Consider the following 135,197-nt stretch of genomic DNA (forward strand, 5'->3'; position numbering starts at 1 on the left):
CTGGATCTGCAGGGTTGAGCTGTTTATGTCCCCACCGGACTACACAAAAATTTCGGCTTCTTTGGTCAGTGTTCAGAAATATGTGGTATACTTGACTCATTCAATTTCTTCCTCGTAACAAACAAACACAGCGTCATATAATTCTTCTCGGGACTAGCAGTTAGCTTTTGCCACCTCAATATGATCTAATTTAATCACAGAAACATCTCATGCACAAGTAGTCGATAATCCCTGTGTTTAATAAATGCCTTCTGTCGTAGTCAATGTGGCTAGTGTTATATAAATGTACTACTCAGTCAGACAACTACCCTCGATGAACTGGACCGACGGCCCGCAAGTACCGGAGTTGGCTTGCAGCCCCCTATTAGCCCTTTTCTCGTCATGCCGGGTCTTTAACCTTGGAAAGGCGCCCGAGCTCAGTGCTCCTAGAACAAGAATTTGAATTTATCTGGTTTAACGAAGTCGAATTGCTACATGCTTGATGTATTCAACGACAATTTCTAATTGTACGACGGAATCTCTTTTGGGTATCTTAGATGCAACTTCTTGCCCTTATTCGCATTCCCTCTCTGTATCACTTCGTTCTATACCGGTCGATGAATGCCCTCCGAAGCAAACTCGGTGTTGGTGAGTAATTTCCGAACCTTGAAAGTAGACCGGAATATGTCTCCGCTGATGCAAATCTCAAGAAAATATTACGTAGTACTCATAGAAACAAAATGCCTCACCATAATTCAGTGGAGGTAGTATGGTGCAGGAAATTAAGGTTATAAATAAGAGGCTTCCACTCATCTAGTTACTTATTGAACAACAACCTTGGAAAACAACCATTCAGCTTCATATTGCCCATAAGTGATTTGATACTAGACATCACCACTGTCGACATGCATTATAACACCATCATCGGTTACATCCTTGCCACTTCTTGTCTGGCTATCGCTGATTCCCTCTCCAATGGAAGATGGGGCCTAGAATTTTTCACCGATGGAGCATGCGGAAAGGGTCATTCTTCCTTTGGCGACAGCAGAACATGGGAGTGTATCAATATTGACCCCAATGCGGAGATTACATCCTTTGGTTGGGATGCGGATGATTGTGACTTTGACCTCAATGTATTCTTCGAAGAAGATTGCAGGGGCTTCTTCGATAGAAGCTTTAGGAACTGCAATGAAGCTAATTCCTTCAGGGGCCAGTCATACAGGTCTTTCATGGTGGGTCTAAGCCTCTTGGTTATAGCATATCAACAAGCATCAAATGAAAACAGATATCTAATTTATTGCCAAAATTGATAGGTTGGAGATTCAACTATGGGTCCAATCCGATGTGGAGAGAGAAAGTAGGGTCTCTACAAGGATATCTCATGATACAACTCATCTGTGTTCAACATTTGGGCTGCAATTCGGAAGGCTGGAGCCATTTAACGGGGGCTCATGGTATTTAAAGAAGGGCATAAAGAGATAGTTTGATTGGTTTTCCAAATCCTACTCCTTAATTTCTGGAGCATATCCGATGCTTTCAAGTGGATTGTGTACGCTATAAATCTCCATTCTCGGACTACCTTCCCTGGAAGCTTTGTAATACGCAGCAATATTCATAATGTTCATCTCATACTTGACAAAAACCATTATTGTAAGCGAGGTGTAGTATTGTGAAACAACAATTGGCTCCCAAAAAAAAGCCCCTGTAGCGGTAATATTCCCTAATCTTGATTCTTACGCAGCATAAAGCAACAACTGTGTCTCAGATCTTAATAATGAAAGTCATTTCATCTGCGTCAACAATTTTGGCGGGGTGGGTCTAGCCTGGGACAACCACGGCTCCAATCTGTCTCTGTTTTGGTACTAGTAGTATTTTCTACGCAATTTCCGAATTTTTGCGAGTTGACTCTTTCAGACTGTGATATTTTTTTCTTTTCATTTTGCATATCAGAATCCCACTGGGTGAATCGGATTGGAGGCGAAGTATACATCTTATCGGCGGAGTCGGTGGACGCCGGCAGAATTAGAAAGGGCAAAAGAAGCTCCGCCGGCTGAGCTGCTTCAACTCCGCCTAAAACAGCCCACCATGTCGTCAAGTAAGTCTCACGTTCCACAATGAGATGCAATACACTGGGTTTCTGACTTGCTAACTTCCCCAGATCAATTCACAGTGGCATCACCGCCAGCGGACGCCATCTCCGCCTTGAAGTTCTCCCCGGATCCCAACTCCACGCGAATCGTTGTTTCGTCATGGGACAAGAACGTTTACCTTTACGACCTGCGCGATGAGAACGACGTGGTGGGAGAGGGCAAGCTGCTTCAGAAATTTGAGCACCGCGCACCGGTACTGGATGTGTGTTTCGGCGAGAATGAGAACGAGGTCTACACGGCTGGTCTGGATTGGGATGTTCGCAAGTGAGTGCTATTCTATATACTGCGCACAAGCCGTGATCAGCTCCGCGAAGCTTCACCATCAAGTGAATATGCTAATTACTCTAGAATTGACCTGAACACATCTGAACAAACTGTCCTAAGCAGCCACGAAGCCGGCGTACGCAACGTCGTTTACAGTCGCGAACACAACCTAGTCATTTCCGGCTCATGGGACTCAACCCTCCACGTGCACCGCCCCGACGCAATCCCCGTCACCGTCCCTCTCCCCTCGAAACCATTCTCGCTCTCTCTAACAGCTACCAAGCTGGTCGTGGCCATGGCGTCGCGATCTCTTCACATCTACGACCTGAAGGCGTTAGCCCTCCTCACAGCACAGGCGGATAGCGCGAGCGAGAATGGAAATAAGGTCGAGATCGAGCCGTGGCAACGGCGCGAAAGTAGTCTGAAGTTCATGACCCGATGCGTTGCCTGTATGCCCGATGACGCCGGGTACGCTTCGTCTAGCATTGAAGGCCGTGTGGCTGTTGAGTGGTTCGACCCGTCGCCTGAGTCGCAAGCGCGCAAATATGCCTTCAAGTGTCACCGCCAGACTGGCGAGGACAATGTCGATGTCGTTTACCCGGTCAATGCGCTCGCATTCCACCCCGTGCATGGCACATTTGCTTCTGGGGGTGGTGATGGTGTTGTGGCTCTGTGGGATGGAATTTCCAAACGCCGTATCCGTCAATATCAAAAGTACACTTCTAGTGTGGCGGCCGTCGCATTCAGTGGCAATGGCAAGTATCTTGCGATTGCAGTCAGCCCTGGTTTTGAGGATGGCAAGGACGATGTGCCGGAGGGTATCGTTAAGATCCATGTCCGCGAATTGGGCGAAACAGAAGCCAAGGGCAAGGGACCCAAATAGGTTCCCGGTTTTGTAAATGTTGAAGGGAAAAGCGAGGTACCCTTGATACCAAACACAATCTAATGACTCAATGCGCAATTTTCTACACGTAGGCATCGATAGCTGGAGTGTACCTTGTCATCAGGTACTAACTTTGTATCCATTTCTCAGCCCGTTCGGGACCTCGCATCTTGGTATCATCTATATGTATCCTATCACTCATAGCATCAAATCCGCAAATCGCCAATCTACTGAATAGCATTGCGTACCGAGACAGAACCATCGGGCATACCAAAGTAAGCAGCAACAGGGCGCTGACCACCAACACCTCCGGCGGCAGTAGCCTGGGGACCGGTCTGGCCGTAGAAGATGCCAACCTCCAGAACACCAGCAATTTGCTTAATCTCGCGCGCAAGACGAGCAACCTCCCAGACGCCGCCGGTGCCGGTTCCATTGAGGCCGCCGTCGAGATCAGCCTGGATAAGCATGGGCGGGAAAGGCGCATCGATGAGGAAGAAGTCCTGGTCAGTCTTCAAGTTGCCCTCCTTAGGGTTGGAGTTGGAGCGGATGGTTGGGTTGATGGAGCCGAGCTCGGTCAGTTTTCTAAGAACGCGGAAGGCGGCAATCGGGGCGACCTCGATAGGGATGTACTTCCAGTTGGTGAGGAGGCGGGATTGAAGCTTGCGGGAGTCTGTTGAGTAGAGACGAAAGTTAGTGAATTCTGTACGGTGGGTTTTTTTGGGTTGTTCGTGTAACTGCAACAGCTGCTTCTGCTGCTACTTATGGAGGGGCCAATTCCTACCAGCGACGCAAATAAACTCCTTCGCTTGCATGGCAACCAGCTTCTCCTGGAAGAGACAGGCACCACCACCCTTAATGCAGTTCAGCTCGTCGTCAACCTCGTCCGCGCCATCAAATGCGACATCCAGGACGGTGCCGCGGGGGATAGCATCGAACTCGACGGCTGTCAACCCCGCGTTGACGATCAGCTGGCGCGACTGGTATCCCGTGGGAACGTAGCGAGTGGCAGTGGTATCGACACCAAGGGCCTTGATTGCCTCGACGACGTAAACAATGGTTGTACCACTGCCGATACCAACCCACTTCGCGTTCTTGGGGTAGTGGTTGGCGACAGCGGTGGTCGCGGCGGCGCGCTTTGCCTCTTCAACGTTGGACATGGTGGACTGCATGCGTGCGGAGAGTGGGAAGGAAGTGCGGCGGAGGGGAAGTGGAAGAGGGAGAGAACGGAGAGGGCGAGGATTGAGGCGAAGATGAAGAGGAGAGAGAAAAGACGAGCAGAGAAGTCGGCCCATGGAGGATTCCGGGGTTAAGTCAAGATGGGCGCTGGTCGATTGCCGTCGAGACTTTCCCATCGGCGTCAAGTGGGGTTGACTATTTACCACGGCTCTACGCTTTTTGGGGCTGTTTTCTCGCAATTTTTGTATGTAATTTAGAGATAGACTGATTATATTTGGGATCACAAAGTTATTGCTCTTCCAATGACTGTGACTCTGCAAAATCCTACCATCCCATCACTGTATACCATCACTCTCACTCTATACAAGCTACTCACTGCCCCGCCGATACAAGCACACGAAATCCGTCCCTCCACACTCACCGGCCCACGCAGTGCATGGACGATTGATTGACGTGGTTTAGTGCGCGCAGCTTCAAGAGCCAACCGGGTGGTTTGTGGTGGAGTCGGTGGGATTGCCATCAACGGAAGGACTAAGCGCTTCTATCAACCCTAGTTTGACTGCCAAAGTCTGCAATACCCTCGAATTAAATCCTCTAGGTGATTCTGTCGACGAGGAAGAATTTGGCGATTGAAGTGGCCGTTGCCACTGCCAGTCTGGACGATCTTCCCTATATCGGCGCGCATAATTTTCCACGATCTGATACTCAGATCCTTGATTCTCGCCCTGAATCAGTTGTGTGGCGAAGTAGACGAACATGCAAAATCCAAGGCAGACAAAATAAACAATGAAAATATTCCTGCTATCATGTAAACCAGCCTTCTCATCAAGATTCCTTGTCCAAATAAAGCCAAATAAACACCGAAAGCAGCCACTGCAGATAAGATTGATGTACCAAGTAAGATGATTGGGGCTGACATGGAGACGACAGATAAAACACCTGGCGTAAAGCATTGTCTCATGAGTGAGTAGTCAAAGGACGCACAGCCATTACTGCGGTCAAAATGTTCAAGATTTAGTTCATCTGACTCACAAGGCTGGAGAAGTTTCCTCTCGGATGTTCTGCCTTCGGGTCCATTCGGATTTGTGAGTACGGGCGATCCGAAGCCAAGCTGGCGTCCTAATTCAAAAGACAGTCTCATAATCTCTAGGTAATCATTGTATATTCTAGGATATCCCCCTCTGATCCAGGCACGAATTTGACGCGCTGTCAAAAGAGGTGCCATAGCGATGTGGTGAGTTACTGCATAGCCGACCGCTGATAGGGATGATATAAGGCTGAAGGCAAATAATGCACGAGTAACCCAATGGGTTTGGCTCAGGTCACTTAAAGAGAGGCCGGTGGTTGATATCTGCGCCACGAGAGCTGCCTATTATTACTTAACGATTAATTCAATCGTCCGGGGTTGGTCAACCCTACCGCCAGCCCTATCGTTGAGCACTCGTCCTGTATCGACTTTCTGAAGTTCAGCGCTTCTTGGGAACTTAATTTACTAAGAATTCGAGCTTCGGTTTTCCAAGCACTTGAGCTCCCAAAAGAGTCACTGCAACCCCAGAGGTTCCATATAGACGGAACAGAGATGAAGTGCGTTGGGCATTGCTTTCTGGCAGCTGTACGATTGCAATCGCAGCCTGTAACCACACTAGAATCGAGGCCTTGACAGAGAATTCGACAGCCTTCAAAGGCCCTTTACCACGCAGAGTTATTCTAGGTGACATTTTTATGTGTATCAAATTCGACAATGGCTGAATGCCCACAAACATCTCTATGGGCCGCGACCGTTCATGAAAACGAGCATGTCGCCACGTCAATTCGCAAAAAAGCAACTCTCCAAAATGCTCCGATTCAGCCATGCACATACTTCAATCCTCGAAGAAAGCGTAACAGAATCTTGACGATATATTGATCAAGTTCCAATGTAATCTATTCCCTTCCCCCTCCCCCCAATCGAGGATTTTCTTGTGGCAATATCCAGGGCGATATACATACAAGATTGACGCCTCAGAGATCAGGCACGAAATTAGCCCACCTGCCCGCTTAGTCAAAACGACTGCGCATCAACAACGCCGCAACGTACCTCATCAACAATCAAACAGGGTACAGAGTTTCAATTTTGGTGAACACAGATCTCTGGATATTAGCAAGGCTGGCTTATCTCACTTAATTTCCACCCCCAAAATCCCCCACATTTCATCCCCAACCCCGCCACATCATACCATGACGGACGCCTTCCCCGCGACCCTGGCAGCGCCAACCTCCAAGGAGCGCAGATATGATCGACAGCTCCGACTATGGGCCGCTAGTGGCCAGCAAGCTCTTGAAGATGCCCGCGTTCTACTGGTGAACTCGGATGGCCCTCTTGGGTCTAGCAGCACTGGAGTCTCGGGCGTGGCGGGCGTTGAGACGCTCAAGAACCTTGTTCTGCCTGGCATCGGTGGCTTCACCATCGTCGATCCCGCGACTGTCACCGAACCTGATCTGGGTGTAAACTTCTTCCTCGAACAGGACTCTCTTGGCAAGTCTCGTGCCGATGAAACATGCCGTCTACTCCGAGAGCTGAATCCCGATGTGCAGGGATATTCCTATTCAAAGGTACACCATCGCCCTCACTTTTAGAACCACAATAACTAACACCCTTTCAGCCAATCACCGAACTACTTCAAGATCCAGCATTTCTCCCCCAGCATAAGCTGATCATTATCTCCGGTCCAGCCAAGCGCTCTACGCTGGATCCGCTTTGCCTCGAGGCCCAGGAATTGGGCATCCCAGTACTTTACACACACTCGATTGGATTCTATGCCACCTTCTCATCTCAATTGGCCGCAGAATTCCCCATCGTGGAAACTCACCCGGATCCAGAAACAACGCAAGACCTGCGTCTTCTGAATCCCTGGCCTGAGCTCGCCGGCGCAGCAGCAGCCTTGCCTAACCTAGAGACCATGGACGACCACCAACATGGCCACGTCCCATATATCCTCCTTCTACTACACTTTCTCGAGGAATGGAAGCAATCGCACGAAGGCAACGCACCATCAAACTACAAAGAGAAGACCGAGTTCCGCGAATTCGTCCGATCCAAGACCCGCACCGACAACGCCGAGGGCGGCGAGGAGAACTTCGACGAAGCCGTAGCCGCCGTGCTGAAAACTATCTCGCCATTCACCCTGCGCAGCACAATCCGCGAGATTTTCGAAATGAAGAAGTGCCAAACGCTCACCGCTGAGTCGGCCGACTTCTGGATCATCGCATCCGCCATCAACAAATTTTATACCAAGCACAATGTCCTTCCCTTGCCGGGATCCCTCCCAGATATGAAAGCGCAGTCAGCAGACTACGTCTCTCTACAGAACATCTATAAGAGCAAAGCACGCGCCGACGTGGAAGAAGTTCTCTCCACAGTGCGCCAGCTCGAATCACAGCTAAACCGACCAACGGCACCAATCCCAGACCGAGATGTTGAAGTATTCTGCAAAAATGCCGCACACATCAAGGTCGTGCGTGGCCGGGCGATCCCACAAATAAACAGCAACAGTGATCCCGAAACGCTCAGCTCGATTCGCAACCAGCTAGCCTTGGGCCAATTGGGTCTACCAGAGTCGCTTGTTTCTGTTTTCATCGCAACCCAGGTCCTCGATGCGGTTGTTGATGAAATTCAAAGTTCGTCGCAGAATAGCTCGCTCTCCGTCGATGACGAGGCTCTCTGGAAGAGTCATACTGAGCGGATTATGGCTCTGTTGCAGAGAGATGATCCCACGCCGTTGGATGAGGAGGCGAGGGAGTCTATCGAAAATGCTATCATGGAATTGCGGAGGGCGGAGGGGGGGTGAGTTGCACAATATTGCTTCTCTGGCTGGCGGTCTTGTTGCACAGGAGGCTCTCAAGGTGTTGACCAGACAATATGTTCCCATGGATAATACTTGTGTCTTTGATGGGGCCCGCAGTCGGAGCGAGATGTACAGGCTGTGAGGAATTGGCTATGATGCCTATTCGATGGGGGTATTCCTACGAGGGAACTCTAGGTGTAGCCTGAGGATATAGGCGTTATGAATTATGAGTGATTGAGTGATATTCGCCGCTAGAAACAAAATACCAAGCAAGATGGCTTGGGGTGGATTAAGACTCGATTCGATTCATTCCATCGTAGCATTTTGTACATCGGGGTTTAAGCAAGTGCCAGAGCTTCAGAGTCTTTCGCAATTCTCAATGACTCAGACTATCAACATCCACGGTTTTTATTGATAAACCGCGGGTGACATGGTCACGGTCACTTAATCCTTCATGGCCGGCTTCATCTCTAGAGCAGGGTGGGAAAAGCGAAATTTACCCCTAGGTTGTATCCCCGTCTGCTGAGGAAAAGCGGCCAACTTGGTGCTGATATTGGTGTTGGAAGAAGCGTTCTAGGTGTGTTTTTCACACTGCAGGTCCGCGTTATAAGCCTCCCGCATCACCTCTTCTTTCCACGAAAATTTCCATTCCGTTTGTTTCCCATCGAAGCAATCTGCGTCTCGTACAGCTTTTCTTTTCCGAATGCCGCATCAGCAATTCTTAGATAGCTCACAATGCCTTGATCCACCACCGCCATGACAACATTGCGATAACCGTGTCGCAGACGCATATAGACTAATCGCTTCATCTTCTCGCCGTTCGGTGGGTCCAGCGGTGTACTTTCCAGCAGTGCACCGAGTTGAGCGAGAGTAGGAATCGAGGCTGTCTCGCGTGTATTTACCACAGCAATGCGGAAATCCGGAACTGGCCAGGCGGACTTCTTGATCGGGGTAGAAGGTCTGTAGGCGTGGAACACCACTCGGAATGGAGGGGTCGTGTCGAGGGGATCTCTATCAATTGCGAGACTGGGGTCGTACCATGGGATCATGGCCAGTTGGCGGTAAATGTTATCTGCGTAGCTGGTTAGAAGAGGGATGGAAGCAGCACTGGGGGGGGGGGGGATAGAAGAGAAACTCACTATAGTTGCGATGCATGCCACATCCCACGACCGGACCAGCCGCCGTAGACCTAGTGGAGAAAGGATCTTGAGCCCAGCTAAAAAGCTGCTCCAAAATACCCGCCAGACCGGCCCCACGCTTCAGAGGACGCTGCGAAGCACATTCTTGATTTTGATCCTTCAGTCCCTCCACCTGCGCAGTTTCATCCCAGCCCGGAGCCCGAGTCAGCGCATACCCAGTCCGCTTCAATCCAGTGTAGACAGTATATCGCTCCAGCGTAAGTCCAGATCGGCCCATAAAACACGCATAAGCCGCCTGCAAACTCATCGGGATAGACAATTCCTCAGGGCCCTCATCATCCGGTGCAGCGGTCATTTCAATCGGCCAGCGAATATCCAAGCTCCCGCGCTCAATCAAGAACAGCGCTTCTTCGGGCAATAACCAGACTCTATTCCAACGATCCGACTGGCCCATATTTTTGAAATACTGGCCCTTCGGATTAGGCACGTAGACACAGCTATCCGGATGTACATTTGCACCGACACCCTTGTCGCCAAATCTGGCTGGATCTTCGATATCGATACCGGGCGGGGGCGTAGGACCATCTGGCGCATAAAAGGCAATAACCCTGGTGTTGAGGTTATGCAGACGGGGATGCGCGAGGGCATCGTGCATTGCCTCGCGGGATTTGGAGAGGACATCGGCTTGGTGTTCGGTTGGATTTGGTTCGAAGTCTTTTTCGCCGCGTTTTGGGAGGCCGGGTGAGGATGTGTCGGTTAGACTAGAGGGGAGACTTGAGTATTAGCATTGGCTTGGAGAGGGTGCGCTGCATTGCGCGCATACAAATTGAGGTGACTCAGTAAGCGGAAGTCCTGAGTCTCGTCAGAGAGGTCGGTCTCGACTTGAGTTGGCTCGACCGAGGTGCCACGGACGGCGTCCTCGTCTTTGTCTTCCATGGCGCCAGTTGGATGACCAGGTCAGGTCAATTCTGGCGAGGTAAGCTTTGGTGAGCTTTGGCTGGGGTGGTGTAGAAGTGGAATGTGGTGGAGGTCCCACTGACTACGAAGAAAATCGGGGATTGGGGTTTATCGATAAGAGGTGGCCCGATAAGATGGGAGTCCGCCATCCGCCATCCACGAGTTTGCACATCCATGGATTGAACTCCAGTTGAACATGACATGCACGGATCCATCAGTCAAGGACTACAATGAAACTCTCCGAAAGGTACTAGTAACTTGAACATTGTCCCCACCCCAACTTGAAGGGTCCGGAATTCAATCCATTTGTGCTGCAGCTCACAATATATATTCAGATATCAAGGAGTCTCGAAAATGCCCTTGAAACATTCGGCCCTTCGTCAATCCAATACTATGCCATCCTTGAACTTCTCCATGACTGTCTAGGCGATATCGAGGAAGCAAAGAAAGCGCCATTCCAACCAACTGTCGACCCGGATGTGCTCAGCTTAGCGATGGGATTCCTGAAGATTGCAGAGTAGCCCAAGCGGGGCTGGATTTGCCTTTCCTAAGGTTGCCTTTGCTTTTTTGATACCCCCACACACATGCGCACTAGGCACTTGATTACTACTACTACTACTACTAGTATATTGGTAGGAGTACAATATGACCGAGGCTGCCCAGAAGTGAAATTGGATATATTGGATATATTGGACCATTATTGCATTTAAATTAGCCATCCATGGATTTACATTGAGTTTACTTGCTGAAGCTCAAGCTCAAATACTAGAACGCGGAAGCAAGCAAGTTATGCCTCCTGCCCCAAGCCTGGAGCAAGTCTTCAATGCGAGACTGGTCAAAATGCCTCCCAAGGCACAAGGCACGAAGAAGTGACCCGCAACACCCCCGAATGAACAGGCTTTCGTGAATGCCATGCAACAAACTCCAAGCTCTATGCAATCATAAGACATGATATGGTATGAGGCCTCCGGCCCCGGAGCCGAGGAGCGCAACTCAGTAGTGGCGGCCGTCAGGCTGTCGATGCTATGTAGATCCGATCGACGATGCGATCTCTCTGTTCATTGGCGTCGCCACAAATCGGGTTCAATTAGATGTACTCTGTTGGGTTTCAGAGTGGAATATATTCGGTGTAGATCGTTGTTCGCATAAGCCGTTTCCTCAGTCGATCAATGGTTTCTTCTGGTTACCAACCAGAGCCACGCCCAGATAATTGAGGGCATTGAGGTCGTGTGGTCGAACAATCGCTGGCAGAGGAAGCATTGGGTTGTCTGGATTTACATGGGCTGCATCGCGCGCAGCTTGTTCGATAGCTTCCATTTCTTCCTTGCAGCCTGCGTGGTCGAGTGGACAGACGACGATCGGTTGTCGGATGGTGATATCTCTCGCGGATGTTAAATGAGCCTGTCACATATTATGTTAGCCTTTGAATCCGAAGTATAGAAGACTGGATATTGCTGGAAGACCCACCCGCACTGTGAGGTAGTATTCGATTTTATACAGGCTGGCTGTAGTGGTGAATCCGCTGACGCCATACATCGGAAATGCTGCGCGACTACGCGGCAAGATACCCTCCGAGTCGCGCATGTCCTTGGCGGGAAATACCAAGCCTAGATTCGTCAGGTACCCCGACTGAGGTAATCGGACCCCCACCGCCTCGGTTTTCTTAGTGAGAGTCTTGATCTTGCGCTGGGGCTCGTCGCCCTCGTGGTTGTATATGATCTCCTCGTCAATGCCGATAGTGATCTTGCTGATGGTGACTTTGCGGGCCTTACCCATCCAGTCCTGATTCGGGGACAATTTGACGTATACGCTGACCGGGTCGAGAGGTCCATAGGACCACCGGGGTAATGAGATGGCCAATGTGACCAGGTGATCTGATACGCGCTCTGCTGACTCGGGGCGGTTGTACATGCCGAAGGTGGATAGTGTGTCGTAGCGAGCGATGGGGACGGGAAAGGTATATTTGCGTTGCTCTGACTGGCCTTGTTGTACCATCACCACCATTTCGTAGTATGTTTCGGCCGTGCGACTGGGTAGCTGGAGACTCGCGGGGGGTACTCGCCGAGAGGCATCGCGGCCCCCACGACCAAAGGGGATGAAGAGGACAAATGGAAGGTCCATCGCGATGACTTCCTCGAACTCCTTGCCAGCGGGACATCGAAATAAGAGCATTTCCTTGCCGACGATATCTGCGACTTCCTTTCGAGGTGGAGCAAGGCGTTTTTTGGTGACGGAGTCGGCCGAGGGGTGGATGGTTTCGCGACGAAGAAGGGAGATGGTGACTAGAGAGACATTGACCGGGGCCGATATCCCGATGCTGGGGCGGATCTCGACTTTACCCTCGATTCGAGGCTGCGTGAAGGCGAGATTGATTAGCATACGGTAGTCGAGTCGAGCTCGAGTCTAGGGGATCGGGCCACACAACAGCCCCGGTGGGCGATGAAGGACAAGACGAAAAGGACTTACCATAGTAGCCGAGATGCCCGGGTAGCCGATTAGAAAATTGCCATTTGCCGGACCTGAAACGCGCACGAAGGCGGCCATCTCGAAAGCGCAGTTCCCACACTAGCATGGGCATGCGGTGGAGGAGGCGCAGGGAAGTTGTGGGGAACCGGCAAGCTGGGCCCTGTCGCACAGATCATAGGGGCCTGACCAGAGGCGCAAGATGGCGACGATGAGTTTGGAGGAAGTGGGAGGGAGTGGGAGGGGGTGGAGGAGAGGGTCGTTTGAGATTGAAGGTGAGGTGGAGGGGGTGAGGAAGGGTGAGGCTGATGATGGAGCTGAGCTTGGATGATGTGGATGTGGGGGGGTGAGCCTTGCCGAGTGCAAGGCGCTTAGTATCTACAATGGAGAGTAGTATATATCATACTATCGATCTATTGTTCTAACTTCCATTGATCTATTGATCTATATAACCAAATCAAATCAAATCAAATATAAATATAAATATAAATATAATACAGCCAGTTCTTAGTGTCTCAAGTCCAACCGACGTCATTGCCTGCACATGAGATGTACTGTAGTACTAGTAAGAGTACTACTAACAGTATTCTGTACTCGTAGATGCAAATTATCATTCCTTTCTCCCCTCACCCCCACGCAAATTCTCCATTGATGATCAACAAAGAAGTGTGGACTGGTCCAGGGTGCGGTGGACTGTGGACCATGGGACCTTCCGCGTGCGGCCAAGCTTTCCACTTCCCTGAGTTCGGTTGCCAGGTGCAACACGAACCATGTCATCTTCCCTCCCACATCCTCCCACATCCTAGAATATCTTGATCGCATCTAGTTGTCCTACTATACCACTACCACTCCCACTTCCACTACCATCATGCCTCCCCGTCGCCGCACGGCTGCCTCCGGCCAGTCTACTCTATCCTTCGGTACACAGTCCCGGGTGACCAAACCATCAACTGCTCCTCGCCTGGGGAAGAATCTCGACAAGCCAGCGAGTGGAACTCCGGAGCCCCAGGATGTGATTGTCTCGCAGCCCCCGAATCCCCATGCTGCCGAGCTCGTCGTCCGCCAGCAGGTCAAGCCAGCAACCCAAGAACCTCTCTTGGAGGAGGATAAGCGGGCCTTGAAGATGAGCAAGCAGGACCTGAACCGATATTGGAAGAAGGAAGAACAAGCCCGCTTGGCCCCTCGAGGTGGGTACTGCAAATCGTTAGCGGGGAATTAAACAAAATCACTGACTTCCTTGATTTTATAGTCCACCAAGGGGATCTAGCCATGGAGGAGAAGATTCTCCGCCACTTTGATCTATCAAGTCAATATGGGGTATGATACCCTAACCCCCCTCTCCTATCCCTCCATCTTCCTTATCGCACTCTTTCTACGGAGTCCCGGACCGTGAGGCAGGGAAAATATCGACGATCGTTGCTAACCATCACCAGCCTTGTATCGGTATTGCTCGCATTAAGCGCTGGCGCCGTGCCAATAAGCTCAAGCTCAACCCACCCCTCGAAGTTCTTGCAGTTCTCTTGAAAAATGAGGAGGTCGAGGAACGGGCGCATATGGATGAGTTGCTTTCATAAGAGGTCGGAGTCGAAGACGGTCTTTTTTCAAGGACTCGGAGACGAGCCGAACTACTCGCCGATTGCACCGCAAGATGTTGGGCACTGTACATATAGCAACGAATAATGGAATACAACGAGTCATGAATAAATGGGCGTTCAAAAACCCCTCTCGTCTATCATCGGGAAACTGCATTGTCCCTTCTCAACCGTCGAGCGCCGTATTTGCCCGGATTCCCACATGAAGTGAATATCTGGAATGGGAATATGCTCGACCGAGGCGTGGCGGAGTATCATCTCTCATATGTCACCAGTCTCCAGGGATCATTGAAGGGACTTTGAATCCTGCGAAGATGCAACAGTACTAGTAAGCCTCGAGAGTAGCAGTCAGAAAAGCGGAAATGACAGCCGGGGCTGTACTAGGGTGGTGCTGGGGTCTTAAATTGCAGATTAATCTCGTTTAACCTCGTCGAGATAGTATCCGAGTTGACCACTGCAGGTACTAGTCGGATTGTCGGATATTCTTAGATGACCGAAATTACCCCTGTCTCATCTGGACGGGATGGAAGTTACAATAGAATCCGAATAGGCAAATTTCTTCGATCGGATCTGTCGATCGCTGGGTCCAGCTCTTTTCTAGTTGATCGCCTGCCGTACTCCGTAGATGCTCTCCTCTCCATCTCGTCTCCATCTTTGTTTGTTTCAGCTCCACTTCCCCACCATTTCTCCCCACCAAACCCGGGCCAGCACTTGGGACTTGCTGAAATATTCAAATGTTGGAGACCAGCCGAGCAACGAGTCAACTGAGTCTGGGTGGTTTGTACTCCGTACCTTTCTTTGCAATCTCTCGACGCCGCAGGGTCCACCCCAGCCCCCAACCGCCACCAAACCATTGGCTTCAAAATAGATTAAATCCCTCCATCTAAGCCTGTTCCAGCTCCTGACCCCGTCCAGGCACCTCGTGTGGGACTCTCTGCATTGCACTGTGGCGATACCATCCGCCGAAACAGAACCGTCGTCCCATGTGATCCTCCCTCTACGTTGCCAGGCCTAGCGCTCCTTGGCACCAACAAGAAACAACGGCCATGCCAGTCACAAGAAGGACGAGGAGGCGAGAAGGAGACCTTTGCTCCACCACCGCCGCCACCACCACAAGAATGTCTCACTTAGTTGGACCAAGTGGATGTCTGGCCCTGTTAACCCTGGGATCTGTGCCCTGGCCCTCCGTCCAACATGAGTTCGTTCCTGACCATACCGCAAACAATTCAGGGGAATATACGGAGTACAGAGTTCTTCGTGGGTCAAGAGCCACAGCTGACATTATTGCTTAGCCGATGGCCGATGGTGATCGCGGCCATGCAGGTACGAGGCCCTCCGATCGAGCAAAATGGCTGGTAGGGCGCCCAGGCCGTGATCCTATCTCGCTATCTCGGTCGACTGCGGGCTTTCCCTTCAAAATCCCCCGGACAAACAATCAGTTGAAGACCCACGGACCCCAATTGTTCCTCCCCGCGGACCCACCCCCGGTTGGCCCCATGCAAAACAGGCTCGGGGGCCCGGATCATCCGAGTTGCCTGGCAGATCAAAGAAATTGAATTGATCTTCTTGCTGCTAAATAAAACTTCCAATGGTGATCGCCGTGGCCCGAAATGGCCCAGAACGCGTAATCATACTCAGCCGAATGTGTCCGACACCCTTTGTGTGACATACCAGAACAATAACCGTTATTAATGGATTGATGGCGCTGATGGGCTGACGGGTGTCGGCCAAGGGCCTACTTTGGGATAGTTGGATGCTACGCTACCAGAACCCTGTCGTTTGCCCTGCCAGTGTTCGCGTATCTGATTGGGTCTGAGTTCCCCGGATTTGCTTCGGACTGGTACTTCCGTGACATGAAAAGGGTCCACTCGCTGAGCAGTTCTCGACCATGTCTCGCGGGGTACTCTTGTTCCTTGGTCAGATGCCTCCCCCCAAAATCAGTGTGGTTTGCAATGACTGGAGGAACTGTAGATTTTTACCTGCATGCAAATCTAGAGGATTGCGTATGCAACAGCTTGGCTTGTACGAAGTACTATCTGGGTTTTTGCTGCAGTCGTCCCGTGGATTTACCGTATTGTGGGTGTGCTGTTCTACCAAACCTGATACTTACAGGATACTCTGCAGGATCTGCAGAAGCAATCCCAATCCCGCATGTGCTACCACCATATTGTCTGGTGTTTGGATCACCTCAAGGTCTGGCCACCAGTAGAAAGTGGAAATTAAAGCCTGCCGTGCGACTAGCTCAAAGACACCTGCATTGGCTAGTATGCTTACACTAATCCAGGTCCTCTTCTCCATATCCGCCCAACCCCGGTCTGATGGGGCCGTCGTGAATCGCGCGGACCTTTGATACGCACATCGCATACCGAATACGCAGTCTATAGGCCAGCCCCCCGAGCGATATTAATTTACCCCTCTACTCAATCGGGTGCATGAAGCCAGGATCCGGCGCCCGCCATGGTGGCTTGGCCTGCAATGAGACGCCCCAATTAGGAAATGGGTGATCTGAGTCAACCGCGGCCATGGGCTCTTCTCGATTCTCGCTTCTTTGTACAGCGGACATGTGATGTTTATAGTTAGTGCTACCCTGAGCGGAGCCCACGGCACCATATCAAAGCTTATAAAAGGGCAGATGCACCCCAACCTTGGATGAAGCTCTTCTTATTACTCGACTACCCACCTCATTCGTTATCATCAACTGTCGTTTCCGGCACGCTTTATTATAATCCCTTTTCAGAAGAGTTATCATTATAATCAACAAGATGCAGTTCTCCCACGCTCTGATTGCCCTCGTTGCCGCCAGCCTGGCCAACGCTCAGCTCCCCGATGTCCCCGCGTGCTCGGTATGACTCTGAAACGTGTGAAGATTCAAAAGTTGGCCAAGTATACTAACGATACACTAGCTTAACTGCTTCGTCACCGCTCTGACCACTGATGGTTGCTCGGCGTTGACCGACTTTGCCTGCCATTGCCAGAAGACCTCCCTGGTCAGCAGCATCACTCCCTGCGTCCAGAAGGCCTGCCCGGTTTCCGACCAGATCTGTAAGTTCCTTGAGATATCAACCTATCCTCCCCACTCCTCTTCCACTATGTTAAGTCATCGTTTACTAACTGTCACCAGCCGTTTCGAACGCCGTCGTCGCGCAGTGCAAATCCGCCGGCCACCCCATCGTCGTTCCTCCCATTGAGACCTCCAAGACCTCTGAGACCTCTGCCACCGAGACCTCCTCTGGCTCTGAGACCACTGCCACTGCCACTGGCTCCGGCTCCAGCTCTGCCTCTGCCACCGAGACTGGCTCTGCTACCAACACTGGCTCTGCCACTGGCACTGGTGCCACCACTGGTGCCACCACCCCCGGCTCCACCCCCTCTGGCTCCGGCGCTGCTGGCTCTACCCCAGCTGGCACCTCCACCCCTCTGGTCACCAAGACTAGCGGTGGCTCCGGCGGCTCTGGCGCTGCCACCACCTCCCCCGCTTTCAACGGTGCCTCCGGCGTCAAGGGCAACATGGCTGGTGTTGCTGCCATTGCTGCTGCCGCTGCCTACATCCTGTAAATATACATACCTTAATCTGTGCTGTTGTTGACCTCGCCGTCGGTTCCTTCGATAGGCATAGCAGCACGTTGTATCATTGGCCTGCGGTGGAAGCGGTTGCAATAGTGACTCTGTATAGTGGACTTAATATAACTGCCCAGGTGGGGCCTTAAAGTTGCGATATTCTTCTTCAATCCTATTCTATAGTGAATTTACCTTGATTATTTTCAAGTTCTGAAGATCTTAAATCTATATAAATCTAAATCTAAATCTAAATTTGATCGACAGTCAATCAAATGTTGGTCACCTTAAACGCCCCACTTTGATCGACCACGCAATGGGCACACAATGGGGCGAAGCCAAGGCGCCGCCCCTTGACATCTCCCACGAGTCACGAAATGCAACACCCTATACTCGGCAGCAGGAATCGGCAACACGACTAATGCTCATACCCCGAGTGGAAAAGTAGTTCCAGATGGGGTTCAGGGGAAAACCATCGTCAGGGTGCGCACCTTGTCGTCAACGACGCATCAAGGTAGGCACGAGATTCTAACGAGGTTTTGATCTGAGCTCATTCATTTCACCAGTGCGATAGAAAATCCCCTGCATGTACGCAATGCCTCAGGGTTCAAGGAAAATGCCATGGATACCGCGAACGACTGGACTTGATGTTCATGCACCAAACAGACACCACTGTCAAAAAGGCAAATCCACGCTCATCGAAATCGAAACTGGATTTCCCGAGTTCTTCCCAATGTGATGAGAATGAAAAACACGATGATTACTATATACCCGACCAAATGATCGGCCCAATCCAGATGCAGCATTTTCTAGAGCCCATTGGCTCAAGAGCTGTTAATCTTTTCATGTTTGCGTTTTCTGGCGGCGTCTACCTGGACTACCTGCCAGCTATGTACGGCTATCAAGCGAAACCCGGCTGCTTGCACATGAGTCTCGAAGCTGCAGCCCTGGCTTATATGGCAAATGAACACCACCGAAAAGATCTGCGGGAGATGGCACTACAAAGCTACGGCGCTGCATTATCACAAACGAATCACGCATTACAAGATCTCAAACCGACCATGAAACTAGAGACAGCGACGTCCGTACTCCTTCTAGCTCTATTCGCAGTGATATCGCCTCAAAATTCGAATGAGCCACAAAATATTTGGTCAGAGCATGTGCGTGGAGCCCTGGCGATACTGGGTTCTTGTGGCCCCGAAATGTTCAACAGTCTATCTTCCCAGGGCATTCTCCACCATGTCATTTCAACTGTCCAAATTGATTGCCTGGATCGTCGTGTTAAGATGCCTCCTCAACTCAAAGCTTTATATGCTTTGTCATGGCTGAATCCTGGACCTCAAGTACAACTTTGGTCTCTGGTAGACCGCCTTGCTGAACTCACTGCATCAATTGAAAGAACACCTACATGTCTATCAGACATCGAAAAAATACGCGATCTCGACTTGAGCTTTGAAGAGTTAATGAAATCCATGCCAGAAGCCTACAGCAATTGCTTTGAATTCGAGGAATGCCCAACAACCGCTACTCACTTATCGGAAGGAGAGAATATTGAGCGAATCCCAGTTCTCAAGTTTGCTAGCCACAGAATGGCCCAGAGATGGAATACGCTACGGCTACTACGCTTACGCAGCATAGATCTCCTCACATCCGCAACGTCTGCTTATCTGTCCTCCGTCCCAGCGGGGACTCATTTGGATGGGGATCTCGAATTATGCCTCCATAATGCATCTGAGACAGCGAAACAAATTACTATAGAGATTTGCGCAACGGTACCGGAACATCTCAGACCTGATCAGTTTAGAAGATGCGATATTATGGGCGTGGCAGAATCTGCCTGGGCGCGATCGCTTGGATGGCCACTAAGCATGGCAAAGGCTACTCCACATAACTCAGAGGCCCTAAAAAACTATATCGAGAGACAAATTCGAGTAATTGCGGGAATTTCGAGTATACACAACCTAGATATTCAAAGGGGCTCACAGGCTGGCTCGCCTTTTATGGATGGGTAAGTTGCGCTTTGCCCCATGCAAGAGTCGAGTGTTTTCTTTTACTAACATTTATTTCTAAAGAGTACATACAATATATCTCTCGTGAATGCCCAATTCTCCTGCAAATAGTGAATAATAAAGAAATCGATAGAAGCCCATCCTAGAAAGGAGATCCATTGCTCAGCTGCGGCGCAACGTTACGCGGAAAGCGGAAAGTGTCACCTCATCCACAACCGAGTTAGAGTCATCAGTAGCCTTCCAAAAGACGAGCTCATTCACGGGGATTTTGCCATAGGATAGGGGGTCAATATTGACAACGCAGTAATCATTCCAGACAGTCGTAGCATTGGTGGGATGCTCGTAATCATCAATAACATTGATAAACCGCCAAATATCACCAATCCGACCATCGGACGATCGCTTGGTGCGAAAGGTTGGCATCAATTGAAAGTACAGATCCCCGGTGGTACCGGCTTTTTTCGATACAAAACTACCGAGTGCCGCGAGAACCTCTGTCGAGTTGGAGACCCAGGAGGTGATATGGAGGGCCCTGGCATCGCTGTGAGAGAAGGTGATTGAAGAGTTCAACTTCTTATCAGTTGAAATGTAGACACCCCCATAGTTGTCGTTCAGCTGGCCCTGGGCTTCAGATTCCGCCGCAATGACGAGTGGATTGAGGACTGTTGTGTAAAGGTTGCTCAACCCAGCGAGCTCACCGGCAACGGACATGAAAATGACCAGGTCATATTGCGGAATGATGATGCTATAGCTGTAATATCCTTCCAAGCCCCCACCTTTTGTGTAGAAAGTCACCGGGCGGTTGGTATTGGGAAGAATTTCCGTGCTGCGGAATATTTCCCAGGGATATCCGAGGAGTGAGTGTGAGCCAGAGTTCCAGGCACTGGGTTGGAACCAGTTGATCGTAGGCGTAATTTTGTCGTGGTTTTTGAGGGTCCATCGAAGGAATTTCATCATGTCAGAGGAGGTACTATACATCCCACCGGAACTTTGTAAAATATCAGCATGCGATCAATCAAGAGAGATTGAATATCAGGGCTTCATAAACTTACGGGATACCGACAGCCAGGTAGTAGCCCCAGTAGGAGCCTGGTCCAGCATTTGCGGCCACAGAATCGTCGGGAACCTTGAATGTACTATCTTTCATACCGAGAGGCTTCAAGATAGATGTGCTTATGTAGTCCTCGTATTTGACACCAGTGACATTGCTCAGTATCTCCCCAAGAATATCGTAGCCCACATTGCTGTATGAAGTTTCTTTCTGTGGTGTAAACACTAGATTAACTTGGTGGAGGTCGTTATTTAAATCTAGTAGGATTTAAGTCAGTTGTTGTTCAATAAAGCGTAGGTTTCTCTCAACATACCAGCAGCGGTACATGGGTTGGTCCAATTACTATACAATCCGCATTTAGGTAAATTGTTGAGCTGGGCCGCAGTAACTGAAGGTAATCCAATGACAGATGGATCGGCCAGGGTGAGAAGTAGATCCTCGTCATCGACTGTTTGAAATTTTAGTTGATTTTTAAACAGGTAAATTTCCAACGGAGAAGATACTGACAGTTATCTGGCAATCCACCGGCATGTGCAAGCAATGATCGAATCGTTATGCCCTTCCATGAAATCTCGCTAGATCCGTTCGCCAGCGAAGAGACATACTTTGTCACTTCATCGTCAAGGTTTAATCTCCCGAGAGATTCTTGTTTGAGAATCCCCAGAGCAGTGAACATCTTTGTGCCGCTAGCAATCCGGTATACCGAGGAGCCATTAATAGGGCTACCGCCTAGGGACTTATCGGTGTGGTACTTTGTATAGAGAGTTTTTCTTGACGACGAAATCTCCAACGAAAAGGACGTTTGCGCAAACTCTCCGGCATTGATGAGGCTGTCGAGATTCTTGGTAATTTCACGCAAGGGCTCTCTCAGAGTATCCTTCCCATAATTGGGCACAGGATAGGATATCTCCGGCTCACAGGCTGCATAAGCGAAATCTAATCCCGCTAGGAAAAGACTTGTTGAAAGAAGTAGCTTGATTAAAGGTGTCATGCTGGTAGCTGATAGATCAAGTGTTCGAAAAAGCTAAGTTGTCGGGATACCACGAGCTTTATATGCCAACGAGCGGAAGGCATAATATTTAACGAGTCCAAATGTATTCCTGGGTTCCCTTAATATCTCCAAAAAGGCACCAGAATTCTACTATTTTTAGGAATCTGCCCTGAGATCGTAGTGGCTTATGCTACGGTATTTTGACTGGAGCGCCCGTATCCTAGAAATCTATCAATTTGCGACAGTATAACTAGGCTACCAGTTTTTACCTCACTGCTAGCCTGAGACTAATGACATGTATACCAGATTGAGCGAAGCTTCTCTCCACCTTATTTTGAAAAACCGGGGCCACGACGGCCCCCACTTGACAGATAGTAAGTTTCAAACGCAGTTAGGCTTCTTTCCAGCTTACATCCGGTTTAGGTTAGGGTAATCCCTCTCAGGCGAGATCATTCGTCCTATCGTATTTTCTCGATGTTTTAAAGAAAACGCGCAAATGAGTGATTTTGTGGGCTTTGCAATGCCCTGCCGGACCCACGATATGGTAGTCACCGTGCTCGAACACAGCCACCATGACGGCTGTCCTTTATAAATAAAGCATACCGTATTACGAGTCATGTTGAATTTCCATACATCGACTGACTCACCTCGAATTTATTGCAAAATAACTAATCGGCGGGTGGTACTAGAATTTTGATGCATTGTGGATTTCAATTTTATTAACTATCGACACTGGGAATAGGAGCCAACTTAACACTTCCAGCGTTGCAATTGGTTTATTCCTGTTTTTCACATATATATTGATATTTTACGTACAGAGCTTTCTTGTAGTTACTAGTAAAGACTCCACTATTTAGTACACATCGCGGGGAGATGACATCAGCGCTCTCGGGATTTTCTTCCTTTCGCTCCCCCAACCTTCCGGTCTCACCTCGCCAAGACAAGTTGTATGCTCTGATTATCCTGAGTATTCTTTCTTGGAGATCACGCCTTATTCGACTCGCCAGCCACCTGCTCACTTACCATGGTCGGCTCCAACGACTCTCCTCGCCGGGCAACTTGTTCGTTGACATGCCCGTACAAGGTAAGTCCCACAAGGTCTCATCGGCATTACCGACTATTTCCATATACTCATCTTCCTACTCACAGGGTGAAGGTCTGCTACAATCCTCCCGATTTAACAAGGGAACTGCATTTTCCGAGGAAGAACGGACTACCTTCAAGCTGCATGGGCTACTCCCGCCAAACCGCCAGTCGTTAGATGAACAGGTCAAACGTGCGTATCAGCAATACAGCAGTCGGCAGGATGATCTAGCCAAAAACACATTTCTGGCTAGTATGAAAGCGCAGAATGAAGTTTTGTACTATAGTGTTTGTGGACCATCCCGCCGCTGGAATCCAATACGGGGAACTTGCATTGACGAAGATCTCAGCTTCTACAAACACATCTCAAAGAGATGTTTAGCATTATCTATACACCGACTGAAGGCGACGCGATCCAGAATTATTCTCGGCTGTTCCGAAAACCTGAAGGGTGTTTCCTCAACATCAAAGACCAAAACATGATCGAGAAGTCACTGGCCAATTTCGGGAATGAAGAAGATATCGATTACATCGTCGTCAGCGACGGAGAAGAGGTAGATTTCAGGGTACCTAACTCCGCTCCTACAAAGGCTAAGGCTCAAGCAGATTCTCGGCATTGGCGATCAGGGTGTAGGCGCCATACTCATCTCAGTTGCCAAGCTTGTGATCACGACGCTGTGTGCGGGTATCCACCCTGCTCGACAGCTTCCAGTCGTGCTGGATTGTGGAACAGATGTATGTATTGTATGCAGCTGCTCGTCCATTGGCACAGCTAACCTTAGACGCAGAATGAAGAGCTCTTGAATGATGACCTGTATTTAGGATTACGACAGCATCGAGCAAGGGGCAAGGAATACGACGATTTTGTGGAAAGATTCGTCAAGAGTGCTCGAAAGCGTTTCCCAAAGGCCTATATCCATTTGTGAGCCAAGGGTGCGCCCCCTCCCCTCAGATCTCAAGCTAATAAAGTCTATGTAGCGAGGACTTTGGTCTCCACAACGCCCGTCGCATCCTGGACAGATATCAATCTCAAATTCCCTGCTTCAATGATGATATCCAAGGCACTGGATGTGTCACTCTCGCTGCCATGATGGCGGCTCTACATGTCAGCGAAGTGAAGATGGTGGATGTCCGCGTGGTGATCTTTGGCTCTGGTACGGCTGGTACAGGCATCGCAGATCAAATTGCCGATACAATTGCAACGGAGACAGGGAAGCCAAAATCCGAGGCATCTAAGCAGATCTGGTATGTTTTCGTGGCCGCGTTAACTGGTGGTTTCCGCTGGAGTTCGTCATCTTATAATTGAGAATAGGTGTATCGATAAATTAGGTCTTCTTTTGAAGTCTCAGGGAGATGATCTGACTCCGGCTCAGATACCATTTGCCCGCGAAGGTGGCGATTGGCAAGGTGGCCAGCATTATGACCTTCTTTCTGTGATCCGGCAAGCCAAACCGCACATCCTCATAGGTACATCGACGAAACCGAAAGCCTTCACAGAAGAGATAATCCGAGAAATGGCAACACATGTGGACAGACCTATCGTGTTCCCACTGAGCAATCCGACGCGCCTCCACGAGGCACAACCCCAGGACCTCTACGAGTGGACCGACGGCCAGGCACTTGTCGCAACAGGCAGTCCCTTTCCGCCCGTTAAGTATGGAGGTGTCGAATATGATATCGGTGAGCTCAGGTCCAGTCCAATCCCAATCTTGAAACTTGTATTAATTCCATGACAGCGGAATGCAATAATTCTACTTGCTTTCCAGGAATCGGCCTCGGCGCAGTCCTCTCGCGAAGTCGTCTTGTATCAAAGAAGATGCTCGTGGCAGCTGTGAAGGCCCTCAAGGCCCAATCGCCCGCCTTGCAAGACCCCAGCAAGCCTCTACTGCCTGATGTTGAGGATGTTCGAGAGATTAGCGTTGATATCGCTGCTGGTGTGATCAAGTGTGCAGTGGCGGAGAGACTTGCACAGCAAGAGGATATCCCATCAGGGGATCTTGAACTCAAGGCATGGATTCGTGAACGGATGTGGGAGGCTGTTTATCAGCCCCTGGTCAAGCCATAGGCCAGTACGAAATGAGGCAAGTCGTAGCGAAGGTCATAACGCTTCTTTCAAGTTCTCCGTCTGAAGTTTGCACTTGAGCAATGCGCACACGATATTTTCTGTGGCTTTTATAAGAACAATTTGAATTCATTGTTATCTTAACTGTCAGTCTTAATTAATCCGAAGTCCTAAAGATGAAATATAACTATGTACAAGAAAAGAAATGGCGTGCTGACGAATGCCGGGAATCCAGTTCACATGGTAAATCTGGACTTGAGTATCAATAAAGTGATGGATTGATGCAGATGCAATATGTTACACGCTTCTCAATGCGGATAACAACTGAATTGAGATGAAGCCTCAGGAGCTTCGGAAATCCTCGTATTTCTATAAAAATGATATGGCGCTGCAAGGTGCGAGCGAGATCACGGAACCCATAGCCGCATGAATCCACCAACCTCTTGGCGGCAAGTCACGCAGCTGCCGAAGTTGTTCATGGCTAGACTAACGCGGCAGTCTTCGCAAATGCAGAGGCAGCGGCATGGCCAGGTGATGATCGATCGAGGGCTTGTTTGGCAGACAACACAAGGAGGACCGTTTTCACCTAAGCCCATTGCGCCGGACTTCCAGGTATTGGGATCATCACTGGCGGCTGTTTCGGACCGGCGGGAAAGGATCAATTTTTCAAGGACATCGGATTCTTCTTCTGCGGTTGGCTTACGCTTGTCGGGCGAAGGCTGTAAATCCACATGCAGGCGAGATGAAAGCAAAACACGCGATCTCTCTCTTTCCACTTGGTGGCGGTACTGGCTGCGAGTCATAATACCACCGGAAGACTGGGCTGGTCTAAGATGCGCTGCAAGAATTCGAGCCTCCTCCCTGCTTTCACGATCCTGGGGATCAAGGAGACGAGCAAGATGGCCCATGTCTAGAACAGGGTCTTGAAGAGGAGTACTTTCCCGCGAAAACGAAGGGAAAGGGTATTTCTGAGTTGGAGTGCGACGTCCATCTTCGGCCTCATCCTCCCAGTCATCCTCAGAAGCGTTGGTAGACATTGATATCACGCTAGTAGTGTCATCATCATCAGCCACGGAGGGATCGTAATCCGACGTGTGATCCTGGTTGCCCCATGAGCCACCGCGTTTCCACCAATCGTATAGTTTATCATCCATTCTCGTCTCATCATTCCACTCCCAATTTGAGTTGCTAGGGCGCACTCGTTTTCGCATTTCCAACTCGACATCATACTCTCGATTGTCAGGAAGCTCAAGCTCCCCCTTTTCAGAGAGGATCCAAAAGTCCAAACCTGGTGAAGTGTCGCTGCGAGCGCCTGCTTTATCTTGCTGGTTCCGTGAAAAGCGCTTGAGCCATTGGGGGCGGGCACGGATTCCCAATCGGTCAAGGGCGCGATTGGCACCATATGCAATCCACCGTACAATCAGCCAGAAGATGGAGCGGAAAAAGGACATGACGTGCCAAAGACGGAGTGAGGCTTGCACAGCACCGACACCTCCTATCTCAGCATGAGGTCGCATCTGTCTCGTGCCGTTCTTTGGTTTCTCTGGTTTCTTTTCGCGTTTGTATCCGCTTTCCCATGACGTGGACTGCATAGGGAGATCGAACCCAGAGTATCCTACCGCATCGAAGGGAGAACCTCGGGATTGGTTGGACCAGTTTCCGTCGTGTGAATTCCGTTGGCGAGAGGCTTCAATCTCGGCGAGTCGGTCTTTCTCGAGCCAGGTCATTTTCCTGGCAACGACAGCTGTGCCTTCATTCAAGAAAACAGCCTCGCTGGCGGCCGTCAACGCAATGTAGCCAATCCGAAGCAAAGTTGTATAAAAGTCTTCGTGTCTATTGATACGAATGCTGCGAATCTGGTTCGCGCCTTGCATATTTTCATGGGCCAGGGCGAATCGCTGTCGGAGGGGGATAGATTGGCCTTCATCGGCTGGTAAAGAGAAGGCTGTGATAGTCAAAGCAAGCCCGTAAATGGCCAAGCAAACAGTGATGCCCAGTAAGACAAGCAAGTGCGGAATGAAGCCGACAATGCAGACAGTAGGGAACCTGAGAACACCGGGCTCGATGCTCACAGGACCACTCTCCAGGCCCCATGACATGGCGCCCATGAAGCAGAGGCCCCAAAGAGCCGTGTTGAAGAGACGATATCGGCTTTGCTTGCCAGTTACGTCAAGAATATGGGAGCTCAGGCTGTTGAAGCATGATATTAGGGCAATCAGTAGTAACTCGGGAGTCACGTTCATTCGATCGAGGACCTGTGCTCTCGTTAGAAGTCGTAGCGGAGAAACGGGTCCATCGTCGGTGCCACCCGAGGTAAGAGGGCTTTGCTTTGGAAGACCAAATAACCCAAGCCCGATCGACTTGCTGATCATGGACTCGGCTTCCGCAAAGGCAAGCGAGTGCTCGAATATCGACATTCCAGTTTCGGTCATCACAGGTTTGCCCTGCAATGCACATGAGAGGGTTTCCATGAAATGGCTCAGGCAAAGTAGTAAGAAAGTAGGCCACAGCAAAGAAAATGATCCGAAGGGAATGTCCGGCGTGCCGGGTACCCGTGCCATATTCACGGCACTGCAGGCCTGCTCATCGGTTTCCCACGATAGCAGATTTGATGACAGCCAGTGAAGACTGCCTCCCCCAGATGCGTAGTCGAAACTCAATGGTTTTGTAGGTCGACCATATCGCATTGTAGGGTAGGATGGAGCGGTCTGGCAACGGATTCCCCGAAGGAGAGACAATATCTGTGACCCGAGGAGAATTATGGGTATTAACCGCAAAGCCAGGCGTCTTTCCCAGCCGAGTCGAAGGTGGCGACGAGTCGAGGCGTAGATCGTGATCCGGTTGAGAACAAGAGCCTAGGCAAGTACACGTATCAGCGATGCTCCGAGAGAAAGTCGAAACGAGTGGTATTTACCTCCACCAAACAAGCAAAAGACCACACACTGGTCAGATACCCGAAGAAGCCCCCGATCCTCTTCGCAGCCATCAAGAACTCGCCCAAGTACCAATTATCGCCGAAAGCCGCAGCACCACCACCACCTGCCAGATCCGCTGCGGCCTGTGCGGCGTCGCCTGCGTCGCCCGCTGCCGCCGCAGCTCCACCCCAGAAGTTCATTTCGATGTTGGATATCCCCGCAATCCGAAGAAGGTGTCTGGGAACGGTGCTAAACGCGAAAGTTTCGGCCTGGTTGAGGACGCGCAGGGGGAAGGTAATCAAGGCGAGCGGGGATGTGGGGAGGAACGAGCTTCCGGATGTCGCGGAGGCGGTCGCGTTCAGAGCCTGGACGAGGGAGGCATCGGTAGTGCTTGGCACCGCTGCTGGGCCAAGAACACTTGACATGATGTGTTGTTGTCGACGGTGCTCCTTTATCAGTCGCTATCAACGATGGGATCCGGGGAGACGGAACCCTGTGGGAACGGAATGGGGCAGCCCCCACGCCACGTTCGATTTCGGCAGACAAGGGGTTGGGGGTGAGCAAGTGAGGGTGATATTAAATTGAGGTCGACCGAGGGATCATAGAGAGCCCTACCCTTACAAAGTGCATGTCGTGAAAGGAGTATGGAGTGCGGAGAAGTAAGAAGTGGTTGATGGCTGGACCCGCCGGATGAGTATGTAAGCAGTGCCGAGGTCGAGTCTCGAATGACCGAGTTAGTTAATTAGTAGAACAAGCACCATATCCAGTACTTTTGATGATGACAATGGAATTGTAATTGCAAAAATATCACGAATTGTCGCATTGAGTAAGGACATGCCAGTAAAATACCCATGAGCTGAAGTACTGCTGTAACACGCCAAATCAGCATGCAGTGGGTGGAGAAGGTCTCGTGCGAATTTACTACAAGGCAATATAGTAACTACAGGATAGTTCATGTCTCCTATACAAATCCCAAACCTTGCTCAAAGCCCAGGTGCTTGGGCTCACGGCACCAGGGTACAAAAGTTGCGGAGTATGTCTCAATTTGCCATCCATTTTAGACCATTCGACCATGGAGATATTAGATCGAATGTTTTGATGCTTGGATGGCATTGCATCTACTTGATGTTAATCAAGCACCGCACTGAAAGAGTGAAACAGCAATCACCGATCTATTATATTCGGCGCCTGTATAAATCAATAAATCACAATGCGAAGCGATAGAGTATGTTACAACAAAACGCCCTACTCCAGTCCTTTTTTTAGAAATGGAAAACCCGATAACTCCTTGTAAGATTAGCCATCGCAGTAGAGCATGTTTCGTGTGCCGTAAAAGCCGTTGTGGTCCGTTTTTGATTTGAGAGCAGAGGTGCCAGCCGCTCTAGCTAGGTCATCTGATACCCAAGAGTAAAAGATGCTCCATTCCCCATATCAATCAAGTGTCCAGGTAATCAGCAGCCATCAGAAGCTCCAGACATAGCTCCGGAGGGATATCCATATCTGATACATTGGCCTGATCCTTATGCTTTTCGTTGTAGAGGAGATATTCGCAGACCTTCTCCAAGACAATGCCACTAAAGAAGGTCGAAGGTCAGAATTAGCGATGGGCCGGATGAGAACACGCAACACAGCCACAAAGGCGATGGGATCTTTCGGGGGACACATACGTCAAGGTCTCAAGAGTACATCTACCGGTGATGGCTTCAGAGAAGTTGCCTATAATGCGAGGTAAACCGTTAGCAACAGCTTGGAGTTCATGAGTTCGAAAACCGAAAATCGGTTCACGTACTGGACGGGTCAAGCATGCGGCGGATAGTGCCCGAGACGCATGCTGCACTGCGCGGAATTATGAACTCGAAGCCATCACAAGACACAAGAGTCACATATTCGGAGGTCGGAGATGCCATGTTGGTACGAGTCGAGGCATGGAGGTCGCGCAGTCGCCGGTCCTCGACGGGCTGGGGGACATGGCGACTTGGTGGCCCGTGCGCCCGCATTGTTATCGATAAGGCGCGTCTCAAGATAACCTCAGAAATTGGATGGGATGAGAGGCACCAGGTCGTGTGCCGCATGAATAGTTTGTTCTAAGATTGAGGTGAGTTGAAGAGACTTTTGTTTGTAAAGAGGAAGCTGACCAGTGAATGAGTGAAGGTGCATAGCCATGACCACTTCACTTGTTGGGCCAGCGCGGGTGTTCGCACCTTCCTCTTCCTCCATCTTTGCCCACTCTATGAATGACATCAGAAAAGGATGTCTTTCAATCACCACAAGAACAAGAGATTACCGCTTCTTTTCCTCGTCTCGCTCTGTTCAAACACCGTCAGAAACGCGCTTTCAGTCTGCAAACCGGCTGGCCGGTCGCACATGCATGGTCACCGGTGGATCATCCGGGATTGGCTACGCTATCGCAGAGCGATTCCTACAAGAAGGCGCATCATCTATCATTCTAGTCGGCAGATCACAGAAACGCCTACAAGATGTGGCCGATACTCTCAATGCCTCTACGGGTATCTCTCCAGATGGAACTGCTACCATCACCACAGGAGAGCTCAATGTTCAACAAGATGCGCCGAGTAGGATTCGTCTCCTTGTTGGTGATATTGGAGAAGCAGCCTCATGGATGCGTGAGCTGGAGAAGGAAATGGTACACACCACCACCCCTCTGCGCAGCCGTATGCTCCCAGTCTGCTTAAGCACGCTTTGCTCACTATGATCCAGGCCACGGTAGATGTCCTCGTTAACGCCGCGGGGATCTCGATTTCAAGCATTCTCCCCAGATCCGAACTGGCGGACATCTCCCAAATCCTACGCACAAACCTTGAAGGCGCGGTGCTCACTTCCCGCGCCCTAATCCGTGCTGCGATTCGCAGCCGGGTGCGAACCCGTAAAAACGACTCTACGGACGCAAATCCCCTCTCGAAGTGCATCATCAACGTCTCCTCATTGCTGGCATTAAAGGCTGGCACCGGCGCCGTGCCGTACGCTGCATCCAAGGCCGGATTATTAGGTTTGACTCGCTCCGTGGCCGTGGAGGCAGCGGCCTCGCTGAAGGACTTGGTCATTCGGTCAAATGCCATCGTGCCAGGATACATTGAGACGCCCATGATTGCAGGTGATTACTCTTTGGAAATCCCAGGTAGAAACGAATCAAACTGACGACAAGCTGCAGACTTTACCCCAGGCGAAATCACCCGTTTGAAAGACATGATACCCCTACATCGATTTGGAGATCCGCGAGAGGTGGCGGATGCGGCGGTCTTCCTCGCACAGAACGAGTATGCCAATAACTGCGTGCTCAACATTGATGGCGGTCTCAATGCTGTCTAGGGCATTAGAAGATAATTGTAGATAATCACATGTTCGGTCATGAGGTGGACCTCTTCTTATTTGAAAAGGCTAACAATGCAATGCCATATGATACACATAAAGAGTAATCTGGAACATGGTAGATCAAATCGCGTACTCCTGTCTTTTAGCTATCCCTTCGAGATGCATGCCGCTCTAGTCGATTAAGATGGCACCCCCATCCTTCCCGTCCTCTTCATCTACAACGATCACATCTTCACCATCACCGTTTGCCTGGTCACCAGCAACCTTCTTTGCAACGTGGCCATTGGTCATTTCTTCATCTTCTCCGTCTCTTTTGCGTTTTCCCGGCCCGCTTGTACCATTCGTCATTGGGGTATCTTCGGAAGCAGGGATCGTAGATTTCTTGGCTTTCCGGGGAATTTCCAGCCCTTGCTGTAGGGTAACTGGTTTCGATTCCTCGGACGATGCCTCCGCTCTGTAAAGGAAGGTTAGAAAACCACTGAGCTATATTGCAATTCCAGGAGTCGAGTTACCTTTCAACAAAAAAGAGTTCTAGATTGACACGCGGAACTCGATCCACATCATCTTCGTCCACAACTGTGATGTAATCAAGATTGTTTGTGATATCTTGTAACCTCGCGGAGACGTTATCTTCAAGATCTGGGTCGTAAACCACTTCGCCCTGGCCGTTTCCTCCGTGGTTCAGGATTGAAAGTTCTTCGCCGTAATCAAGTTCGGAGCGCAGCACTTCGATCAGGTCACCAAGTGTAGCGCGCTCAGCATCGACGGATACTCTACCATGCACAGCGGAACACACTGAGCAAGTGGGCTTTGGGGGGTCAAGAGAATCGGAATTAATTGCTCTTGCACCTGACCTTTCCAGGAAAACCTTTACATATCAAAATTAGTTTCCGTTAGGAAGAAGAGCATCGGGGAGTTTTGCTTGTGGTTACCATTTTAGCCTGGTTTAGGTCGTGCTGAAGAACTTTGAAAGCCTGTAGAACACAAAGTCCTGCCGTCATGGCATTTGTAGTCGCAATTGCAGGAATGATGTTACCAGCCATCTCTGGAATTATGTTAGCAATTCTGCCACTGGGGTGCTTTAGAGCATATTTGCGAGTATGAGCTCACCTTTGATATCGAACTTGGTCTTTTGCTCAATGTGAAAAGCTGTGGATCGCAGATTCGCTGCAGCAGTGACAAAATCCAAAGTGTCCTCATCGTCCTTGTCAAATGACAAGATGGGCTTTTTGGCGCCTGTTGTGGAAGCCCCGTCAGACTGGAGCTCGATCAGGCGCTTGCTCAGGCGGTCCATGCTAGTTTCTGGTGAGCAAAAGAACTTCTAGGAGAGGCGGGGAGACTATTGGTTGGCCTTACCTGTCCTTGAAAACGGCAAAATTCTCCTCAACCGACCATTCCTTCCGGCTCAACTTCGAGACGATTGGCTCTATTTGTGCCGAGTCACTCTCTAGTTTGTCATAGTCGAGAGCATCTGGTGGCTGACGCTCTTTCCACATATCTGCCATGCCGCGTAACCGCTCGAGATCAATTTTGAATACCTTTTCAAAGACTTTGCGGCAGAAACTATCAGACCCCATAGAGTCACGAATCTCTTTGAGCTCCAATGCTTCCTTCTTCAGTCTCGCTATTTCATCGGCTGCCTTGATATCAGCAATGAAGTCACTACTCGGTGAAATTTTCCGTCAAAACTAACCATTGTCTGCGTTTTCTGTGTTATCGATGACATCGGAGTCTTCCTCGCTTTCGCCGAACAATTCGCTGAATTATTTTCAGTAATTTATCATGAACGACAGCGGTGGGTACTCTTACGGGATCAGCCAGCTCTTGGCCCAAGAGATGCAGTGGATTGGTTGGGTCGGGTTGCTGCGGATTGTGCAGATAGGAAATGTGACGGGAGTTGCTTTCTCGTTGCAGTCGTAACATTCCGTTTCCCCCTTTGTAAGTCAGCGATGGGTGACGAAAGATTGCTAGACCGGGATGCTCTGCAAATCCATCTCACCTTTTTAATCACTTGTACCTGGCCGTTGAAACCCGTGGTTCCACTTTCAATCAGCGGGACACCAGCTGCAAGGCACATGTGATTGACATGTCGCCGCGCAGCAAGGTTATCCAGCGCATTGAAGACGATATTGAAACCCTTGAACCAGTCGATGTTGAATTGTCTGTCCATGATATTCGCATGGTGTGCTTCGAGCTTCGCACTGGGCTGAAACTTTTGCGCAACTTCCTTCGCTACCTGTATAACATATTTTAATTATCAGAATATGCTCGTATGGATAAGAGAAGGTTTGCGCGCACGACGCGGGGGGGGAGGGGGGCGATCTCGCAAGGGAGCGAAAGGGTGTCTGAGAGATAGGGCGACGAACCAAGGCTTTGGGTTTCTTGATGTGCTCATGGCGGAAGAGAAATTGGCGATTGAGGTTACTGAGATCGATCGTGTCGAGGTCGATGATGTGAATGTCTCCAAAGCCGGTGAGCACAAGGTTTTTGAGGAGCTCACAGCCGATGCCGCCAGCGCCGACGAGGAGAACGCGAGACTAGAATGAGGGGAGAAAACATCAGTATCCGAGAATATTGTGATCCGCTGGAATCTTCGGCGGGTTGTTCTTGATCGCATTGGGGCAGGTACCTCTTGGATCTGGTGAGCTAGGTCCACTCCGAGACAGCGTTTGATGGAACTGGGTCGCATGATGGCGGGTGCTGATGCGCCAGCGATATGCGCAGGGCAATGCAATCGAGCGAGAGGGTGTATGTGACAAGATGAAATGTGAGTGTTGTGTGGAGAATTTGATGACAGAAGGAACGGAGGGAGTTGTGGAGGTGAGTGACTGTGAGTGAGAGAAAGAGAAAGAGAAAGCGGAAGCGCTGGCCGGAGTGAAGGTTGTCGATGACGGCAAATGCGGAGCGGAGCCTCCTCGAGCAGGTGCGATTGCTGGTGCTGCCAGTGCGGGCAGGTGCGACTGGCCGGGCCTGGCCTGTGCCAACCAACTTGAAGAGTTACTGAGCAGCCAATCTAGTTATAGTAACTACTAACTACTTGATTTTCTATAACACCTCCACTTCCTCCTCTCACTCTCATCTTTCAGAATATTCCTATTTTATCTACCCTCTACCCTCTACACCATCGATTGAATGTTTGCTGCTCGTACTCTTTCCCTCCCTGTTCGACCTGCACGATTGCCTATGCATTCCCCATGCAGCCCGCTTCCGGCCGACATCGCCTTACATCCCTCACCTTCATGCCATTACAATCGTCATGTCTCCAGGGGTAGAACTACTCCTTGATCACTCTCTGGAAACTGTTTGACTGACCCAGGCTTTCCATTAAAAATTATATCACATCACTGGCGCGTTCATTCGGAGGTTTGACGCCCTGATCAAACACTGTCACTTATGGAGTACATTGCTCAACATATTTCCCCTTTGACAATCGGATAACCGATAAAAAAAGAATCATTGCTCCATTCCTTGCATTCTCTGAAGTTCTCTCATCCCCATCGCTGTTCAATGGTAGATGAGAGCTTCCAAGGCGGGCTGGCGACGATCCAGATCCCACCAACCTCATTCATCTCCAACTACATATATGGCTCACTCGGTATCGGGCTGTCAACTTTTAATGCTCTCGGCCCGTCAAACTCGATGTACTATCCCGTGTAGATTCACGGTCGGCCTCAAAAACAATGCCGAGCCAGGATTCGGTGCTTGGAGTCCCCCAAGCCAGGTCCCTTATCTCCACTGAAAAAGCCTCACGGTGATAACGACCCAATGATGGTCCTTTCAACTGCAGGAGCTATCTGTTTCCAGTAACTTATCTTCCCACCTCGAAGCAGCAAGTCCAAGCGTGATAGCCATAGCGCCTCCGCTCAGGCGCGGAGAAGCCGATGCGGGGAAAACAGCTCGATCAGCCACCCCATTGCTTGTCTCTGTCGATAGCGTCACACGCGATAGGGCCATGCAAATTCACAGAGGGGTTCCGGGAAGTCTAATGGCCGATCTCATGGGAAGTAAAAATGATCTTGTTTAAAAAGCCCTGGGCTTTGCTCAGCATCTCGACATATCCTCTTCCCTTTCCCATGTCTGTCGCCATTTCCCACCATCGCCATGGATCTGGAAACGAATCCTCCCCTGAAACCTGGCGACTCAATTGACCAAGCCGTTCTAGATGCGCACGATCTGGCTGCCCTGGGACATGACCAGGTCTTGTCTCGGAAGTTCAGCTTAGGCAGTATGCTTGCACTCGGGTTTTGCGTTTTGGGCACTTGGGGCACTTTCGCTCAAGATCTTGCCACTGGCTTGGAGAGCGGAGGACCCGTGGGCATTCTGTGGGGGCTTGTTCTTGTCACTATTTGCAATCTATGTGTTGCAGTATCACTCGGCGAATTGTGCAGTAGCATGCCAACTGCATTGGGACAGGCATACTGGGTTTATAGACTTTGGAACACTCCAACCGGTCGCTTTGCCTCATATATGTGTGCTTGGATCAATATGTTCGGGTGGTGGACGCTAACAGCTTCGGCGGCTGCATTCATGACAAATTTCCTGCTGGGAACGAAAGTTATGTTTGATAACTCCTGGGCTGGCGCTTCTGAAGGCTGGGTTCAATTTATCCTCTACGTTGGTGTTACCGCCATGCTCATTGTGGCCAATTTGGTATCCTGTCGGAGTGACAGGACGCTGCCAATTTTCAACAATATTATTGGAATTTGGTTCGCTGGGCTGTTCATTGTAATGAGCATCGTGATGGTCGTCTGCGTGGCAACTCAAGCAGATCTAACCTTTCAGCCTTCTCGGTTCGTGTTTAGCGGGTGGATAAATCAGACAGGCTGGAGCGACGGAGTGACATGGTTTATCGGTCTTGTCCAAGCTGCATACGGACTAACAGCTTTCGATTCTGTTATTCACCTTGCGGAGGAGATCCCTGCGCCTCGAAAGAATATTCCGAAGACGATATATCTATCGGTTATTACAGGTGCCATCACGGGTTTTATCTTCATGGTCATCTGTCTCTACTGTATTCAAGATTTGGATCAGGTCTTGAATTCACCTACTGGCCTTCCATTCATGGAGCTTATCACAAGCACAGTCGGCCTTAAAGGTGGTATTGTGCTGATGGTCTTATTCATTGGAAATGGCCTCGGTCAGGCAGTTAGCATCATGACCACCTCCTCTCGACTCACCTGGGGGTTTGCCCGGGATGGCGGGCTGCCCTGGAGCCAATACTTTACTCACGTTGATACGACATGGAAGATGCCAGTTCGAGCTCTTTGGCTCCAGGGGATTTTTATTGCCCTAGTGGGAGTACTATATTTCGGTGTAGACACTGTCCTCCAGGCTATTCTAAGTGTCAGCACGATCGCACTCACAATCTCATACTGCATCCCTATTTTATCTTTGCTGCTCGTGGGCCGTGAAAAACTACCTCCCGGGGAATTTCGATTGGGGAGATTCGGCCCGGTGATCAATTGGATTAGTGTGGTATATTGTGTTGTTACAACGGTTTTCTTCTTCCTACCGGACACTCCTACCCCTTCGGCAAGCGACATGAATTATGCAATCGCAGTTTTTGGGGTCATGCTCATCATTGCGGTGGGATTTTGGATCTTCAAGGGCCATCGGACCTACTTGAAATCAGAAGATTCCATGAATGCCGTCATCAACGCGCGTTGTGAGGAGACTACTGAGCCAGTGTATGAACAGAAGAAGAGTTAACTATCTGACTGTGCAAGACAGCCAACCATTATCATCTGCACCTGGGCAGTTTAGCAGTCAATCCTGACCTGTTTGGATAGATCTCTTTTGTCATCAGCGTCCTTGTGAAGTACTAGTAGTAGTATATGATCCATATTAGTATAGTACCCGCCGGATCCATGGATGAAGTGAGGTCAGCCCATCATCAGAATATACATCTAGACTAGTACATATTATTTTTGAGCCCCACCAAGCACCCGAAAAAGATCATTTGCATGCATGAAAAAAAGTACCAAAAAGGACTTGAACAATCACCGTGTAAATCTCCTCTATAAATACTATCTTGCGATACTATATTGCCCCCTGAATCAAACCGGTGAATCCTGCTTACATAAGACACGTTGGACCTGAATTTTCTCCGTGGCGACAAAGAAAGGACAGAATCAACAAGCAATTGTACATAATTTCTTCATCGGAGTAATCATCCCTGTCAACCTTGGAATACAATCTTCAGTTCGGTCTTCCAACCCGGTCTTGAAGCTTACTGAACGGCCGGTGTCCAATTGTCCAGGGCTCCTGTCCCACAAAAGCGGCCGCTCAAAAAGGAGGTCACTCGACAAACGGCGTGTACTAGAATTGAGCCTGGAGGTCTCACTCTCACCGTCCAATTTAATATCCGATCACCTACGACTATCAACAAAAATGCCATCCTTGGAGCCAATCCCCGCCAGGAACCCCAATCTACCCGATGGAGGGTCCGACGATGAGGCAGACCCTGAACTAGTGGAACTCCTCCGCCAGCACCTCGGACTGGGCGGCAAACAGCAGAATGATCTTCCGCCAGAAACCAGAGTTCTGGAGGGTGCCCAGTACATTTTTGACAATGCCATCGACGTGGCCCTGAGCCCGGCACAGACCAAAGAAGCCGCCGAGACAATATGGCGAATGATGCAGAAGAAGGCCTACTCCACGAAGACCTGGTCAGAGCATGAGCTGCATCCCCAAACAAAAGATGAAAGTACCGTTGATTTTATTTTCACAATGGATCTTTTAAACTTTAGCTTCTGGTCTGAGGAGAAGGACGAAGCGAAGCGTTTCTGCATCGAGTATCGCGGCAAGAGGTGGACAGGCTACTGGAGTTTGGTTGCTGCCTTACAACGAGCTCTTGAGGAGAAGATCCCTATCACAACTCCAGACTTTTGGATCGACGAGGAGCAATGCACAGATGAGCTGCTGAGACATGTCTTTCGATCCGCCACCGATGAGGAGATCCCCTTATTCCAAGAGCGAGTGCAATGCTTGCGAGAAGCAGGTGAAGTTCTCTGTAATGTGAGTTACATGACACACCCCGATCTTTCTTACTCCGGTACTAATGGAATTATTGTTCAGGAATTTGGTGGAAGCTTTGTCAACTGCATCGATGACGCAAATTTCTCCGCAGCAGGTCTAGTAAACTTGCTCACCGAGAACTTCGCCTGCTTCCGTGACGAGACGAGGTTCAACGGAAAAAGAGTTCGGCTTTACAAGCGCGCCCAGATTCTCGTTGCAGACCTGTGGGCCTGCTTTGACGGCGAGGACTTTGGAGAATTCAACGATATCGATAAGATCACCATGTTTGCGGGTGAGTGTTCTTCATCAATCCGATTTCTATCCCCTGCCTATGCTGACTTTGTTTTGCAGATTATCGCATTCCGCAAATGCTCCACCAGTTTGGCTGTCTTCGACTGTCTCCCCCACTGGAAAACCACATTCGAGATGGGAAGCTGATCCCAGCGGGCTCAAACTGGGAAATTGAGCTCCGCGGCACGAGCATCTGGTGTGTCGAGCTTATAAAACGAGAGATTGAGAAGCGTCACCCAGAAGTGAAGAATGCTGGACACAAAGGCATTTTCACACCGTCTGAGGAAAACACCCCCCAGGACTCGGAGGCCGAGGCCGAAGCCGAGAAAACCAAGGCTGAAAAGCCACCGAAGACATACGGAATCAACGCTATTCTGATTGACTTCTTTTTGTATGATACAATGAAGAACTTGGAGGAGGAACACAACGAGAGTATTCCTCACCACCGGACTCGGAGCATTTGGTACTAGTGTTTTGGAATCGTTTGGTTTTTCAAGAGGTTCGATTCGCACTTGTACCTGATTATTGGGTGGCTCTGGAAGCCTAGGGTCCGGTGAAAAGGCATATAGATTCATGGGTAGAGATGGAGGGACATTAGACATTTGTTCATTCGCGATTGGGTTACATTTCACTGCAAAATGGCGCAGAATATCAGCTTAGCTGATTGGTTTATTATTGGAGATAAAATCAAGACATTTCATGTTCATTGTATAGGGTATCAATTCTTCCTAGCGCCGAGTATGCTAACCAAATAACCTTCCCAGATCCCCCGCAAATCAAGCAGCTGCTTGTCCAATACGAGACATGATCTCTGCCTTCCATTCCACAAAGTCTTCCTGGCGATCTTCACTCAACCAATCCACCCGATCCTGCATCATAGTGCCCAGACCAGGTAAAAGGCCACCTCGAGGAGCACCTCCCCGCCCTGAGCGAGGACCGCCAGTACCTTCACGGCGCTTGGGCAGTTTCACACCACGAAGAGCTGCGTCTTCCTCATCAAGGTTCCGGTAAGAATTACCTTCCTCGTCTTCGCCATCCAACTCCCCAGCGTGTGGGATATTGTCGAACCATTCTTGTCCACTAGCCCACCCCTGTTCCATGATAAGAGCAATCCATTGGTCAACATCATCGCGATGCCGTCGGTCATTCGGAAGCCCCAGGCTAGTCAAGGCAGTTTGGCGCATCTCAGTGAACGTCTTTTTATCCATCTTCTGCGCTTCGGAATTCGCCTCGTCGATTTCATCAGAGGGTGCCGAGCTACGTCGCCTTGCTAGTACGAGGAAGTAGACAGCCACAGCCATAGCGTAGACCAGTTCCTTGAAGTCGTCGTCATTTCCTGCGGGTTTGATAGAGACGATGGGCTCGAGGAAATCTAGAATCTCCTCGTCGAATCCCTCTTCGTCGATTGACATGCTTGATGTCAGGAAGAGGATAGATGAAACACCGGCAAATATATGAGGGGGCAGGGTTCTAGAGATCGGAGGGCGAGACCAAGTCGTTGTTCGTGGAGCCGGAGTTGCGAGTGTCTTGCAAACGGTTCGGATGGCGGTCATCGCCCAGGCTGGGGCATCGGGGATAATGGTAGAGGCAGTGATGCCCCTAGGATGAGCGGAGAAGGATTTCCGTGCCGACTTTGATGGTGAGCCGAGTTTGTTGGCCACACTAACGCTCCTCTTCAATGGGGTGGACTTGGAGGGTGTATTTTGGAGACCGCGTGGTGTTGGCGCTGCCTTAGTAGGGGATTGTGCAAGGGCAGATGCCTTGGTCGGAGTGGTTTGAGCAGCTCCAGATCGAGATGGAGAGCCAGCGACAGATCCACTTGCTGAGCGCTTCATTCCTGTTGAACTGGCCGAGAGAGACTTATCGAGCCATGTATAAAGCTTCTTGTATGAGCGCGGCGGGCATGGCGGGTGGCCGAGTAACGGGGGAAGTGAAAGTGCGCGAGTCAATCTAGAGGTCATAGAACGAGATCAGCAGTCTCTTCAAGATTGGGAAGGTGAAGCTGGCCATACCTCCTACAAGCAATTTCGGCGCAAGCGTAGGGACGGGCGATTTCCTCCTCCGGCTTTAAGCTGGTGGACAAGCTCCGTGATTGAGCGACAAGGCTCAAGGCCAGACTGAGGAGCTCTTGAGGTAAATCTGCGGCGTGGGTTGGCACCAAAATCCCCAACGCTTGTTCGACTGGTCGATTATTCATTCTGGCGATGTGCTTCAGACCTCGGCGGCCTGGTGGAAACAAGGGGATTGGCGATGGACAATGAGCGGGACGGTGTTCTTTGTAAGTGGGTGCAAGAACGGCTGTCCTTGGGTTGTTATTGCAGCCAGCCAAAGGGTTTGAGTGTCTCACCCTGGAATTGAAGCTTCAATGGTTGTAAACAATCGAGGGTCTTCAACGACGAAAGCGCCGCATGCCATGACTAAGCGCGATATCGATCGGCGGGTCCAAGTTTGCTGAGATCGGAGCATCAGTGCTTTCGACCTTGAATACCAATACAATCACCACAATCATGTCTGTCACGGTACGTGGACACTGTCTAAACACTCCAGGCTGTTCCTTTCGCTCTACAGAAAGGGTCAATTTCGCAACGAAGCTAACGCTCGCTACCTCGTATCTAGCTCCACACGACCCAAGGCGACCTCAAGGTCGAGCTATTCTGTGAAGCAGTCCCTCAAACGACCGAAAACTTCATTGCGCTGTGCGCATGTGGTGCATACAATGATATACCCTTCCACCGAATTATGCCGGGCTTCATGATCCAGACCGGTGACATCTCCTTGGGTCCCGCAGCGAAGCCCTCCGCCTCCAGCAAGCCCATGCTCGACTTCGAAATTCCCAAGGGCGGCACTTCCATATATCACCCCTCCGCACTCAATCAAGAAATAAACCTCCCGGCTCTACGACACAATGCGCGTGGTGTTCTCTCAATGGCTTCCCGTCCGGTTAAGGACAAGACGGCACCAGGTTCTCAGAATGCGACGGGTCCGACCATCAACGGTAGCCAATTCTTTATTACATTTGCCCCGGCACCGCATTTGGACGGCGCAAGCACAGTCTTTGGCAAAGTGCTGAACTTGAGTGCCCAGGATGAAGGTGGTGATGTTTTATCCAAACTAGAGAAGGCCAACGCCAAGGTGGATAAGAAGGGCAAGGTTTCGCAGCCCAAGGAGGGTGATTCGTTCGAAGCACTTCGCATTAACAACGTTACCATACATGCCAACCCATTTGCCAAGTGAGACATCGATTGTTTGAATAATCTTATACGGGCCCGTTGAATGGATGTCTGCTCTGGGAACTATACTCGGGAGGGTTACAGTGCGGCCCTTCGTGCCCTTATGCCAGCTATCTTATTCGAAACGAAAAGATCACGCATCGGTACAACTGCCCAGTTCTTCATCTTTCCGATATGAGTTCAAAATGCTGTCCCAGGCAGATTTTACCAGCACACACACACACACACACACACACACACACACACACACAATGCGCCACCGCGAATAACCGGACTAGACCTTGTTCCACCTCGAAGACAAGGGCATCGCAGTCGGGAGAGGGAGAGGAAACCAACAAGGGCTGGCTCGGATATCTGAACCATTAAAGCTTACGCCCAGAACTTAGGTAGAGCATTGGCAGTCTGGAGATATGCAAAATTAGAATGTTCAGTGAAATAGTGGAATAATCTACAGGATACCCAATGAAATTTTGATTCAAAAACACCCAAATACTTTTCAGTCATTCCCCAACCGTCCCCTCATCGCCGGATATCTAAAAGCCTGTACATAGTATAGTATTGTCAAGACGCCATCATGCAAATAAACATATAACAGATCGCGTAGTAGTCATGAAATGGATATAAAAAACGTGAAAGTCACTGAACGTCATTGAGCAGCATGAATTATGACTTCTGCTCCTCCTTCTGGGCGTCTTCCTCGTAACCCTCGGTCTTCATGTCCTTGAGACCAAGGTCATCCTCTTCTTCGTCTGTGCGCTTATACTCCTCGATGGTGAGCTGAGGATCCGCAGCAGGCGCACACAGATCTTGGACGTAGCTGTTGGCCAGGGGATCGCTGAGAGTAATAGTAAACTGGCCGCCGAACTTCTCAAGGTCGCCGTTGATAGCGCATTCAAGACGCTCGAAGAAGCGATCCCACTTGGCCTTTTCGTTAGTCTCGAGACTGTCACCGCCGCCGCCGCCAATATCGAACAGGTGACCCTTCAAGCTGTCGCGCACCTCGGTGAGCAGGCCCTCAAGGGTGGTGAAACGGCCACCGAGTGTACCAGGCTGGATCGAGATCTCGAGCTCGTCACTGTGCACGGCGCAGGTGTCAGACTTGAGGATATCGCGGGAAAGATCAACCTGTTCCTTCACGACCAAGGTGATGTGCTTGCCGAGCTCCGGAACCTCTCCACCAGTCTTGACATCAGATGAACGCAGTCCGCAGTGCTCGCAGACGTTGCTCCACAGGTAGACTTCCTTGAAGTAAGGAATGTTGACCTTCTTGATAAGCAGCTCGCATGGCTTAGTGCAGCCAGGGCACTCGGCAGGCAAGCAGTATTCCTTGCCATCCACGATCTCAGAGTCGGGGCCCTCCTCTGTCTGCGCAGCCTCGGGATCAGCGGAGATTCCGAGCTCCTCGTTCTGCTCGTGGGTGCGGTAGTAGAGTTTGGTACGGTACTTGTTGCCACGGTCCAGGGTGTTAGGGGCGATCCAAGAGTTTCCAGTGGGGTCGTCGAGGGAGATGGTGAAGGGGAAGCCGGTGCCATCCAAGAAGCTCTTGAGGCGGTCGACCAGGGGCTGGAGGGACTCGTAGAGCTCGGGGGCTTGCTCCTTGCGAGCGGGCTGGTCGTTGGAAAGACCTTCGTGGACACGCTGGATTGCGCCCTCAACGTTGGTCAAGTTACCCTCACGGGGAGCTTCAATTCCAAGGGTATCGATGGTCAGGATTCCTTGATCCGACTTAACTAATTGTCTTTGCATATCGTCTGTGCTCTCAACTTCGAGGGTGTACTTTGCGCCTTGGCTTTGGACTAAATTGAAAACATGGTCAGCATCTGTTTTGCTCAGGCGGTCGAGGAAAGATTGGCACATACTTTGACCAGCTGCCTTGATGGAATTGTTGGCAAAGTGACAGTGTTCGCACGAGAAAGACTCAAGGATGATATCGCGGAAGTAGGGGACACGAATGAGAAGCAGGCGGGTGACTCCCTGTCATAAAGCAATTGATGTTAGTAATCGGAGCTATGCGACAAGGCTCAACATTGCTACAATTGCAATGACGACTTACATTCTCGTGGCAGTTCATGCAGAGAGACTCAATCGACATAGGACCCAGGTCCTCATCGTCGCCCTCTCCCTTCTCAACGATGTCTCCAATGTTCTTGAACTGCGACTGCGACACGACATTGTCGAATTCGGACTTGGCCGCTTGCTGCTCCTCGGCGGACATCTTGGGGAAGACGGACAGGGGTATAATAGAAGAATGAATGAAGGTATTGAAGTTCACAAGGGGTCTTCAGGTATCTGCGAAATAGAGAGAGGAGGGGTGGTTGTGGACGGGTGGAGATGGAGCGGCAGAATTTCTTATCGCAAAAAAAACTCCGGCGGAACATTCCTTTTTATTCTTTTTGCTCTGCGGTGGCGGGGCTGGAGGGGCAACACCGCTCGATGACTAATGTGAGGATGCCCGATCTATACAAGACAAGATAATTGGGTTCATGACCTTCAGGTAAAATGCTAGACCCTTCGTGACTCTTTAAGAGCACAGCAGAATGGTATTCAAATGTGAAAAATGACAGCATCGGGGATACAAGTCAATCCATCCTTGTTCATTGGCAGAAGTCCTATTTGAACATGCGTCCTTCTAGTTGTTTCATGAAATCTCCGCGAACACATCAACCAAAGAAAAAGAAAAAAAAAGAGGAAAAACGAAGGTTGCGGTTTGCCTAACCAGTAGTTAGCTGCTGTCAGATGTAATGCTCAAGAAGATGGGAGCACGTATAAAACAAAAAATTATGCCGTTTTCTCCACCGAAGCAGAGAAAACAGCAGTCCATCAGCCGTCGCTTGGTTCCTATATTCCGCCCCATATCGAGCCAAGTCAACAGAGATTCGATCCCAGCATCTGGCAGCAATTCCTTGACAGCTAAAGACAAAGGCAATTCTATCCCGTCGCTTTAGGACCCACACCGTATCGACACCGACCAGAATACTTAGCCGAGGGCATGCAGCAACAGAAATAATGTAGACAAGCCAAAGCTTTGATCCCCACTCGAGAGAGGTCCCACATAACTCTGCAGAGTGCGTACATGCTGAGAACGACTAAATACTTCAAACCGGATCGATCGGATGATGCAGCCACCGGAAAAAGGAATCGGGAGACATGAATACCTTTGGACTTCGGCCGGAATCACTGTGATGTGTGAGACAATATTGAGCGCTCTGCCGACCATGACAAGACAGAAAGGGTTGAGGAATATATGGTGATCAGGTGAAGCTACGATGGACGTGAATGCAACCGCCTTCTTTCCGCACCCCTCAGAGGTAAATCGTGATTGGGCCAAACCCTGATGATGAATCGAATAAACCTTGCAAGATCTTCATCTCCGCAGAATTGCACAAATAGCCATGGATTCGTATCGGCATTTAATCGAATAGATGGAGCCACTTTCTTGTGTGTGGTACAGTACCCTCTGGGACAAGTTTTTGTTTCCTCCCCTGGTCAACTGCAAGGTATCCTAGGGGGGGGCATTGGGTAAATGAAGCGAACAAAGAGCATCCAGAAAAAACCGCTTCCGTCTTCCTGAGGAAGGAACAATGAACATATGAGAATATGTTATCGTTGATGTAGTCGGCGCCCATCAATCGATCTGCAAACTGATTCGCAGAGAGATGGCTGACACGGGGGGGTCTGGATCTTCCGAGGAAGTCGAATTGGTGGAGGGTGCCATAAAACGAGGGACCTAGCTGCTCGAAGCTGAGGAATGGCAGTACCGGAGGGGTGAAAGGAAGGGGCAAGATTTTCCAGGAATCTTCCTTGTGGGAACGCGCACGGGTCGGACAACAGATTTTGCGTACAGAGACGAAAAGAAAGCAAACGAGCAGAATCGAAAAACACCAAGTCAAAATGGAGTAATGCATTGTCGGGCCGGAACGTGCCATCAGTCCTAAAGCTTTGATAATGAAATCAAAGAGTCATGGAGACAAACAAACTAGAAGAACCTCGCGACATTCATAACTATGAAAGTGCCTGGGACACAATCAGGGAGAAATACAATGATTCCGACGAGTGGATCCTTTTAAATTGCAGCAACCATGCCGTGTGTAATCGAAACTGATGGGTTCTAGACGTCGCATTTCTGAACCAAATTAGTTGATGCCCTAGGCATTCGATATCTGAACGCCGCAATTGATTCCGATCTGCAGCACTGTTGTTTGATCCCCCAAAGACATCCTCTCATACCGAGGCGTCCGGCGCATTCCACCCTCGTTTTCCTTCTGGTAGTGTGTCATTCGAAGCATAGGTTGACCATCCGATTGTGACCAGCATGCAAATCCAGCATTGGCAGAACCGACGCATCGCCCGTAGGGACGCTTGCATAGTAAAGCCGTCTTTTGTGCCCCGAAGAGCTCTGGCAATGTCGAGCAACTTTCGCATAACTGATCCATCACAGATCAATTGTACTAGTCATGATACCCGGCACACTTTTTCTCCGTGAAACTGGGTCTCGAGAGACAACCGACTGGATAAGTCTTAGGGTTAGATCCCAACATCGCCCGGACGACAAATTAAGTTGCACTGAACAGAAAATGCCGAGGTCGGATGATAGCCGGATCAAAGAGGGATTTGCTGTACTTGGATGCCTCGAAGGCAAGAATTGGGGGGTCCACATCCTCGATAAGACGTGACGAAACTTCGGCGTTGGTAAACAAAGCTTTGGAAACAATGAAGATTTTGGGATTCAAGTGAATTCAAGATGATTCATCAACAGGGGCTCTGCCATCGCGATTTAGTATCTCTGGGGGTGTTGAAGAAAGTCAGCGAAAGCATTGCAGTAAACAAAAGGAGAGAGACTCTCCTTCTCCGATGTATGGGCAGGCGCGTCGCCGGGCGCCGAGGCGGATCACGCGACGGGTGATCACGTGATTGTGGCACCGGGAAGCGCCAGACACGATTACTAAGCAATATTCAACCCGCCAAGACCCGCGGCCCTTTCAGAGAGGCATTTCTGATGCTGGAAGAATCAACTCATCAGCGATGGGTTCCGTGATGCTTTATCCCTTCCACTGTTCATGATGGAAGATCTCAGTCGGGTCCGGAAGGCGTTTGATGCCGCCAACGAATTTTTGAATCCGGTCCTGAATCGAGGTATGCGGCCGGAGCTTGTACTTTGATTTGAACTCCGCGAGCTAATTCAATTCTAAGATGAAATACAAAAGTCCCAAGGCAGGGCGCTTCTAGAAATTCTCAGCCAATCCACGGAAAATCTAGACATTCAGGATGATCTTAAAAGGCGGACCGTTATTGGTCAGGCATTAGATATCCTCAACCGGATCCATACGTCCTTCGCAACACCAGCCGGGGATCAAGAGCCGGTAGAAAATGTAATTCCCGTTGGTGAAGATCCGGCCTTGGAAGATGCAAAGCGCCGTCGACTTTTACATGCCTTACTGGACTTGATATCATTGGAGGGAATTTATCCATCTCTTTCATCAGGAGTCGGCATTCCACTGCAACAGAGAGTGATTTCGGTGCTGCCAGCTGGTGTGATTGCGAAACAAACTGCTATACCTGCTAGTAGCAGACCTCACGATGAAATTCTTCTTCGTCATATCATGAGTATTATTCTGAACATAATGCTAGACCCCACGCCGAGCATTCAGCCGGTCATTCGAGGCCGCATCTTGAGTGACATGATTAGCGCTACAGCGGACCTGGCCTTCAATCCGAACATCGCATCCTCGCCGGATCGGGGTGAATTCAAATGTGGGTTTCTGAAGATCATTGAAGAGTATGTTATGCCAAGGCAAAACCTCAAATACCAATTTTGATGCTGACCCACTGAAGGACACCTAGTGCCGCTCTTTTGCCGACATTGTCCAGCTTTCTCCAAACCGACCCAACAGATTGGTTCAAAGCCACAATTTCGGGCCAAATTGCGCGGATACCGCTACGCCAGGGCGGGGTTTTACAAACAATCATGTTCATTGCCTCTCAGTTTGCTCCGTCCCTCGGACAAGAAGCACAGAGCGAGTCCTCAAATGGGCCGCATCTTACCGTTCAAGCTATTATGCAAATATCTCGATTGCTATCATCTGTTCCCCAGGATATCGAGCCTACTTCATACTTCACCAAGATTGCTCCTCAGCTTCTGGCATTGCTAGATGGTTCTGATCCAGATTTGAAGAAGACGGCTTCTTATAGTATTGGAAATGGAATACTGGGAAAGCGTGCTTATGGCGCACCCGGGACAATCGGACATTCAATCTTCGTGGAGCCAGTATTCGCGGCTCTGACTGCAGAGCTAAGCGAGAAATCATTACCATGGATGGCACACTACGCGAATATTGAAAGTTCCGCTTCAATGAAGATCGAAGAGATGAACTCGGAATATACCCTCGTGGATGGAGATATGGTCCACCTCGCGATAGAGAGACTGAGAAGTCTGGCTCTCCAACATCCGAACCCCGGCCTTGTCAAGAGAATTGTCTATCCAATTCTTCTTCCTCTTTGGGGCTTGATTTGTTATGCCCAAGAGAAAGAACTAAAGGCATATCAGGAAAGGATTTTTGAACTTCTGCAGACATATTTCAGTATATCCGTGGGCGTGCAGCCTCTGAAGAAGCTCGTTGATCACCTTCTCTGGAACGGGGGTGCAACTTGGACTTATTCTACGAATCAGCAAGGACAAATAGTTCTGACCGGGCGAACAGAGCAACAAGATAACCATTCCAACATTATTCGAATGATTGACTCTCTGCAAAGTCGTACCGACCTCTTCGTCAGTCTGCTTGGCTCTGACCCTAGTGGCGAGGAACACACTGGCGATATTTTCCTCTACGTGAGCGAGAAATGGCTGGTGAAATCGAACAACGCTGGCAGCTCCACCGAGCACGAGAGAATTGGCGAGTCAGAAAATATCATCCAAAAGCTTGTCAGCGCCAAGGTGGCTGAGAAACTACTCGACACTTTCAAGGATACTTTGTCTCGTCGACCTTTGCGAGTGCTGGAACTCATAAAACAGGTTGTTGATGGCGAATTGCATAGGCTTGGTGGTCAAGCATCAACCAAAGAAGATCAGAAGGGCAAGGTTTCATTATCATCTCTTGCCAGCATTGTTCCAGAAAAAGGCACACAAGAAGAGGCTACATCTGACAACGAAACATCTGAATCCCTTTCAACCGCGTTCAGTCTTTTATCTACAATTATCGCATCTCCTGAATTCACCACCTCGCCCGAAACCCAACCTCCGCTACAGGCCATCAAGGACCGATTGGATCAACTCATCCCTCTCCTCCCACCCGCACTAGCGAAACCAGCAACCACATCATCCATGCTGATAGAGATCCAGCTCACCCATCCAGAACATGACGAAACAAAGCCACCCCCTCCGCACCTCGCCGACCTTGATACACACCGACAGGCATTAACAAACCTCAATTCGGACCTCCCACCCGTTCAAGCAGAGGGATTCTCGCTACTCTCAAAGCTAGTCCTGAAGGGATCTCCCGTCCTCGACATTCCATCCACATTGACCCTCCTATTATCAATCATCACGGACACCAGCTCCTCGGCTGCGAATGAAGAATTCATCTACCTCAACGCGATAAAGCTCATCGGAACTTTGGCCTCGCGGCATCCACGCACAGTCGTGAAAACCCTCGTCGACAGCTACGCTGACAAAACCGAACAAAGAACCCTAGACCAGCGACTGAAAATCGGCGAATCACTCCTCCGAACAGTCCAAGACCTAGGCGAAGCATTATCCGGCCCAACAGCCAAAATCCTCGGCGACGTCATGATAACAGTCGCAGGACGACGTGGCCGCAAACCCGAATCGCATAAAGAGCGCAAATCACAATTGGAAAAAGAGCGGCGCCAGCGAGAGCGCGAAGAGCGCAAACAGAGAGAACCGGCCATGCCTGACGGGTGGAAGTTCTCAACGGGACCAGCCGACCCTCAAAAGGACGCAGAGGCTGATGAAGATTCCGATACCGAGACCCCGGAACAATCTGCCCACGCTGCGAATATTGTCGCCGCATGGGCGGCGGGTGCATCTTCAGATGATGAGCCAGATGACCTTCGTGTCCGCGCATCTGCACTTTCTATTCTTGCCTCTGCAGCCCAGGTAAATATCATTGGTCTCGGAGCAAGAATACTATCGTCAGCAGTGGATTTGGCCCTCTCAACGCTGACGCTGGAACAATTGCCCGAAAGCGCCATCCTGCGACGCGCGAGTGTGATTCTTATCCTTGACATCCTCAAAGCGCTTGACTCAGCCCGGGAAGCGAAACGAGGAAAGGAAATCGGCTTTGGGTTCTCGTTGACGGATTCCATGGCCGGATTTGGCTCGCAAGATACGGATACGCATGGCGTATCGACCATCGGCAATATACCTCACATGCTGCGGACGCTGGGCTATGTCGAGAGTAAAGAGACAGATTCGATTGTGCGTGGGCATTTGCGTGTTCTGATCGAGAGTTTGGAGGCTTGGTTGGAGAAGTCTTTAATGTGGGGGATTGGTGTGCAATCTGATAGTGATGAACCGAGGCTTGAACTGGGTGATCGGATTGCTGGTTTAAACGTTGATCCTTTGGCTGGAGGGTCTGGCAGGCCGCGTATCGAAGAGATTGAGTAAATAATTGTTTCGTTCTGCCCAAATGCACTTCGTTTAGCCTTCACAGGTCATACAATAGTGCTCCAGCCAGGGTCGGATTGGAGATAGATGGAGATTAGCAGTGCTCGTTAATCAGAAGAAACTTGAATGTTGAATAAGAAATTTCATTTTGAAAGAACTAGAAAGATGAGAACGAACTTAAAGGGGGAATCATTCTTGATAAAGGTCATAACAGTCATTCTCACAGAGCCGATCCACACAAAGACAACTTAAACACCATGAAAACGCAGGATGATCGTTAGAAAAACAACCACAGAATGGAAAAGAAACCGATTCTCGCCACAGACTCCAAATCACGGGGCCCATCAACACAAATACATCAAAACGAACAAGGAATATTACGGGCGGAAAAAAGCCACATGGAGACGATGAGACGAAAAAGCAAGATTATGCGTAGAAAAAAAAAACAGTAAAGTGAAAAGAACAACACGAGAGAAAAAATATGCTATGCCCATGAACTTACTCACGGGAAAGTAAATTCACACCGAATTGCTGAACTGACCGATAGTTTGGTTACTCGAATGATCATATGAAGTGCTGTCAGTGATACAGAAGTTGGATCTCCGAAAGGCCATGTGAGATGATACTAGTGACGAGAACAATGTAGTGGCGGCCTAGACTTTTCACTGGGTTCCACGTCCAGATCCGCGGTGACCACCACGGTGGCCACGACGACCACGGCCCCTGTGGCCACCGCGGCGGCCTGTACCTCGGTGACGATCCTCGTCACCGTTCGCCATCTGGGTGGCAGGGACGCTTGAGTAGTTGATGAAACGCTGTTCTTCGTTCAAGTAGAACTTATTGTCGATCTGGAGCAACTCGCAAAACTCTGCGGTCTGGAGGTTTGGGAACTCCATCGGCATTGTAGGGTGTTGGATGTCACCAGTCGGGGTGGATTGGGGGCGGAGCGGGTGAAATTGTAGGGGACGTTCATCAGTCCCTTCTGGACCACATTTTCTTCGACCCAGCTTTCCTGCTCTTGGATACGAGGAAGGTATTCATCCTCACCGAGATCATCAGGAATTCTGGCATTCTTGTCTCCCAGGACAAGGTCGTCGGCGAAGACACGAGTAATAGCCAGCCATTCCTTATCGTACTGAAGACGATAAGGCTTGCAAACATTGACGTTTGATTGGTCTGAGACCGGTGAGATACTGAGTAGCTTCACAAAAGCATTGTGATTGTTGGGCTTGTCGAGCGCCAGGAACTTTGTGAGCTTGTTGTCAATGGCCTCTGGGTGTGTCATGGGTTGCCGGGTAGCCTTGGCGGGGGCGTGCGAAAGCGGCGGGAAGTTTGGTACGCATGTTCTCGGAGACAGCCTGGTCCACAAGAGACATTTGAGTGCTTTGGTTGTCGGGGGCACCCTCATTAGCACCGTCGGTACCAGCCTGCAGACAAATGTTGCGAGTTCCAGCGGTCGTAGCCTCGATATCGGCTTGCTCATCCGTTCCGACTGAGGTGAGCTCGGATTGCTTGTGGGGCGATGAAGTGGTGGTGTCCTCATGAGAGGAATCGTTCTCCGAATCGAGGTCAATCTCGTCGTCATTCTTGACTCGCTTGTTGGCATAAACAAGTGAATCTTGTTGATCGGCGGACTTGCCAGAAGACAAGTGCTTCCAGGTCACCTCGACGTTGGTGTTGGGTCGCTCCACTTCTTTGTGCTGGGCCAAGTTGAGAAACTGTTGTTGGCGGATCTTCGTGTCGGATTTTTGGAAGGTTCCCCAGGCCGCAAGGCGATCGGCCTGTTCGCTGTGAGGGACCAGATTCTGGTTTCCGTACGCGGCCATCATGGTGTTTGACACTGATCCGTCAGAAGCAACGGGGCGTGAGTTCTCAGAAGAGACTTCAACAGCTGGGGATGGCTTAGGAACTTCGGGTAGAACCTTAGGACTGGCCACCTCGACAGCCCAGACAGCAGGAACACCGGGGCTAGGCTCGACCTTCTTGGTCAGGACGTTGCCATGCGGTATGGTTGCGGCAAACTCGACATGGAGATGAGCGGAGAACCAATATTGCGGGCGAAGACGGTCCATGACCTCGCGAGCGGCCTGGTTTCCGAGTTTACCGTGCTTCGAGTCCTCCTCGAAGTCCCTCTTTTTGCGGAAAAGGAGTTTGAAGTCACCAAAATTCTCGACCCGGTGAGGCCAGTCGTGGGACAAACCGATGTCGACTTGAGTGCGAATTTGAAGTAGCTTGCGAACATCGAGTTCGCGGACATGAAAGACCGAGTGGAGATCTTCAGGACGATATGGAATTCGCTCATGGTGGGTCTTGCGGTAGTCGTATCCTTTCCAGATGCCAGACATGCCGGAGATACGCAGAGGGCCATAGCGAATGACATTCGCAGCACCGAGATAGTAGATGTTGTGAGCGATCCAACCACCGTAGTAGAGCTCGAACAAGTGATTGCTTGCCTCGTGGTTGCCACCACAGAAGATGGTCAGGAACGGTGCCAGACGCTGACCACTGTAGTACTCGTGGTAATCTCCCATTTTGCGGAATTTGGTCGGAACGGAGAGACAAGCCGCATCATCGGCATTCCGGAGGGCCTGTCAGAATTAGCTGAAATTCACTTGCCCATGAAATGAAGGATGTGGCAGCAAACATACCTGGAAATCGCCACCGATAATGACGATGTCGACACCATCCCAGCCACGCTCGGCAGCAAATTTGGCGACAGTATCGTAGATTAGGTTCAGACTACCGTGACCCTGCGGCATAATCAGCATTGGAACAAGCAAAAACGAGATAAGATGCATGAGGTACTCTCGGCACGTTTTATGGGAGAACAAAGTTGAACTTACGCAGCCAACGGTTGCCACGCGCACTTCAGGGGCGTCCATGGCAGAGTCGGTAAAGCGAAGTGTACACCAGAGGTTAAAATGAGGTCAAAATGGTGCAAGATAGGATATGTTTTAAAGGAGGCGTAAAAGAAGAAAGGTGGGGAGGGTACGAGAAGAAGAGAAAGACAAGACAAGACAGGGTGCGCAGCGTATGAACAAATAGTCGTTCACAGTAGGCAGAAAGTTTAAAGGGGTGTGTGAGAGAGAGAGGGGGAGAGGGAGAGGAGAAGAAGAGAAGGGAGAAAGGGTGAGAGGGGTGAGCGACGGTGAAAGTGAATGGCAGTGACAGTCGCAGTGAATGGTGAATGTTGGTGGTGAATGTATTCACGGAAGGAGCGAATTTGACAGGCTGCGAAAAAGTGGAACCCATCTCGCGCCTTCCTCAGGTTCCCCCAATTTCATCATTCACAATTCACAATTCAATACAATTCACTGTGTATTGTTCAACCTACAATATACTGAACCTACTGGAACATCTATTCACCACTGGCACAATACCACCATACAATGCCCCCTGTCGAGCCACCTCAATTGCGCTTCCTTAGTGACGCTGCCAATCTCCTGGGCTCAAGCAGCCCATCCACAGCAGCCTATCTCTTAACGGCGCATACTCATATCCTACATGATGAATCCAAGTCGCTGAACCCACACCAAACCAGGCATCATTGCGCCGGTTGTGGTAGTCTTAGGAGATGTAATGCTTCTAAGCCCACAGTGGTAAAGCTCAAACAGAAATCCCGTGCCATTCGCGGTAGTGCTACAGTCCACAAATGCGTACGCTGTAATCAACGCGCCGTCATGCCACGCAGAAGATACGCTCCAAGGGCTCCCTTAAAGGCTTCTTCTCGTGTGTCTACAGCTCCAGCCGTAGATTCGGCAGCTTCTACAGCTTCTGCAGTTTCTACACCCTCAATCTCTTCACAACAGGATCTTCCCGCCATCGCATCCACCACTGCCTCGACTGAGAAAACCGTGGAAAATGCCAGCAGTAAGAAACGAGCCAAGGCTAGAAAACAAGGAAGTCTCCAAGCTCTGCTGGCTGCAAAGAAAAGCACTCAACCCTCACTCGACCTACTCGATTTTTTGCAGTAGACCTGGAAGCATCAAATCCGGCCGAACCTTCTTCCGGGCGCGGCTCTCTGGCGCGGGGCGATGACCGCGGAGCTCCTCTCTGGACTTGCAACCTCCACCGCCAGCTTTGGTGTTGATCCCTACCTCACTTCCACCTTTCTTTCCTTCAGACTATTTCACCCCGCCTACACTATTGCGTGGAATTGAAAATCATGTCAGTCTACTCGCATGACGAGGAACATGACCCTCAAGCGGACGAGCTCCGCGAGACAGCGCTGGTCACGCTCGAGGCCTTGATTAGCTCTTGCAACCAGCAAATGCAGCCATACCTGGCCAACACTACCCAAGCTGCCCTCCGATTTCTCAAATACGACCCCAATGTTGCCGAAAACGAAGACGATGAAGAAATGGGTGGGACCCAGGACGACGGGAGCGACGACGATGCCACCGAGGAGCCTGATATGAGCGACGACGAATTTGAGGATTTCGAAGAGGAGGATGGATATAGTGACATCGATGACATGAGTTGGAAGGTCCGCCGTTGTGCTGCCAAGCTCCTCTTCTCCCTGATCTCGACCTATGGCCACAGTCGTGCCCTCGATGACTCCGCCTTATACCAGAAGATTTCGCCGGCCTTGATCTCTCGAATCAGTAAAGAACGGGAGGAGAGTGTGAAGCTAGAAGTTGTGTCAACTCTCACTGCCCTTGTCCGCAAGACCAGTGAGGGCTCTGTCATCGTCACCTCGAACGGCTTTCTAGAGGCTGTCGGAGGATCCAAAAACTCCCGCAAGCGCCGCCGTCAGGACAGCGATGCCAGTATGGTCGACTTCGAGCCCAGCGTTGGCACATCCTCCGCGATCGACTCGCCATTCGCTCCATCCTCGCCCAAGTCTGGCCCACAGGCTGACCTGGCTCGATCTGTGCCATTGGTTGTCCAGAGCTTGGTGAAGGTGTGGAAGCAAGCCTCTATGCCCCTCCGCCAGGCCATCATTGTTCTTCTGAAAAGCCTCTCCCTGGTTCGATATGGTGGACTGGCCGATCATCTGCAGCAGATCGAGGATCTCATCGCGGATGCTCTCAAGACATCTTCTCTCTCGGGAAGCTCTACTACCCATGCCGGCGCTGCTGTCAGTGCAGGTACCTTGCAGATCGAAACACTGGGCCTTGTCTCGGCGATTGCTGAAACACACATGTCTGACGCCCTACTTCCTTTCCTGATTGCTCTAGTCCCCGGCGTGGTGGCAGCCGTCAATGAGCGGAACTACAAGGTCAGCAGCGAGGCACTTGGCGCGGTCGAACAAATAGTCAAAGCTCTTACGCCCCCTCGTGTGTCTGCCAATGCTTCCGATGTCTCTATGCAGTTAGTGACACTGTACGACGTGATCCTGGCTCGTATTACTGACACCAGTGCCGACCTGGAAGTTCGGCAGCGCGCTATCCATGTCTTTGGTGTGCTTCTAGCACGTACCTCTGGCGATAGAGGCGTTGACTACCTTTCTGGAGGGCACCGTTCCCGAGGTCTCGCCGTGTTGGCAGACCGAGCGAAGAATGAAACTACTCGCCTGTCCGCTGTTCGGGCGATTGATGATGTGCTTGTCTTGGCCAATCGCAAGGAGGATATCGAGGCCAATTGGGTCAACGATGTGACCCATGAACTTGGCTCCAACCTCAGAAAGTCCGATCGTGCACTTCGGGGCTCATGCCTCGAGGCTCTTCGAAGTTTGGCTATGAACCCCTACACCCGAACTCAGCTCACCCCGCAAACAATGACATCTCTTGAGACCGCTCTCCTGCCTTTGCTCTCGGCACCTGATTTCCATCTCCTCACACCGACACTTATTATCATCGCCAAACTCGTCCCTGCCGATTCCAAATCTCTTGTGAATGAGGCTTTGATTGTCGCGATCTGCTCTATCGTGAAGCAGCCGCTCATCGGCACTGTCCTGAAAGCTTTACTTCTCCTGGTTAAGGTCATTGGAGAAGAAGGAGCGGGAGCACAGCTGATGCAAAATCTTCTACAGAATGTTGGCATCACTGGTGATTCTTCCGTTGTAGGACGGGCCATCGGTACACTGTTGGTGCACGGCGGATCTAACCTTGGGGTTACAATGGATGATTTCTCCACCGAGCTGCGCACTGCAGAGGACGATAGCCGCAAATGTCTTGCTCTTGCCATCCTGGGCGAGATTGGTCTACGCATGGGCGCTGAATGCTCCTTGACCCCTGATCTCTTCATTGCTCATTTTGGGTCTTCCTCTGACCATGTCCGCTTGGCTGCTGCGACAGCTCTCGGCAATGCCGCGGCCGGCAGCGTCAAGGCATACATTCCCATCATCCTCAATGGGCTGGACAAAGCCAACGACCAAAGTTACCTCCTGCTGCATTCCGTGCGGGAGCTGCTGCAGCACCCCGAGGTTGTGCGTCCCGACCTTGCTCCATCTGCACTCAAGTTATGGCAAGCACTTCTCGTCGTCTCGGAAGAGGAAGATAACCGTGCTGTTGGCGCTGAGTGCGTTGGCCGACTTGCTCTGATTGATCCCGCGTCGTATATTCCTCATTTCCAAGTATGTGTTCCCGAGTTCCTCCCTCCGAAGTTCTTTTCTAATCCAGCCATCTTAGGAGTACATGTCCAACTCTAACCCCGTCATCCGAGGCGTCGTCATCTCCGCCTTCCGCTACACACTTGCCGACTCGAGCAACGCCTACAATGACGTGCTGCGGCCACTCATGGTACCCCTGCTCACCAGCATGCTCGGCGAGAAGGATCTGGGCAACCACCGCCTCGCGCTGACCACGCTCAACTCGGCGATCCATAACAAGATGGCACTGTTGCTGCCGCACCTGGGCGAGTTGCTGCCGGCGGTCTTCGGTGATACCCAGATCAAGCCGGAGCTCATTCGCGAGGTGCAGATGGGTCCTTTCAAACACAAGGTTGACGATGGTCTGGATCTACGAAAGAGTGCCTATGAAACTCTCTACGCGTCATTGGATACCTCTTTCGCGCGGACCCACATGGCAGAGCTGTTCGACCGGGTCATTGCCGGAGTGGAGGATGAGCAGGATATCCGGGCGATCAGCAACTTGATGACCGTCCGACTCATCAAGATTGCACCGGAGGAGACGGAACGCCGGTTAGACGCATTGTCGGAGCGATACACGACTGTGCTCTCCTTCAAGCCGAAGGATAACGCAGTGAAGCAAGAACTGGAGAAGGCGCAAGAGGCGTCTTTGGGAATCCTGAAGATTACCAAGGAGCTTAGCAAAGCATTTCCGGGAGCCGAGGCATCGAGTGAACTTCACAAGTGGAAGGGATATCTGGAGTGGGTTCGCAAGACTTTTGCGTCGCAGTACCAGACGCTGGAGACGGAATTTTGAATTTCAAAAGTGGTTGCCTAGTCACGTCAGTGGAGCCTCGTGAGGACCAGTATGGTCGCTATGATCATGATGAATGAATGCATTTGTTAGCCGTACCTGATTGATTTGTTAGGTGTTCCCGTAGGATTTTCCATTAGTGCAATGCTTGGCCAGACAAGCATCCTACATAGGGTGTGTGTGGGATCTGTGAGGACAAGGATGATCCTGCCAGCCTTGGGAACCTAACGAACTGGCGATGCCAAGTGTGGCCCCCACGCGGGACCCTCTTCTGCCGGGCGCAGTGATGTGCAGTGCGAGTGATCTTCAGAGGGCGTTCTTAGATATCATTGCTGCCGTGATGTATTCTAGCTGGCCAAGATCGGATATTTTTTTGTCGAACTTGCTAAGAAGTATTGCGTCAATTGAGAATGCTCGAAATACCAATACACGTCGAGCCCCACTATTTATAGAAACACCGCAAGGACGGACTCGGAGTATGATAGATCGACATTCGAAAGGATGGCGATATAATACTAGTCGTAATAGTACGGAGTACGAGGTCCTTTGAAGACCTATTGAACCTATTTAATAACATCCCGCGATTGATGCTATTATTCCAGTCTAGCCACGGCTTCCCAGTACTACACTAATAAGCTTATACGGGTTAGTCTTTGGCGGCAGACACTATAATGACGGGATGATGATTGGTGGACATGCATTGGGCGCAGCAGGGGTCTGAGAGTTTGACATAACGAGGGGTTCCGAAGATGGAATTCTGAAACGAGAGACTGGACGAACGAGAAGGGCAGGCAGTGCTGTTGAATACGAGGCTGATGGCCTTGGCTGTGGGGCGTAGACTGGTATATACTCCGTACACCGAGGCTGACCGGGCTGACTTGGCCAAGACTAAAAGTGGCCCCCAAAAGGGGCAATGGGACTTGTGCGTGGTCGGCCAAATCAGAGTTGACCCAGAAAGACCCTGAGCGACCCTGCACATCGCTGTTGGCACTCCGTCGGGGCTCTGCTTACTCCGTCCTCTCCCTTTTACTTTGACTTTTTACTCTCTTCGTTGTCAATCGCTCCGTCCATCTTAACCTGCCCCGATCCCCGAGGAATGGAGTGTTGCGCCTAGTCGACTCAATTCCGCATCGATCGCGACGATGATCACCATGAAATACCAGCTACCGCACTTCCTGCGGGAATTCATCCGCCTCTTCATTAACCCCATCACCTGGCTCGATGTCTACTGGCCCGCCTGTCGCAAATACTTCTTCTCCCTCCTCTTCATCGGAGTCGTTTGCGCCAAAATCCTCCATCTCTACTCCCATATCACCTCCCTCACCCTCGGCCGCTTTCTCCTCTGGGGTCCGACCTTTGTTGTCCAAGATGTCGCCTGTGTCCTGATCGCTCAGCTCCTCTGTCAAAAATTCCACAATCGGTGGTACCGGGCGCTGGCCGCCCCTATTATGATCTTTGCGAGGTATGCTTTCCCCTGATTGTTGATTGCCGCCGGGCGGAAGAAGAACCCGCCGAATCGCGACCCCCGAAGGAAGCTAATTGTCGCGTGTCCAGTTTGATGATCTCCGGACTTGCCGCGGCCAACATCTCCTTCTACGTCCAAACCGGTGCCGAAATTCACTGGCGACAAGCCCACTCCTTCCACCGCGATGCCGCCTCCGTGAAAACCCTCCTGACCGGTCTGGCCGGTATTGTTATCGGCCAGGTCGTATTTACCGTGACCGCCTGGTTCGCTACTCCCTACGTGTATAACTGGGTTCGGGCAGGTGTCCGTATCCTGAGGGCCGCAGTCGAGCCCGCCTGTGTCTGCTGCAAGCGCCGATCAAAGTCCACCGCCAAAACTTACGAACGGGTGGCATATGATGATTGGGATGAGGAGAACGGCGAGTCCGAGGCCATGCTCGGTCTCAATGACCCAACGAAGCCTCTGCCTCCTCTCCCGGAATCCTCACAGAGACGGAAGCCGGCCCTGCTGCTCCGAATTATCGTCGGTGTGGCATTCTTGTTCCTCGTCTTGCTCCGCATCGCTCGCCCTTCAGAGACCGCCTATACTTTCCTCTCGCAAACCGTCATCATTACGCCATTCGAGAAAATTGAGCGAAACCAGACCTCCACTGTCGATGTACCCGATTTGCCAGGTGATTGGAGCTGGCTGTTCAACCACACTGCACTGGGTGAACCTCCTAAATTTGACTGGCTGCCGGAGAAGAAACTCAAGGGATTCCGGGATTGGTATGCCAGCAAGGACGGCAAGAAACACCTCCACTACGACCCAGCCAAGGATCCGCTGAAGATCTCCAACCTCGACAATGAGATTCTCGAGCCGCTTCGCGAGGCCCTTAAGGAGGACGTAAAGATCAAGCACGTCTTTCTGTTCAAGCTGGAGAGTACCCGGGCAGATATGTTTCCCCTTCGCAAAGATTCCTACGTGGGTGAGCTCATTCAGAAGTCATATGGTGGGGAGATTCCGCAAGAAGTCGAGGAGCGACTGGCCAACTTGACCCGCAATGCGCAGCGATATACCAACACTCCCTCTGGTTTCAATGGCGAGGACAAGGTTAACCCGTACGGAGGTATGTTTATGCGCAATGCGTACACAGGTGGCACGTTCACTCTGAAGAGTATCACAGCCAGTGTATGCGGTGTTGCACCTGTGGTAGCCGATTTCAACAAAGAATATGAGCACAACATATATAATCCGTGTTTGCCACAAGTCTTGACTGCTTTGAGCCACATGGACAACCGAACCCACCACAACCACACCAAAGCGGATGATTTCACCACCTGGCCATGGCACTCGACCTTCATGCAGAGTATCACCGACGACTACGATAACCAGGATAAGCTCATCCCCGTGCTCGGCTTCAAGGATAAGGTCACCGACGCGAAGATCACCGAGGACTATAAGCACTCGAATAAGACTGCCCCAGAAAAGTACAACTTCTGGGGCTACCCTGAGCACGAACTCCGCGACTACTTCCTCCATGCTCTCAAGCATGCCGAAAAGAAGCACGAACGTCTTTTCATCACCCACTTGACCGGTCAGACCCACCATCCCTGGGATATGCCCGTTGGCGAAGAGTACGAAGAGCATATCCACTCTAGTCTGTTCAACCACAACGGCAAGTACAACAAATACCTCAACACTATCGGTATCGCCGACAGGTGGCTGGGTGAAGTCGCCGAGGTTCTGGAAGAAGCCGGCGTGGCCGATGAAACTCTCGTCGTGATGGTCGGTGACCACGGCATCAGTCTTTTTGAAAATCAAGGAATTACGCCGTATGATGGGCCGCACGTGGCGAACTTCCATGTTGGATTAGTCTTCGCCCACCCCAAGCTCCCGCCCATCAGCATCGACTCCCGCGTCACCTCGATGCAGATTGTGCCTACTATCATGGATCTGCTTGCAGAGTCTGGCTCCCTGGGCAAGGACCAGGCAAAGGCCATGCAGGAAATTCTGCCTTTGTACGAAGGACAATCCATGATTCGTGAAACGATCCCCTCAAAGGATGGTAAGCGAGACTGGCAGTTCACAGTTATGAACACTGGTGCCACCTGGCTGGCCGTGCGATCAGCTGACGCGCCTTATCGTGTCGTGATCCCGCTTGTTCCTGACGTCGAGTGGCGATTCACCAATGTCGAAACTGATCCCCAGGAGCTGAAAGTCCTGGGGTCTTTCGAATTGTTGCCTTTACTCTTCCAAGTTGCCCGAGACCACAATGATGAGGCCGTCGAGTGGGTCAAGGAGGCAGCCCAAGTTACCAAGTGGTGGGTCGGTGAGAACTGGCGTCGCTATGAATATGAGCCCGAATCCGACTCTTGATTGTGAGATCCGAAGCGTGTTAGGTGAAGAGAGTTCTTAATCTTTACGAGGATGCGATCGGGATACAGTCGGGATACGGTCGGGCACGCCTACCGCGGCCCGAACCAGGCCCGACCGCCCACGTGACTGCCCTGAGCAACATCGACTCTCAACAATCTTTCGCGTTTGGAAAAACTTCTAGCCTTGCTTGATTAGCGATTGCTTTTCAATTCTTGCTTGACACTGGAGCATGACTTGAAACCTTCTGGGTACGAGCCTTCAGCTCCGATGCCCCGAGGCGATGGTCGTGCCCAGTTTGCATTACCCCATATCTATTGGGAAATTACGGCGTTATAGGATGGTGTACATATGAGGATCTGGGCTGTGATTTTAGGGCAACCATGTTTTGTACATTTAACGGCGACGATGTCTATCGATCAGATAATGACCTTGCCTACGGGCACGAATGATAATAGACTTTCATCAATTGATTAACCGGTGCTAGTAACCAACCACATCATATCTATTTCTTAAACGACAAAATCTCAGCACTAGGAATAGACAACCAAGCATCCTGATCCTCCCCCCCCACTCTTTCCAAGACTTCGAAACCCTCTCCAGATCCTCCCCAGTCGCCAGGCCTCCCTCCAAGGCTGTCGATGAAAAACTGCTCTTCAACGCCCTCTCCTGCCAACTACCACTCCACCACGCAACCTCCTCCTTACTAGCAAAACACCAATTCGTAACAGAAGATCTCACATCATCCAATCCCGCCTTTCTACCCCAGACATGCAAGAAGCGTCCCGCGTTGGGCTCGCCGCCATTAAACCTCGCAATCTGATCATACAACCCCTGCCACTCCCTCAATCCAGGTAATTCAGGATACCAAGCGAAAACCCCATAATCCGCCTCGCGAGCCGCAATAATACCGCCACTCTTAGTGACACGATTCATTTCCTGCAATACGCCCACGGGGTCGGCAACATGCTGCAAAACCTGATGACAAAGCACGACATCAAAAGACCCATCGTCAAACTGAAGACCATTCCCATCCCCCTCGACGAATTCGATATTCGTCACTCCACGGGCAGATGCTAATTCACGGGCTTGCGTCAAGATCGTACCCGCGCGCTCCAGCCCCGTTACGTGACCCTGAGGTACGTACTCGGCCAGATCGACGGTGATGCTTCCCGGCCCACAGCCTATGTCGAGGATTTTCATGCTCGGCTTTAGGTGTGGGAGGAGGAAGGAGACGCTGTTTTTGGCCGTGCGGGCGCTGTGGCTGCGGATTACTGAGGCATGATGGCCGTGTGTGTAGGTTGCTGCTTCGGTTTTGGTGGTCATTGTTGCGGTGGTGTTGAAGAAATCTTGGAAGGATGCAGGTTATTTGGGAAAATAATCTCCTTGGAAAATTGAAAGTGCTTCAAATTCTAAGGCTTGATCTGCTTTGTTTTGAGAGTTATGTTACTGGTTGTGTTGTGGTTTTCCTGGGTTTATATACCTCGACCTGGAGGTGATGTAGTGACGCCGATATCGGCCGATATCGGCGCTGCGTAATGGCGGCGGTTGGTTCATATTTGACACGGACATCCCCATTGGTTGAATGAATGTGGATTATTCATGAATGATTCGCCGCTCGGACGGAGTTCAGAACCAACTCGGACGTCGTTGGGTGCATTACATTGTGATTTGATGGTTGGTTCCCTCTGGCAGGGATGCCGCAGTGAGTGTGTATACATACCCGCATTTGGAGGTTTGTACTATATTTTGGCTAGTTTTAAAGAACCAACGTTCTACTATTGGCTAATTACATTAATCGTAATCTCTAGTCACAAGAGCCAGAGGTAATGTCTTCGTTGCCCTGACCTCCGCCGTGGCCATGCGGGGTATATCTATGTCTACCTAGGTATGTCTATGTCTAGTATGGATACAGAGGGCATCGATGCTATACTTCGACATAGTTAGCTGGCTTACCACAGCTGGATCCTCTGACAAGTTAAAACCTCGGAGCAGCCTCGGCTGAATTCTCCTCCCCGTGGATTTATCTGACTGCAGATAATGGAGCTAAGCTACCCCGCGACGACTTGTGAAACAACACAGCATCTGCCCCTCACATATCACTCCTCAGCCCCCTGGTCCCGAGCAAGAAAATCTGTAGAACGATATAAACAAAGACCACAATCAAAATGTCGACCCAAGACAACGACTACGCTTTTCTTCTTGTCCCTGGCTCCTTTGCAACCCCCGCGGCATACGCCAAACTGCTCGATAAACTACGCGCCCAGGGTGAAAATGTCGAAATTATAGAACTCCTATCCGTGAACGATGGCTCCCGCCAACCACCCGCAACAATGCAAGACGACGCAGCCCACATCCGCCAAGCTGTGCTCTCAATCCTAGATGACCCCAGTGCACCAAAGAACGTCATCGTGGCCCCCCATTCTTATAGTGGCATCCCAACTACATGCGCACTGGAATCTTTGAACAAAGAGGCGCGAGCATCTGCAGGAAAGTCCACCGCTGTGACTGGCATAATCTACCTCGCCTCATTCGTTCTCTCAGAAGGCGAGTGTCTGCGCGGTATAATGGGCGAATTCGGTGCCCTCCAAGAACCTTTGAAAACAGGTGTCCCGGGTGGATATCTCCCTCCCTTTACGCCAGAACTCGCACAGCTTGTTTTCAATGATCTCGACACTGAAGAGGCACTCGAGTTCCTCGGGTTTATGTCGCTGCATGCGTCGGATAGTTATAATGGGGAAGTCTCTTATGCCGCGTGGAAGGATATACCCAGTGTGACTGTCATTCCTAGTATTGATATTGTTGTACCGACGCCAATGCAGGAGGCTATGTATGAACGCGCTGTGAAGGCCGATGGGAAGATTGAGAGAGTTTTAGTTGAGGGAGCTGGACATGGACTTCCTGTCAGTCGGTTGGATACTGTTATTAAGGAGATGCTTAAATTGGCGCGGCGGGGGTAGATTTGATAGGATTTCAGCAAAATATCTGCTGGTTTTGACGTGCTGCTTACTGTTATCCGTTACATCACTTTAAAACTTTAAGCCTATCTCCTAGCAAGCGCTCAGTACCATCTCTTTTCACCAGCGAGTAGAAATGCGTACATATCATATCTGCTTTCAATCGAAAACTTCAATGGATAGACTGTCTATAATCTCACCCTACGGCGTTCCCTAAGCGCAGGTGGTCAGTAGCTGTATATCGGGGTATTTTACCTGACCCCTATTGCCCACCATTATTGACCCCCTTCTAATGGCAGACTAGTAGCTACCTGAGATGGAATAGATAAGAACCCAAATCCACCTTGGTGGCTACTAGTCCGCCATTAGGAAGTTGTAGCTGCGAGGTTGTTGTGGATGGAAACTTTGCTTACGGCGACGACTTGGGGGCTGTCGTTGATGCGCTTCGTCCTCATCAGTAGAGTCAGTAGGGGGGTGTCTGCGTCGAAGGGGAGCTGCGTAGCATGTCGCGAAAGCCTTTAGAAAGTCCTTTGCAGACTAGGCTAGGTCGGACTTGACTTGACGCTGATCGGGGGACGATGGGAGCGTATATACACGCTCGACAGTGACTGCATGACAGCCCGGTCCCACGCCGTGGACATGCGGCAAGTCTTCGTCCTCTACCTCATCAAACCGCATATTCAACGCACCAGACATATTCGCAAGAGATGAACTTCCACTACTCGACGGTGGGGGTAGCCGCCGGGGCCGCAGGTCGAAGCTGCTGAGAGAGGGGAGGGTCTCGAATTTCGATTTCTCCAGCTCGGCTTCGGCAATTAGCGAAGGCACGACGAAGCTGAGACTTCTGATCCTGGGAAAGAGGCGGGTTCTGACATTCATTAGCATAATGATCGGCCTGTCGCCTGTCCGCAGCGGAAACAAACGAAGTCATTTGGGGTTCCTTCTGCAGGGAGTTGTGCGCGAGGTGCAGACTGGGGAGGTTGCTGGCGCGGAGTCAGAGCGGAGGAGATGCTATCAGTTGCGTAGACAAATGAAGCTAGTTCTCGAAGTTCGGTTGATCGAAAGACCTCTTGATGGAGAAACATTTTGCTCAAGTTCGGTTGCAATGTTCGGGAACTGACTCCATAGTCACGCTGATACGATTTGGAGCACGACACCGGCTCCCCTGAGCACAGTAGACGACGATTGTGTATGGATGGACATCGATCAAGGAGCGGAGGCGTATGAGAGGGTCCATGGTGCTCTGTAACGATCGTACTACTGGCCTTGATGAGATTGCATCGTGGAGAGGAGATGCAACCAGGACTTTGGAGCCGACGATCTGTACAGTGGCGCCTCAAGAGTTTCCAACGCCTTGTTGATCGCCCTGGCCTCCTTCCTACGTGGGACTAGTCTGCCATTAGAAATCGTTCAATACTGATAGACAATAGGGAGTTGGAAATGTCAATGTGAACCTTAGGAAGCAGGAAATTCTTATCAAGATCGGCCGCTGGTTCCTTCCTAAATGGCAGACCCCGCATGCCTCCCGGTTATCCGGTGCGCTCGGGCCGCCTGGGAGGGAACTATACGAGGTCCCATCTTCGAGCTCAAGTTGTACCAGTTGGAGAGTCTTGTCATGTACTGGTAATGTTTTAGGGAATCTGTATTCAAATCGTTTTTGGGGTTGTCAGTCCCGGGGGGGTTCGAGTTCACGGACACCTCCCGCAACCCTCTGCCATGCCCTGGGCAATTACTATATAAACTTGCCGAATTTCAGTCTGCAAAATTGAAAGACTAGCACCAATCCTTACAGAATCACGCAAAATAATATTGGAACTCAAGATGTCAAACATCAAGAAAGCCCAGCCATTCAAAAAAGCCCTCTACTTCTCAGAGGCCGAATTTGCAGAGCGCAGAAACCGCGTTCGGGAGTTAATGAGACGCGAAAATCTTGATGGATTCTTGATGACCAAACAGGAGTCTCTTTACTACCTGACCGGCTTCGATACATTTGGATATGTCTTTTTCCAAGCAATGTATTTCCACGCCGACGGATCCATGCGACTCATAACCCGCATCCCGGACCTGCGTCAGGCTTTATACACGTCTGTTCTGGACCAGAAGGATATATTGATTCGTTCCGATGACGCCGGTAGCAACCCTGTCTCGTTAGTTCCAAAGGTCTTAAACGATTTTGGAATTAACTCACCCTCTAAACGGGTTGGATATGAGCCCGATTCGTGTTCTCTCACCCATCGTCTCGGCAAACTTCTAGAAAAGAGTGTGGAGGGCGTTTGTACTTTGGTCGACCAAAGTGACTTGATTACTCGCGAGCTACGCATCATCAAATCTGAAGCGGAGATGTGTAAGGTGCGGAAGGCCGCCTACCTTGCCGACTTTTCCTTGGTGCGAACTCTCAAGTTGGCTAAACCAGGTGCATACGAGGGAGATTTGTGGTCTCAGCTCGTAGGAACTGTTTACGAGGGTGGTGGTGATGACCCTGCGAACGAAAATATTCTTGTTTCCGGAAACAAGGCAGTATTGACCCGATATTCGACCGGCAAGGATAGAATTGACCGTCAACTTACGCTTGAGCACGCTGCTTCTTACAAGCATTATCACGCTTGTCTGATGCGTACTATTCCTATCGGTGGGATTACAAACCTTGCTCGGGAAATGCACAAAGTTAATATCTTGCAAATGGAGGCTTGCCTTGAGGCACTCAAGCCCGGTCGACAAATTGGTGATGTTTTCGAGGCATATGCCCGCGTCGCAGATGAAAATGGCTTTCGAGACCAACGTTTCAATTCGTGCGGGTATAGTCTTGGAGCCACCTTCTCACCGACATGGATGGATTTCCCTATGTTTGTGCGTGGACAAGACGTGATAGCGAGGCCCGGAATGGTCTTTTTTATTCACATAATTTTGATGGATAAAGCTACCGACACTGCAAGTTCAATTGGCCAAACTGTGGAGGTAACAGAGAGTGGGTGTGTGCCGCTCTCTAAGTTGCCATTCTGTCTCACTAGACGACAGACTTTGGCTGCTTGGAAGAAGATTCGGAAGGAAGATTATGGTTTCAGCTCTGCCGAAGAGGATGATGGGGAAAATTTGCAAGATGTTGAGCTCTCTGATGGGGATGTTGACGCAGAGGATTATGATGTCGAGTACGATTTTAATGGCTATCAGTCGGCCACTGCTCTCGGAGATCCAACGCAGTAAGCTTCAGTGCTTTCTAGTCTTTATGGTAGAGATTTGAATTGAAATGGCTATATGTTATTTAATTATGCTCAGGCAGGCTACAAGATGTATCTTTACTATCATCACGTCATCAGAGAAGATTGAATATGTCTATAAAGTACTACCTAGTACTAAGTAGTATTCATCAAGAAACTAAATAAATTATAGTAAAACGTAGAATTCAAAACCAAACATGAGCTGCATAAACTTCCTCCCTGGAGAAGATTTTGAATTTCGCTCAGCTCGTAATTAGCTATATTCGTTCATCTTTGAAGAGCTGCCGTATCCCTCACTTTGGACCTTTGAAGTAAAATTGGGTGACAGAGCTTTCGAGATCTTTACTGCCTCAGTGATTGCCGCCTTGAGTGATTCAATTGCCTCATCGCTGACCTGATGATGCATAGATATCCGCTCATCCTGTAACTTGACATTGAACTTTTGGCATTGTTCCAGAAGGACGCCCATATCAAGATTAGACCTCGCCGCGTCGATGAAGAAAAAGTTGGTATCAACCGGAATTTGTGGAAATACACCAATAGCTTCCAGATCCCGTGCGAGCTTCTTGGTCTTCTCGTGTGTTGATTTCATAGTCGGCCATACCTCTTTCAGTGCCACCATAGCTGCGGAGGTCAAAACACCAGCTTGTCGAATTCCTCCTCCCTGCTGCTTCCGTAGCCATCTAGCTTGCTTAATGTTTCTCTGCGTACTGGCAAGAACTCCCCCAACAGGTGCTCCGAGACCTTTAGAGACACACATCGACACGGTGTCAAAATACTGACAGTAATCTGCCAAGGAATGACCAGAAGCGGCAGAGGCATTCCATAGTCTCGCACCATCACAATGGACTTTGATATCATTGGCGTGTGCGAACTCGGAGATTTTCTTGATTTCGTCGATTGGCGTAAGGACACCCCCAATAGTAAGCTCGAGAGAGATGACCCGTGTCGGAGCAGTGTGAATATCGTCACCCAAAACCACCCACTTCTTGACATCATCGAGGGTCATGAAAATTCCGTTAGCTGGATGCACAGGTGTGACCATTGCCTGAGATAAGATAGCCAGGCCACATCCCTCCTCCGCATATACATGTGCTCGATAGTCACACAGTACCGAGTGTGGAGGCTGGTTGAGATGGACCCGAACACCGATCTGGTTTCCCATGGTGCCTGAAAGCATGAACAGAGCATCTTCCATTCCAGTCAAGCGAGCGATTTCTTTCTGGAACTGAGTCGTTGAGGTATCCTCTTGATAAACATCATCACCGAAGCTGGCGTTGGCCATGGCATCCAGCATAGCTGGTGTAGGTGTGGTGAAGGTGTCGCTTCGGAACTCATTTGCGGATCTCGAATTGCTGGAGTTGGACATGTTGAACAATAGACGAGGAGAATTGCCAGCGCATTCGAATTTCGTGAAGCTCTTGGCTGTACTAGGTGGTGTTTCAGTCAACCCGTATACTATTCCAATCGATTAATTTAAATTTGAAGAAAATTTCTTATCTGCGGACTCGGCCGACTAGCTCAAGTTAACGCAGGCCGACCCCGCATGTCAATTTTGAAGGGCGTAGGAACAGTGGGCCAAAATATCATGATGTAAGTGGCCGAATTGTAAAATATTCTCCCCTCCCGTCGCCCCGCTAGTAACTCTCAGATAACTACGGACGGCTCTGTACACGAACTGTATTTCGGGAAAAATTGACTGGATTTGGCAGAAGTCATGGTGAATGAGGAAAGTCACCAAGTTCCCACTCAGTCCTAGCGCATCCCCTCGTGTGATCGATGTGATATGAAGAGGAAAGGGCGAATCGATCAGTGATCGGTGAATCCAGTATCTACCTTGGGCAGGGATGATGAGCGACTGTCCTTGCGTATAAGCCCTGTATTGGATGAGGACCTTGTCCAGGCCAAAGAATCCCACAGCAGCGAAGCTTTACGGTGAAATTGTTTTTGAAATTACGGTTTTGCAGAAATTGTCTAATGAGTAAAATAAAATCTGTTCGGATGAAAGGAGTATACGAGCTCGTAAAGCCCAAAGTTCCGCCCAGTTGTTCATTGGCCATCAGCATAGTTGGTGACCGAACGGACTTTCGCCCCGGCACAAGGGATGAAAGGGCGGGCGAGCCAAGAATGTTACTGAGCCCCTAGTACATAATACTTTCGTTTCTGTTAAATCGACACGAGTTTCTACTTGGTTGATCAGCATTTAAAATATTATCTCGGCTGAAATATGGCGACAAAAAATCATAACAGGTATTTGTGGATCTTGGGGCCGCTCGTCGCTCTCGCATCTTTCTTCTTGGTCTTCCAGGATTCTGCGACCCTTGATATTTATCGATTGTTTGAATCACCCGTTGCACCAAAATACTTGTTCGGTGCTGAATCTGGGGTCTGCGAACAGGCACCAATCTTGTCGCCAAGCAACACTCAAGTCCAACAATTTGTTCTTGATAAAGTTGAAGATCCAAAATATCAAAACGAGATCATCGAGAAGCTTTCAGGGCTCATTCAGATCCCCTCTGAAAGTTATGACGACCTTGGCCCTATTGGCCAAGATGATCGTTGGGATATTTTCTACCAGGTTGAGAAATACATCAAAACTAAATATCCAACGATTTTAAAATATGCCAAACTCGATCATGTTAACACACATGGTCTGATATTCACCTGGGAAGGCAGTGTTTCCCCATCCGATGCGAAGCCAGTGCTCATGCTTGCACATCAAGACGTTGTGCCGGTACTGGCAGAGAATGTGCCTGATTGGACTCATCCGCCTTATGATGGCCATTTTGATGGAAATACAATATGGGGGCGGGGATCTACAGATGACAAGGGCTATCTGATCTCAATAATTGAAAGTATGGATCTTCTAATGAAGAGCGGCTTCAAGCCAAAGCGAACAATCATTTTGGCATTTGGCTGCGACGAAGAAATCAGCGGCCAGAACTGTGCTCGGCCAATTTCTGAACTACTTCACGATCGGTATGGAGATGAAGGAATCTATATGATAATGGATGAAGGGTCTTTTGGGCTTCAGACCCAGTTTGACCAGTCATTCGCCATGGTCAGTGTTGCAGAGAAAGGCTACTTGGATGTGGGAATCAATGTGACCTCTCCTGGTGGACATGCGTCCAACCCCCCCTGATCATAATGCGATCGGGGTCCTTTCGGAGATTATTATGAGCATTGAAAATCATCCGTTTCCCGGAAAAGTCACAACAAAGAACCCGATTTTCAATTTCTTGGAATGTGCTGCGGTGCATGCCCCGGAGTGCAGCTTTCCAATGAAAATTCGCAATAAGCTCGAACGGGTTGAGAATGGTGAATCAACCGCACAATTCCAACTGGCCAAGGCATTGGATGAAATGCGATACTTTTTCAGAACAAGTCAATCTGTTGGGAAAATTAATGGCGGCGTCAAAATCAACGCTATCCCGGAGTTGGCTTCAACTATGGTTAATTTGCGCCTGGCTGTGGACAGCTCGGTTGCAGAGGTTCAGAAGCACTATGAGAGCCTCATCAGACCGATTGCTCGCAAACATGGAATGTCCTTCCAAGGATTTTACACAGAAACCCCAGAAGACCGACGAAAAATTAGCTTGTCTGCCTTCGATGCCTTGGAACCCGCCCCGGTTTCACCAGTCGAAGCGGAGGCTTTCCAGGTGCTGGCAGGAACAATCCGAAACACTCTGAAGCCTCTCATCAAAGATCAAAGTCTTATCGTCACTCCGTATCTGATGCCTGCGAATACAGACACAAAGTTCTTTTGGAAACTGACGTCCAACATCTACCGGTTCACACCTGTGAACCTGGAGCACAATCTAAACCGAGCGCATACAACCGATGAATTTATCGTGGCAGAGGAGTTCGTGAGAGAGCCACTCTTCTTTGCAACTCTGATTCTCAATGCCGACGACGCCGTTTCTATATAGATAGCTATTGATGGCTCAGAGGTGATAGAGGTGCAACAAATGGTCAATTGCTGAGAGGATATGGCTGCTACCATGGTATGGGACGAACGAAATGTTGCAATAGATGGATGATCGGATGAAGCTATCTAGTGGTGCTATCTACACAAAGGACAACCTCAGGAGGTTATTGGAGCCCAACATTATACCTAGAGACTCCCGACTCAAACACAATGCATGTGGTTAAGTTCACTCAATCAGCATAGTAGGTCAATTTTAAGGTGAAGCTAGCAGAAATTGATTGTAGTAGGAATATCGACAAGCAGCACGACATAACAACTTCAAAGTCATGTACATTCGAGGACTCAAAACCCTCTAGGACTTAATGTAGGCCTATTCAAAGAACTTGTTAAAATATGTGCCGATCTTTCCTCGCCTTGGAGGCTCGTAGAGCGCCTCATATAGATCTATCTCTTCCTTCAAAGTTCCAAGATTGAGATCGGCCGTTCCAGGTCTGACGTACTTGGTACGCTTAACAATCTTCCAAAATAAGTACGCAACGGGAAAGAACCCAACCATGGTATAGTTCGTGAAGAACGTCGTAATATCCCACTGACCGTGTATGAAAACATTATATCCAAGAATCAGCGTCATGATAAATGTTCCAACAAGGGCGTACCACGCGGCATATGGCTGAAAACGCCCTTTATAAGGCAGGGTATCCCTATCAACACCTTGTTTCTTCAAAGCTTCATGGAAATGCAAATAGGTGAGTACTGTTCCAAAGTAATTCAGGAGGTACGAGGCCGTGCAAATTCCGACTAGCCAGTCAAGCACCGTCGATGATGACTTGCTTAGTTGCAAGAGGGACAATAAGCAGAACGAAAGGGCTGCAATTACTGCGTAATATGGGATGCCGAATTTGTTACATTTGGCAAATAGAGATGGAGCTTTACCGTCTACTGCCATGCCGTGAAGAGTTCTCGCAGCTGAGAAAACAACGTTATTGCCGGCTGACAGAACCGATGTCATGATCAAAGCGTTGACTAGGTCGGGAACGCCCTTGATGCCGAATTCTACCATCGAGATAACATAAGGCGAACTAAAATCAGGATTAGTACAATACTTGCGAGTAACGGGGAAATAAACGAACGCAGCTCCGGTTCCACTTCCTGATTTGCTACCAGAAATATACTGGCTCAAAAGTTCATCGTCATATGGAATAACGATACCAACGCAAAGAGCACCCCCAAGGAAGAAAAACATGAGACGCCATACAAACGAGTCGTAGGCTCTTTTCATAAGTTTGCGGGGATTCTCTGCTTCGGCGGCTGCCATGGAAATAAATTCCGGCCCAACCATGCTATTGATATGGGGTTAGAGTTTGCTGAAAATGATATACCAGTACTAGGATGAGAAATCTTTACGTGAAGGATCCTTGAATCATGCAAGATAGCACTCCAAGAAAGCGACCGGTGTTTCCGGGCGCCAGATGTTTGACAAACGATCCCTATTGAATGGTCAATGACGACTAACCATCTAAAGAGCAGGAGCACGTACTGGATTCTTCCAGTATCTGAAACCATACGAATCATGATGTGGGTTTCCACCGACCATAGTGATGAAGGTATACATCATCAAACCGAACATCAGGAAAACTTTGAATATGGAAAGATAGAATTCAGTAATACCAAAATAGCGCACGGCCAGCCCGTTCAGGACACTAAGTGAGAGTCAGTTGGATGATGTGCCTCCAATGAGCTTCAAGTAGAATGGAATACGCACGCATAAATCACCAAGCAAACCACTACGACGGCCCCGATGGGTATTTTGTCAGTCCAATAGCCTAGAAGTACATCAATCGCTGTGATTTCGTAAGGAATTGCGAATGCTGCAGGCCAATATACGAATTATTAGCTCAAGGTGTCTCCCGTTCACGAAACACTATTGTTTCCTCGTTTTCCCAGGGCCAACTTACCCATCAGGAAGAAATAGTTCCACCCCATAGCGAAGCTCAGAGCATCATCGACCCAAAATCCAGAGAGCCGAACAAACGGCGATGCGATTGGAAGATATGTGACCATTTCAGCTGAGTCTGAATTAGTAGATGACAAATAATGAGCGATGGCTGGATTAAGTCTGATGCCTACCAAAGCACTGGTTTACGGATAGAACAATGGTGCCATATGCCACGAAACCTAGGAATAGTCCGGCAGGCCCGCCCTTAGGAAGAGAGGCGCCCATTTGGACAAAGAGTGCTGATTAGTAGTGATAGAGATGTTAGAGTTATAACCATTTTCAAAGATGAGAAATCGAAACATATCAAAGGAACACATACATGTTCCAATAGCGCCACCGACCGCGAGCAATTGCACTTCCTTACCGCCCAACCGGCGATGTAGATGTTGGGATCCTGCCGAGATAAGTTCACCGGGCAGTGCGGTTTCATCATCGTTTTTTGTGTCAATGCCTGAGCCTCCATCTTTAGCCGAATAATTAGGTGGGTGGGCATGGTCAGAGGCTCCGGGGGCCCCAGTAGATTCCATTTTCTCAAACAGAAGTGAAATTAAATGGGGTCAGTTACAGGCACAAGAAGAATATACTTAACTTTTGAAGGGACAGAGGTTCCCTGAAGAGAACATAATTTCGGAGATAGCAAGCGCACTGGTACTAGCTGGCACGGTAAGAAAAGAGGGGACAATGTCTGTGCCGATTCCCCGCAGTAACAATTGTCTGATCACTCCGATCCCCTCGTAAAGAATTATTTAAAAAGGCAGGAACCACCTGAAAAGCTCGTATCTTATCTAGAACGACTGAAATTGGCATTGATTCGCCTTGGAAATCGTATTACACCTCCTCCCCACTGGCGCTGGCAGAACCTTATTTGATTACGCCGAGGTCCATGGTAGAATCCGGAATATTCCCACCATGCAATTGTCTAGGGCCTGGGATCTTCAGAAGGAAAGACTAAAAGAGGCGTTCCATGGTATCCATGAATTAGAACATAAAGGACGACTTCTGCAAACAGACATTATATCCAAATCGCATTGTTTTGATGAGTATATTAAGATAAAGCAAAATCTATCTCTAAATTTCTAGAAGCAGTTTAACAGAATTTAGACTACATTGGTTTGCCCAAGCCTTCAATATTTACCAAATCGAAGGCATGTCGCCTGCAGACATTTTTGAAAGCCTTTCGGGGGTAAATTGGAAGCATTCCGGCAACCCGGTATCCTTCCAGTCTCCCTGGCAAACCAGCCTCGCAACACCAGGGGCACATGTGAATATACGAGCCATACCTATGGGAAAATCGGTCAGTGAAAAGAATCTTAATATGAGATACTATCTTTCCGCCTACCATGTCCATTAAACCCAGCACAAATGTATTGCCCTGGGAGTGACTCGATAGCGCCAACAAAAGGCACCGAGTCGGTTGTCATTGCAATGATCCCCGTCCAAGAATGATCAAGACCTTCGCCATGCACCAAAGACTTGGAGACATATTGTGGGAAGATGTCTCCGAAACTCCGCAACGCATCTTCGGCAATTTCTTCGTTGTATCGACTGTCATCGGTGCTGAAGCGACCTGCCACAGTCTCTTCGCTCAGTGTGGGATTTGTTCGAGAAACACCAAGAACAAGTGTGCCATCATCCTTACGTTGGATAAGCGAGTAGAAATGGTGAAGACTATAGCGTAGAGAAAATGTACTCTGGAGAGATTCTGTGGCGGCGAGGGCTGGAGGAGGGATCAAAGTGTGGGCCTGGGCTCGATTTGGTCGAATGTAAGACTCGAGTTGTGGGAGAAGAAGCGCCGCATGCGCATTTGTACAATGTATGACCTTTTCGGCTTTTATGACTCCACGGGTGGTGTGAATATCCCACAAATCCGACGATGAAGATTTCTCGACCTTGATCGCAGGGCAGAATGTGAAAAGCCGAGCCCCTTGGTCAATCACGGATCTGAGAAGGAACTGTGCCAGCTTCGCAGGATGACTTGAGCCACCAGGCCATTCGTACGCCGCGATGGCACCAGGGATTCTCGTCTTTTCCTGCGCCTCTTTCCCTTCATAATATTTGATGTGAGAAGAATCGCCGCCCGCCTCCTTGTACGCCTCGAGACTGTCTGCTTCATATTTCGCAAACTCCGGAGTCATGCAAACGTCGAAAGTGGTTGTCAGATTGAAATCGCATTGGACGTTGTGTCTTTTCACGAACTGAGCGACCTTCTCGAGCACGAGCCGCTCATTCTGGATGATTTTCAGCGCTTGTTCAGCGCCATGGACCTTGGAATAGGCAGTGAAACCACGGAATGCATCTGTAAAGTGTCAGATCGATCTGCCATTTTCTTTCATTTGTGGTATGATTGGAAATTTACCTGGCCTTACGTGGCCAGCATTTCGGGAGCTGGCTCCGCTGCTGGCTTCCCGCGCTTCGAGAACGATGATCTCCTCAGCCTTTGCGCCCGCCTCTATCAGCTCAAACGCGGTCAGGCCACCAGAGATACCAGAGCCAATGATCACATATTTGCTGGTTGGTGGGAGTGGAGTTTCTCGATTGGCGAAGAGATGAGGAAATGCGCGTGTCGTGCGTTGCCAGTAACTTTGGCCAGGAGCTTCGCGGGGGAGACTCCTGCTGGACCCATCTGGGCTGGTGCGAGGCTCGGACATGACTGGAATGGGATGAGATGGCCCTGGCCCGGTCAGCGATAGTACGATAGTACCAACGATAAGGATGTGGATTTACCCTCGCGTTCCCCTGGCTTTAATATATACAGCGAGTCAGCGACAGGTTCGAGTTTGTAGTTGGAAAAGGTTGGAGAAGTTGAAGTAAGCTCCGAGGTTGCGGGGAAACTTGAATCACCTTGGGAAGTCACCGAGTCACGCCTTCACCTTCGCCTTCGCCTTCACCTTCGTCTTTTACAATCTCCCGACATACCCCATTCACGTTCCTCTCTTCACCCCGGGCCACTAGCCTCAAAACAGTCAAAGTTTGACACAATTTATGGGTCTGCGGGGTCTAGCGTACCCGCATGGTCTCCTCGGTCTCCTATCTCGGCCCTTCTCAAGGTGGCGCTCGCTAAAATTTCGCCTCGACCTGCACCAAATGTCAGTTGAGGCTCCGATGCAACACTTCTTGGTGGGGTCAAAGTTGGAGACAACCGACAATATTTCCCTTGTCTACCGGAATGACTCCGGCATCGCGCGCCCACCTCGAAATGGAATGCAACTATTGGATGCTGCTTATCACGCGGTCTCAGCTGCCAGCTTCCCCCTCTTCAGATCTGCATTGACCCTCCCTGTCCCCAGACAAGACTGGCTCCTGATTAAGGTGCTTATCACACCGGTCACGCAGAAGGGTGGCAGAATCTCCAATCCTATTTAGAAGCGAGGGGTAGAAGGCTACCTTTCCCTTTCACTCTGCTGTGCGCTCTACACACCATCTAGCCTGCCATGGGACTTCTCTCGTTCCTTCGTCGCGACGAGACAGAGCCCAGCTATGTGCGATCTTCGGAGGAGAAGGCCCTTGTGCGACGTCTCGACACTTTTCTACTGACCTTTGGTTGTATCTCTCAAGGTAAAGCTGACTCCTCGCTTTCCGATGGGACTTCAAGGCTAACCCAGTCCAGTCATTAAATACCTCGACCAGCAGAATATTAACAATGCGTACGTCTCCGGCATGCAAGAGGATCTTAACCTCCATGGCAACGAATTGAACCTGTAAGTTATGCTTGTAAAATGATTACTCTCGGGGAGCCACGAGGATTAGTTGGAGAGGGAATCTAACTTGTATAGCTTCACGACATATTTCAACGCCGCCTACTGCATCATGGTCATCCCTTCCCAGGTCATTTTGACATACATTCGGCCAAGCTTCTGGTTGCCTGGCTTGGAGATCATCTGGGGAGTGCTTACTGGCCTGATTGCCATGAGCACCAACGCCAAGCAGGTTTACGCTCTTCGTGTCTTTCTAGGACTTTGCGAAAGCAGTGCATGGCCCGGAATGATGACCTTGTTCAGTAAGAACCCTCCTCCCGTCAAAGTGTCGCTCGACGCTAATCTTTCTCAGTGTACTGGTATACCCCAACCGAACTTGCCAAACGAATGGGCTTCTATCACTCTTGCCAGGCTGTCGGACAAATGATGTCGGGGGCCCTGCAAGCCGCGATCTCCGATACTTTGAATGGACATGGAGGCCTCGCTGGGTGGCGGTGGCTATTTGTCATCAACGCTATCATAACGGTCGTCTGGGGCTTCGCGGGTTTCTTTATGATTCCGGATACCCCGAGCAATCCTAATCCGCGCGCATTCTGGTTCAAGAAAGCCCACGCTGAGCTCTCGATGGAACGGCTTGCTCGCAACGGTCGTGCCGAGCCGGCGAAGATGTCCTGGGCCGGTGTTCGGCGAACATTCTCTGGCTGGGTCGTCTACTTCACTGCCATTCTATACATTGCGAGTGTGCTTGGTACCTACGGCTACGTGTACTTCTCACTTTTTTTGAAGTCACTCAAGAATCCGGATGGGAGTGCGAGGTGGTCTGTTACACAAGTCAACGCGATTCCAATCGGAGGCTCAGCCATCAACGTCGTCTTTGTCTGGATTTGGGCTCTACTATCCGATTTCCTTCACACACGATGGACTCTTATCGTAGTGCAAGGAATCATTGGCATCATTCCGTGCATCATCATGAGCATTTGGACCTCCCATCCCGGCACTGTTCCTCTGTCGGGTGCATATGCCTCATATTTTATTTCATACATTTGTCTTGGAACTGCGCCTCTCATCTTCGCTTGGCTGTCCGATCTTATTCCGCAGGACCCCGAGGCACGCACACTCGTGGTCGGGGTCTCGGTCGCTGGTTATTATGCGATCTCTGCTTGGTCCCAAGTTTTAGTTTGGCCAGCATCACAGGCACCATACTACAAATACGGCTGGCAGTCTGCCCTTGCACTTCTAGTATTCGTCATAATTATGACTTGTGTTCTTCGATTTATTGATGTCAGATATCTGCTACCGAAACGTGTCGCATTCCATGCTACGCTAGAAGCTGAGGTGGTGGGTGGGAAGGACAGTGTATCCCGTCAACCACATACTACAGCAGAGGCATCGGGTGTGGATCGCAAAACTGGAAACAAAGCAAGAGTAGATGAAGTTTAATTATATTGTAAATCAAGCTCAATCTCATCAAAGTCAATTTCTATTTCATTTGAGTTTGCTGTTCGTACCCCGGAGCCATGTGAGTCTGAGCTGGTCACCTGATATCTCCGAGCCCTCCCAACTATAGTCAACGGGTCTCTCCACTACAATATACTACACTACATACATTCTACACACTTCTATGCATCTCTATTTCCTAGTGCTAATTCCTACGCACAATTACAATTAATGATTGCCAATTATTCAAAAGAAAGTAAATATTAATGAGTGTAGTAGAATTAGAAGATAAAAGTTACAAGAGCGCAAAGCGCTTTTGCCCAGATCGGAGAATGCAAACTGCCCTCACAGTACAACTCCTTCAATCAATCCGCCCCCACGCTCCTCTGTAGTCACATCTAGTAGTATTTGGGGTCCTCAGGGTCAGTGAGGTCAAAGACAACACTGGAGTGGGGCTTAGCACCACCACGGCTGGCGAACTCCTTGGGGAAGTCGATGGAACGGTTGAAGTTAAGGCTACCGTCCTCGTTGAGATCGATGTACAGAGCCTTGAAGTCAGCCGGGGTGTTGATGATACCGATTTCTCCAGTCTGTACGAAGTAGTCGGTGACAACCAAGTGCTTCTGGTCAGGAGTAACCTTAATGTAGTGGGGGCCGACAGTAGGTTGATCCTCGTCAGGATCGTCGAGACGGCGGACATTGTCCAAATCACTGATATCCAAGGCTGCGATATGATTCCCCGTTGTTAGGGTGAGGTAGATGTATTTGCCATCCTGGGTGATGTCGGTGCTGTAGGAGGGTGAGGTTAGTCTATGGCACTGATAGGTGTAGGGCGTTCTTCCAGGTACATACTAGATAGCGATTGTGTCACGGGCCTTGGGACCAAGGTCATACAGCAGCTCAATGACACCCTGGTTACCGTTCTTGTCCTTACGGAGAGGGTAGATAATCCAGACCTGTCCCAGGTGCACAGCAGTAGCGAGAGCGGCAGACTCCTTGTTACCGGGGATGAACTTGACATCCTGAATACCACCTCCCTATTCAATATATTAGCAGGATGGTCTATAATTCTCATCTCAGATAGAGCGAGAACTCACGTCAGGGATAGTCAGGGTGCTGAGAATCTTCTTGGTGTCCAGGTCCCAAAGACGGAGAGTGTTGGCGTGGCGAACCCCAAGGGAAGGCTTCAGAATAGTGATCGGCTCAACGAAGTCAGAAGTGAGGATGAGCTTCTTCTCCCAGTCGATGCTGAGACCGTGGGGAGAGAACTGTTCTCCAAGGATATTGAGGGTTCCTTCAACATCTTCAGGATATTCGTGAATGATGTTGAATTCGGCGTCAGTCTCAATGAGACGGCCGGGACTGGTTCCAACTGCGGATCCCATGTAGGTGATGAAGAATCCGCCGTCGGGCTTGGCACGGACTTCATCGGCAATGGATCCCAGAACAGCTCGGTTGCTCTTCAAGAACTTGGGGCGGTAGGGGTTGGAGGTGTCGAAGTAGAAACCCGTGTCCTATGTCATATATGGTTAGTTGTATTCACCATCAACGGCCTAAGAGATGACTGACCTGAGTCTTCAGGAGGGAAAGGAGACCACCACCAAACAAGGTCTTGCCATCAAGCGAAGGTCCCAGATGGTGGGGATCGTTACCACTGGATGGAACATCGGTCACCCAGAGAAGCGTGCCGAAGGTGTCCTAAATTTGATCAGTCAGTCTGCAGAAAAAGGAAATGGCAATTCAAAAGCAAAATAGGTTTTTCGTACATCGTCAAGACTGTAAGTAGCCAGGAAGTCTGAGGACCCAGTGTTAGTAAAGGAAAGGAACTAATGATCTATTGATAACTTACCCTTGTGGAACTTGTCACCAGCTCCAGTCCAGAAGTAACCAATCTTCTTGGGCTTGATATCGCTGGGAGTGAAGGGTGGGCTCTCCAGAGGCGGGGTAGGGACCTGCAGGATGGGCAGAGGGGGAGCATTGGTAGTCAGAGGCTCCGTTACCCCTGGAATTGAAGGTATCAAAGGGGGTAGCGAAAGGGTCTGCCCGATTGAGACCAGGTATGCAATGGATGCAACAGAGTACTTCATCTTGGAAGGTCTCGAACGAATGAACAAATCAGAAGAAAAGTAATACCCAGGCGTTGTCTGGTGAGCATATTTGAGGGAATTGATACAGCTTATATACAGGTCCCGCTCGCTACATCTCTCCCAGAATCCCTGTGGTTTTCAGGAACCCTTCGCCCTGAATCATCATGAACATATCGCACGCAATGAAGCCATTCCGTGGCTGAAAACTTTCTTTCAAATTATTCACGACGATAATGATCTACCGAATGGCGTCTTTGAGTCCAAGACAGGATATTGTATGACTCTCTCATCTCTTCAGAGAGATGATCTGATGGATTATTTCCTATACAGTCTCCGTCCATGCAGGGCCAAGCCACACTAAAATCAACACGATGTCGTGATCGTGGTCAAACCCCGGTGCCTGGGTGTAGGATCGCGAACTCCTGCAGGGACCAGGCAGCCTAGGAACTAATAGTTCCAACGCTAAGGATACGGGAACGCTTTTGATGGAAGGGGACTGGTGAGATATGGGTCTTGACTTTGCGCTGAGTAGGGCTTTTCACTTATGAGAAGATGTTTCTTCTGTTATCTAAGTAAATATTGATGCTTTGCTTTTCTACAACGCTCATTTCTGGTGCAGGTCGGAAAATAAAAGGAACTTCCAAGATTGATTGCATATGTATCTTCCCGTATATGCACGGCAAAAAGGTGCTAAGTGAATGGTTAGCAGTGAATTCTGAATACTTCAAAGGTTGACAGATGATCTTCGACTTTTCAGCCTTCCCAGTTTCTGGTGTTTTGAGGAGGGGTCAAAGCGAAGCTTACTTGTGCCCCTCGTGAACCATCGCGTGGACCGTGATGTCAATCCATACCCGCCAAGAACTGCCAAGATATCAAGGAACCACTCAGTCGGGGGGCAGATGAGGTGATTGCATGCCGGCTGAGAATCCCAATCCCAATGTACACATTTTCCTAAATCTCGGTAATGATAACTTAGGGTTCCAAGGTTCTTGAGACCCTGTTTGGTTCCTGGATCGGCGCTGACATTTCCCCATGAGGACTAAGGCCGAGGCCTCATTGATTTCGCCAACATGCCAAGGATGTTGTTATACATAAAGCCAAAATTGCTTTGCACCTGCCACGCCTTTTCTTGATGCCCACATTGCCATGCAGGGCCCAGCTTTTCCCCCAAAGTCTATCATGGGATAGTATATTTGCTTTTGATCGCTCTATTGCACCATTTCCCTCTTCTGAGGCGCGGCATAGTTCGAACGCCACGGAATTATCCGACTGCTTTTCATCACGATCAGCGCGATCGCGATAATTATTGGGCATGTTGTGATCCAAGAATTCCCGTGCATGAATGTCAGAATTTGGAAGTTTTCGGCCTGTAACGGGGTATATATAGTACTTTTATCCTTGCAATGAAGAATGTCAAGCCAAGACTTTTATTTCAAGTTTCCACGTTCTTTTAACGCGACTTCACAATGCGTTTCGAAAGTCTCGCCCTGGTTGGGCTATTCGCATCCTCTGCCTTGGCCGTCCCCAAGGCCAAGCGCACTCTTGACCCTTCTCAGCCCATCAACGACAGTGGGAAGGGTGCCCCTTTGTTGGGTGAGTATTCTAACCGTCTCTGATATAACTTTGGAAAAGGGTCTTTTGCTAACTCGATCACTTTTCAAGGCGGAACCAACAAGGCCAATGACCTCCAGAACCCGGATCAGCTCAGGACCCCGAGCACTGACAACGGCTTTGTTCCTAATGTCAAATGGAGTTTCTCTCAGTCTCAGACTAAGCTTTTCCCGGGCGGTTGGTCCAGAGAGCAAGTGATTCAAGATCTGCCCCAGAGCCATGATATTGCTGGTGCCCAGCAGCATCTCAAGAAGGGTGCCATTCGTGAGCTTCACTGGCACAGAGTGGTGAGTACATCTTCACGGCCATTATCTACCTCGTCGCTAACAGTTGTCGCAATATAGGCTGAGTGGGGATTTGTTTACAATGGCTCCCTGCTCCTGACCGGAGTCGATGAGGATGGCGGCTTTACAACTGAAGTTCTCAAGACCGGTGATATCTGGTATTTCCCTAAGGGCGTCGCCCATAACGTCCAAGGCCTGGACGAGGAGAATGAGTACCTTCTAGCTTTTGACGACGGCGACTTCGAGAAAGTCGGGTAAGTACTCAAATTTTCTTCCGCTTGAAATCCTTTTGCTAATGGAATAGAACCACTTTCATGGTCGATGACTGGATTACCCATACCCCCCGGGACGTGCTTGCAAAGAACTTCGGTGTTAGCCCTGATGTCTTTGACAAGGTCCCAACCAAGTTCCCTTACATCCTGAACGGTACCGTCAGTGACGACCTGAAGAAGGCGCCCGAGGGAACTCTCAAGGGTAACAGCTCATATGTCTTCCACACCTATGACCACCCATCTGAGCCTGTCCCTGGACACGGTGGAACCTTGCGCAAGATTGACTCGAGAAACTTCCCCATCTCGAAGACCATCGCTGCTGCCGTCATCGAGCTTGAGCCCAAGGGTCTTCGTGAGCTTCACTGGCACCCTAATGTAAGGCACCTATCCATAACTACATGATGTTCACAATACTGATATTCTTGTCTAGGCTGAGGAGTGGCTGTACTTCCACCAGGGACAGGCCCGCGCTACTATCTTCATTGGTGGCTCTAATGCCCGTACCTTCGACTTCACTGCTGGTGACACCGCAGTCTTCCCGGACAACTCTGGTTAGTATTTGAAATTCTGAGACTTTAAAAAACAGTGTCCTAACCTTCTACCCTCTCAAAGGCCACTATATTGAAAACACCTCCGAAACCGAGAAGCTTATCTGGATCGAGCTCTACAAGAGCGATCGGGTTGCTGATATTTCGTTGGCCCAGTGGCTCGCGCTGACGCCATCCGACACTGTCGCCAACGTTTTGAAGGTGGACATCGAAGTTGTGGAGAAGATCAAGAAGGAGAAACAACTCCTTATTCCGGGTAACAAATAGACCGAGACCGTCTTGCAACAACCACAATTGGAGTGGGTCATGATAACCACAATGGTTCTGTCATTTAAACAAACTATCTCCTTCTGGAGATTCTGTTGTACATTCTCTTCTAATTCCCTACTTAATATACTCAATCTTTGCTTTTGAAATAATAATCTAAGGATAGTTAAAATAGACCTCTAATATTTCTCAAAAACTGCGATCGCATTAGAACTCGCGACACGGCAAAGTATAAGCTCTCTTCTCGTACTAGATAGTGGAAATTTATGGATATTATGAGCATATCCCCCGATTTGATAATTTTCAGGGGGGGGACTACAGCTGTCAATTCTGAAGACTGCCCAGGTGTTCTCCAACCTACGTCGACTTCCACTTCCTCAACAAATGGCAGTGATTTGAGCTATAAGGACATCAATATTTTTCAGCAATGACTTGGATTCAACAGACTATAGCACTGAGATTTACAATAGTATTCTAGAGAACTTCAAGTTTTGTAGATAGTAACTAGTAGTTAGTAGTAGTTTTCTACTACTGTTAACTAGTACCTACTAACTATCACTAACGTAGTAGTATCCACGGACACAATCGCCTGCCGGGCTTGACAGGAACATGAACCTTCCAGTCTTCTTTGAAGTGGGAATGCCCCGAGGGGCGCCCGGGCGGGTGATGAACTTGAATACCGTTGTGCTTGAATATATATTTAACATATACTGATACTACTAGGTAGTAGTCACTCCATGCACTAACTATAACTAACTGAAACCCACCCAGTTGCCCAAGGTGGACTTGAATATTTCGCACGCTTGCAACTTCTTTACCTTAAAGTTGGAGTCTAAATGTTGTATTGCAGAATTCGGAGTACGATTTAAGTTGGGATTAATATTGGGGTTCTTCTAGGCTGTACAATTTTGCCATTGTTGAAACCAAGTCCCATTGACCGCAGCCTTAACCTCAAGGCTCTCCGTTTATTTTCCCCGCTTATTTCCCCCCGTTGGGCCAATTCACGCTTAACTAAACTGGGACAAAAAGTACGCAGCATTCCATGGATGCGATTGGACAGCCAGGGATGTGGGTCATCCGAGTGTTCAACCTCGTGCCCCATCGCAACTCGCATTCTCACTGAGACGGCCTCATTGTTCTGTTAATCTTGATTACTTACAAGCTATCCCGCTACTGATTATGGAACCTCAAACTGCTATTGACGAGTGCCGACAAGTCCCTCGCAACAGGCGGAAAACCAGGAGTATGTTGATTTCAACTTGGCTGCTGAACTGGCAAATTGACTGTGCATTAACTAATAATTGATCGTGGGCAGCTGGATGTCTTCGTTGCAAGCAAAGGGTTAGCTTGCCCCGGCAAAATTATAGGACGCTAATTTCGCTTTGTTAACCCCTTGGCAGAGAATTAAATGTGACGAGACCAACCCTGCCTGTAATCAATGCACGAGAAGAGGCTACGACTGCCCTGGATTCACTCGTCCTCTGAAGTGGTCGTCCAAATATGAGACTAGTAAACGGCCAATTTCAACAAGAAGTCACGAGAATCCGAGTTCAGCCGTCCCACTGAACATAGACCAAGGAACCCACCCTCAATTTTGTGGGGCGCTGAGCGGAGATCATGCATCGATCGACACGACAGGGCATCTGGGACTAGAACAGGTCTATCATGGCTTCGGATCCTCACACGATGAATCAATACCCGTCAATAACCAAGATAATTTCATGGAACCATCCTTCTTTCTCAATCATACTATTTGGGACCAGTTTATTACGACCGATTTTCAGCATGATAACCACGAACTTCCAGAACTCTACAGCGACATTTTAATACCAAGGTCTCTAAATAGCCAGGATACATGCTTATCTAACTACTACTTCTCTAATATCTGTCGCATCAATTGCGCCGTCGACTCATCAAGCAATCCGTTTCGTGCCTGGATTGCTGACAGTATGTCGCATTCACCTTTGGTATACCACTGTATACTATCCATGTCGGCCGCACATCTTGCGGAGAAAGACGATGGCCTCAAGCGCGTGGCATTGACTCACAGGGAAGAGGCTGTCTCCAGGCTCGAACGCGAAGTGCTTAGGACAGATCAGACGATTCAGTCGATCGATACCGTCTATAGTGACTTCAATTTGGTAGTCTTGTTTATCTGTATACTGCTTGGGATGACAGATGTACGTTTTATCAACTTCCTGAGGTAAGAGAAGTTTGGCTAATTCAATACGACAAATACAGAGTTGGCATAATCCAACTATGCTTGGTCTGAAATATCTACACAGTGCCCGGTTATTGTTTAAAAGATTGAGCCCAGTGGTCATAGATTCCGTTCAATCGACAAAAGAAAGGAATTCAATTCGCTTCATTGCCGGTATTATGGCCTACTGGGAAGCCCTGGTCTCCTTTCTGAAGGATCAACCGCTCAATGCCACGTCATATCTGTCCTCATTTGTGGACGAAAGTTATGACATTATTCCGTCCAATCCCTGGACCGGGGTATCTACACCTCTATTCATATACCTGGCTCGCGTGGGGGCTCTAGGAAGACAGCGAGAGACGATGCAAAAGTTGAACCTATCTAGCCTCGCCTTGGATGCCGAGGAACGAATTCAAGCGACTTTGACCAAGAAAGCCCGTGAAATCGAGATGGCGCTGCTGGGATACCGTATTCCGCCGTTGGATAAGATCGAGCAGACTCATGATATACAAACACCCGTGATCCACCTTCAAAAGACTGCGCAAATATTCCGACTCACGGCTCTGCTGGAAGTTTATCTTTCGTTTCCTGAACTGTTCACGTCATGTGCTAGAGAGTTCAGTAGCTCTGAATGCGATAGTTCCTATCGCCTTGAAATTTCACGGCCTTCGAAAATGCTCTCTCTAGCGACGGGCATACTAACAATTATATCAACTTTGCCACTGGACTCAGGCACAAATGTAATACTCTGCCTTCCTCTTATAGTGGCCGGTAGTGCTTTACAATATTCTTCTCCTGCTTCCACGTCTCAAAAGATCGGACTATTTGACGAGCTTGCCAATATCCACAATGAACAAGGTGTACACGAGCATTGGCGATCGTTTGTGAGAGAAAGACTGAAATATATCCACCGATTTGTTGGCTTAGCTTCGGTTTTACGGGCATTGGAGGTCGTGGAGAGAACCTGGTTCCGGGCCGACGTGCAAAGAATAGCCGATAAGCAGGGTATGAGTGAGTCATTTGTTCACTGGACAAATGTTATGGTTGATGAACGACTGGAAACTATATTCGGATAAATTGGGCTAAAATTTAACGGTATTAATGTTCGCACAAAATCTCTAATTTGAAAGACTTTAACTGCCAAGAGTGGAGACGAATTTATAGTTCGTAGCGATTGGCTTCAGATGTTTAGGGTAGTAGTATAAGAAGGAAGAGATAAAACGAGAAAAAGGAGCGGAACCAGCGGTTCACAATTCCTCCGAGTTCTATACACTATGGCATTTCAAGTGAGAAGCAAGACAGATAGCTTCAAGATTCCCAATTTTGGGGGGAATACCGAATGTTTTCTTTGGTAGCCTTGCCAGTGGCCGATGATAAAAATGCCCGATCTTACTGACAAATTCCCGAAGCTGACTGTCTTGGGACGCAAAATGAGAAAGCTCCAAGTCCAATTGCCGGCGCCTGGTTTCGAATTGAAAAGGGGCCTGAGGCAACCCCTCCGAAGTACGATTATGATGAAATTGGAATTGTCATAGAGGGTGAGTCAATCCCTCTCAAAGCATTCACGGAAGGTTGATTGTGTCCAGGAGAAATCAATTTGAAAGACACCACTGGCCAGACAACAACAGTCCGTGGTGGCGATGTTTTCTTTTTCCCTCGTGGCAGTACCATAAACTTCTCGTCCGACAGTTACGGGGTTGCGTGGAAGTGTGGGGGGAAGGACAATGAGCAAACTTTGACAGATCAAGTTATGTTCTCTCGGCAAACTAGTGATAGGCAAAAATTGACAAGACCCTGTCGCTCTGAAAGCAATCAAGCAGGCGCGCTAGGTGCACGTCCTAACATGCTGGATTAGTGCGAAGAATACATGCGATTGGTTGATACCGTAGTTAGTACTGCTCTAACGCACTAAATTTCCCTTTCGATCGTTGTCGTGTAAAATGAAAGTATTCATTATGGAAATTCGTAGCGATGATAGATCTTGCAGAGACTACTCGTATCCGAATGAAATTCGCAAATGCGAGCCCCTTCGAAGTCTGGAAATAAATGCGACCTCATGTCCCCCGCTCTCTCAATATAAAATTCCTAGTTTCATTCATATCATGCTCAAATGGCATTATTCTCAAAAGAAGGATTTTTATGGACACCAGAGGGAAGCCGAGATGGCTTAGAGACCAATGCAGTACAAAGCAGCTCCGCAACCATTCATGAAAGCTATGATGTTATAGTTATAGGAGCAGGCTTCACGGGTCTAATCGCAGCGCGAGAATTGAGTCAAAGACACCACCTGAAAGTGCTCATCTTAGAAGCAAGAGATCGGATTGGCGGACGCACATGGACGGCCAAGGTTTTGGGGGAAGAATGTGAAATGGGTGGGACGTGGATTCATTGGAACCAAGGGCATCTCTATAGCGAGCTTCGCCGGTACGGACTCCATGCCAATCTGAAGACCTCTGCAGGAACCGCCGCACCGGCAAAGCAAGTCTTCAAGTACGGGTTGGCTCCACCCCAGGAGATACCCATTGAGGTTTCAATGAATACCTTGGAGCGGCTTGCCGAAGCATTCTTCACTATCGAAGGAAGCAACAGTCGCCAACTCATGCCATATCCCCACGACCCCTTCAAGGGGGGAGCGCCATGGACAAAGCACGATCATCTATCTGTGAAAGATAGGCTGGCCAGTTTGTCTGGGTTTTCAGACTGGGAAAAGGGGCTGTTCGAATCGAACGTTAGTACTTTCGGTAGTGCCCCTGGACAAGAAATCGCGTTCACAGAAGCGCTTAGATGGTATGCTTTAAGCGGACACAGCATGGCCGGTGTATTCGAGCTAGCTGGTATTTACAAAATTGGCAATGGAGGCATGACTTCTTTTGCGCGAGCAATTTTGGGCGAATATGATGGGGACATGGCTTTAGAGACGACTGTGAAGGAGGTGAGACAAAATAACTCAGGAGTCGAGGTTATCACGAACTTGGGCCACTCCATCAAAGCAAAATACGTGGTTTCGACTGTTCCCTTGTAAGTCCACTATTTTCAGAAAGGCGATTGAATCGAGCGGCTAATTCAGAAAAGGAATTGCTTGGCCGATGTGACGTTTAAAAATTCACTCTCTTCTATACGACAGTCTGCGATTGCCAAGGGACATATCAACAAGGGGACAAAAGTGCACTTCAAGCTCAGGAATACTGAGCCAGGCTGGTTTGCGACTGCTGACTCTCGGGACTCAGCTTATGTATTTGCCTTCTCCGACCACAACGGAACTCGGAGTTTAGATGCATCGGGGACTTGGTGCATTGGATTTGGATACAATATGGGTTTGAAAGATCTGAAAAACTCGAAGTATATTATAGATCGCTTCCGGGCGGATATCCACCCAGGCGCTCAAGTCGAAGCCTACGCAACCCATGACTGGGTCAATGATCCTTACTCGAAGGGTGGCTGGGCCTGTTGGGGGCCGGGGTGTGCGTCGACCTTTCTTCAGGAACTCCAAAGCCCTGATGGGAGAGTCGTTTTTGCAAGCGCTGACTGGGCAGATGGATGGAGAGGTTTTGTTGATGGAGCAATCGAGCAGGGTCAACAAGCCGCCCAAAATGTCGTGGCGCTTTTGCAGTCGGAGGCTGAAATACTGCGACCAAAGCTTTAATTTGAGATAGTGAGAGAGAGCAATGAGCAAGACAAGAATGCATAGCATATAGAGCTTTAGCTGGTGTTAGTGTGGACAGTAAATTTGGAAATTGCATCATTAAACTCTACAACGTTTATTCACAGCTTGGCCGAGACAAAATATACTTTCTTCTTGTGCAATGATCTCCAGTACTTATCCTTCAACTGGAATATTTCGAATGCATGTTGTGCTCACTTATCCTCCCACGGTGCCAATAAATAACCATCTTATTCCGCTGCAGGCGGACCGGCCAATTTCGTCAAGAAATCAAAGTATTCCTTGAAGTCGGGTTTGATTTCGTGGAAAATCGGCGAATTTCCTTTGTACTGCAGTCTGTTGACTTCCCATTGATCTTGCTCTATGGGAGAAGGTAGCGACGCCTTATTTCTGCCAGCGAAGTATCGAGCAACAGCAACAGCCTGATACTCATAAACTCGGAAGCTGATAGCGGCACGTACTTGTCCAACCAATTCCAGCGACGGATCCCATTTTCCAAATATGTTGGTAAAATCCAGCCACTCGGTGATTCGGAGTAACCGGGTCTGGTGTAATGAACGGATAGGACAGCTTGTAGCCCGTAGCGAAGAGGACTTTGTCCTCGTCCTCGGTTACCGACCCGTCTGAGTAATACACATTGATTCCCCGTGCCGATGTTTTGATCTCGCTCACGGTTGGTCGCACCTTGACATTTGGTAAATTCCAAGCCGAATCTAGGGCCTCGTTGTGGCCTCGTTGAGAGAGCTCTAGGGTCGCTTTAACAACGGCATGAAGGTCGGCAACGAGATCAGCCGAAGAGACATTCTCCCCAACCACCACCTCTTTCTTATCAACGTAGTCATCAGGATTGCGAAATTCCTTTGAATGTTTGAAGTGGGCCGGATATTTTGTTACGGCATTCTTCAGCCCGACTATTCTGGCACATACGGCACACTATAAAGCTACAATCACTGCATCGAATTGTTCTTCCCACCAATAGTCCTTCAATTCCCCATTGACCACATGTCCAGACTGTCGTAGTGTCAGAACCCATTTTTCAGACTTCTTCTCCACCTTCATAACAGTTGTATTGAAGGAGGCTAGATGGAGATAATCTTTGAAAAGTTCCTCAAGATACTTTGCAACAACACGAAAAGGCCTCGTAGGGTTGGAATGCCCGAGATATCTCGTGGACTGGGCTGAATTCACAAGCGGTAACGGGGTATGAGAAAAGGACATTGCCTTCGCACCGACATTGCTATCGAGAGTGTCATATATGGCTGTTCGTGAGGTGAGATCCTCTAAAGCAGGAGGCGCAAGGTGTGGAAGTTTTGATGGAAAGTTTCTCGGGTTTGAACCAGCCTTCGTTGCAGTAGGGAAAATATCAGGGACCGGGTCATAATGCCAAATTCCACTGACATGGTCTCGGCGCTCGAAAAGACGCACGGTCTGGAATATTCTTTCTTCTACCAGGGCTTTGGTAGCTGAGATTCCCGAAGGGCCTCCCCCGATCACAGCAATGTCCTGGTAGCGAGGACCCATGGCACCTCTCTATTTTTGCTCGAAAAAGCTTGATGGGCGTATAAACGCAATTAATTCGAATGTTCACCCTGAGGTTAAAATTTTTGAAGGGATAGATAATCGTTTCCGGCGGCGCGGACTAATTTATGTGTTTTAAGAGACATTGTCAATATTGCTTAGTAGTGTAAGATGTAAAACTTCCCCACGTTGTCGCCATAATAGCTGCCACTAGGTTGTCGTTTTATGTACGAATCTTGATCTCTTCATTGGAGGATAAGTTTCGGCCGATGGAGCTTTTGTGACGCTATTCCAGCTTCTAATTACTCTCCGCTGCAAGAAGATGATGAGAGCGTCTTGCTATAATAAAGCCTGATTCTCAATGAATTCTTTCCGATTGGGAACACTTCTCAATTTCACAGCCTCACCGTCGATATTGCGATTCATTATTGTCAAACCATCGATCTTCCATGCATTTCTTGATGCAGTCCTCTTGCAAGGTTACCCCGGATCACATTCTCGAGAGTTGGTCAAAGGGGGAAATAATACCCCACTGTCTAATCTAACCTACATTTGAATCTAAGTCACGGAGATTTCCACGGAGTATTTGAGATTTCATGGCGGTACATAAATAAAAGATGTCTAATCAACTACTAACTAGTTGGTCGTTATGGTCCGAGACCCTTTAGGTGGCGTGTATGTTTGGTAGTAGTAGTACCACACCTTCACTTCCCCCTATCTGAGCACAAAGCCGTAACGTTATTGTTTTCTTGCTTAGTGAATTCAACTTTGACCTCAACATGATTTTGAAGGCCTCCTGTTTTCCCTTCGCTCTTGGTGGCTGACGTCATCAAGCGAGAAGATGGCCCCCACTCAAATTTGACCAACTCGCCAATTCCTCAGCTCTTGCATGATGAGTTTCCGCGACGAACACGACACGATCTCCGGATGACCGCTAATACTTTATCGCTGGGTGGATTAATGGAGTAATTCACACTGTGAATTATGGCTGCGACGCCCTTCCAGTCTCCAGCCTGTAAGACATGCAAAAAGCGCAGGATTAAGGTCAGGGAAAATCAGATTTTGATATAACTTTCACTAATTTTATCGTCTAGTGTGATTTGCAAAATCCTAAATGCTATCGTTGCGTCAAACGAGGGCTTGAATGCCCCGGCTATGATCGGATTGAGACCTTCGTGGTGTTTACCCCCAACAGACCATACAAAGCCAAGGCTCTTGCAAAACACCGAGACTCGGATAATCCAACGCTACCCGGTGCAATTGCTTCGGGGCCAATGTTCCGCATTCAATTATATTCCTCTTTTATAGATGTCTATTTTCCGACCAGTGTTGATGATGCATGGCACTCTGTGGTTACGAGCTGGCCAACGCAACCGGCAAGTACCGATCTCTTCCAGAAGAGCCTCACAGCATGGGCTTGTATCTCCCTTGGGACAAGCAAATGCGACCAAGGTCTCCTTCTGTATGGGATCCGGCTATACAATCAAGCCATACCCGTCATGTCGAATATGATGCGTCGAGACCCCTACCACGATGATATAATCTATTCGCTCATAATTTGGACGGAACTGGAGGTGAGTCTCGATTTTTTGATACTGTCACTTACAGTGCCTTGCTGTATCATATGCTTCAACATCTAAGAATATTATCAGTCGCACTACTTTTCTGATGGTTTGGATGCGTGGGTGGCTCATTGGGGGGCATTCAAAACACTACTCAAGTACCAGCGCCAACGACCATATCCCACGAATGAAGCCATGAGGTACATATTCAATCCTTTTCAAAAGGTCATTACGGTAGGAGGCACTTGGGACCCAGTAATTGTGCTTCAAGTTCTGCTTATCGAAATCCATTTCAGATTCTCGCTATTATGACCGATGGGATATCCCCTGAACAGCATAATGATATCATGTGTTCTAACGAAACCTCACCCCTCGATGATCTTCTCCGGTTTTCGGCTTCCTCCGCGATGCTATTCAATGTGCTCCGCACAAATTCCTCTGCTCATAGTTCATGTTCATCACTTCTGGAAAGCTGCATTGCACAGCGGGAGAGTATGAGGACATGGTATGCATGGAGGCAAACTGATATCGCTGAGGTCTTTCCTTGCAACACGAATGAGGAGACCTCACACCATGATCTCCCTCCTACTGATGATATATTCGGCCCCGCATCTCAATTTGTATCTCTCGATAGCGCCAGGATACATATGATGTTTTTCAACGCGATGCGACTTGTTCATATCTTGATACCCCAGGCAATTGCTCTGGTCTCGTCACATGCGCATGACTGTCTACCCGACGAGGACAATTTTCTCCTCGAGGGCTTCTATGCCGACCAGATTGCTCGATCGATTGCGTTCTGTTTGCGAGATAAAAACCGATCCTGCCTTGCTCATCTTTCAATTCTGCTCCTTGGTCAGATCTCGCAGACCTACATCAAGATGCAAAGTTCTGAGCGAATTGCATGGTGTCAGGATGTGCTAACCATTATTTCTCATCTTGGTTTCAAAAGTGCAAGTCACCGAAAGACAATTATGCTTGAAGAATGGAATAGGGCGCAAATGAGCCGAGACCAGAGAAGGCATACGTCACAGGTGATATTGGCTAGGTGAAAAAAACGCGAAACAGTCGATCTCTCCGATGCACATCTGTCCGCTTGTCCCTCTTTGCTCGAAGACAGGGATCCTAGCAAACCACAACCTCTTTGATCTTAGCATTATACAGCTCTTTGTCTATATGACTATGAAACAAGGATCCACATATTCACTGGTTATTCTTGGTAAGTTGTCTCCATAGCTTCCTCGCTTCATTCCTCTCTTCTCCATAGCATATATCCATCTTATTATTGAGCCCATCCTCCACTGGCACGCATACTATCCCATGTATAGTTATAACCCTGAAATCCATGCTTACCTTGGTACCTATTTACTATAGGTAGGTTACTCTGATAAATCCTGGAGATTTCACAAAACTTGCATGGGCTAACCTTACAGATCAGTCTGACACACAATGAGCCGTGAGGTTACATTTCTTGCCGCGACCTAATTTGCAATCATCACACTCTTTAACGTACAAGGTACGGCCATGGATTTAATTAGGTGGCACCATGGATAACTATTGTGTTTATAGGGGTTACCAGTATCCAGTGGGATTGAAGTTGCTGGTTCCTGCGTATGCTCGATGGCGCCATCGCCGAAGTGCTGTGCACCCGGGTTTCCTTCACTGAGGTATACAACACAACACAACACAACACAACACTCCGCTGCTCTCATCTTCATTCTTCACTCTTCACTCCGCTGCTCTCTTCTTTGCTCGCTTATCTCTCTTTTATTCCATCTCTTCTTCGTCTCCACTTCATGGGCTTGATCGATCATGGGTGAGTCTAGTCTGGTTCCCATGACATCTACTACTGACACTGCATCTTATAGCGTCTCCACGGGCTGGTAGCAATGAGGGCTTCGAGATAGACTCACTTCAGTCGACTTACGGCCGTGTTGTACCTCTCGTCCCTCCCAGTGATGAGAAGAAGCCTGTTGATCCCAGCATGAGTGAAGCCAACAGCGACCCTTTGGAGGACCAGTATCCGCCTCCCACCGATGAGGAAAGTCGAACTCTTCGAAAAGTCGCCGCGACTCTCTCCCCCTAGCCTCATACTCTCTATGCCTTGTCGAATTTGCCGAGCGTGCTTCCTACTATGGCGCAAGGACCGTTTTCGCGAACTTCATCGAATTCCCCCTCCCCAAAGGTCAGTCGAGATTGGGCCTTTTCTTGAATTTCACGGTCCATTTCAATTGCCTGAAAGCTAACTTTTGAGCGCAGGGGGGAAATGGAGCTGGCGCGCCCCCACGAGGTACACAGAAGACTGCGGGTGCACTGGGTATGGGCCTTCAGGCCAGCAGCTCTCTGAATCTCCTCTTCAGTTTCCTGGCATACGTTATCCCCATTTTAGGAGGCTGGTGGGCCGATGTTCATATTGGATGGTACAAAGCCATTATGGTGGGTGTTTTGATCTGCGGTCTGGCGCATATAGTTCAGTTGGTGGGCGTCATTCCCTCCGTGCTGCAGAAGGGAGCATCGCATGCGGCACCACCCTTCATCGTCGACCTACTCTTTCTCGCCCTTGGCGCTGGAATCTTCAAACCGAACATTGCCCCAACGGTCCTGGATCAAAATCGCCACCAGCTGCCATATCAACTCTCGGTGGCATCTGTGGCATTCTAGTGCAGTGGCAGGTCTACAAGCAGTCTCCTTGTGGATATTCTGCTTCAACTTGTGATGAAGTTGCCCCCATCTCCATCTGGTGGCAGCTCCCCGCCACCATTCTTGGTGCGTTGAGCGAATGTTTCTGCAATGTGACCGCCTATGAAGTTGCCTATTCCCGGTCCCCGAAAAGCATGAGGAGCACAGTGGTGGCCTCTTTTCTGTTTATGTCCGCTCTCTCCAGTGCCCTTGAAGAGAGCCTCATCCCAGTGACAAAGGATCCCTGGCTTATCTGGATCTGGGCCGGGCTGGCTATCGCGCTTATTCTACAAATCATGATCTTCTGGTATCGCTTCCGTCACATTAACAACGAGAGCTATGCTACAACTACTGCCGATGCGACTGAGGAGAAGGCTAAAGATGGAACATCCGTCTAGTCCTTGAAATGGTGGTAAACGAATTATCAACATGGTATGGTGTCTCCCTTAGGGCTCGGTCTCGATGGCCTTTTCTTTTCTATTCTTGTTGTTTCAAGATTTCAATTTGTCTTCTGGCGGTACCTCACTTTAATATTCAGTCTAATGGAAACAAAAATTTATGACAATACAGACTGTCTCACTCTTATGATCATCAAGCAATTTGCCACGAACCCCATGAGGTCTTAGCAGTGTCCGCCAGTCTTTGTAGCAGGTATCAAGATTAATCCAATATCTCTTCGTTCCCGATCGGGTAATAGCACTTGCTTGGTGTATCCCTTGACAAACAAATAGTTCTTCCTCTTGTCCAGCTACTCAAGGTTCTTATCGATCCAGGCCTGTCTATCAAACGTCTCGATCTGTTTTCGTCAGGTCATCTTTCGATAGATAGAAATAATGGATGCCGCTAACATGCAAAAGGTGTTCGCCGTCGAAGTCCCCGAGGCATTTTATTCTCCGGCGTAACGATAGATGTTGGTATCTTCTCACCGCACAGTTGAACAGTTAGCATTCTTTATCAAAGCTAAACAATAATTTCAAGTTATGTCAACTTACCAACTTAACCTCACCCACCAAACGAGTCTCTGTCGGGGTCGAGTAGGCCGTGGAAATCTCCAAGAGTATCAATACCAGAACGACCACAGAGAGGGCAAAAACGGCGCATGCAATGAAAAGCATTTTGGTAGATATCAGTTATGAGAAAAAGGAAATGGCAGCCTCCCAGTCAGGGAAAAGGTAAAGAAGAAAAGGCATTTTGAACTTATACTAGTACTAACCCTCCAAGGCCACAGGCCACGCCTGCGAACGCAACGGACAAGGATCTTGACACAGAAAATGACAGATCATCCCTTTGCAATCTTGGACTGCATGGTTCAGAAATTCCCGGTTCCAAATCGTCCCTCCCTAAAGAGTAGGCGGGAATACCGTTTCTAGATCTAGAAGTCCTGGTTGAAGTCTTGACCAGCGGTGTAGTAGATGCAACAGGATTACTCACTCATTCAGCCATTGATATCCCTGAGCCCGGTCCCAGGACAACGGATCGTGGAAGTCAACCCAGAACCCTGGGATGATAGGGAGTCAAACTAATCAGTCCCGCTGGACCGCATTGTACCGCTCCGCTCTGCAGAGCCATTGCATCCGGGCACAGCTGTGAATTCATCCGGTTGGACACAACAACCAACACCAGGGAAAAGACAGATCCCTCCCTAGAACAGAATAGCGGAACAAAGGCTCGCATCAGAATATTACTAACACCAATAGAATCCTCCGTATAATCCTTCCGATATTCCGATTTGCATAAACTATTACCAAATTGGTTATAGCCTATAAACCCGGGCACACGCCTACGCAAAAAGCGCAAAGTCCAGGCCCCCTCCGAGTCGAAACACTTGGTATGCATACCGGGTCATTCCCACGTCTCCCCGATCAATCAGGGAGGCCACTGTGAGAAATATATCGGCAGTTCTGCGTGTGTGTTTGCGGACAGAATGATCTGGTCCCAGTGTCTCGGGCCCGAGGCCGAACTACCGCCGGACGGGCCGTTCACACTTACCACCCTACCGGGTCTGAGACAACCAGATCGCTGGGAAGATACTATTTACCAGGCAGGAGGGTACTATGATGAAGGATTTTCTCTTTGATACTGTGATTATGATCAAATGGAATTGTTTGCTCCGTTTCTTGTTCAATGCTTTCGAGTCGCTTCGCCTTGACCCTCAGCTGCGCCTCATTGCTTTTGGTCCAAGGTCCTCTTCCCCTCAGTTCCCTTTCCAAAAGTACCGGTACTCCTGCCCATCCCCCTTTCTACATAAGGTACAGTCGATGCCGATCAATCTGCGGCTCTTTATTACTCGCTTCCGCCTTGGAGGGGATTTGCTGTCATGTGGGTTGCCTGAAACTGTTGAGGATTTGCAGGTATGGCAAGTACCAGGGGATAGGTGACATATTTTACCTTACTTCATATGGGCAGACGAGTATGAAGAATGACATTATTCATTCAAATGATAAGATGCTGTCGCTATGACTCAAGACTTTGGACGGCATATAGAAATCAAACTCCAGTGATGCAATGCAATCATGCATGCTGTGTACAAACCCAACCCAACCCAACCCAACCAACACCAGGCCTAGTCCCAGGCTCAGTCCAATCCATGTAGAAGTAAAGAACAGAAACTCCATACACGCAACGCTCCCATGCACAAATCAAATCCACCGCTCTTTATACCCGAAATAGAAGTCGCCAGTTATTGATTGCATGGCTTGTTTGTAATTGCTTTCCGACGAAGCACACCCAACTCCTCCAATTTCTTCCACGCTCTTTCCATGTCCGGCGAGTCCTCGCCCAGGGACGGCCGAAGATCCAGTCCGTCCACACTGTGTAAGGAACCGCTGGTTCCAGCGTATAATAGTAGCTCGAGGACACTCCGACGTAGTCTCGTGGCTTTGTCTAGACGACCCAGATATTTTTGATCCACCTGAGGGTCGGCGGGTGGTAACGTGAACGGATCATTGATCTCTACTTCCCGGTCAGTCTTCGCTCCATCTTCCCAATTGACTGGATGGCCGAGGGAATCGATACGGTCCATATCAGCGAGGGCATCTGAAAGATCTCGTCGATCTTCTTGTTGCTGAACGATAGCCTTCTCTTGGTCTTTCAGTTTTTTGCGATCCACATTTGTGCCATTTCCAGTGACAGCTGGGGGGTAGAAGCCGACGGTGAGAGGGTTACCCCGGATGTCAAGTTTGCGGAGTGAACATGCACTTCCCCGACCCGTCCGACCAAGTCGACTTAGAATTTGGCAAATCCGGCGCATTCTTTCAAGACGGTTATTCACTGCCGTGAGTCGAGCTAGACAATTCATTCCAACTAGTGGCTCCAGCTCGGCGATCGAATTGAAGTTCAGGTTGAGAACTTTGAGGTTCGGATAGCTGGCTGAAAATCCGCTTGGCAGGGCATTTAAAGTACAGCCCGCGAGGTCGAGAAGTTGCAATCGAAGCAAAGGAGACGATGGCGATAAACACGTAGGTGAAAGCTTGTTGGATGACAAGAAGACTTTCCGGATTTCTTTTACAGATCCCAGGTCGATGTCGAATGCAGAGTCCAATGATGGCTGCGTTTGATCTCGGACGGAAAGGACCTCCAGGTTGTGACAGTGCTGCAGACCAGCGATACTCGCCAGGGAGTTTTGATCGAGATAGAGCAAGCTCACGGATGAAAAAGGCGTAGCATCAAAGATGTCTAGAGTGTTCTCGGAGAGCTTGAGAGCGCGTAGACTTATGAGTGCGCTAGGCGACTCAAGTCGAGAAATCTGGTTGGAACTAAGATCAAGAGTAACAAGCGATGGAAGCCACTCGATGTTGTGGACAGAGGTCAAACAATTATGGCTTAAGTCGAGATCGCGAAGACGCGTTCTATTTTCATGTTAACATTTGCAATTTCTCCCGCCATGCAGAAGACTTACAATTCGGCCCCTTCGAAATCCACAGCTGTCACCGAGTTATTACTAAGTTTCAGACTCAACAACCCGTTCATGTCAAGAATTCCATCGATGTTGCGGATTTGGTTATCGTTTGCCTTCAGCTCTCTCAGGTGGATCAAGCTGGAAAAGCCGTCCAATGTCTCGATGTCATTTCCGGATATATCAAGGTACTGTAGATTGTGGAGGTGGCTCCAAGGGGTGAGATTGGACAGGCAATTGCGAGGAATCTTCAGAGTTCGAAGAGACGAAGGAACGCCACTCAACTGACCGATGTCATTGTCGGAGACATCGAGCTCTTCAAGACGTGGACAGAAGTCACTCAACTTATGCAGCGTGATCAGGCTTTTCTGACGGAGTACCAATCGACGAACATGTTCCCAATAGGGTTCGTATGGCTCAACGTCTGTGATGTGCTTGATCAAATCTTCTGTCGCAAGAGCAAAAGTGCCATGCACCTGTCGCAAAGAACCGGGGTGCGTACGCTGCGCAACATAGGTCATTTCAAGGTTCAATGGGTTGTCCGGCTCATTGACTGAGAAATCAGGGAGTGGGCTCATATGGAAGCTGTAGGTGGTATCTTGCCCATCGCTAACGGGGACCAGAGACGTCGCCGCGCCATTAGGTGTTTGCTGAACAGCCATTATCTCATTTCTTTGGACAATGCTCAGTTCATCCATTCCCTCTTCGTTGCGTTCCTCGATTCGGGAAATCGGACGTCGGATGAATGGCTGGCCAGCAACCGAGGATTGACGACCGGCAGGGCGAGGAACAGGGTGCGTTGAACCATTCTGCTGGTTTGCACTGGCGGATGATTGATGACTCGAGTCTTCTGGGGCAGCAGGTGATTCAGGAGCATCTGAATCTTCTCGATACGCAATATGTGAGACGAGAGGGGACGAGAACGAAATGGTGGGGACCCGGTTTTGCTTAGGTCGCGGCTGAGTGGTTGGTTCTGACTCCGGATCGACGGCATTGTCTTCGGTGTCGCCGGTGTCGCGCGCTGCATTCGTCTCCTGGGGAGTAGGACGAGTACCAGAATTAGGTACACTTGCTGTGGGTCGCGAAGCTCCCGATTTGGCGGAACTTGTGTTGTCCGATGGCTGTCCGCCCCTTGAATGAGGCCTCTTCTCGAGTTTCCTGGGCGAGCTCCCTGCGCCAGATGGAGTTCGAGAATGCTGCCCCTCGGTACTTTTTGACGGGGAGTTCAATCCATGGACTCTCATCATTTCCTGAAGTTCATCCACGCTCAGATCGGGAATGTCCTGGAAGGGATCCTCGTCTCCATCCTCTCTGGGTACCCTCTTCGCCGGTTGTCTTTCATCGCCCTTGACCCATTGATGCTTGGATCTATCATATGTAAAACCATTCACCTCTTCCGGGATTAGATGCGATACCAAATCAGATGAAAGGATCCCCTTCGCTTGTGAGTTCTGGGAAGAGCCGGTTGGGACCGAGTTGATACTGAAGCCGGACATTTGCGTATTGATTGTCATGAGATCCTCTGCGATGTTGGCTGCAACATCATCAATCGGGCCGCTAACTTTCCGTTTTCTTTGTTCTCTGCCCAACCAGCCCATACTTGGTTCGCCGGTGGCTTTGAGCTCCGCGTTTATATTCAACAACATGTCGTGGGCGCCCATCTCTAGGTCCTCATTCTCTTGATACTTCTTGAGGTGATTCAGAATCTGCGGGCTCATTTCTTTCAGCTCTCGCATTTTGCGAAGATCGGTACCATCTCGGCTAGGTGGCCGAGAGAATGCCTCGCGCGTAGATTCGTCTTCGTAACTGAAGTTCTCCTCGTCACTGTCTCCATCCGATTCTTGCAGGCTAGTCATGACAGCGGCTGGCCGACCTTTGGCGCGAATGAGGTCCATGACTTTGGTCGCTTCGTTCAAATAATCCTGGGTGGTAATGGATCCTTTTCGGGATGAATCACTGGTGCCGGTGATTTTGAGCATTGGAATGTCACCTTCAATTGAAAATGAGTCGGAATAGTCAAGCTCGTTGTAATTGGATTCCGAAAAGTCTCTTGTCGGTCCATTCGTGGCCTCTAATGCAGATCGGATTTGGCTCGGAGTAGGCGTTCGAGGTCGCTGCATGGATTTGGAGAGGCCGGGGGGTGCCAGGTAGTCACCGTTCTCCATTTGGACTTTGTGTTGCATCAAGCTGCGTTGCAGTAGAGACATACTGTCTCCATATTTCGGATTATGTTCGGGACTCTTTTGCGTATGGTCAGGCTCGACGTTCTCATCTCGCAATATCGTTCGGCGGCGTTTGGCGATTGGGTCGGCCGCTGTTTTGGGGACCCGTTTGGTTTCGGGGCCGATGTTCTCCTTTTGGTTCACACGCGAAGACCACGACGCATCACGTCTATTTTCAAAGTAGCTTTGTCGCGTCCAAGCTGAGGGCTTTCGTGTGAAACCTGAACTCGCAGAGCGGGCGTAGTGCAAAGATCCCAACTGGGAAGAGGGATGACGGAGGTATTGCTGGCGGATGGAAACTTGTCTTCGAGAGGTAGGGCGAGATCCAAAGCCATTAGACTCATCGTAGACCAGCTGATGTTCATATGGGCTCGCATCGGAGAAGTCGAATTGATCCAGTTCCCCATCTCCGAACCTACTGATCCGGGGGCGAGAGACATTCCGCGACGCCAATCGCTCGTTTCGTCGTGGTGTGATCTCACTTAACGGCTCATGTCGGGCATTCAAGAAGCTACGACTCTCACCCTTGCGCCGGGCCTCTTCCGAGGGAGACGGGGGCTCGTCTCCATCCGACCCATCTTCAAAGGTTTCCTCAAACTGGCTCATGCGGCGTAGAAGACGATTGTTCGTAAAAGTATCATGCTCTCCAAAGAGCTTCAGCGGGCTGCCCGATGACGGCATTGCTGTTTCCTTCGAGGCTTCCTCGGCATCCCCCGATGTTGATGGGCGAACATGAGACGAGGAGGGTCGAGGTAGATTTGGGGAACGGGAGCGCGAAGGGTTGAAGAGGGGCGAGCTGCGAATTTTGGTGTTGGCAAGAGTCGCGGGGGACAAGCGGTGGGAGGGAAAGGGCGAAGGTGAGAAGCGCCGGTTGTGGTGGTTGTGGTGGTGGTTGTTGTTGTTAGGACGGCTAACCACTCGCCGGCTAAAGTCAAGAGTCCCCATTGACAAGTCTTGCGGAAGAGAGTGGCTTGTCACATCTAGCAAACTATCATCGTGAGGTGATCCGTCAGGTCGGGGCTCGCTATTATTATAAAAAAGCAAGCTGTCGCTGACTGGGGAGTCTGGGCGACTGTTATCCACCGACAGACTCTCCAATTTGTTGGTGACTTGCTTCAATGCCGATTTGATCACCTCCGACGTCCCATTGCCTTCGAGGGTATTGGGTCGAGTGAACGTGATGGGTGTGATGCCCTCATTGCGAAGGTCCTCCAACCCGCTCGCGGTTCGGATCCCCGTATCGTTGAGATCGGTGTGAGAAAGTCCCTCCTTGTCATGGTCCCACTTATTTGCCCATGGCGCCCGGTTGACTGTGCCCAAGGGCGATTCGATCCCGGTACCCCAGGGTTCATCCTCGTCCTTGTACTCGTCGTCGCGTTGCGCGTCAATGTGATAAGCATTGATCTCCTCCTCCGCGATCTCCTCCTCTCCCGCCGCGCTGTCGCGTCTCGATGGGGTGTCGGTGAAATCCCACAGTTGGTCGTCCTCCTGTTTGGTGAATCGAATGGAGCCCGGTTGTTTGGCGGTCGCAGAGCCAGGCGTCGGCGGTTTAAACACGCTCTCGAGGCCCATGGGCGCGAACAGGTCCCGCTGTTCGCCCGCCGCGATCTCACCCTGCACCAATCGTCTCCGCCATTCGGGGGTGGCTGCGCCTTCATCCTTGATCTTTTTCGGTTTGATCTGGACGGTATCTGTGCTCTGAAAACTGGATTGGCTGGAGATATTCGAGACGGATCGAAGCGGGGAACGCGTTTCCATCGTCTGCGGCCGTTTGCCCGCCGCGATGGGAGTCGGCTTGGGGCTGCGCTTGCTGCTCAGTTTCGCACTGGGTTTCGAGGTGGATCGGGGCGATTTGGGGGAGTTGGGGGATTTGGGAGTGGTTGTTTTGGATTTGGCGGGGGTCGGCGACTGGACTTTCGAGGGTGTTTTGGGGGTGCGAGGGGTCTTTGGGGTCGGAGGTTCTCGTTTGATGAAGTGACAGGGCCGGGTCACTTTTTTAGAAAAATCACGCTGTTGTCTTCGTGCGGGCGTTGAACGAGCCGGTGAGGATTGATCGATGGATCGCCGGGCGGGCACTGGAATGCGACTGGGGGAATTCTGGACTGAATTCTGCACACTCTGCCCTGGCGAGGAGGGCAAGAGTTCCGATTTGGAGGGGGTTGTCGTAGTTGGGTCTGGAGCTGGAGCTGGATCTGAAGCTGAAGCTGGAGCTGGCGTAGTGGGTGTCGTAGGCACCGACGGCCAGTCGTCGGACAGGCTGTCGAGCCATGGTTGGCTCATTTTCCCTTTGTTATGATGTGATGTTGTCGGGGCTGATAAACGTTGCTATGCGGCACCCCAGGCGCGCGTCACAAAGACCGGGTCGCGCTCCAATGGGCGTAGGCAGAAGGGCAAAAGCAAGTAGGTCAGTCGAACATGGAGGCATTGATGTGAAACTGGGGCCTTTGAGGAACGGTGGGTGTGCGGAGATGAAACGAAACGAGATGAGCTGAGATGCGATGGGCCCAAGTTCCAAGTTCAGCTCCACCAGAGCTCCAGGACTCCCTTGTTTATTTGCTTTGCTTCCCGCCTTATAGTTACCAGCGAGTCACAACTTCTGCCTTCCAGTATTACTGCGCTGGACTCACTGGACTCTCTTGGTCTTCGAGTCATATTCATATTGTTTTTGTTGTTCCTTCCAGCTTCTCTCTGATTGGTGCCCCATACTCCCCCACAATCCCTTCCTGACCGATATTTCCACCCCGTCTAGGGTCACTATTGACCGTCATATCTATGCGAGGGGTCTTTGATACTATCACTTTTTGCTTTTTCAAGTTCTTCAGGTTCCCTTTAGGGTTGCTACTATCCGTAGTAGTAATTAATACTAGTACCTGTTGAAACACTTATCTTTGGTTTGCCGAGGTATGTGTTAGTAGTAACATTTGAGGCCGAGAGGATACCTAGGTACCTAGGTAGGTATACGTAACATATTTCCCATGCAAGGTGGGGCTTTCCTATTCTAGGTGCCGCCGCTTTAATGAGGGCGCTCAGAATCAGACTCACTGAGTAGATCTCAGTCCGGGCTCAGACTCACTGAGCAGCTCAGAGCAGGTCACGTGGTCAATTAGTAAGGCTCTGAGCATCTCTGAGTGATCAGTGATTGCTCTGTGATTACTCAGAGACTGATCAGAGGCCTTTATTGAGCACCCAGCCTACACCCGGCCTATGCCAAAATTGGCACTCAGCCCTACAACAGTACTTCAACGGAATTTTTTTGATGGCCTACTGAGCTTCAGCTTCTTGAGGTGTCTTTCCCAGTCCCGGCTCGACCAACCTAGAACAGATTGAAAGGGCGATATGACAACAAAAATTTTAATCAAAAACAAAGACTTGTGTTTGTCATGTAGCGCCACAGGAATAGTCCCTCTTTACTTATTTCATCTACGGCTGCCTCTATATCGAACCTCGAGTATAAATTGAAGCTGAGTTACCCTCTACTCTTCGTTTCTACATTCTATTCTTTGATTTAATCTTCGATCTATATTGTATTCTATTTATCGCACTGCCATGATTATTTTCTTATCTTAGCCATGGGACTTAAGCTATTCTTTGCTTAATAAAAGGGTCCTGCTAAAGGGCAAACCGAAAAAAATGGCTATATGTTTGGTGCTTACGCCCATAAGGATTCTATCTGCAACAAGGATAAGAGAATACCTAAAACCAAGGAGATATATTATGGCGCTGTCAGACGGTGGATGAAGTGAGTTTTTATAGGTTGTATGCTGTTCGCCGGGTTATACTGATATATCTATAGATTTGTAGAAGAATAAAAAATTAAAGGATACAAAATGGGGCCAGGTTGTGTGACTCTAGATTATATACTGATTAAAGAGTTTATTCGTTGGTATGCTTATACTGTACGAGGCAAAAAGAGCAAAAATAGACGACCAGTGATAACGTCGTGCCTTAATATTGCGGAAAGGCTGTTTGGCAGATTTGAAGAAGTTATATAGCTTATAATTATAAAGGAAGATCAGATTGAGGTATTCAACGTAAGCCATGATTATTCTTATCTTTTTACAATATACCTCAAACTTATTATAATATAGTAGATCAGGAGAATATTGTCAGAAACCAAAGGAACTGTTGAAAATGTTAAAGATCTAGATTACAGTTTTACTAAGAAAGATTTCCTTCGGGTAATAGCGTCTATATAGTAGGTAGATAATCAGCGGTTCCTATCTAGCTTACTTAAGGCTATAATAATGCTGGCTCTTTAACTATATCTGTTTACTAGAGCGAGGATTAGGGCTTTTATCCTACCTTACTATAACAAAGATAAGAAAGGACTAAAATATAAGGTAATTATACCACTATTCTAGAAGTTATGTATCGCTAATTATAAATAAAGGATATCGTTCTGGTTCTTTTCCTATCTCTAACGGGACCTTAGAAAGTAGAATGGAAGGTTAACTAAAAGTAGCTTAAAGATAATCGAAACCTAGATTATGCAGTATAAGTTATCTAAAAGATAGCCTTGATTTGGTTAGGTTTAATACGAAGCCCCTTGCTAACTATAGATCAGATTCGGAATCAGTCTTTACGATATAAAGAGACCCTAATTTGTATCTGGCTATCTCCTTCTGGCTATGGCCCTCCAGCACGGCGCCCTCTTTGGGATTAAAACTATAGAGGACTTGGCTTAGTATAACCTTTCTAATAGAAGACCTATTGAATTATGCTAGAAATATAAGTATTTAAAAGAACCTATCCTTAGGAATATTATAGCTGCTAGCCTATAAGATATACTGCTTACTAAAGAATGATTTTGTGAGCTACTGTATAGAATTATTATAACTGCCGGGTATAGTAAGAATATAACCGTTTATAGGATTTATAAGTACCTTGGGTCTGTTATCGAGGGTAGGATAATAAAAATTTGTAACGATTAGAAAGAAACCTTGTCGGCTGACTTCTGGTATAGGAAAGCATAGATCTGCCTTAGTATCTTAGATATATAGGTATAAAGATACAGGGATATATCCTAAAGAATATTTACTTTACTACTCTTTAATTAATATAGTATCTACTGTTCTAGGTAAGGAAGAACAGTCAGATTATATTAACTACTTCTAAGGGTTTAAGAGATTTTATAAGTATAGATATCTAGGGGAGCTGCCTGCTGAGATTAAAGCAGATATCTTACAGATACCAGAGCTAGTCAAGATTCGCTGTTAAGTTAAGCAGCTTAAGGGTATAAACATTAACAGGGCATCAATAGCTACCGAGAAGCTAAAGTACAGGAAGGCTTTGCTATAACTTTGTATTGCTGGTCTGAAAGAATATCAGAGCTACTGGGTATGAGAAAGGCAAGACTAAAGAATTCTTAATAGAGGCAAAGAGGAGCTAATTATCAGCAATAACAATGTTTCTATACTGGCTTAGTCGCTAATTATGCCCGAAATCGCTAATCTCTTATCCTTAATGTCTTCCGATAGAGAGCTTTTATTTAACGAAGTACTTGCTTTTATAGACGATCTTAAAACCCTCTGTAAGTATAATTATAAAGTGATTTATCTTCTACAAGAAATTCTAATATAAGGTAAGTACCCTGCAAACGATTACTATAAATATATAAGCTGGTAAGTTGGCCAAGGAAAAAATAACGAGATACCTACTAACCTTGACCAGTTTAAAAAAAAAAGATCAGAGGGGCTTATATCTATAGCTATACTTGACGTATAATGGCTGTATATCTTTAGGTACTAGTTTTAGATTTGAAATTTTGCTATAAGTATATAAAATAGTTTAAAATATATCAGTGGAGAGCGTATTGTTTCTTTTATATACAGTTATAGAAGATATAGTATTATAAAGTCATTGTATATCGTAATACAGTGATTCGGCCCGGCTACTGTCCTTTTTATTTATAGAACAAGGATCTTTATGCCAAAGATTGATTATATTAATATCTTAAAAGTACAAATCTAAAGCAGTATATTAAAGATAAGTATATCTATACAGACCGGCAGTATAGCGTAAGGCTAGTATATAGATATAGTCAGGCCTTTGTTAATAAACGTAGTCTTCAATATTATCTATATAATACTTATAAGCTGAAAAAAGCCATATAGTTAAATCCAAAGCCTCTGCAGGGGAAACGAAAATATACCACAAAGGCAAAAGATTAAGTATCTCAGAATATTAAGGAGAGGAGCTCGAAGAAATTTTATACCTTAACTTTAAGTAACTTTAAGAAGCAATCTTCTACCGACAGTAATTCAACAAAAGATAATATAAGCGGCTTATCCGTATCTTGCTTTTCTGAAGAGACTTCTTTGATCAGCTCAAGGCCAATGACCCCGGGTATAGAGGATTTTATTAATCCAAGGATCCTTAAGCCTCTTACCATTGATAAAGATCAAATAACCCTAGCTTAGAATCCTGTTTCTATAGAAGGTTGTTCTTCTTAAGCTATTTTAGAAGAGCAGAAGCTAGAAGACTAGCAATGCTGTACGTCCCCCTTAATCTCTACTACCAAGTATCAGGATTTAATCCACTACTCTTCAAAAGAGAGCAAAATTTATAAGATCACGATTAACGACACAAAAGAACCGATATATTTATCCCAGAGCAACGCCACTAGGAAGACAACTAACAGCACCAGAATCTAAGGGGATAATCAGCCTATTGCTTTAGCTGACAATAACAAGCTAAGACAAAAGCTCAGTATAAAGAAAAGGCAAGAGCTATATAAGCTAAAAGATCAGTACTTAACGCTGAGGCAGGTTAGGCTAAATTTTCTGGGTATCGATAGATCTTTGCTGTAAGAGGCTTAGATGGGAATAGATATTTCTCAGCAGAGATGTACCAGGTCAAGGGCTAAGCTGAGGTAATTATAATCCGTATTTGGAGATATCTAAACATATTTAGTCAAAGTATACATTACTTATAATATTTAGGCATATTCCTTCACTTAATTTAATGTATTTAAATCCTATAATATAGTAATGATATACTGAGTTGTTTTTACCGCTGTGCTCTTTGGCTCTTATTCTCCTACCTTCTTCTTATATTGGGTCTATTTACTACGACCGTCTCCTGTGGTTGTATCCTAGTAGGGGAATGGCACAGCTATCATAAGTACTTCGAGGCGTTAAAACACTATTACAAGTAATTTAATACCTATAATGGCCCTTTACAGCACTGTTACCAGATCAGCACCGCCACAGCAGATAAAAATTACGGAGCCCCTCTGTTTCGATCTGGTATTGTAAATTTCCAATATGAAACGAAATTTACATGACGAAAAATATGCGTAATCGTCGACAGTAGCCTCAATAAGCTTCGGTTCGAAAATTACGAAGCGGCGAAAGAAAGAATTTTCCGTATATGCCATAAAAAATAAGGCTTTCAGCAAGTCTAATCAACGTTAATCTTAGTTCAAGGTATAACGGTATCAGAATTAAGGTCTTGATGGAAGTACCAAATGAGGGCGCAATACGCAGGTGGTCCAGTAGACGAGAGAATTACGTTACAGGAAATAGCGCGTGGCCGGCTCACACCCTGGATTAGGCATCGCCATAACCCATTTTGGGTTGGAGATGCCGACCCAAAACCCAATGGGTTAAACCCAATAACCCAATAGGTACCTATTTTAACCTATTTTTACATAATTTCTACATAACTTTTATGTAGTATATTTTAATACTTAATTTATCTCTCTTTTTCTAGAAGAATCTAGATACTAGGATCCTACATATATATATATATAGTATTAATTATTATATATTTAAATTTTAAGACTAAAATAGGTACCCACTGGGTTCCTAAATGGGTTATAGGTGGGTTTTGGGTTATAAGTGATAACCCAAAACCCATCAATGGGTTATGGTATTCGACCCAAAACCCATTTTGGGTTGGGTTGGGTTGGGTTGGGTTGGGTCCGGGTTATAGTGGGTTCTGGCGATGCCTACCCTGGATTACCTACCAAATCTAGTAAATACCCGCAAGCCATTGAGCCCTTGGGACTTTAGAACAGCTACATTCATTTTCGAAAGAGGCCTTAATAAAATTCTGTATGCGTCATTTCGTACCGACATACGGCCTTGTGGAACTTGAAAGCTTGGTTGTCATACTTTGCCTATTTCCGTGAAGATGATAGTTCGATGTGTAGATGGCCTCGCATAATTTCTCCGAAATCTGTCGTCACAGCAGCTCGAACAATTAAACACTTCTATTTCAACATTTCTATCTGAGTATTTTAATTTGTTATTTCAACCAAGAATCTTATTTGAGCATTTCATTTGAGCTGTTGAGATACCCCGGTTGCATGGATAATAATGAGGCTAGGATCACGTACATACTCATATACTTGACTTCTCAGTCTACTTGTATCTTAGACAACACATGGAATACAACATAATCAACCCCCTCAACAATAGAAGCACTAAAGCATCACTTAATATCTTAACATAAGCATTTCATTTGAGCATTTCATTTGAGCATTTTATTTAAGCATTTTATTTAAGCATTTCATTTGAGTATTTTATTTGAGTATTTTCTTTGAGCATTTTATTTGAGCATTTTATTTCAGCATTATTATTAGGTTTTGTGAGTAGAGCAGCAAAATTCAAAAATATAGGCGTAATATAGCAATTAAGCGTTGTAATGGGGAATTCCGCTCTCAACACCGGTATCCCATAGTCAGGTGATTGGGGCCTTAGTAACAAGGCAGCCATATCGTTTCGGAAGAATAAGTAGCGTTCGTTCGATAGTATCAATAACAACATGTATGTTCCCCCTTATGAATTATTCTCTCTACGGAGTCTACTGAGGCTGAGGTTGCGGTATCGGTGTATCGTATGTCCATAAAGACTTAAATGCCTTACTAGTCGTATCTCTATAGCGTCACGCTCTGTCTACTACTCTCCTGCACTCTGCGAGTGTGGTGGTTTTGTCTTCTTGTGATCGACCTGTCTGCTTAACAGACTGCCATTGAGCGTTCCTATCTTACATATGGCGTCCCCGGGAAGGCTCGATTAACAAAAAGGGTAGCTGAAAAATAAGAGCAATACTATTATGAGAGTAGGCACTGCGTTTGACCCTATGAGAATACGACGGTATTCAAACATATCATAAAGGGTAAAGAGCGGTTGATCCTAGGTAGGATCATCTAATCAAATGTTCGAAATGTTGGCTGAAAAGGATATCGGAGTATCCTCTTCCGCCGAATATATACAGTTTCTACGATCAATGCTTACTGATTGGTATACTAGAGATGCCACGATACTCGAAAGGATTCTACGAATGATACTAGGTCAACTGTATAAGATAGTGATTTGCAGATGTCCTGGTATTGGCTATATCTGGCATTTAGCACTGTCTAATATTCTGTTATTATTTGCGTTATATTATATACTAGGGAAGAGGGATAAACCCTCGTCAGGAAGCAAGGAGTCAGTTCTATCTAGAGAATTATTATTGTTACTAAGTACTGAAGCTTATATTTTATGTTCTGTTTCCCTGTCTTTATCTTTATCTGTTTCTGCTCCTGCTTCTGAGCTATTGTATCAGACTAAGTTGTTTTCTAATACTGTATCGCTTTGTTCTTCTTGTTCTTCTGTACTACGTTTTCCTGCAGGAAAATAATCTCCCGAAACTATAGCTATTAATAACAGTAGTAACGATAGTAAACTTCCTAGCGATATAGCTATACCTATTACCGCTGCAGAATAATTTACTTAGTTTCGTAAACCACTGTCTGAAGTATCCGGATTAACTATTAGGGATCCCTCTCGTCCTGTAAGTCCTGTAAACCCTAAAGCCGTAAGGCCGCTTCCTTATATTCTGCTGACTATACTAAGTAGAGAACCTACACTGTATATGCCCTATTATACTGTCCCGCCCCTGTAACCAATATATCAGATGGTATACAGTACGATACTAGCCCTAGGATCTTGTAGAGCTCCTGCGTTCGATAAAACCAATATATCTAAGTTTCTGAGGAAACTAGAAGATACCTATCACTATAATAGTATTGTTCGATATAAGGTACTTATAGATCTTCTCCCCCAGTATTGTAAAAGACTACTGTATATCTGGATTGAGAGTCAGGATATATAGAAGGGAAGAGATTGGCAGGCGTTCTGAGAGGACTTCTTAGACTACTATTATAATTGGGATAATGAGTAATTGAGGTACAATAAGCAGTATCTCAACAAGCTTACTGATAGTAATCGATTGACAAATGATGAAATTAGGCGCTATCTTAGCGAATTTTATAAGGTTTCTATAGAGGTATTCCTGCTTGGCTGTCTGAGTGATAGAGAGCGGGCGGATCTGCTAATCAAAGGTCTTCCTGAGAAATGGCAAGCGAAGATTTTGAAGTACTATGCCCTGAAAGCGCGTTCCTGCAACGATGAGATCTCTTATAACGAGGTATACAAGTAAGTTCAGACAAATCTGTATATAGAAGCTGATGTTTACCGGAAGGTTGAGAGGAAAGAGACTAAGGATACATCGTTAAACGAGAGACAGCTATCTTTAATATCCCTGCGTTTAGCTACTCCTCCTATTCCTGCTGTTCAGCCAATTCCTGCTATAATGGCTAATGATCAACAGGCCAAGAACCCTACATTAAGGGTAATTAACGATGTAGCTTGGAAGCTAGAAGCTCTTATATTAAAACTAAATGCTAGTACTGATCACCAGAATAACCCTTATTATGAACAAAACCGAGGGGCACCGTCGAATGGTATAGGGATTAATCCTCCTAGGAACTGCTAGATATATAGAGGTCTATACAACAGTACTCCTGAATAATACAACGCTATCTAGGACTTTAAGGCAAAGAATATAATTCATCGTAACGAAATAACTGGTTGGACTACTCTTAGAACAAAGGCGAATCCTGGTCCTAAGCTGAGGTTTAGAATGGGGGTCCTATGAAAAGATCTGATTCCTGAACAATATACTGTATAGGCTAATCAAAACGCTTATTATTCAGGAAGTAATTATATATAATCAATACCTTTAGCACCTGTACAGTTCTTAGGAGCATTGTTTAATAATATTCCAGGAAATAATAAGTATTACTCTGCTTCAGTATAATATATCGCTGTATCTCTTCTCAGATCTCAGCCTGTATAGGAAAAGCTATCAGAGAATAAGGAAGAATATAGAGAGGAATATTAGGTAGGTCTAGTTAATGCTATCAGAGGTTAAGTCTAGGATAGTTATATTAGGAAAGGAAAACAGCAAGTATCTGACTACGTACGTACCCGAAACGCTTAGTAAGGCTGCTTTTAATCATATATTGATGATACTAATAAGGGTAAGGATAAACCAATACTTATACCAGATAACACCCAGGGAACTTCTTAGGAATAAACGCTACAAGGTTTTCCGGTAGGGAATCTATCTCCGAATAATATTCTGCGTTATGTCAGAGGACTATAGGATCCTGCCGTAGCTGAGAAAAGGTCTATAATTACCGACCTAATACTACAGAAGGTTTGGGAAACTAGCGTTATAATCTCTATTAGTAAACTGCTTAGTGCTGCTCCTTATATTTAAGCAGGAGTAGGAAAAGATATTAGTACTGATACTATAAGTCAGAAACTCACTAAGGTTATTAACTAAGTTCTTATTAATACTGCTGTCACAGAGCTCTTTTAATACATTAATATCTAAGTTTAAGATATCCAGAAAATAGCTCTCTTTTATTTTATATTGTTTAGACCTGATCGCAGCGTTTTGATTCCTAAGGTTATTAGTTCTTTAGTTAACTTCTAAGCTATATAAGTTACTAATACCCCTATAAAGTCCCGCCAGGAATATATATAAGGTTTTATATATACAACAGCAGTTATTAGTAATCAGATTATCAGAGCCTTAATTAATACCAGAAGTACAGTCAATATTATCTATTGTAAGATAATTAAGTATATAAATATTCTACCAGATATAAGACTTAAGCTATATCTTTAACTTACCTCAGTAGACAGAGGTTATAGGATCAGCGTTTCAGTATATCTTAAGTACCTACTGATCACTATCAGCAGTATTACAGTTAATTCTTATACAATAGTAACAGATTATACCACTAATGACTTACTTCTCGGTCGACTATAGGCAAAAAATACAGGATTATAAACTAAGAAAATAGCAGATAGCCGTGTTATATATACCATTTTTAACAAAGGCTGTATACAGTAAGCTTCGTTTATTATATATCGTCCTAGTAACAGCAGGTCTATCTTTAAAAACTAGCTATAGCCTCAGGATTTCCCTTCTTTAAACAATAAGTAGGGTATATAGGCGTTATATTATCCTCTGTTCTAGTACTGTATACTAAGGCTTTGATCCTCTGCCACAAATCACTGCCTTCTGAATCAATTATATCCTATTCTTATTATCCCCTATATTCTAAGAAAAGCAATAATTCCTAACTAAAAATAATTAAAAATAACAAAACCCTATAAAAATATATAAAATATAATAAATTCTATATACTGCTGTCTTAGGGTTTTCCTGTAGGAAAACTATCTCCCTGTTATAAACAACCCTTATATATTATCTGTAACTAAATAATTACTCAGGAATATTATATAGCCTTCTCTCTTAAGGATAGGTCTAATATATAATTACTATAGAAATATTATCCTAAATACTAGTTTTATTACCATACGTAAGTTAATATACTTTATAAAAAGAAAGCAGATAAGGTTTAGCCTATAAACTTATCTGATTCTAATAGAATAATCCCGGTTGGCCATCCTGATTAGCAGCACAAATATCTTAAGAAGTATTATATATAGTATCGTACGTCAGATATTTAGACGGAATTTAATTATTTATTAAAACCCTACATCTCAGTAATTATAAGAGAAGCTTGTCTTACCCCTAAGTAAGAGATTACCCTATTAGTAGGAAAAGACCTACTGCCGTACAAGAGAGCACTCTTTTGAGAACTCCTGTTTAAAAGAGAAGGAGTTTTAGCCTAGGAATAGGAGTATATTCAGAGAATATAGGATAAAGTAATACCTCTGCAGTATATTAAAACTATTCCTTATAAAGTATAGCAATACCCAGGATTTAAGATTCCTTATACCCTAAATACTATAGTTATCGAAATACTGTATAATTAACTATAAAAAGGTATTCTTAAACCTTATAATGGTCTGTATTAGAATCCCTGGTTCCTTGTCAGTAAGAAATAAACTGGTAAATATTGAATAGTTAATATAGCTATATTAATTAATAAAGTAACTAAGTAAGATGCTAATATACCCCTGATAGCAGATAAATTTACAGAGGAATTTATAGGAATAGTAATAGTATCTTTAGTTAACCTCTTCTCTGGGTATGACCAGATTAAGTTATATAAGGATAACTAAGATATAACGGTAATTCAGACTTCCCTTAGTCTACTTCGTTAAACTATAATTCTCTAAGGCACAGTAAATTCGGTTGTATAGTTTCAATAAGTAATATCTGTTATTTTATATAGTATTTTCGGCACAAAGGCACGTTTATTTCTTAACGATATAGCAGTTAAGAGCCTATAAACAACGTACAATAAAGAGTTTATAGAAGAAGAGATTTACCAATATATTCTTAAGTATATTCAGAATCTTAATAAAGCACTGTATCTTCTAGAATTAGCCAGAGCGGTTATCTTAGCCGAAAAGTCTTAATTTATAATAAAAGAAATTAAAGTTATTAGATAAGTTTATAACATTAACAGCAGGAGACCTAATAAGGCAAAAGTTATAAAAGTTATACAGTAGCCTACTCCGTTATCTAAGGATAATCTCCGATTATTTGTCAGTCTTACTGTCTACTTCTGTATCCTGATTAAGAAATTCCAGATTATTATAAAGCCTCTCTATAAGATACTATATAAGAATACCTATTTTGTATAGATAGAGGTATATTAGGTAGCTTTTAGGGAGATAAAGCTATGTCTTTCAGAATTCCCCTCAGTACTGCCTATTGATTATAACTTTTATCTGTTTCTTATAATTATTGCTATAGATACTTCTATAAAAGGATAGGGCAGAGTACTTATATAGGTTCGAAATAGTATCTGTAAGCCAGCACGATATAAATCAGGCGTTTGGTCAGAAACTAAATCAAAATATAATACTAAAAAGTTAGAATACCGTACCGTTTTGAAGATATTCAAGAAGTTCTGCTATTAGCTATACAGAGTATACTTTATCTTAGAAACCGATACCAATATATTGGTTATACAACTGAACCGTACGGTAACAGATCTCCCTGGTACCCTGGTTACTCGCTAGATAGTATAGATTTAGCTTTTTGATTTTAATATAAAATATGTTCCTGGCACTAGTAATAGTGCTGTAGATACTTTGTCCTGTCGTCTACCAACTAAGGAGGATCTATAGGAAAGAGACCAAGAACAGAATATTGATAACTTTGTTAACGCAGAAGTCCTGTATCTTTACGCCAGCTATTATCCTATTACTGTTTATATCGAGAATCCTGATAATCCTAATACCAATATACTATATAAAGGATACTCGGCTGAATCTAAGCAAGTTGTAAGATACCTAACTAGTCTTTATAGGCCGGATCGTATAAGTTTGTCTGAATTCTATTCGTTTAAAAGAAAGTATATAAAGTTTGTTATCTAAGAGCGTTATTTGTTCTAATATATTAAGGATAATACCGAATTACTCTACAGGGTTCTAGACCAAGAGGAAGACCAGCAACGTACGTTGAAAAGCATCTATAATGATCTTGGTTATAAAGGACGAGAGACAACATATACTTTGATTAAGTATTAATATTGGTAGTCTTATATATACGAGGATATATCAAAATATATCAAAACCTGTTCTCTATACCAGGCAAAAGCTCCGAATCGCCTTTATAAACCTACTATTGTTATACAACCGCTATTGCTTTTTGATAAATAGTATATTAACACAACTCAAATACCCCCAGAGGACGGCGAAGGTATTGTCATTCAGGCAAGAGATTCTGTCAGCAGATAGCCAGAAGTAAGAATATTGTATTCTATAAGATCAGAGAATATTATTTAATTTATCAAGAAAGATATCATTAGCCGTCATAGAGTTCCCCGGGAGATAGTGATCGATATAGGACCTGAAAATCATAGAGGTTTAACAGCCTTTCTAGAATATAAATAAATATTAAGAGTCAAAATCTCCGTATACTATCCAGGTTCTAATAGCCCTATAGAGCATATAATACAAACAATAAAAGACGTACTCTTGAAGATAACAGAAGGCTACCCAGTCGATAATATAACTTAGCAGTATAGGAGACTATAGAGACTATATTTCTATTCTGTTTTAATGGCTAATTATTTTACTGTTAATACAACCACTAGGATAAGCCTGTTCTTCTTTCTTTATAGGAAGAATCTAATTATACCAATTAAATTATGAATACCTACCTAAAGTATACTACCATAGTATAAAGTATAAGATTAAAAGGATTTACTAGCAATAAGAGTGTACTAATTTAAAAAGCAAGACCAGGATATTGAAGAAGCAATTCTCTGTATATATCGTCTGAAAGAAGCAAATATATACTTCTTCGACGAATATTATCTGCTTCAGTATAAGTGATTTAAAAAGAATAATCTTATTCTCCTATATAATTCTATTTACAGAATAGACTATAGTTCAAAAACAAAACTATAATTCTGTTGGCTAGGACTTTATTATATTTATATAGTTAAGAGCAGTTTATATTTACTAAGTAAACTTAATAGTACAGTACTATAGGACCTAACTTATCAACCAGAGTTATTTAATAGCGATCAGCTAAAGAAGTTTTATTCTCGATATAACCTAAACGGCTATAAAGGATCCTTATCCTTACTACAGTATAACCCTATCAGACGTCTAAAAGGTTAAAGAAGTTACAGTAGTAGCCAAGAACAACAGTAGTATAAGAAACAGGTCAAAATATTATATATATAACTGTCTCAACGATAAGGAAGGCTATCACTAAGAAGAACAGAAAGATAGACTGTCCTAAAACAGGACATCGTTTTCCGGCAGGAAATTAGTGCTTTATAGCCTTATAGCCTTACGGCCTTATTGGCCGTTTACTTCAACCTAATTAGAAAGCCGTCCTCGATATTAATATAACTTTCTCCCTTTTCTTTCTTTTACTTTTAACTTCTTTAACCCCCTCTCCCCTTTCTGATCTTCTTTTATTATTACTTTGTCTATTCTATTATTTTAAAACCTACTTTAACCCTCGCCCAATACTATCGAACTATTTAGGAACTATAAAGAACTACCTATTTAAGAACGTATGATTCGACTAAGGGACGGTTGAATAAGGAGAAGGGGGAAGAATCTGTTCCTTTGTTTATATAGTCCTTTAAAACTTATAGATCCTTTGTTTCTTTAAAAAAGACCTTACTTACTATTTCCTTATTTAATCCTACGCCTTTAACAGATTCAACCAGTATTATAAACTATTTACAGAAGTCTGATTCCTTTTACCCTTACTTCTAAGAACTAAATATAAAACGCTGTAGCTATATCTATATCTGAAATAAATACCCTCGTACCTGTTACCCAGATCACTATAAGAGCCATAAGAATATTGACGCTAATTCCGGAAGGACTGATCATCAATAGAACAAAGGTTCATATAATTAATAATATAATCAAGACCCTGCAAGACTATCAATAAAAAGACAAATATAACCTAGCACTCTATTATTATAGGAAGCTAAATAAAGTCTATAAGGTTATTAGAGATAGGATTTATAAACTATTCAATTATATTAGTTCTGAGGAACTATAGAAAGAATATCATAAGAGTTATACAGAGTTCTAGCAGTAATAGAAGGATACTATCAAGCTACAGAAAAGAAAGAAGAAGGATACTATAACAATCAAAGGCTATCAGCGATATACGCTTACGAAGTAGGATAACGGCAATCCGGTAGGCAGAAATATAGCAGAGTTCTTTTAATAGGTCATCAACCGTACGTTCTCTGAGAAAGTTAGTAAGCTACTGAATACCGATATATCCTACGATAATATCAAACTCTCTATCAACAACTATATTATTAAGCAGTATACCTTTAGAAAAGGAAGCAGAAGCCTGAAATCAAAGCATATAGAACCTAGCGACCTGACCAATACCTATAACTGCCGTATCTTATCGCCAATAACACAGGATCAACTAGATCGTACAGGTCTCCAACTAGACTAGGATAGTTTTGTCTGCCCGAGAGGTAAAGGCTTTAACCTCCCTTAGATCAAACCTTAAGCTACTACCTTACCTCTATCCCCTAAGAAGAGCAGTTTGCGGCCAGAAACCATTACTGCTGCTAAAGAATCTGAGGATTAAGATATAGATTATAAGGAAGAGAAAGCTGATAGTATATACCTAGTCAACGCTCCGAAGATAACTGATATAATAGATATTAATACCAACACTAAATTAGAGAGTAAAAATAACCACCCAGATACTGAACAGTCTCTACAATATACACAAACTAATCCTGCTGCTAAAGAGAGTAATGATAAAATCCTTGTTTTGACTAACGAACGTACAAAATATAGATATTTACTATGCCTGACTATATTAGTTAGAGCCCTCAAGGACAAAGACTTCTCAAAATAAAGAAACAGACTGATTACTCTGTATATAATTGGCAGAAGACTAGCAAGATCAGAAGGTATTACGATCAGTACCCTCTATAACCAATATACTAAAGCATTGGTTAATACAGTATAAATAATAAATACTTTAAAAAACTATCAGTAATTAGTCAACCGTATCGCCCTATTATATTAGTATATTGGTAAATAGGATCAATTTATAAAAGATTACCCCTGATGGTTTAGTTTCCGGCAGGAAAACAGTCTTGGCTTCTATCGCTTCTGTCCTCAGCATTATACTCTGCTTATCTCTGACTTTATGTCTTATACTAAATAGCTATCTATAGAGACTTTAATCAATAGGATCTATATAGGAGAGGCTCTAGACATTAGCCTAGTATATAATATACACAACAATAGCAGTACAGTATTGCCGAACCTTTTCTTATAGCTTAGAGAGAATCTCGACGGACAATACCCAGAAGGATTATAGCCGCTTATTTACTAGGAGTTTTAAATATACCATTATTATCTAAGCGATACAATAAAAGGGCTTAGGTAGCTTTGCAGCATATAGCACTCGAATATTCAGCAATTAATTCGACAAGACCTATCCTACTATATAGTATATATCTTTTTCCGGCCAGACTATATATAGCGCCTGATCTCGTATCCTTACTACATAAAAAGTATACAGGCTAGCCAATATACTGAGTTCTGGCACCTTAATATCAATATCCAGGATTATCTTAACAGCCAGAGAGGTAGTAGCCTACTACAAGGATCAGTATCCTTTACATAAGAAGACAAACAGAACTATACCGTACTGCTAAAAGGTATACACAAGACAGAACGTCTGGCAAAATAGTAGAAGGATATCTAGTCCCGTAGACCCGTTAGAGACAGCTTTATCTCAGGTATCAAACCTTTTATATAGAGGAAGGAGGATAAGGAAACATATAGCACCCAATAGACAACGGAGGTTTATAGTATCAGTAATATACGACTTTCTCTTCCTATACTGCCTCATAGATCAACAGGCTCTGCCACATAAGTACACCGAACCGGACTCCCGTAGTACACAGCAATCCAGGATAACCATAAAACTCTGGACTGTACAGAATCAAATACCTAGGAGAAGCTGGCAGAGGCTCACCGTATACTAATACCTACATCCAAGACGCCCTCCAGTTATTCCTCTTCTCAGTATAGTACCATCCCGTTTCCCTTTGCTGCCAGAGTACATTTCCGGACGGCCCGACACAGGATTCCGAATTATTTGGTAGGCCGACAGAGATAGGATAGTCCCTCCATATACATAGAATTAGATGATCTCTTTAGAAAAGACCCTGAGGTTGCAAGAGCAATAGTTCGCGACTAGCGAGAGGAAGCTTAGTATAAGTACCTACGCTGCTTCAAACTGACTAAACGCTTAGAGAAGAAGGAATACGGCAAAAACTCATTCTTCTATCGTATTGAGAAAGGTATGCTTATTGACGACCAAGAACTAGATCTGTTGCCCGATGAGCCTGTTCATGCTCCTGCTGAATCTCAACCACTATCGAGCATACAGCAACCTACTCCTGAGGCAGAGGTTGGCCATCCTCATGGCGGCTAGGTGCCGATTAATAGATAAAGTATGGAATAATTGTCGGAGGTGCTATCTGATATTTTTGTTTCTTTTGTTTCTTTTGTTTCGAATTAACCAAGGGACAGTCAATTTTTCAGGGAGGGTAGTATATAATGGGGAATTCCGCTCTCAACACTGGTATCCCATAGTCAGGTGATTGGGGCCTTAGTAACAAGGCAGCCATATCGTTTCGGAAGAATAAGTAGCGTTCGTTCGATAGTATCAATAACAACATGCATGTTCCCCCTTATAAATTATTCTCTCTACGGAGTCTACTGAGGCTGAGGTTGCGGTATCGGTGTATCGCATGTCCATGAAGACTCGAATGCCTTACTAGTCGCATCTCTATAGCGTCACGCTCTGTCTACTACTCTCCTGCACTCTGCGAGTGTGGTGGTTTTATCTTCTTGTGATCGACCCGTCTGCTTGACAGACTGCCATTGAGCGTTCCCATCTTACAGCGTCTATTATATTGGCGTTGGCGCTTTTTAGAATTTAATTTACGTATTATATAGGAGCTACATTATAATGATGTATTGTAATTATTTAACATTCTCAGAATACCTAAGACATTTTGATCTCGGGTACCTACATAAAAAAAGCAAGGGTAAAAGAATATATGCTGGAAGACCATAATATTTTTCGCTTTAATTTCCCTGGGGCTAGACTTTTGAATTGAAATTATATACAGTCTTAGGCCGATATTCCTAGACTATACCACTAAATATTATTTAAAAATATAAGTACAACGAAACTAAGCAATTTATAAAAGAAAAATTCTAAATTATCCTGTATTAAATAAGCCTAATATATATTCTAAATCTTAGCTGTACTGTCTCAAATCAGCTATTTCTTTTAGACAGTAACAACAGTAACGTTTTGGTTCAAAAAAGTCTCTACAGTCTATATTTTTCCCTAGATCGTTATAGAAGGTAAATTAATATTCTGAAGTAAATCCTTCTATAATTCTATTAAGTCTAATAACTAGAAGTAGGGTTATCCTAAGCGTAGGTAGAGTCGCTGTAATAACATTCTTATGTAGAGGATTACTAATATAGGCGAGCCAAACTATTCTCTTTGTATTGGGGACAAAAGACGATTCTAATATCTCTAAAGCAGGTAAATTTACAAGTAAGAAATTAGTCATTAGGCATCCAATACCTTTTATACAACTTATTAATTAGGTATATCTACATTACTAATATAAAACTACCGTTGTAAATATAACAGACTCCAGTGTATAATTTTTGTCAATAATATACTTCTAGCTACCTTCACCAAAGGTGACCGTAACCCTTTAACAAAATAAACAAATAAGAACAGTTATAATCTGCATCGTTTTTACTGAATAGGTGTTTGTAGCAGGGAAGGGGCAAATAAGGGCGTCTTTTTCTTCGGCTTCTTGCTGCCTTAAGTTTCGCCACCTAATACTTCATATTAAATCTTGACAGTGACAATTTGTTATAAAATAGAACAGTGGAGTGCTCACTATAGAATGTAACCTGGTATATTCTTTACAAAGACAGATGTTAGCGACAGGTATAAACCAATCCTAAAAATTCCTGAATAATTAGGCCCCCGGGAATCAAAGTTCTATAAAAGATAATAGCTGACTGTGAGTCGAAGTATAAAGAGTGAGAGAGAAAAGAAAGGAATAAGGCCACAAGGCATACAGAAGTTACGTATTTAAGTGCCAGGTGAAATCTGCTTCTGGTAAGTCAGCTACGTAATATATACCATATATGGAAAATGGATATTTGGTAATTTGACTCTTGAATTTCATGTTTTGGGCTAAAAAACCTAAGTGTATCGTAGGAAAAAAGTGTTAATGGTTACTATAGGGTACCAGAATGGCAATATTTATGATAGCTTTATAGTAGCCTATGGGTTGTCTCTGAACTTGAACATATCCTCTGAATATATAGCAATAGCCTATTGAGCCTAATGGAACCTCATGGAACCTGATCGATAGTGGCAAACTATCTGGATGCTGTGGCAACTCTGGCCATCTGCCACCTACATAATTGACTCTGCCACCTACATAATTGACTATGGTGCTAACTATGGCAACCTATATAATCAATTACCATTCGATGCCAATCATGATTAATACATTACGACGACTTATTGTCGTGTGACCATTATAATTACTAATAATGGTGGCCTGAGGCCTGCTAAACCTCAGGGATAAATAGCATCTCAATCTCCTGCAATCCTAATATCATACACATCCATGCAATACATCAATCATCCTATCTATTACCAACCAACAGCTTCTTATTGGATCATCTGATCTACCTTCTACTTCCCTGAGCCTAGTAAGACGTATAGTCTTATAAACAGTTTAAGGGTAAATAGAATATAAGAAAACAAAGACTGTAACTTTTTGCTAAGTTGATAATTTATAAGTTTTATTAGAATATAGTGCTAGGGGCTCTTTTAAAAAATAAAGGTTAGTATATATTATAATAGAAATAAGATATCTTATATACCTAAATAAAGTAGGTCACTAAGTAAGTATCTTTAAGTAAAGTAGGGACTACTTAGGAATCAGAGCCTAGAAACTGTTTAGTATCTATCAGAAGTATTTAAGAGAGTTAACAGGGTTAAATAAATATTGTAAGATGGGAATGCTCGCTGGCAGTCTGTCAAGCAGACGGGTCGATCACAAGAAGACAAAACCACCACACTCGCAGAGTGCAGGAGAGTAGTAGACAGAGCGTGACGCTATAGAGATGCGACTAGTAAGACATTCGAGTCTTCATGGACATGCGATACACCGATACCGCAACCTCAGCCTCATCAGACTGCGCAGAAAGAATAATTCATAAGGGGGAACATGCATGTTGTTATTGATACTATCGAACGAACGCTACTTATTCTTCCGAAACGATATGGCTGCCTTGTTACTAAGGCCCCAATCACCTGACTATGGGATACCGGTGTTGAGAGCGGAATTCCCCATTACAATATCTATTACCTATTATAGCTATATCTAATCCTTAAAGATTATAATCTTAGTTCTAATTTACTGTATAAGTAATAGTTCTATTGAATAACTAAAGGCCAGAAATATTTAGGATATTAGGATTAGTATAGCCCCTAACAGTAGAGATAAGAATCTTAGTCTTATAGATAAAGTTCTGTCTAGTACTTAAGTTATAAAGATATATATACTAAGTATTTATTAATTTAATCTATTTTGTAATGGTTACTAAGTTGTCAGGCTAGAGACCTGTGACTAGGCAAGGATATCGGACAGTAGAGATCAGATTGGGCAGTCGATACAGAGACTGATTCTTGAGAAGATCAAGAATCCAGAATACTTGTAGGATCTTAAATACATTAGGGTTCGGGTGGATATCGATATGCAGGTGACTCAAAGGGGATTCGTCCATGAATCGGCCTCGAAAGTCCGGGGTATCGTATACTTCGAATCCTGTAATAATTCATCCTTCTCTCTCAGAGATAGTCGACTCGACTATCAACAAAGGTCAGAGTTAGGTCAGGCGATCTAAGCCGAATAGTATCATCTCGTATAAAGGCCTGAGGCAGGTGCCGCTTTAGGTACGTTTGTATATAGGTATAAATAAAGCAATATAATCTCTTTAATATCTTTAAGATAAAATTTTCTACCTTCCTATCCTTAACTCTTACTTTTCTCTTATCTTTACCTTGCCTTATCCCTTTCTTTTATCGTTAAATTATAATCCTTCACTATATCTGCTGCTGCCAGTCCTGCTGCTGCCAAATTTGGTGGTTCTCCTCCTACAGATACTATTTATCCTCCTAATAGTCATCAGGGTAGTTATCATACAGCTAAAGACAAAGATTATGCTAGAGCTATAGGTAGAGATAGTAATAATAATAATAGCCCTAGAAGTATAGCCAGTACTGTCCTTAGTCTTTGTCCTCTCTGTAATTAAGTTATCCGTCCTTTGTTTGCCTTCTGTATTAAGTATATAGCTAAAGCGGTCCTTTATCCTCCTACTGATACTATTCCTATAATCTAATATAACTAGGACTATTCTAACTTAATTACCTATACTCTATATAAGAGAGATAGGAAGACTTACTTTTAGGTATAAGACTCTTCTGATTTATATTTAATTTAATACTGATTTATCTTAGATACCCTATAGAATCTATAGTAATTTATACCAGCTCTAATTAATCCTTAACTAGGTATATAAAGTTTAGGATAGTAGTACTACTATTACTGTTACTAATAGTACTGTACCTATCTAAGATATAGGAAGTAAGACTGTAGCTGTTAAGGGATCTGCTTATCTTTTAGTATTATTTCAGAAGATAATCTCTGTCTATCTCTCTTAGTATGAGCTCTATTTTAATATACAAAATACAGATTAAGCTATAGAGAGATATACTGTTTTTATTATTAAACAACGAAAGGAGTTAAATACTAAGGCTGGCTTACCTCCTGCTTAGCCCTCTAGTTATCCTAGTAACCTTCTATAGCTATAGATTAGTAATACTGGTTTTAATCTTTAGCAGAGTACTATTTAATCCTTCTTCTTAGAGGTTATAGTAGGGTTTAAGTATAATATAACTCTAAATAGTATTATTTTAACTCTAGCTATAGTACAGATTATTAACCAGATTAAGGTACTTTTAGATTTATATAGGCTTCTATAGTAGTCTTTATTCTTTATCTTACTTATTCTCCCCTTTTATAGTTAAACAGCCTTGTTCGGCAGGAGTCTAATAGTGTTACGGACCATGCGACATAAGGGGCCGCAACCTACAGATGGGCCACCGAGAGCCAACCGTTCCTAGGAAAGGAACGCAGAACCGGATCATGTGACCAACGGCCAGAATCAGCCTCTGATTCGCTGTGTCAAACAATACTGCACTAAACCATAAAACGGCTAGCGTAATACAAGAATAATGTTATGGAATACAACGAACCCCGCAGATTACGGGAACTAGCGTAGGTATAACGGAAGGATTACGGCCAACCAACTTGGCCTAGGGAACAAGGACCACAGTCACGTAACCATCTCGTGTTACGTGGCCTTGGAAAACATAAGATTACGATTACTCGAGACTCAACGTTACGTGATTAACAGGATAACGTAAACAGGCACTCATCAGCGATGAGAGGAGACTTATCAACGATGAGCCCGGAACAGATCAACGATGAGACCCGGTCTCATCAGCGATAAGAGGAACTAGATATATAAGGATACTCGCTCAGTAACATATATTTAGTTCTTTGCGATTAATCAATCTAAGTTACTGTGATATACCTTTCGGATTATTCTTCTAGTTTTATATAAGTGATAAACCTATACAAGTACGGGGAGCTTATCAGACTGACCTACTTAGCGCCCTATCTGGTATACCCTTTAAAGTTACTCAATAAGACCTAAGTCTGTATAAGGCTTCGCATAGTAACGGTACGGTTATAAGTCGATACTTAAGGCCTTATTGGTATTTGCTTTTGTAAGGCTGAATTTAGCCTCCTTAGTATAAATCGTTATTCTACCCTATAATAAAAGTAAGTTCTACCAACTGACCAACTACTAATAGTATAACCAGCTAGCGAGTATATAATATATTAATTGCCCTATTAATACAAAACTGTAAAGTTTAATCATTATATTATTGACTAACAGCAACAGAGGAAAGGCACCAGCTCCTGTGCCGCCGTAGACACAGACTTAGCGGAAGGATAACTAGGAAGACCAACAAGAAGCTAAGGTAAACGCCTTAGAAAGACATATCAAAAACCTCACTGACCAGCTTAATACATTCAGTCAGGGGTATAATCGTAATATAAACGAGATACGTAAGTCTATTTAACAGACTGACGTACAGCTCGGCGTACTATCGCCTATAGCACCAAAGTTACTAAAGGCAGAGAACTTTGATAGAACCTGCTCTAAGTTGTAAGGTTTCCTTATACAAATAAACATATACCTTAACGTTAATAAACATAGGCTGAACACCAAAGTAAGCAAAGTTATCTTTATATCAACCTACCTTTAAGGATAAGTATAGGATTGGCTTAAACCATACGTCCAGGAATACTACGAGAAAGACAAAGCAGAATGGTTGACTACCGTATATAATATCTTTTCTAGCTATCTTAAGTTTAGAGAATACTTAGAGAAAACGTTTAGCGATATTGACGCAAAGAAAACAGCTAAACATAAGCTAAAGCGACTTTGCCAAACTACCTTAGTATTAGTATATATAGCTGAATTTATACAGTAAGCAGCCATTCTTAGATAGGATGACTATATATTGATCCCTTACTATAACGAAGGACTTAAGTTATATATTAAGGACAAAATCACAAGAGTCAGAGACTTTGATACCCTAGATAAACTTATTAACTTTGCGGTTTAAATTAATAATAGGTTCTATAATTGACTTATACAGAAGAAGGAAGTTAAAGGGTAGAGGTAAGGCAGCGGATATCCTAACCACTATTATTTCTAGACATAATGATAATAGTAGTAACCTATTTAGAACAATAATCTGTATAGTCTATAACTAATAGAGCTTGATACAGTAAGACTTCTAGATAAAGAACAGAAGTATCAGAAAGATAATAGACTCTGTTTTAACTGTGGCAAGCTAGACTATATATTAAGAAATTATTGTAGTAAAAGAGACGATAAAAAGCTATAGCAGTTATATATAACTTAGGAGTAAGGGGCGTACAATACTACTGGAGTAGAAAAAATACAGTGACTCTATATAACTCAGGAAGAAATACAGGACGAGACAGAGGATATCCTAAGAATATTGTTATAAGACAAACTAAGATATAAGATAAGTATCCTAAGAAAGGCTACAATACAGGACGGTAGGTACTATAGGACGAAACCTAAGGAAGACATAACAGAAAATATACTAACTCAGAAGAAAAAGCGGGTCAGAAAGAGTATAATCTAACAGCCTAGCTAGAACTGGATAATAAGCTAGCCAATAGTAAGTAAACAAACCGAGTGGCCGGCAGAATAGCTACTACTATATACCAATAAATAAAAAATAAAGCTAGAACCTAAAATACAGGAGCTTAAGGCAATAAGAGAAGCCAGTCAGGCTATAGTTGACTTACAGCTTAAAGAGTACGACAGATAGGAACAGTATCTATAGATTAACCTAGATACAGTCAAAAGTTAAGGATAGACCTAGTACACCTAGGAACCTATTAACTCCTAGGAACTTACAGGCTGACCCTAGGGGCAGGGTATATAGGACCTAAGAGCTACGAATAGACTTCTAGGAACGCTAGAGATCCTAGGAACTCTACCCTAGCTCCTAGGAACGCCCTATAAGTTTCTAGGAATGTCTCTACAGTCCCTAAGATATAATAAAATCCTAGAGACCCTACCAGAGGGATACTGGATAAGCTACTAAGAGGAGCAGAAACTATAATAAGTCTATAAAACTAGTGGTATAGCCCTAGGAGACCCTCAAAGGATCCTTTTTAATAAATTAGACGATAACGAAACAACACCGTACGTCATTAGTACAGAAAGAATATACCTGTATTACAGAGAAAATTATGCCTGTATTAGGTATGTATAATACCTAGATTATAACCTAAGAGCTATAATTAGATACTATAACTATAATTGTAAAATATATATATAAGGCAAACTAGGCTATGGCAGAATCAAACCTAAGCTATTATAGCGACTATAATGCCCAGAGTAGAGATAATAACTTATAGTAACAGTATAGGGGAAATATATAAAGGCAGAAGCACTGATTACCTTCTATAGGGGAAATAAGATCAGCGTATGAGTTATAATTAACTTAGGAGCTGTAGGAAACTTTATAGATTTAAGCTTTACTTTAACCAGTAGAGTACTGACTATCAGAAAGGACTGTGCTACTCCTCTTATCGGGCTTAACGGAGAGAAACTTAGTAAAGGGATTATATACTATACAGAATAGATCGATATAATTATTAGTAACTATCTTAAACCTATATACTTTGATATTACGGGGTTAGGAGGATATAATATAGTACTTAGTATTCTATAGCTATACTAGCATAGCCTAAGGATTGATTAGCGAATAGACGAAATCTACTTTAACCACTGTAAATATAAGCAGACAGAAACTAGATAGACTAGAAGAGAACCACTGAGTATTAAAGGACCTAGCCCCGGGACGGCAGATACCTATCGCGACCTGTACGAGGATGAGCCTAAATAGAGTCAGCGGCCCAAAGGCAGGGTATCAGATAGAATTATAGATATAGACATCCTTATAACGACAGAACAGCGTCTGGATATATCGGATAACGAACTACGAGACTATATTATAATTTACTATAAATTACGATAAGCCCTCTGTATAACAGGAGAAGAAATACAGATACCTAAGGACTACTAAGAGTACTAGGATATATTTAAGGTACCTATAGATAGTATACTCCCAGAGTACGGTCTATTTAACTATAAGATTAGGATCAAGAAAGGTAAGGAACTAACCTTCAGACTAATCTATTAGCTATTACTGCTAGAATCAGAAACCCTAAAGGGATATATCGAAGAGAACCTCAGGAAGGGATATATCTAGAAATTATTATTATCAGCTAGATATCTAATTATCTTTATAGATAAGAAGGATAGAAGCCTTTGACTTTATATGGACTATTAGTATTTAAATAAGATTACTATCAAAGATTGATACCTATTGTTATTTATCTAGGAGATATAAGATCGTATTTAGGAAAGTATATACTTTACTAAATATAATATTACTAACGTATATAACCGCCTTAGGATTAAAGTAGGCAATAAGTAGAAAACAGCGTTTAGAATAAAGTATAGGTATTTTGAGTATAAGGTTATACCGTTCAGACTTATAAATATACCTGTAGTATTTTAATATTTTATCTTCAGTATACTAGAAGAATATCTCGATATCTTTATAATAGCTTATCTCGATAATATTCTAGTATTTTCTAAGACTATAGAAGATTATATCCAGTATAATAAGAAAGTACTACAGAAGCTCAGAGAAGCTAAAGTTATACTTAAACTCAAAAAGTACGAATTCTACGTTAAGGAAACAGATTTTCTAGGATACATAATTAGCTATAAAGAATTCAGTATATAAGAAGACAAAATCAGGAGTATTCTGGATTAGCCGATACCTAAAAATATAAAAAAAGTTTAACAGTTTCTGGGGTTATATAACTACTACTGACGTTTAATTAATAGGTTCAGAAAAGTTACGGTAGACCTTAATAAACTAATAAAGAAAGATCAGAAGTAGGTCTAGGACGACTAATCAGAAAATTTGTTTAACGCCCTTAAGAGATTGTTTATTAAACAGATAATTCTTATACCAGTAGATCCAACAAAACTATATACAATAGAAACCGATATATCAGACTATATACTTAGAGTATAACTTACCTAACCAGGGGATAACGGGAAACCCTGATTAGTTGTATTCTGGTCTAGAAAAATAATACCCGCAGAAATCAACTATAATATTTATAACAAAGAACTGCTAGCTATAGTGTTAGTACTTAAAATCTAGAGAGTATACCTAGAAGGAGTAAGTCACTAAGTTCTCGTAAAATTAGATTATAAGAACCTTATATTCTTTACTAGTATAAAAGAATTAACCAGACAATAAGTATAATAGGCAGAAACCTTAGTAAGATATAATTATAGGATTAAATATTGCCTAGGTATAGCCAACAGCTAGGCAGACGTACTTAGCAGAAGACCTGACTATATAATAGAGGTTAAGGAAGCCGTTTTGGCTATACTTAAGGAAAATAGAGATAGCTATCTAGTATATAATTACCAGATTCTGGCCGCTACTAGTAAAGTTAAGAATAATAATTAGGTAGAAAGGCTGAAAAGCAGCCTTACTGACAATCTAATTATAGAAAAAGAAATAGATAGGGAATATATCAAAAATAATAATAGGTTAATCTATATCTACAGATTAATCTACGTCCTATAATAACTTTAAGATAAAGTAATACAACGATACTACAACAATCTAGCGTACAGTTATATAGGAGAAAAAAAAACAACAGAACTCCTTTCGAGGAACTACTATATCCTAAGTATACATAAGAAAGTAATAAAATATATTAAGCAATACAATACTTATCAACAGAATAAGCTATTACAATATACTCTATATAGTAAGTTATAGAACTCAGAAGTACTAACACAACTATAGAAATAGATTATACTTAACTTTATTACTAAACTACCTAAATCAGACGGATATAATATAATTATAGTAGTAGTAGACCGATTAACGAAATATTCGTATATAATACCAACAACAGAAACTATTAATATAAATACTATAGCTTTTCTGTTATTTAGATATATATTCGCTAATTATAGGATACCCCAGAAGATAATATCAGACAGAGATAAGCTCTTTATAAGTAAGATATAGTAATTATTCACGGATATAGTAGGTATTAAGTATAGACTCTCTACTGCCTATTACCTATAAATAAATAGCTAAACAGAAAGAACTAACCAGACCTTAGAACAGTACCTAAGGCACTATATAAACTACCAGTAAGATAACTAGGCAGGACTGTTACTACTAGTATAATTCGTATATAATAATAGTATATATATAACTACTAAGGAGACACTATTTTTTATAAATTATAGGTATAATCCCTCGATCGTTAGTAAAGTAATCAGAAAAAAGACAGAAGTAGAGTTATTAAGACTACTAGCTTTATAACTTAAGCAACTGTATCTCTAGTTAGCTAGAGATATTGAGTTTTTTAACCTACAGATAAAGCACTACTATAATAAATCCTGCCAGAAGAGACCAGACTTTAAAAAAGGGAAGAAAGTATACTTTCTATATCAGAACATTAAAACTAAGTAACTAAGCTCAAAACTTAACTACCTAAAACTGGGACCTTTTAAAATTAAAGAAAAAACAGGACCAGTTAATTATTGCTTAAAGCTACCAGACAGTATACGACGTATCTATATAATATTTTATATCTTATTACTCAAAACCGTACCAGAAAACACTAAACTCGCTATAAATATAGAAATAGAGAAAGAGACCGAAAACGAATATAAAGTAGAAGAAATTCTGGATATAAAATACGTTAGTAGGAAACCTTACTACCTAGTAAAATAGAAGAGATATAATACCTTAGAAAATACCTAGGAATCTATTAAGAACCTAACAGACTGCCGCTAGCTAGTTCAATAGTTCTACCAACAGAGAAAGAAGATTTTACCGTCTCAGCCACCAAAAAGGTATCCAGGTTGTCCTAGAAAACAGACGATGACAGATTAGTTAATATAATTATCTGTATCAGACTAGAATTATCAGACGTCACTGTAAGAATCTGATAATTTATATCAAAGGTACGTTAGTTACTCTCAGATACAGTATAAGAAGGCCCAGCCTTATATTCTTTTTGTTTGCTCTTAATATATTCCTTCTTAAGACAATCTTTTTCTTTAGCTTTACGACGCTTAAGCTCTTTTAGCTTAGTAATCTCTTTATAATTATAAGCGATAAAATTACCAGTATATTTTTATAATAATTACTTTTATTTTCAGAGATAAAGAAACTTAGCCAAGATTACCTCCTCCTCCTCTTCTAAGGAATTTTATAATTTTACTAATCAACGCTATTCAGTATCGGTAAAGGTAGGATTTAATATCTCGTACTTAATACTACTACTACCCTTAATATAATCACTATAGTAATCAGAACAGTCAGTATAGATATATACTTATTTTAGGTAAATATAACGGTCGTAAGGAACAACAGAGTAGTAATCTTCTTTAGAAATACGCTTAACTAGCTAGTTCTTACAAACGGACGACTTTGCTAAAGGTATAACAGCAGTAGTCAGAAAAAATAAAAAACAAAAAAACAGGAATAAGCGCTAGGGGACTTATAGGTTTAAGAACCTTTGAGGACCAAAGGGCTAAAAGGAGAGAGTAATATTATAGAATATAATAAACCCTATAGATTACGGGAACTAGCGTAGGTATAATAGAAGGATTACGGCTAACTAACTTAGCCTAGAGAACAAAGACCACAGTTACGTAACCATCTTATATTATATAGCCTTAGAAAACATAAGATTACGATTACTTAAGACTCAACGTCATATAATTAATAGGATAATATAAACAGGTACTTATCAGCGATAAGAGGAGACTTATCAACAATAAGCCCGGAACAGATCAACGATAAGACCCAGTCTTATCAGCGATAAGAGGAACTAGATATATAAGAACACTCGCTCAGTAATATATATTTAGTTCTTTGCGATTAATCAATCTAAGTTACTGTAATATACCTTTCGGATTACTCTTCTAGTTTTACATAAGTAACAAACCCACACAAGTACGGGGAGCTTATCAGACTGACCTACTTAGCGCCCTATCTGGCACACCCTTCGAAGTTACTCAACAAGACCCGAGTCCGTATAAGGCTTTACATAGCAACAGTACGGTTATAAGTCGATACTTAAGGCCTTATTGGTGTTTGCTCTTATAAGGCCGAATTCAGCCTCCTCAGTACAAATCGTTATTCTACCCTATAACAAAAGTAAGTTCTACCAACTGACCAACCACTAATAGTGTGACCAGCTAGCGAGTGCGTAACAAATAAGCGTTCTTTCTACCGTTACCAATCTTACACCAGAAGTATAAGTACCCGGTAAGACCATATAACCTTAGGGTATACCAGTAGGTATACTAATAGGTAGATAGAAGGGTTGATTCTGGTATACTACCAGATATACCCTCTAATATACTACACTACAGAGGATTAGGTATATAGGGACGTTCGTCTATATATATATATTTAGTTCTCTGTAATTAATTAATCTAAGTTACTGTAACAGACCTTTTAGATTACTCTTCTAGTTTTATATAAGTAATAAACATATATAAGTACAGGGATAGACCTTGCCAAAGCCCGGGCCGGGCCTCAGTTTTGGGCCCGAGCCCACGGGCCGGGCTTTTTTAGTAGCCTGCGGCCCGGGCTGCGGGCCGCTAAGGAAGCCCGTAGCCCGTGACTAGCGGCCCGCGGGCCTAAGTTTTAGGCCCGAGCCCATGGGCCTACAGCCTGCAGGCTGGGCCGCGGGCCGCTAAAAAAGCCCGGCAGGCCTGTGACCTGCCTATTTAGGAAGGTAAACTGTGCATAACTTGTCAATAATACCATTAGCCTTATACGTTTTTTATGGCCGTATAAGTTTTGTTTTTATTTTATAAATTTTCCCCTTCTATAAGTATACTCTTAATAATTAAGGTATTAGTACTCAGTACTAGTATCCTATATGCTATATGATTTAAAAGAATTTATATTTAGTATAATACTATTTAAACTAGTCCTTATATTATACTCTGCTGAAAACTGACTGTCTAGACCCTTAATTCTAACATCTCCTTATCCCCAACTATTGAGCTATTATCATCGTAATCCTCTGCGGCCGTCTTACCAGCAGTAGTAGCTAGATTTATAGGTAGACCTGCCTCCTTACGGTAGAAGAAGGAATTATCACCAAATGTACGCTTCTCTATATCCTTTATGTTTTGATATACAATGAAAAAGCGCTGACAGACAACCTTACGCTAGTTACGAACCATAGCCTAGGCCTAATCTGAATCTGGCCCAAAGAGAACATCAAGATCACTAGCAACTATAGGGCTTATCCACTTTTGCTGTCCTACCAAACAAGACGATATCTCCGTTATTGTTAGTAATTAGGCAGTAGCCGGAAAAGCATAGGCTATATTGCTATACTTTGCAGATATATAGCCTGATAGTATCTTAGGGGCAGGCAATAGATCCCGATAGGCCACTGAGAGGTCCTCCTACTGTCCTGACTCTGGAGTATCTAAAGTCATACCATTGTTATATACCCGAATATACCATAGGAGAATAGTACAGTAAATGGCAGTTGCTAGCCCAGTAGAGCTATAGGGGATAGTGGGGAGGCCAAGTTGTATATCCCCAGCTTTATAGACCTATTAGACCCAGTTAGTTAGTAAGGATACCGTATAATATTATAGGGTTTTATATACCTGCTTTGTCTACTGGGTTTTATACTTTATAGCATCCCCAGGAGTCTATATAGTTGTATCAATCCCCTACACCAACCTATTCTTTTGCTTTTTGCCCTGCTCAGCACAACGTATTTTAACGTCATTCTACTA

General features: G+C 46.4%; 47 protein-coding genes across 47 annotated transcripts; 29 read left to right on the top strand and 18 right to left on the bottom strand.

Annotated features, from left to right (window-relative positions):
* Window positions 1–2,064: 2,064 nt before the first annotated feature.
* N7481_005113 (WD40 repeat domain-containing protein) lies at window positions 2,065–3,276 on the top strand (the record flags this gene model as incomplete). Its single annotated transcript, XM_057264332.1, has 3 exons — window positions 2,065–2,074; window positions 2,138–2,393; window positions 2,478–3,276. The coding sequence occupies 3 exons, from the start codon at window positions 2,065–2,067 to the stop codon at window positions 3,274–3,276; spliced, it is 1,065 nt and encodes a 354-aa protein (XP_057122052.1).
* Window positions 3,277–3,503: 227 nt separating this feature from the next.
* Window positions 3,504–4,433, bottom strand: N7481_005114 (ribose-5-phosphate isomerase RKI1; the record flags this gene model as incomplete). The annotated part of the gene is made up of 2 exons (XM_057264333.1): window positions 3,504–3,946; window positions 4,058–4,433. The coding sequence occupies 2 exons, from the start codon at window positions 4,431–4,433 to the stop codon at window positions 3,504–3,506; spliced, it is 819 nt and encodes a 272-aa protein (XP_057122053.1).
* Window positions 4,434–6,669: 2,236 nt separating this feature from the next.
* Window positions 6,670–8,418, top strand: N7481_005115 (uncharacterized protein; the record flags this gene model as incomplete). Its single annotated transcript, XM_057264334.1, has 3 exons — window positions 6,670–7,044; window positions 7,095–8,275; window positions 8,346–8,418. 3 exons carry the CDS (start codon window positions 6,670–6,672, stop codon window positions 8,416–8,418), a joined length of 1,629 nt encoding a protein of 542 aa, XP_057122054.1.
* Window positions 8,419–8,896: 478 nt separating this feature from the next.
* N7481_005116 (tRNA-splicing endonuclease subunit SEN54 family protein) lies at window positions 8,897–10,351 on the bottom strand (the record flags this gene model as incomplete). Its single annotated transcript, XM_057264335.1, has 3 exons — window positions 8,897–9,348; window positions 9,416–10,176; window positions 10,239–10,351. The coding sequence occupies 3 exons, from the start codon at window positions 10,349–10,351 to the stop codon at window positions 8,897–8,899; spliced, it is 1,326 nt and encodes a 441-aa protein (XP_057122055.1).
* Window positions 10,352–10,568: 217 nt separating this feature from the next.
* On the top strand, window positions 10,569–10,893 carry N7481_005117 (uncharacterized protein; the record flags this gene model as incomplete). The annotated part of the gene is made up of 2 exons (XM_057264336.1): window positions 10,569–10,619; window positions 10,708–10,893. The coding sequence occupies 2 exons, from the start codon at window positions 10,569–10,571 to the stop codon at window positions 10,891–10,893; spliced, it is 237 nt and encodes a 78-aa protein (XP_057122056.1).
* Window positions 10,894–11,530: 637 nt separating this feature from the next.
* Window positions 11,531–12,916, bottom strand: N7481_005118 (arrestin C-terminal domain-containing protein; the record flags this gene model as incomplete). Its single annotated transcript, XM_057264337.1, has 3 exons — window positions 11,531–11,773; window positions 11,840–12,775; window positions 12,839–12,916. The coding sequence occupies 3 exons, from the start codon at window positions 12,914–12,916 to the stop codon at window positions 11,531–11,533; spliced, it is 1,257 nt and encodes a 418-aa protein (XP_057122057.1).
* Window positions 12,917–13,703: 787 nt separating this feature from the next.
* On the top strand, window positions 13,704–14,409 carry N7481_005119 (putative DNA polymerase delta subunit 4; the record flags this gene model as incomplete). Its single annotated transcript, XM_057264338.1, has 3 exons — window positions 13,704–14,022; window positions 14,085–14,152; window positions 14,269–14,409. The coding sequence occupies 3 exons, from the start codon at window positions 13,704–13,706 to the stop codon at window positions 14,407–14,409; spliced, it is 528 nt and encodes a 175-aa protein (XP_057122058.1).
* A 2,780-nt stretch (window positions 14,410–17,189) lies between these two features.
* N7481_005120 (CFEM domain-containing protein) lies at window positions 17,190–17,982 on the top strand (the record flags this gene model as incomplete). The annotated part of the gene is made up of 3 exons (XM_057264339.1): window positions 17,190–17,270; window positions 17,331–17,469; window positions 17,549–17,982. The coding sequence occupies 3 exons, from the start codon at window positions 17,190–17,192 to the stop codon at window positions 17,980–17,982; spliced, it is 654 nt and encodes a 217-aa protein (XP_057122059.1).
* Window positions 17,983–18,761: 779 nt separating this feature from the next.
* N7481_005121 (uncharacterized protein) lies at window positions 18,762–19,994 on the top strand (the record flags this gene model as incomplete). Its single annotated transcript, XM_057264340.1, has 1 exon — window positions 18,762–19,994. One exon carries the CDS (start codon window positions 18,762–18,764, stop codon window positions 19,992–19,994), a length of 1,233 nt encoding a protein of 410 aa, XP_057122060.1.
* Window positions 19,995–20,153: 159 nt separating this feature from the next.
* Window positions 20,154–22,033, bottom strand: N7481_005122 (serine hydrolase domain-containing protein; the record flags this gene model as incomplete). The annotated part of the gene is made up of 4 exons (XM_057264341.1): window positions 20,154–20,979; window positions 21,044–21,299; window positions 21,356–21,490; window positions 21,550–22,033. The coding sequence occupies 4 exons, from the start codon at window positions 22,031–22,033 to the stop codon at window positions 20,154–20,156; spliced, it is 1,701 nt and encodes a 566-aa protein (XP_057122061.1).
* Window positions 22,034–23,057: 1,024 nt separating this feature from the next.
* On the top strand, window positions 23,058–25,181 carry N7481_005123 (NAD-dependent malic enzyme; the record flags this gene model as incomplete). Its single annotated transcript, XM_057264342.1, has 8 exons — window positions 23,058–23,117; window positions 23,183–23,404; window positions 23,467–23,670; window positions 23,723–23,851; window positions 23,899–24,038; window positions 24,095–24,361; window positions 24,429–24,796; window positions 24,853–25,181. 8 exons carry the CDS (start codon window positions 23,058–23,060, stop codon window positions 25,179–25,181), a joined length of 1,719 nt encoding a protein of 572 aa, XP_057122062.1.
* Window positions 25,182–25,585: 404 nt separating this feature from the next.
* N7481_005124 (putative ubiquitin-protein ligase (Asi3)) lies at window positions 25,586–28,518 on the bottom strand (the record flags this gene model as incomplete). Its single annotated transcript, XM_057264343.1, has 2 exons — window positions 25,586–28,033; window positions 28,093–28,518. 2 exons carry the CDS (start codon window positions 28,516–28,518, stop codon window positions 25,586–25,588), a joined length of 2,874 nt encoding a protein of 957 aa, XP_057122063.1.
* Window positions 28,519–29,528: 1,010 nt separating this feature from the next.
* On the bottom strand, window positions 29,529–30,090 carry N7481_005125 (elongin C; the record flags this gene model as incomplete). The annotated part of the gene is made up of 3 exons (XM_057264344.1): window positions 29,529–29,667; window positions 29,761–29,809; window positions 29,883–30,090. 3 exons carry the CDS (start codon window positions 30,088–30,090, stop codon window positions 29,529–29,531), a joined length of 396 nt encoding a protein of 131 aa, XP_057122064.1.
* A 164-nt stretch (window positions 30,091–30,254) lies between these two features.
* N7481_005126 (SDR family NAD(P)-dependent oxidoreductase) lies at window positions 30,255–31,420 on the top strand (the record flags this gene model as incomplete). The annotated part of the gene is made up of 3 exons (XM_057264345.1): window positions 30,255–30,737; window positions 30,812–31,205; window positions 31,263–31,420. 3 exons carry the CDS (start codon window positions 30,255–30,257, stop codon window positions 31,418–31,420), a joined length of 1,035 nt encoding a protein of 344 aa, XP_057122065.1.
* A 174-nt stretch (window positions 31,421–31,594) lies between these two features.
* On the bottom strand, window positions 31,595–34,397 carry N7481_005127 (E1 ubiquitin-activating protein ubaB; the record flags this gene model as incomplete). Its single annotated transcript, XM_057264346.1, has 10 exons — window positions 31,595–31,877; window positions 31,936–32,291; window positions 32,356–32,468; window positions 32,534–32,718; window positions 32,780–33,059; window positions 33,117–33,181; window positions 33,233–33,357; window positions 33,423–33,659; window positions 33,790–33,960; window positions 34,053–34,397. Coding segments are annotated over 10 exons (2,160 nt in total), but the record flags the coding sequence as incomplete, so codon positions are not given.
* A 1,127-nt stretch (window positions 34,398–35,524) lies between these two features.
* On the top strand, window positions 35,525–37,132 carry N7481_005128 (uncharacterized protein; the record flags this gene model as incomplete). Its single annotated transcript, XM_057264347.1, has 1 exon — window positions 35,525–37,132. One exon carries the CDS (start codon window positions 35,525–35,527, stop codon window positions 37,130–37,132), a length of 1,608 nt encoding a protein of 535 aa, XP_057122067.1.
* A 681-nt stretch (window positions 37,133–37,813) lies between these two features.
* Window positions 37,814–39,201, top strand: N7481_005129 (queuosine 5'-phosphate N-glycosylase/hydrolase; the record flags this gene model as incomplete). Its single annotated transcript, XM_057264348.1, has 2 exons — window positions 37,814–38,732; window positions 38,792–39,201. 2 exons carry the CDS (start codon window positions 37,814–37,816, stop codon window positions 39,199–39,201), a joined length of 1,329 nt encoding a protein of 442 aa, XP_057122068.1.
* A 306-nt stretch (window positions 39,202–39,507) lies between these two features.
* Window positions 39,508–40,928, bottom strand: N7481_005130 (uncharacterized protein; the record flags this gene model as incomplete). The annotated part of the gene is made up of 2 exons (XM_057264349.1): window positions 39,508–40,681; window positions 40,744–40,928. 2 exons carry the CDS (start codon window positions 40,926–40,928, stop codon window positions 39,508–39,510), a joined length of 1,359 nt encoding a protein of 452 aa, XP_057122069.1.
* Window positions 40,929–41,238: 310 nt separating this feature from the next.
* On the top strand, window positions 41,239–41,965 carry cyp5 (uncharacterized protein; the record flags this gene model as incomplete). Its single annotated transcript, XM_057264350.1, has 2 exons — window positions 41,239–41,250; window positions 41,348–41,965. The coding sequence occupies 2 exons, from the start codon at window positions 41,239–41,241 to the stop codon at window positions 41,963–41,965; spliced, it is 630 nt and encodes a 209-aa protein (XP_057122070.1).
* Window positions 41,966–42,624: 659 nt separating this feature from the next.
* Window positions 42,625–44,176, bottom strand: zpr1 (zinc finger-containing protein ZPR1; the record flags this gene model as incomplete). Its single annotated transcript, XM_057264351.1, has 3 exons — window positions 42,625–43,757; window positions 43,821–43,935; window positions 44,015–44,176. The coding sequence occupies 3 exons, from the start codon at window positions 44,174–44,176 to the stop codon at window positions 42,625–42,627; spliced, it is 1,410 nt and encodes a 469-aa protein (XP_057122071.1).
* Window positions 44,177–47,021: 2,845 nt separating this feature from the next.
* On the top strand, window positions 47,022–50,584 carry N7481_005133 (RTP1/Tango6 family protein; the record flags this gene model as incomplete). Its single annotated transcript, XM_057264352.1, has 3 exons — window positions 47,022–47,094; window positions 47,152–47,737; window positions 47,794–50,584. 3 exons carry the CDS (start codon window positions 47,022–47,024, stop codon window positions 50,582–50,584), a joined length of 3,450 nt encoding a protein of 1,149 aa, XP_057122072.1.
* Window positions 50,585–51,246: 662 nt separating this feature from the next.
* On the bottom strand, window positions 51,247–53,466 carry N7481_005134 (RNA lariat debranching enzyme; the record flags this gene model as incomplete). The annotated part of the gene is made up of 5 exons (XM_057264353.1): window positions 51,247–51,459; window positions 51,507–51,856; window positions 51,924–53,172; window positions 53,233–53,334; window positions 53,428–53,466. 5 exons carry the CDS (start codon window positions 53,464–53,466, stop codon window positions 51,247–51,249), a joined length of 1,953 nt encoding a protein of 650 aa, XP_057122073.1.
* Window positions 53,467–53,973: 507 nt separating this feature from the next.
* Window positions 53,974–57,912, top strand: canA (putative cullin binding protein CanA; the record flags this gene model as incomplete). The annotated part of the gene is made up of 4 exons (XM_057264354.1): window positions 53,974–54,313; window positions 54,456–54,554; window positions 54,757–57,101; window positions 57,157–57,912. 4 exons carry the CDS (start codon window positions 53,974–53,976, stop codon window positions 57,910–57,912), a joined length of 3,540 nt encoding a protein of 1,179 aa, XP_057122074.1.
* Window positions 57,913–59,051: 1,139 nt separating this feature from the next.
* N7481_005136 (uncharacterized protein) lies at window positions 59,052–61,732 on the top strand (the record flags this gene model as incomplete). The annotated part of the gene is made up of 2 exons (XM_057264355.1): window positions 59,052–59,371; window positions 59,464–61,732. The coding sequence occupies 2 exons, from the start codon at window positions 59,052–59,054 to the stop codon at window positions 61,730–61,732; spliced, it is 2,589 nt and encodes an 862-aa protein (XP_057122075.1).
* A 502-nt stretch (window positions 61,733–62,234) lies between these two features.
* N7481_005137 (class I SAM-dependent methyltransferase) lies at window positions 62,235–63,055 on the bottom strand (the record flags this gene model as incomplete). Its single annotated transcript, XM_057264356.1, has 2 exons — window positions 62,235–62,405; window positions 62,471–63,055. The coding sequence occupies 2 exons, from the start codon at window positions 63,053–63,055 to the stop codon at window positions 62,235–62,237; spliced, it is 756 nt and encodes a 251-aa protein (XP_057122076.1).
* An 842-nt stretch (window positions 63,056–63,897) lies between these two features.
* Window positions 63,898–64,689, top strand: N7481_005138 (alpha/beta hydrolase; the record flags this gene model as incomplete). The annotated part of the gene is made up of 1 exon (XM_057264357.1): window positions 63,898–64,689. One exon carries the CDS (start codon window positions 63,898–63,900, stop codon window positions 64,687–64,689), a length of 792 nt encoding a protein of 263 aa, XP_057122077.1.
* Window positions 64,690–65,404: 715 nt separating this feature from the next.
* N7481_005139 (uncharacterized protein) lies at window positions 65,405–65,617 on the bottom strand (the record flags this gene model as incomplete). The annotated part of the gene is made up of 1 exon (XM_057264358.1): window positions 65,405–65,617. One exon carries the CDS (start codon window positions 65,615–65,617, stop codon window positions 65,405–65,407), a length of 213 nt encoding a protein of 70 aa, XP_057122078.1.
* Window positions 65,618–66,507: 890 nt separating this feature from the next.
* On the top strand, window positions 66,508–67,887 carry N7481_005140 (M24 family metallopeptidase; the record flags this gene model as incomplete). The annotated part of the gene is made up of 1 exon (XM_057264359.1): window positions 66,508–67,887. One exon carries the CDS (start codon window positions 66,508–66,510, stop codon window positions 67,885–67,887), a length of 1,380 nt encoding a protein of 459 aa, XP_057122079.1.
* A 267-nt stretch (window positions 67,888–68,154) lies between these two features.
* Window positions 68,155–69,270, bottom strand: N7481_005141 (threonine aldolase family protein; the record flags this gene model as incomplete). The annotated part of the gene is made up of 1 exon (XM_057264360.1): window positions 68,155–69,270. The coding sequence occupies one exon, from the start codon at window positions 69,268–69,270 to the stop codon at window positions 68,155–68,157; it is 1,116 nt and encodes a 371-aa protein (XP_057122080.1).
* Window positions 69,271–70,128: 858 nt separating this feature from the next.
* Window positions 70,129–71,043, top strand: N7481_005142 (uncharacterized protein; the record flags this gene model as incomplete). Its single annotated transcript, XM_057264361.1, has 1 exon — window positions 70,129–71,043. One exon carries the CDS (start codon window positions 70,129–70,131, stop codon window positions 71,041–71,043), a length of 915 nt encoding a protein of 304 aa, XP_057122081.1.
* Window positions 71,044–71,077: 34 nt separating this feature from the next.
* On the top strand, window positions 71,078–71,830 carry N7481_005143 (carboxypeptidase yscS; the record flags this gene model as incomplete). The annotated part of the gene is made up of 1 exon (XM_057264362.1): window positions 71,078–71,830. The coding sequence occupies one exon, from the start codon at window positions 71,078–71,080 to the stop codon at window positions 71,828–71,830; it is 753 nt and encodes a 250-aa protein (XP_057122082.1).
* A 369-nt stretch (window positions 71,831–72,199) lies between these two features.
* N7481_005144 (general amino acid permease (agp2)) lies at window positions 72,200–74,352 on the bottom strand (the record flags this gene model as incomplete). The annotated part of the gene is made up of 8 exons (XM_057264363.1): window positions 72,200–72,908; window positions 72,960–73,169; window positions 73,234–73,316; window positions 73,367–73,529; window positions 73,592–73,697; window positions 73,785–73,895; window positions 73,957–74,064; window positions 74,145–74,352. 8 exons carry the CDS (start codon window positions 74,350–74,352, stop codon window positions 72,200–72,202), a joined length of 1,698 nt encoding a protein of 565 aa, XP_057122083.1.
* A 604-nt stretch (window positions 74,353–74,956) lies between these two features.
* Window positions 74,957–76,473, bottom strand: N7481_005145 (NAD(P)/FAD-dependent oxidoreductase; the record flags this gene model as incomplete). Its single annotated transcript, XM_057264364.1, has 3 exons — window positions 74,957–75,105; window positions 75,165–76,121; window positions 76,182–76,473. 3 exons carry the CDS (start codon window positions 76,471–76,473, stop codon window positions 74,957–74,959), a joined length of 1,398 nt encoding a protein of 465 aa, XP_057122084.1.
* Window positions 76,474–76,909: 436 nt separating this feature from the next.
* N7481_005146 (uncharacterized protein) lies at window positions 76,910–77,188 on the top strand (the record flags this gene model as incomplete). Its single annotated transcript, XM_057264365.1, has 1 exon — window positions 76,910–77,188. The coding sequence occupies one exon, from the start codon at window positions 76,910–76,912 to the stop codon at window positions 77,186–77,188; it is 279 nt and encodes a 92-aa protein (XP_057122085.1).
* A 68-nt stretch (window positions 77,189–77,256) lies between these two features.
* Window positions 77,257–78,960, top strand: N7481_005147 (uncharacterized protein; the record flags this gene model as incomplete). Its single annotated transcript, XM_057264366.1, has 4 exons — window positions 77,257–77,380; window positions 77,433–77,523; window positions 77,599–77,822; window positions 77,873–78,960. 4 exons carry the CDS (start codon window positions 77,257–77,259, stop codon window positions 78,958–78,960), a joined length of 1,527 nt encoding a protein of 508 aa, XP_057122086.1.
* Window positions 78,961–79,355: 395 nt separating this feature from the next.
* Window positions 79,356–81,044, bottom strand: N7481_005148 (uncharacterized protein; the record flags this gene model as incomplete). The annotated part of the gene is made up of 6 exons (XM_057264367.1): window positions 79,356–79,746; window positions 79,810–79,994; window positions 80,055–80,471; window positions 80,527–80,655; window positions 80,724–80,752; window positions 80,807–81,044. The coding sequence occupies 6 exons, from the start codon at window positions 81,042–81,044 to the stop codon at window positions 79,356–79,358; spliced, it is 1,389 nt and encodes a 462-aa protein (XP_057122087.1).
* A 1,466-nt stretch (window positions 81,045–82,510) lies between these two features.
* N7481_005149 (uncharacterized protein) lies at window positions 82,511–84,026 on the top strand (the record flags this gene model as incomplete). The annotated part of the gene is made up of 6 exons (XM_057264368.1): window positions 82,511–82,637; window positions 82,707–82,942; window positions 83,000–83,193; window positions 83,244–83,586; window positions 83,642–83,762; window positions 83,824–84,026. The coding sequence occupies 6 exons, from the start codon at window positions 82,511–82,513 to the stop codon at window positions 84,024–84,026; spliced, it is 1,224 nt and encodes a 407-aa protein (XP_057122088.1).
* A 1,988-nt stretch (window positions 84,027–86,014) lies between these two features.
* N7481_005150 (uncharacterized protein) lies at window positions 86,015–87,302 on the top strand (the record flags this gene model as incomplete). The annotated part of the gene is made up of 2 exons (XM_057264369.1): window positions 86,015–86,206; window positions 86,268–87,302. The coding sequence occupies 2 exons, from the start codon at window positions 86,015–86,017 to the stop codon at window positions 87,300–87,302; spliced, it is 1,227 nt and encodes a 408-aa protein (XP_057122089.1).
* Window positions 87,303–88,336: 1,034 nt separating this feature from the next.
* Window positions 88,337–89,248, top strand: N7481_005151 (flavin monoamine oxidase family protein; the record flags this gene model as incomplete). Its single annotated transcript, XM_057264370.1, has 1 exon — window positions 88,337–89,248. One exon carries the CDS (start codon window positions 88,337–88,339, stop codon window positions 89,246–89,248), a length of 912 nt encoding a protein of 303 aa, XP_057122090.1.
* A 288-nt stretch (window positions 89,249–89,536) lies between these two features.
* N7481_005152 (uncharacterized protein) lies at window positions 89,537–89,869 on the top strand (the record flags this gene model as incomplete). The annotated part of the gene is made up of 1 exon (XM_057264371.1): window positions 89,537–89,869. One exon carries the CDS (start codon window positions 89,537–89,539, stop codon window positions 89,867–89,869), a length of 333 nt encoding a protein of 110 aa, XP_057122091.1.
* A 248-nt stretch (window positions 89,870–90,117) lies between these two features.
* On the bottom strand, window positions 90,118–91,408 carry N7481_005153 (uncharacterized protein; the record flags this gene model as incomplete). Its single annotated transcript, XM_057264372.1, has 3 exons — window positions 90,118–90,323; window positions 90,349–90,745; window positions 90,839–91,408. 3 exons carry the CDS (start codon window positions 91,406–91,408, stop codon window positions 90,118–90,120), a joined length of 1,173 nt encoding a protein of 390 aa, XP_057122092.1.
* A 1,496-nt stretch (window positions 91,409–92,904) lies between these two features.
* Window positions 92,905–93,166, top strand: N7481_005154 (uncharacterized protein; the record flags this gene model as incomplete). The annotated part of the gene is made up of 2 exons (XM_057264373.1): window positions 92,905–92,979; window positions 93,014–93,166. 2 exons carry the CDS (start codon window positions 92,905–92,907, stop codon window positions 93,164–93,166), a joined length of 228 nt encoding a protein of 75 aa, XP_057122093.1.
* A 1,613-nt stretch (window positions 93,167–94,779) lies between these two features.
* N7481_005155 (MFS peptide transporter) lies at window positions 94,780–96,044 on the top strand (the record flags this gene model as incomplete). The annotated part of the gene is made up of 5 exons (XM_057264374.1): window positions 94,780–94,783; window positions 94,836–94,986; window positions 95,031–95,152; window positions 95,222–95,565; window positions 95,634–96,044. The coding sequence occupies 5 exons, from the start codon at window positions 94,780–94,782 to the stop codon at window positions 96,042–96,044; spliced, it is 1,032 nt and encodes a 343-aa protein (XP_057122094.1).
* A 2,282-nt stretch (window positions 96,045–98,326) lies between these two features.
* Window positions 98,327–104,043, bottom strand: N7481_005156 (uncharacterized protein; the record flags this gene model as incomplete). Its single annotated transcript, XM_057264375.1, has 2 exons — window positions 98,327–99,494; window positions 99,545–104,043. 2 exons carry the CDS (start codon window positions 104,041–104,043, stop codon window positions 98,327–98,329), a joined length of 5,667 nt encoding a protein of 1,888 aa, XP_057122095.1.
* A 2,521-nt stretch (window positions 104,044–106,564) lies between these two features.
* N7481_005157 (uncharacterized protein) lies at window positions 106,565–106,980 on the top strand (the record flags this gene model as incomplete). The annotated part of the gene is given in 4 exon segments (XM_057264376.1): window positions 106,565–106,572; window positions 106,589–106,665; window positions 106,772–106,840; window positions 106,880–106,980. The coding sequence occupies 4 exon segments, from the start codon at window positions 106,565–106,567 to the stop codon at window positions 106,978–106,980; spliced, it is 255 nt and encodes an 84-aa protein (XP_057122096.1).
* A 216-nt stretch (window positions 106,981–107,196) lies between these two features.
* Window positions 107,197–108,182, top strand: N7481_005158 (uncharacterized protein; the record flags this gene model as incomplete). The annotated part of the gene is made up of 3 exons (XM_057264377.1): window positions 107,197–107,297; window positions 107,723–107,780; window positions 107,943–108,182. The coding sequence occupies 3 exons, from the start codon at window positions 107,197–107,199 to the stop codon at window positions 108,180–108,182; spliced, it is 399 nt and encodes a 132-aa protein (XP_057122097.1).
* Window positions 108,183–116,088: 7,906 nt separating this feature from the next.
* Window positions 116,089–116,781, top strand: N7481_005159 (uncharacterized protein; the record flags this gene model as incomplete). The annotated part of the gene is made up of 4 exons (XM_057264378.1): window positions 116,089–116,103; window positions 116,160–116,315; window positions 116,459–116,487; window positions 116,625–116,781. The coding sequence occupies 4 exons, from the start codon at window positions 116,089–116,091 to the stop codon at window positions 116,779–116,781; spliced, it is 357 nt and encodes a 118-aa protein (XP_057122098.1).
* Between the last annotated feature and the right edge of the window lie 18,416 nt (window positions 116,782–135,197).

Source organism: Penicillium waksmanii (assembly GCF_028829765.1).
Source record: "Penicillium waksmanii strain IBT 27052 chromosome Unknown utg000005l:1.0-5232799.0:1.0-5237142.0, whole genome shotgun sequence".
Classification (NCBI taxonomy): Eukaryota; Fungi; Ascomycota; class Eurotiomycetes; order Eurotiales; family Aspergillaceae; genus Penicillium; species Penicillium waksmanii.